General features: G+C 43.6%; 1 protein-coding gene across 1 annotated transcript; it reads right to left on the reverse strand.

The window, feature by feature from the left end:
- Positions 1-400: 400 nt before the first annotated feature.
- On the reverse strand, positions 401-92,233 carry LOC134202502 (transcription factor Ken 2-like). The gene is made up of 6 exons (XM_062677500.1): positions 91,831-92,233; positions 4,388-4,553; positions 4,106-4,320; positions 3,365-4,047; positions 3,034-3,295; positions 401-2,911 (listed from the first exon to the last, which is right to left on the reverse strand). Exons 1-6 carry the CDS (start codon positions 91,838-91,840, stop codon positions 2,202-2,204), a joined length of 2,046 nt encoding a protein of 681 aa, XP_062533484.1. The 5' UTR covers positions 91,841-92,233; the 3' UTR covers positions 401-2,201.
- Between the last annotated feature and the right edge of the window lie 51,946 nt (positions 92,234-144,179).

Genomic DNA, 144,179 nt, shown 5'->3' on the forward strand with positions numbered 1-144,179 from the left:
CAAATATTTTGTAGTATAGAAAGAAATTGTGCTTCACAATCAATAAGAAAACAGTGGCAGTTAAAACGCGATAAAACATTGTGCCGAATAATCATTGCTCAGTTACTATGTTAATACTCCTACCTTTAAGAACCTTGTGCTCGATAGAAACAACGATTTGACAGCAAACGCGCTGTTTCAAGTTTGAGACTGCGTCTCTTTGATATTAATACAGCCTCGTTAAGTAGAATGAGTCACGTTTGAGCTCTTATGAAACAACTCATCCTACTCGGTTGGCATTGTACAAACAATACGTGTGAAAGAGTTGGCTTTAAAAATAGACGGCGAGAGTTCGGCTATTTACTTGTAGCGTACCCGCTGAGCTGCGGAGAACGACGGAGGTTCCTTCTTAGTTTAGAGCGGAAAGCACCTGTCTTCACCATACTGGAGTCGTGGGACCAAACCTCACCCAAGGAAGTGTTTACTTTATCCAAAACATTTTTCCAACCAAATCTTTCACATGTTGTACATATGCACAAATCGAGTTTCAGACATAGTTATTATTTACCATTCTGGCTTATACCCAGAATATATGCTACTAACTTTGAATGTACGAAACATCAGTGTTGATTGTGTTGTAATAATGCTCGGTAACAGCTATGTCCGCCATGTTTGGTCATTGTTTCAATGATGTTTTTCTCAAACTGGTGACAGCAAATATTCCATAATTTGACAATTCGGGACCGATTTGCGGTTTGGGAGTGACTTATTTACTAAATAAACATTGGAAGGCTAAAGTAATTTTTTTCTGAAAAAAAAAACACGGTTTGTATTCAACAGAATTAGCAGTGGAATTGACTTTCCTCTATCAGGTAAGGAAATTAATTTAGGAGGAAAACGCTTGCACTCTACGGAATCCATAAAACAATGTTTATTTACAAAACAAGTTACGCCCGAATCGCAAAATGGTCCCGAATCGTTAACGTGTAGTAGCTCCCATTTAAACAATGTAATAATTCATGCAATTCTTGCAATTTTGATGTAATTTTCAGCTAGCATTGTTTGACGTTTAAATAATCAAATTTGATCGTTCATAAATCAACCTGAGAAAAAGTATTCCGCAACAGTCTCCATTAATACGGATACAAAACTTGTTTCTTATACGGATTCGAAAAATTTGCCTCGCTTTTGATTTGTTCGCCCTATTGTGACACCTAAATGTTGTGTTTTGTTGGTTGTTATTCGGTGGTGGTGGTGATGGTGGTTTCCCTTTGTTAAGTAGCAAATAAATTAAGGTGAAAATCCATATTCGATTCTAAACAATGTAGAAATAAACACACATACTCGGCTTAAGTAGTTCAATTTTCATCCGTGTGCTAGCGATGAATGTGTCTGTGTACGTGGCTCTCTTTCTCTCGCTCTCGTTCACTCACTATGGGTTGGATGGATGGTTTCTTGTTGCGCTTGACTCGATTCGTCTCGTCATTGTGTCTCACTTGGTTATATTGGTAATCATTCAGTTTGTGTTCACGTTTTCTGACTATTGTTTGTGTGGCTTTGTGTTTGTTTTAAAAAATAACTAGCAAAAATTTTGATTGCGTTTGATTGTTTACTTAACATTACGAGAAAGAACGAAAATTACTTAAAAATTAAATATTGCTTCGTGTAAACAAACAAAAAAATCCGAAAAATTTAGAGTCAAATGCTTGACGATTGACGTTCCGTCAATTCAAAATTAAAAACAATAACAAACAAAAGAACGCTACTCGCGCGAACATCACACGAACCGATTTAATGGTTGTATCATTCTGACTGTATTGGTAGTGTGTAACTGTTTATAACGACGGTACTATTCAACGTTGCTGTAGTAGTTGTAGCAGTAATAGTAGTAGTAGTTGGTAGGTCGTATACACGAGTATCCGAGAAAAAACGAACAGTGTTGGCGTCTTTATCTTTACAGGTTAGGAGAGGTCTCAAAAGTATATTCACGAATAGCGTTCCTTTCTTTCGCGTTCTGTGGCTGTGTGAGTGTGTCTGTGCGTAGCATATTTTGCCTTTGTTCAACAATTGCAAAACTTATGTTTAAGGTTATGCGTTTCTATCACATGGTCGATTTCAATATTCATAAACAGTAAACGTCTATCTTACAAACGGGTGGTGTGCATTTCCAACCGGTAGCAGCAGTAGTAGTAGAAATATCGGTCCAAATCTGGCAGCTGGTATCATTCGTGAAGGTTCTTACTCAGCAGCAGATTGTTGTGATGTCCGGACAGATGCCGCATCAGTTCCGGCTGCGTCTCGAAGTACAACGTACAGAAGCAGCAGCTGAACCGACCGCCATCGTCCGGAGCGTTGAGTATGTTCCGATGCACCGAACAAAGATGCTTCAACAGGTGAGCTTTCTGTTTGAACATCGCCACGCAGAGCCGACAGGCGAAGGGTTTCTCGCCGGTGTGAACCCGCAGATGAGTCTTCAGGTTCCAACTCATACCGAACGTCTTACCACAGAACTCGCAGCGGTACTCCCGGACGGCATTGTTGCCACCCATACCGCCACCTCCTCCACTGCCAGCGCTTCCTACTCCGGGTCCGTTACCACCGTTGTTGCCGCTGCTTCCGGATCGGGCGTTCAGTTCGGCTTGACAATTCTCCAGGTTTTTCATTTGCTGGATCAGTTCCGCCGGACTGGTTTCCGCATTGGGTCCATCGTGGACGTACGGAATGCCGAGCAGATCGCCGGGACCGCCTGGAAGACCAGCCAGGGCTGCCGTCGGCCATGGATACACGAAGGGAGCGACCGCCAGCTTATTGTCCGCACTGGGCGGTCGTATCCGGTTGTTATTGTTGTTGTTATTATTGTTGTTGACCGCGTGGCTATTCACCAGGCCAATGTCGATGGGTCGGGCAGAGTTCGGAGATCCCGGTCGAACGTCTGTGCGGAAAAGAAGAGAATATTGCGGGTTACATATACAAGAAAAGATGTTCTCTAACCGCTCAAGAATAATAAAACGGCTGGTAAAATGAATTGAAGTTGAAAACGTAAGTTCCACTTACCGGGCAGGTACGTTGGCGCGGACAGGAAGCACTTTCGCGTTCGCAGGTCGTCCGGGCTGAGGTAGCTCGGCACGAAGGGCGGATTCTGGGCGGGAGAGTTATGGAACCCGGGCCGACGCTTCCGATGCGGCGTCACCATCAGGTTGTCCGGTGAGTTGAGGAGCAACTCGTGCTCGAGCGGTTTCAGCTGTTCCGCGTCCGAGTGGATAAAGTACGCTTTCCGTTTGCTGCGGAACGGGTCCAGGTAGCGGGGTAGTAGATTCTGAAAACGGTACAGTATTGTAATATTGTCAAGAGATCCAAAGCGGGGTTATTACTAAATTATAATTACCTTGGTGGGAGCATTGCCTATCGTTTCGACGTCAATATTCGCATCGTCCGAGTCGACGTCCTGAGTTTTCACGATCGACAAGTTCACCGGATCCGACGAACTTCGTCTTCGGTTTCCAATCGACTCAGCGGTATGCCGACCTTCTCGCACTTCCGCACTATCCGCCTCCTCTCCTTCGCGATCTTCCACGTCCAGCTCGTAGTCTTCTTCGTCTTCTGGATCCCGCTCGCCACTCCCACTTCTCCGTCCGCCACCGATGCTCCCGCTCAGGTTCGTCGGTGTTGGTCGATCTGCACTTTCGCCGGCCACCGAGCCCGACCGTCCTCGCTCAGCACCACTGCCTTCGCTTCCGTCGTTCCCACTCCCACCTCCAGCATCGTCATCGCCATCATGCCGCGTTATCTGATGATGATGATGATGGTGGTGGTGATGATGGTGATGGGGCGGTACGTTGTTGTTACTTTTGATTATCGCGTCGTCCACTTCGTCCATGTACTCGCGATCTTCGCGATCACCCTCCTCACTGCTGGCGGAAGTCCGTTCACTTTTCACACTTACTTTCGGAACTGTCCGGTTGGCCCCAGCGAAGGATTCCTGGCTCTTGGATCTCCTTCGCGGGGGATGACTCGAAGCGATGCCCTCATTGCGATTGATGTCCACGTGAGGTTCTGATTTGTTCGATTCTGTAAAATGGGGAGTTAAAATGCGCACTTGATTGATGACCCTGAACACCGATCATACCACTGTCGTTCGAGTCTTCACCGTTTTTCCATATGCTGGCCTTGATCTGTAGCAGCGCTAGCAGGTCCTGCAGGTGATGGTACTCATCGACGGATCGCACGTACACCTGTCCCGAGTATAGAAAGTCCAGCAGAAGCCGGAAGTAGCACACTTTGACATCCGGGAAGTACACGGTGGTAACGCCATCAAGGATCGGCGTTTCCTCCAGGATCATCCTACGATGAGGGAAAAATATCACAAGGTTAGAAAGTTTATCGATTCTATATTGAAGAAGGAACGAACCTAATGAGAGGGCTGGCTGCGGCCAGGACCAGTTTGTGCGCCCGAACAGTCTCCTTGCCGTCGCAGATGAGCAGGAGGTCTGTCGCATGCTCGCCCCGGAATGCTGCACCGATTTCCTGGAGTATGCATTCGCCGTGTTTGCTATATTGCAGCATCAGCATCCTAACTGTAAGAGGAAGAGAAAGGGACGATAAGTATTCATTTGTTTGAGACTACGGGTTCTGCAAAGTAGATGGCAAATCGTATATCAAGAAGATTTTGGACCTTTACTTTTAAGACTTAGATATCAAACAGTATGTTTTACCAAAGAATTACTGCTTCATCGAGATCAAACAACTAGAATAACACCAGAACATCATTATCAGGGAGAGGAAAAAGTAATGACACATGTTACTTGCATCAGCCGTAGGGCTTTCCCTTTCCAAGTAATGCACAGTGCACTTATATGCATAATGCGCCTTAGAGAATGCATTCTAAACGCTGCTCAACTGGGCGATACAAATCAGCTCTAATTACTACTGACACGTTGTCAATGAGACGCAGGGCACTCTAGTCTGTACGAGGGGCGATTGGCGCCCAACAATGCGATCGTTAGTCATCCCGAAAGGCAAGCCGCAAAATCTCGACTTTCTTGGAAGTTGACCGAGATTGGTGAGGTAATGATCGTTCGCAGCGACCTTACTGATGATTATTTGCGTGATTTCCGCGAGTGAAAATGAAGATCAGCAGTGAATGTGATCTTCATTGGCTTAGAATGGTTTTGGTTATGTTTAAAGGCTTTCGAATATCCGGAAAAGTCAATGCGTAGTCCACTGGAGAGGTGGTTGGCGTGTTCGATAAGAAATTTTTATTGGAAAGAAGGGGGGCTTTTTGTTTCTCAAAAGGGAAATCAAAGCTGAAGGATAATAGACAGAAATGTGCATCATTCAACTAGGACAAAACTGTGTGGAAATTTCTGTCTGACAATGGAAAACGGTGAACTATTGACCCTGGGTTTCTGGGTTTCTGGTTGTTGTCGCAGTGAGTTTTTTCTCGAATTTTCTTTACATCCTAATCTGTTAAAAATGTGTTGTAATTTTTATTTATCTTCATGCTCAATTACCAAACAACTGAAGATTAACATAAAACCATATATAAATGGGAAAATGACAATACAGGAATCAGGATGAAAACCATAAAAATTACAAAGTTGTCTTAAATAATGCAAGATTTCCATGAACATAAGAGAATTAAAAACAAACCAAAAACATATTAGCAATTTTAAATGTAAAATTGGAATTTTCTAAGAAGCAGAAAGAAGCAGGAATTTTATAAGAAGCAGTGAGTACAGGCAGTGAAAGTTAAGGCAGCGGAGGAGATGACTACAGTTCAGCGGACGATGGAAGCCAACCAGCCCCCACCTTGAGGGAAGTTAAGGATGCCATTCAACAGCTAAAGACCAATAAAGCAGCTGGTAAGGATGGTATCGGAGCTGAACTCATCAAGATGGGCCCGGAAAAGCTGGCCACTTGCCTGCACAAACTGATAGTCAGAATCTGGGAAACCGAACAGCTACCGGAGGAGTGGAAGGAAGGGGTTATATGCCCCATCTACAAGAAAGGCGACAAACTGGAGTGTGAGAACTTTCGAGCGATCACCATCCTTAATGCCGCCTACAAAGTGATATCCCAGATCATCTTCCGTCGTCTGTCACCATTAGTGAACGAGTTCGTGGGAAGTTATCAAGCCGGCTTCGTTGACGGCCGCTCGACAACGGACCAGATCTTTACTGTACGGCAAATCCTTCAAATCTGTTCGTTGATTTCAAGGCGGCATACGACAGTATAGACCGCGTAGAGCTATGGAAAATTATGGACGAGAACAGCTTCCCTGCGAAGCTTACCAGACTGATCAAAGCAACGGTGGATGGTGTGCAAAACTGTGTGAAGATTTCGGGCGAACACTCCAGTTCGTTCGAATCGCGCCGGGGACTAAGACAAGGTGATGGACTTTCGTGCCTGTTGTTCAACATTGCGCTAGAAGGTGTCATGCGGAGAGCCGGGTGTAACAGCCGGGGTACGATTTTCAACAGATCCAGTCAATTTATTTGCTTCGCGGATGACATGGACTTTTTCGCCGAACATTTGCAAAGGTGGCAGAACTGTACACTCGCCTGAAACGTGAAGCAACAAAAGTTGGACTGGTGGTGAATGCGTCAAAGACAAAGTACATGCTTGTGGGCGGAACCGAGCGCGACAGGGCCCGCCTGGGAAGCAGTGTTACGATAGACGGGGATACCTTCGAGGTGGTCGAGGAATTCGTCTACCTCGGATCCTTGCTAACGGCTGACAACAACGTTAGTCGTGAAATACGAAGGCGCATCATCTGTGGAAGTTGGGCCTACTACGGGCTCCAGAAGAAACTGCGGTCGAAAAAGATTCGCCACCGCACCAAATGTGTCATGTACAAGACGCTCATAAGACCGGTTGTCCTCTACGGACATGAAACATGGACAATGCTCGAGGAGGACTTGCAAGCACTCGGAGTATTCGAGAGACGGATGCTTAGGACCATCTTTGGCGGTGTGCAAGAAGACGGTGTGTGGCGGCGAAGAATGAACCATGAGCTCGCCCAACTCTACGGCGAACCCAGTATCCAGAAGGTAGCTAAAGCCGGCAGGTACGGCAGGTACGGCAGGTACGAGACGGCGTGGAGCGCAGCGAGCGAGATGGGCAGACCAGGTGCAGAACGACTTGGCGAGCGTGGGGCGTATCCGAGGATGGAGAGATGCGGCCTCGAACCGTGCATTGTGGCGTCAAATTGTTGATTCAGTGTTATCTGTTTCGATGTTAACTAAATAAATGAAATGAAATGAAAATTGTTTTTGTTAAAACTACAAAATCTCCATAAATAAATCAATGTTAGCAATAAAAGTTAACAACATTTTCCACAAAATATTTTTTTTACAAGTATTTGCTAATTTTGGGGAACTGCTCCTGAATTTCATCTCACGGCTCCGAAAGCAACTTGATTTGTTTCTTATTTTTGTGATTTTTTCAGCAGTGAGCAAACATGTTTACAATAAAAGGGATTGAATTGGTGCCGTATTTCTTTGTTTCGCGATGAGATGAATATATGGTTGGGGTTCAGCTAAACCGCACAACGCGACTTTTTGATTGACCTATGATATATTGTTCGCAAAAGGGAAACAGAAAATATTTTATGTCAAATCATGCGTACATTTGTGATAGGATATCCTCAGTTATGGCGTTGAACGATATCTGATGCGATTTGTGATTCATTGAATCTGTTACACGAAATCTTTGACAAGAAAATTGTAAAATTTTCATTGGCGCTTGGTGTGATTTGGCAGAACCCCAACCATATGTTCAGTGAGATGGAGCTCGAAACATTTCTCCTATTTTTGGCTATTATGTTCGTAAAAAAATAACATTTTAGGAAATTTTTAGAATATGTATTGCTTTTATCCTAATTTCTAAATTTCCTAGTTTTTATGAAAAAAAACTTCCTCATGAAAAATTTATTTTGCTGGCAAAATTGTGTTAGCTTTGTTGGATGGAAAATATCTGAAAATCGGTATCGGTATCTGAATACTATGGAGCTGATGGCTCTAAAATTCTAACGATGGAAGCCTGATCCGTTTGGAAAGGCAATTCACCACCGGTTACTTGAGTCTGCCGAACACCACAACATCTTGCTCGAGGAACAGTTTGGTTTCCGACGCAGTCGATCCACCGTGCATCAGCTCACCCGAGTTGTCAACATCCTCAGACGGAACAAGTCTGTCTCTAAAACATCCGCCATGACCGAACTCAATGCTGAGAAGGCGTTCGACGATGTTTGGCATAATATACAAACTACAACGCTACAATATTTCCAGCTACTTGGTGAAAATCATCATCAACTATCTGTCAAGGACATTTTGGGTCTCAATCAGCGGAGCGAGTTCCAATGTGTACATTATACTCGCAGGCGATCACCTGGAAGTATTCTGTGGACCCTGCTTTTCAATATGTTTACCTTCGACATGCCAGAACCTCCAGAAGGCTACATTTTGGCTCTCTACGAAGAGAGATAACCTCTCTCATCCACAAAAGTAATCCCTCAAAGATTTTCCACCGGAGGATTGAAAATGGGCCAATGAGGCCGACTAGCTTGGCTTGGCTCTCGACAGAAAGCATATTTTCAGCCAACAGGTTGACAAAACAATGACAAAGTGTAGCATTTTGTTGAAACTTCTGTACCCGCCATTGAACATCCTAGACCGGACCGAGAATTGATCTCGCCATCTCCGGATTGGCAGTCCTACGTTTTTGCTCGCAAGACTATGTAATTGAAACTAACTAAATTAAACTCAAATAAATTTAATCGTTCAAAAACAGTTTGATGCTTTTGCTGAACTTAGTGACCAATATATTGCAGAGGATAAAGCAACCAAAGTGAGGATCTGTTTTTCTATTATCGTACATTACATTTCATCGTTTTTTCCCCTAATTTAACCAATTATGGCCGACATTCTGGCCATTTGCCATGTTTGTCTAGTTTTGTCATTAGGCAATGAATTTATTCTGTCAACCGACTAATAAAATCATGCAATCAAATATGCTTAATAATTTTCTTAAAGTTAGTTGACTTATCTAGAAATTCTATAGCATAAATAGATTGGTAAGTTGGTTTACTCGATCTGTTTGACAGATGAGCGATTTCAATTCGCTGCATATAGGGACACGGCAGATATTTCCGTCCATCGTCGTAAGGGCTAAAACCAACGAAAGCAACGTCCATTTGCTAGAACTCCACCTTGGCAGAACGTTTGTCCTGAGTCCACGATGTGGTACAGATGAGTTTGGCAAAAAAGTGTCTCTTTTATTGGTTTTCGAGACTTGGACGTTATGGTTTGTTATAGTTTTTGAATCGTTGGGAGTGACTTAGCTAAGATGATTAATGTTCACTCCTTGGGTCCTTACCGTCTTGGGATGGGACACAGTTTTTAGTCTAGTGCCCGGGCATGCCTATACACAGATGAATAAAAGTATTCATATGAATTCAAGCAGATTATTATGAAAACAGAACGAAAACTCTATCGTTTACAAAAAGCACAAAACGTGGGGGTCCAAGGTGGCTTCATTGGAGAACTGATCCATGTTTTTGGGACAGTAATGCGTATAGCGGCAGTATGATGGGTTAAAAAATACCACATGAATATTTCCAAAACTTTTGCGAGGCTGCTGAGAATGGAGACTATGCTATAGTCCATATTTCCGGTTTTATGAATATTGTCCACGTTGAAGAAAAGATTTTCTCCACGTGTGAGCGATTGAAAAACAGTGCAGTCGAGAGTTTAGAGTTCATCTTCACCAGTGATCCTTTGGAGCTGTCGACATGACGCGGTCTTTATTCCAGACATCCAATTCGATGAAAGTTGTAGCAGCTACAAACATACACTCTAAAAAATCATCACGTCATATTCACGTGAAAAATCACGTAACTCGTCTGTCTTGAACAAACAACGATTGTTACGTGACGTTAGTAATGCTCACCTAAAATTCACGTAACTTTTACTAAAAATCTTGGCGAATGTGACTGTATACCCACGTAAACATTTTAAGTGAGATTGTGTTAGTGTGATTGCAGCTTCGGCATTTGCGTAAGACCTGCATTGTAAACAAGAATGACAGATACATAACCTAAACATAATGAGGCTTCGCGGAGGTAAGTGATATTTCAGATGCATCTTGGTGGATATTTTCCGTGCCTGCATTTTCCCTCCTTGAAAAAAAACAACGGAAGTTGGTTAAAATTTATTAGATTCGTTGAAAAATGATGTGGAAGAAAAGAAAGCTGCATGGAAGTCTAGAGCTACAGTTTTCCGGTCGCGTTAGTATAAAATTTTCAGTCTTTGTTCCACTACTTTTTGGTTGATTAACAGCGGCAATATTAGCAATTTTCGAGCAAGAAACTGGTTTTAAAATTCTCAGCGATTCTCATTGACATCATTTCTCAACAAATCTGATAAATTCCATTCAACATCCGCCGATAACTTTTTTTTTCTTTAAAAGTGTTTCTGCGGTAACTCCAAAGCGCAATGACCAAATGACGGCATTTCAATGTATCAATGCATCAACAATGCGAAAAAGATTCCCTTTTATGGGCAGTCCCTGTTCATTTTTGTATTCATTCCAATATATTGCAATACATTTCAATAATAATATTGCAATACATTTCAAAACATGTAGTGGTTACCTGCTGTCTTGTAGCTTTCACTAAAATTTCACGTAACCAGTACGTACAAATCACGTCAGGTTCACCTGATCAAACACGTAACTACTTTCAAGTTTCACGTCATTAGTACTGGAAGATCCAGTTAGAATCACCAAATAAATCACGTAACTCAAGGAAACTAAAATTTTCTCGGGTAACTTGTCATTCAGGTCACTCTTACGTGAAAAGTATGGTGGATGAGAACCACATTTGTTTTCAGGTAAATATGACGTGAAGATTTTTCAGAGTGTAGGTTAAGATCGTAAGTCTGCAGTCAATTCCGGTATGCTTCAGCCAAAAGTGTGTGTTGTTACTTAACCTATTTTGAAAGAACCACGATGATAGATTGGTTTGCTGGTTAGGTGAAAGTGGCGTAGCCAGAAAATTGGGTAGGGGGGGGGGGGGGGGGTTGGGGGTTTCTGAACATTTTTTTCTTAAAAAAAAAAATTATTCTAAAAATGTTGTCTCTGGGGAGGGGGGGGTTATGCGCAAAACCACCCCCGTGGCTACGCCACTGGGTGAAAATGTTTCACCAAGTTAGTTTATATACTGTTTGAGGAGCCCCGCGAGTTTTGTACGGTTCCGCAAATATATTCAGAACGAATCTATATCATTTTGTCGAAAGAAATTTCGTCGAATAACATTTAGTCGAATGGCATTTGGTTCTAAACGACATTACGTCGAATGGATGTTTAGTCGAAAATTAATTTTGAGTCCATTAGAATCGCAGTACATTTGATCGAATGACGTTTGGTCGAAAGCAAATAACGTCGACATAACGTCGAATGGACATTTAATCGAAAGCAGGTTCTAGAATGAAGAACTTTTGTATATTTAGTCGAATGACGTTTGGTCGAAAGGAGATTGCGTCTAATGGACATTTATTCGAAAACTAATTTTTAGTCCACTAGAGACGCAGAACATTTGGTCGAACGGAAATTTAGTCGAAAGCAGATTTTAGAATGAAGAATATTCGTACATTTAGTCGAAAGGACATTACGTCGAATGGATATTTGGTAAGCAGTTTCTAGAATGAAGAATCTTCGTATATTTAGTATATTTATATTTAGACGTTTGGTCGAGAGGTCATTATCTCAAATGAACGTTTGGTCGAATGTACATTTGGCCTAAGATTTATTTTCATTCCACTCGAGACCTAGGACATTTGGTCGAAAGGATATTTAATAGAAAGTATGTTTTAGAATTAGGAATTTTCGTATATTTAATCGAAAGGACATAAGGTCGAATGGACATTTGGTCGAATGTAGATTTAATCGAAAGCAGATAATTTTCGTATATTTCGTCGAAAGAAAGTAACTTTAGTCAATAATCATAAAAAAAATTAATGATTTATTGCGGTGTGTCAAAAAGTCACATAATTATTGCTCCAATATTGACCAAAGAAAATTGGTTAATAAAATAAATAAATAATACGATAATGAATATTTCCGACAGGACTTTGATGAACTTCTCTAACCAACTATGATGAATCTATACCACCTCTAGAAAAGACATTAAGTTGCATGATGTTTCATTGAACGAAACTTGGTCGAAAGACATTACGTCGAATCCAGCTTTCCGCGAGCCTCTTATTTGAAGTTTTTGGAGGTCAATGTGGTAAAAAATAAGGCGCTGATAAAGTAAATATTCATTGGCGTAACTACAGGGGGGCTAGGGGGGGGGGCTATAGCACCACCTAGGATCTGGCTAGCCCCCCCTAGAAAATTTGTTACTTTGTTTAAGTATTGCACATATCTAGTCCACTGATTATATACGGGGGTAAATGCTGAGAAAGGATTGTTTTCATTATAAAATTCCTCTCTTCGAAACACTACAGCAAGTTGAATCTAAGGCTTGTTATAAGGCTTGCTCACGACAAAATCTGGATCCATCAAAACACGTTATAACTTATGAAATACCAAAAGAAATACCTCATCAACAAGTGAAATAAAAACTATATTATTTATTAGCATTACAAGTACTTAATGGATAATGGACAATTCCTTAAGATTTTCAAGTTTTTCCAGGGTTTTGTGAGTAATTGTTACCTAAATGCTAAATCGAGCGTATGATCTTAACCTTCCTAACTAATACCAATCCTAAAAGCTGCAGCGCATTTTAATTCACTGTAGGCTTCTTGAGAAAGGTTCGGTAAAACTCTTAGATTTCAAGTAGAGGTAACTAAAAGTTGAATAAGAGAGAGCTTTGTATTCTTTCGGATGGGTTTTAGAAACTCCGCATACTATTTATTTCTCTGAACTCCTATTGTCGCTGCAGCAATGAAACCAGTGAAAATGAATCAGTAGGCGTGAAACAGACCTACTGAGAGAAAATATGTGTTAAATGTTCCTATGTGTTAACAAAAGCTCCTATAAGTTAATTTGTTGCAATTTTTTTTAACTAAATTGAAAATAACGACCAATAAGATGTATTGGGATGTAAAACTGATTTTTTAAATCATCCTAGAAGTTATTCTAACAGAAAAGAAAGGTTAGTTTGTTGTGGTCAGATCGCCGTTTGAAAGCTCGTAGGAATTGTCAGGCCACTGAATTGAATGCTGGCAAAAAGAGTTTAACTTACTAATATTTAATTTATAATGTATTCTAAGTTCGAAGCAAATCAAAAAATCCTTTAAAAAACAGGATCGTGCTTCATATTCTATTTACGGCGAGCACAACACCTATGGTTTTCTTAACCTATCAAGGATTTTGGGAATCCTACGAGATTTCTAGATTTTTGAAACAGGGCTGAGCGTCGATGAACATCATTTGAAATGATAAGAAAATTATTTTGAGCTTTTTAGTGGAATGTTTTCACCTGTCATAAGACGAGTTTATACAATCCCATTGAATTCCACCACTTAATTGTATCTTGACAGATACGTATTTCGACCTCAAAAGTAAGGCCGTCTTCAGTGTCTCGTACTTGACTCGACTAAGTCAAGGCAGATCAAACACGATCAAAACGCACATTTGACCCTGCGATTCCACTTGTATAAACAAACTTCCTCGGCACTGCGTTCTTCATCGATTTATCGATTATATTATCCAAATAGAAATTGTAGTGTTCCCATGTGCTCGTTTTTATCGACTCACCGAAGGCGCGCACTCTTTGTCGCCATTTCAAATTTATTTGACGCAATTTTAAAATAATTGTCTACTTTTCAAAGGATAAGTTTCTTTATAAAAATCAGACAAGAAATCGATCATTTCGCTCATCAAGAGCTCGAGCGTGCGGTAAGGCCCGCCTGTAAAGAAAGTCAAACGGAGGAGGAGTGAAGTCGATTTTCAAAAAGCGAAAACTCAGCGGTCGGCAATTAAACGTCAAAGGTAAGATCCCCAATCCAATTCTCGTAAATCATTCCCAAGAATGCGGTCCCCGTACGTCATCAATAATCGTACGCAGGACCAAACCCGAACCGACGGATAGTAGTTTTTCTTTTAGTCCTCGCTCGGTGGAAGGTTCGGTAAGGTACGCGAAACCGGGTCGCTAGGGAAAGGAAGCTACTAGCTTGAGGGAATGGTAATCCGGACCACTCTCGATTCCGAAATCGGAAGCCTTGCGTCCAGCCGCCACTCCTTCGGCATTTTTAGTTTTGACCATATCATTTGAACTGGACCTCCATCGCTGCGCGCCAAACGTCAGCATCCGCGGCAAAGCCAATCGGCTACCATCGCCACAACCTGGCCATCTTCTCGGCGGAATCCCAACGCATCGCACGCAACGTGAAAAACCTGCGCAGATATGTGAGTTTTTGTTTCATACAAATACAAATACAAGAAATTAATTTGAACACTGCAATCAATAGATTTCATGTTGTTCTGTTGATTGCGCTATTCAAATTAAATCATGAAAAAAATGTTACTTAGGTCCTTTTGAAAAGTTAAGCGAGAAATGTAAGCTTTCAATCCAGTATTTTGCTCCCGATAATGGCGGCGTGAGATCTATTCAATTCGACATTCAAGAGGTAGAAAACATTAGAACTCATCTAGTTTGCCGTGATCAAATGATTTTTTTTGGCAAGGGGCCGTACACATATTACGTAAGCACTTTTGGAGGGAAGGGGGTCTGTCGTTTTCTTACGCACCATATAAATTAAAAATCATTCGTAAAAAAAATCTTACATGAGGGGTGGGGGGATCGAAAAATCCAGAAAAATTGCTTACGTGATATGTGTACGACCCCCAAACAAATAAACGTCAACGATCTTAGAGTAAAATCAGCAGTGATTCAAATCGTTCGGGGCTGTTTGAATATGATTCTGAAACATTAATTTCCCCAGCAGCTGTTGTAGATTCATTTTTATACCAGTCAGCTGACAAAAAAATAAAACTGGTATAAGAGTGAAATCAGTAGTGATTCAGTTTCATTCCAAATTTTCGACCACTATTCTAGTTTAAATCTGGGGAAAAATAGAACAAACTCACTGGTTTCCCCAGCAGTGTTCAGTTCATGTTTTTTCATTCATTCAGTGTTATATCCATGAAATCATGATGTTGCTGCCAAGATTTTACTCTAACGCTCAGTTATATTTTTTGCAGATTTGAACCACGATTGAATCACGAGATTCAAATATTTTTGGTGTGTGAATGCGTCATTTTATCTACGGATCAATCTACTTTGTAATTACGGCGCCTTTTACAGTTCGCTGCAACATGACGCAAGAACGTGACTTTTACATAGGGGGAAAGACGGCTTTGGCAGGTTTTGTTCTATTATTGGCAGGGGGGTTTTTGTCGACCAAATTTTATGAAATTTGGCCACAATATTCTTTGATATGCAAAGAATGTTTAGGCCAAATTTAAGCCTAGTCAGTCATAAAAAAACCCCTGCCAATAATAGAACAAAACCTGCCAAAGCCGTCATTCCCCCTACCTAGAAAAACAGAATCAAACTATTCAGAAAAATTGAACGGAAGAAATAATTCTGAAAGGAAATTTCGATGAGTGCCAATATTTTTTTACTTAATCAAAGCCTACATAGATTAAATTGTGTAAATATTTTTCACCTCTTGAATGTCAAAAAGTAACTCTTAGGTACTCAATAAGCCTTATAAGGCTTGCTGACGATAATCATCTTTCTCTTGCACGCGCACGGAGGGGATAGGATTTGTTTTCAACAAAATCACATTTGTTCTGTGTGCGTGCAAGAGAAAGATGATCAAATGTCAGCAAGCCTTATACTGGAGACAACGATTGCCTAAAAATCTTCTGAAATGGATCAATCTAGGTAACTCATTTTGCACTCTTCTTCTTCTTCTTCTTCTTATTGGCATTACATCCCCACACTGGGACAGAGCCGCCTCGCAGCTTAGTGTTCATTTCCACACACTTCCACAGTTATTAACTTAATGAAAGAAGTGTTCTATGCGCAGCTGGAGCAGACATACGATGGATACCCACTGCGGGACGTCAAAATCGTCATCGGTGACATGAACGCTCAGGTAGGAAGGGAGGAAATGTATAGACCGGTCATAGGACCGGATAGTCTGCATACCGTATCGAACGACAACGGTCAACGATGCATAAACTTTGCAGCCTCCTGCGGAATGGTAGTCTGAAGCACTTTCTTCCCCCGCAAGAATGGAAATCACCTAATCAAGTAACGGAAAACCAAATCGACCACGTTCTAATCGACGGTAAATTCTTCTCCGACATCACGAACGTACGCACTTACCGCAGTTCGAATATTGAATCCGACCACTACCTCGTTGCAGTATGTCTGCGCTCAAAACTCTCGACGGTGTACAACACGCGTCGGAGTCGTCCGTTAGTTTGTTGAGCTTTGTGCCTCCTTTCAAAAGTTCGTTTTTGACGTAAACGCCAAGCCCCGTTGAATAAACGTACAACTCATGATGAAAAAAAAACATCTTTTTGTAACTACATAGTTGCACAAATTACTATTTAGATTTTGATGGTTTCTTAGCAACCGAAATGGCGTCTTCATCTATCTCTCAGTCTAAAATTCCTAGTTTGAAAGAATGCATATTGGATAATTGATAATATTGTTTTGAATCATCGCTGTTAATATTTGTGGAAGTGCTAAACGATTACTGCGCTGCCATTTTTGAATGCTTACATACACTGTGAGAAAATGAGATTCACTATCACCGTAGCATCAGCGTAGTTTGTTTTTGTTTTTCGCTGATAAAGTTTTTGTTGATAAAAAAAACCCTAATTTCAGATACCTATTTATAGAACGCAGAAAATAAAAACAACCTTCCAGTTTACGCATAGTCATCTACCTTCTCCGAATCGTACTACGGCAAACTATGTAAGTACCAAACATCACGATTTCCTTTCCCAAAGCACATCGCTGACCGACCTGTTATTATTATTATTATCATCATTAATAGCTACTAAATCACAACTGGTAGGTGAGCCACTTCTACTCTGAACAACAAAACACACATCCAATCAGAGCCGCTCAATCACTTGTAATTCAGCGCGAAAGAGACGGCAGGTGCAGCGTGCTTGACCTTGGACTTGACTTGAGAGTGTTCTTTGACGACTTCCCACTTTTTTTTCCTACGTTCTGTTTTCTTCTGCCGTAGCCCCGAAGTATCCACCACCACCACTTCTACTACTCTCCGTCCGTGGGGACGTGTGTCATATTTAAGTTGTTGTCTGTGGAGCCATGGGGGAAGAATGATACAATCGCGCCGCTTTTGCGTCCGTCGTCACGGCAACCATCGCCGCTCTCAATGAACGCCATCCAACAGAGTGGTGCAGCAGGTTGCTACTCTTGAGAAATCCACCTGATGACCCCAAGACCTCGTCTCCCGGCGTTCCCCTGGTCACGATCGAGCATCCGCATGACGATCACAGAGCTTCACCCTTTCCTGTCCGTGTCGTTATTCACTTCAGTATGATTTTTTTCACATAGATTGTCTCGCGCACAAAGATTGTCCTAAGCGTTGTAACGTGGACTTTAGAGGGTTGATCAGACACGATCCCACGGTGGCGAAGAGTTGTGCAACCTGACGATTTATCGCACAGCAGCACTGATTGCACATTACTACTACCACTAATTCGACAGCATTGTCGACGTCCACTTCCAGCGAAATGACATTACGTGCGCGACAAGAGGGACAAACCGGACAGAATCGATGATGATGGTGTGAACGAATGACAACAACCGTGACGACTTTCGCCCCTAGCGTGAAGCGTGCTGCGCCGGACTTCCCTTGAGGGTTATCTACGCGAGTAGCGGTTTACCTTCGCGACCACAAGCCCAACTGATCGACGATCAACAAACACATCAGCATGCTTGAATGGTGGAGACGCATGGTCACTCGCTTGGATTCCTGTCATTCGATGAGGAAATAAATCTAAATTCAGTGCGGTCGTACCTACCTACGTTAAGCACACGGAGAACAACCCGGTATCACAATTCAACGAAAAAGGGCTCTCAGGGACGGATTGACTTTCGAATTTTAAACGAATTCTTTCCATCCGATATGCTGACAAAAGTTGTCGAGATGCGTGCTGCGTGTGCGCGAAGGCCTTCCAATTCCAAGCAAGGACGACATTGAGCCGCGGCGAGCGAGCGAGGTGGCGTTTGAAGCGATCGTAAAAGTCGCGATACGAATCACACTTTGAAATTTGATTGGGCGAACAGCAGCACGACTGACGAATCGCTAATTAGGATCGGCTGTGCGGTGGATTTAGAAGCGTCACCTTGGACCGTGTCACCATCATCATCGCCGGTGAAAAAGTTCGGTTGGGACTTGCACACCTGTCGGAATGTGAACGCCGCCGTCGCCGTTGTGGGGCTTTGTTCTTAACCACCACCGCTTGGTAGAAGGTAGACATATGACAGCGATGCGACGTTCGGCCGCTTGGATGGGTGCCACCTTCTGAGCATGTGCCGTGTGAAGCTGATGCATTTCGTTGCGCTGCCAAGCAGATAAGGGGATTTCCTCCGCCGCCGGACCGAACTGCATAATCGTGTGTCGCGGCGTGCGCGCCCGAGAGAGAGAGTGAAAGAGTGAAAGGCATTGTTGCGGCGGCGACCAGGAGAGGATGTGTGTGCAATGGAAAGCTTTCGCTCGGGTCGTGTCCGGTCGTGGACGCTCGTTCGGTTAGATTTAAAACGCGAGAATCAGGGGGATGATCGTGTCGACAGCGCTCCGAATGCAAACCACCCACTTTGGGATGGGTAGGTTCGAGGAGGATTTCAACGGAATCATAGGGGAGGAACTTCTGGTAAGTATTTCGTCAGGCTAGCGGGTTGAAAAGTTGTTTGTAAAGATTTGATGATAAACATGTTTGGGTCATTAAGAAAATATTTACTGAGCTCCACAGAAATCAATACGAAGTTCTGACAATTTTTATATTTTTTTTTGCACATTTTTAGAAAACTTTACCTACTTTCAGGATATCATGGTCGATGTGACATCGTTTACATAACAAGACCACTTAGTGGTATCATTCGGGGAGAATCCATTTGAATCCGAGTACAATGTCCATCACAGTTAGGCTCTGTTCTTATTTACGTTGTTTAGTATTTTTACACGGTTCGCTCCATTATCAAAATATTGTCCAATTTGAAAGAACCAGTACCCAGAACGGTTCTCCCCCACTCCTATTCAAGTCCCCAAAGATAAACAAAAAGCATCGAAGAAAAAGCGGAGAACTATAGAACTGGAGAATATTGCCTCCTACAAACAGCTTCTAGCAACTTTCATTAAAGCATTGTAGCGAGAAGCGTACCAGGTGTAGAGATTCCTAAATTTCCCTCTGGGAAGTTGTCAAAAGAAGACCGAAAAATGTCAGTATTTCTGAGGAGATAAAGTATGGAAACTAATGCTTCATAAGTGTTTATCGAAGCGATCCCGTAAATTAAATCACTTCTCCTGACACAGTAGCTACAGACTCTTTTGAATATATCACGCGACACACGCGATGAAGTGGAGCAGTGATTGTTAGCTGTAAGCATAAGCTTTCGGCGGGGCTCGAAAAAATCCCAGCTTATCACCTAAAGGAATTAAGCATGAACACTTAGGACCCCTGTCTTCAATTTTTCGCTATCCCGCAACTATGGAAAGTGTCGCACAAAATTCCAATCCTTAAGATCCCGATTGAATGTTGAAAACTATCGTGATGTCGTAATGCAATTCGCGATAATGAAATTGTTATAACGACGAGTTTACTCCCATCTTTACTTTCGATTCAACGTACGGGTCTCAAATGCTCAGGACTCTTCAGAGGTAAAGGCTGGTTTACAGTTCGGAAAACGTGTCACGGGATTTGGTTCCCCAAATATTTTTGAAGGGGCGGGAATTTCGTTTTTCGTGGCCACATCAAAAATGCATAGGGGTCCAAATCCCGCGAGATGTTTTCCGAACTGTAAGCCAGCCTCTAGTCTGCTGTGACGAATTATGGTTAAGCCTATAGTATGCTGATCTAAAGGAGAGCGGTGAAGGAAAATTTGCTTTAATTACTGAAAAAAAACTTCTAGCATATGATGCAATGCTTTTTTTTCTCCTGGGTTATTTGAACAAGACGAAGGTGAACATTTGTTGCATTTGAGAAACCGATTAATTCTTTTGAAAACTTTGCATCATAGAATATTTCTCCAAATCCATCAGATTTCGTAATATCTAGCGCAAATGATAGCCTCATGTGTGTACATCAAATCTAAATTTATTTTAACCAAGATCAATGCTCGCGGGGCTTTATAATTTTCAAGATGGTAAAACTTTTTCCAGCGGTCTTCCATACGCATCTTTAAGTTTTCTTCTTCTTTTTCTATGGCTCTACATTTCAACTGGAACTTAGCCTGCTATTCAACTTAGTATTCCATTGACATTTCCCCAGTAGTTAATTGAAAGCTTTTGGCTTTCGTCACTACATGAGCATATATCTTGTGTGGCAAGTACAATGGACACACTATGCTCAGGGAGTCGAGAATGTTTCCTTCCCGAAAACATGCTGATTTGAAACCGAGATTCGAGGTCACCATTTCCAGATTGGCAATCGTACGTCTTTGCTCGCAAGGCTTACTAGAGACCTCACCTTGTAGTATTACAAACTGCAAGACATTTTCAGGCGCCTTATAGACACGATTTATGGTTTTCTAACCAACAAACCATTTTCCAGCGGTCTTCCAGACGTACTTTGTGATTTGGCAAATCACACACCACTTTCTCAGCGGTCTTCCAGACGCTTCTTTTTGTTTTTCAAACCCTAAAACATGGCTTGCTGCTCGCCAATTGACCATTGAGATTTTATTACAAACACAAAAAAAATATTTTCAAAACAAAGCACAACATCCTTTCATGATTGCTTTTCATCCGAAATTGATCGAAGGGCCCAAGATACTTAGTCTACTGGTCTCAGGCTCGGAAGCCCCCTTTCAAGAGGCTCGGAAGCCTCCTTTCAAGAGGCTCGGAAGCCTCCTTTCAAGAGGCTCGGAAGCCTCCTTTCAAGAGGCTCGGAAGCCTCCTTTCAAGAGGCTCGGAAGCCTCCTTTCAAGAGGCTCGAGCCTCCTTTCAAGAGGCTCGGAAGCCTCCTTTCAAGAGGCTCGGAAGCCTCCTTTCAAGAGGCTCGGAAGCCTCCTTTCAAGAGGCTCGGAAGCCTCCTTTCAAGAGGCTCGGAAGCCTCCTTTCAAGAGGCTCAGAAGCCTCCTTTCAAGAGGCTCAGAAGCCTCCTTTCAAGAGGCTCAGAAGCCTCCTTTCAAGAGGCTCAGAAGCCTCCTTTCAAGAGGCTCAGAAGCCTCCTTTCAAGAGGCTCGGAAGCCTCCTTTCAAGAGGCTCGAAGCCTCCTTTCAAGAGGCTCGGAAGCCTCCTTTCAAGAGGCTCGGAAGCCTCCTTTCAAGAGGCTCGGAAGCCTCCTTTCAAGAGGCTCGGAAGCCTCCTTTCAAGAGGCTCGGAAGCCTCCTTTCAAGAGGCTCGGAAGCCTCCTTTCAAGAGGCTCGGAAGCCTCCTTTCAAAAGCTCGGAAGCCTCCTTTCAAGAGGCTCGGAAGCCTCCTTCCAAGAGGCTCGGAAGCCTCCTTCCAAGAGGCTCGGAAGCCTCCTTCCAAGAGGCTCGGAAGCCTCCTTTCAAGAGGCTCGGAAGCCTCCTTTCAAGAGGCTCGGAAGCCTTCTTCCAAGAGGCTCGGAAGCCTCCTTTCAAGAGGCTCAGAAGCCTCCTTTCAAGAGGCTCAGAAGCCTCCTTTCAAGAGGCTCAGAAGCCTCCTTTCAAGAGGCTCATAAGCCTCCTTTCAAGAGGCTCAGACGCCTCCTTTCAAGAGGCTCAGACGCCTCCTTTCAAGAGGCTCAGACGCCTCCTTTCAAGAGGCTCAGACGCCTCCTTTCAAGAGGCTCAGACGCCTCCTTTCAAGAGGCTCAGACGCCTCCTTTCAAGAGGCTCAGACGCCTCCTTTCAAGCTCAGGCACGCCTCCTTTCAAGAGGCTCAGACGCCTCCTTTCAAGAGGCTCAGACGCCTCCTTTCAAGAGGCTCAGACGCCTCCTTTCAAGAGGCTCGGACGCCTCCTTTCAAGAGGCTCAGACGCCTCCCTTTCAAGAGGCTCAGACGCCTCCTTTCAAGAGGCTCAGACGCCTCCTTTCAAGAGGCTCAGACGCCTCCTTTCAAGAGGCTCAGAAGCCTCCTTTCAAGAGGCTCGGAAGCCTCCTTTCAAGAGGCCTCAGACGCCTCCTTTCAAGAGGCTCAGACGCCTCCTTTCAAGAGGCCTCAGACGCCTCCTTTCAAGAGGCTCAGACGCCTCCTTTCAAGAGGCCTCAGACGCCTCCTTTCAAGAGGCTCAGACGCCTCCTTTCAAGAGGCTCAGACGCCTCCTTTCAAGAGGCTCAGACGCCTCCTTTCAAGAGGCTCAGGACGCCTCCTTTCAAGAGGCCTCAGACGCCTCCTTTCAAGAGGCTCAGACGCCTCCTTTCAAGAGGCCTCAGACGCCTCCTTTCAAGAGGCTCAGACGCCTCCTTTCAAGAGGCCTCAGACGCCTCCTTTCAAGAGGCTCAGACGCCTCCTTTCAAGAGGCTCAGACGCCTCCTTTCAAGAGGCCTCAGACGCCTCCTTTCAAGAGGCTCAGACGCCTCCTTTCAAGAGGCTCAGACGCCTCCTTTCAAGAGGCCTCAGACGCCTCCTTTCAAGAGGCTCAGATGCCTCCTTTCAAGAGGCCTCAGAAGCCTCCTCTCAAGAGGCCTCAGAAGCCTCCTTTCAAGAGGCTCGGAAGCCTCCTTTCAAGAGGCTCGGAAGCCTCCTTTCAAGAGGCTCGGAAGCCTCCTTTCAAGAGGCTCGGAAGCCTCCTTTCAAGAGGCTCGGAAGCCTCCTTTCAAAAGGCTCGGAAGCCTCCTTTCAATAGGATCGGAAGCCTCCTTTCAAGAGGCTCGGATGCCTCCTTTCAAGAGGCTCGGATGCCTCCTTTCAAGAGGCTCGGAAGCCTCCTTTCAAGAGGCTCGGAAGCCTCCTTTCAAGAGGCTCCGAGGCCTCCTTTCAAGTGGCCCGGATGCCTCCTTTCAAGAGGCTCAGAAGCCTCCTTTCAAGAGGCTCAGAAGCCTCCTTTCAAGAGGCTCAGAAGCCTCCTTTCAAGAGGCTCAGAAGCCTCCTTTCAAGAGGCTCGGAAGCCTCCTTTCAAGAGGCTCGGAAGCCTCCTTTCAAGAGGCTCGGAAGCCTCCTTTCAAGAGGCTCAGAAGCCTCCTTTCAAGAGGCTCAGAAGCCTCCTTTCAAGAGGCTCAGAAGCCTCCTTTCAAGAGGCTCGGAAGCCTCCTTTCAAGAGGCTCGGAAGCCTCCTTTCAAGAGGCTCGGAAGCCTCATTTCAAGAGGCTCGGAAGCCTCCTTTCAAGAGGCTCGGAGGTCTCCTTTCAGGGGAACCTCAATGAAAGCATAAGTTTGGAGGGTTGCCTCTCAAGAAAAAGATTGAGAACCGCTGTGCTAGACGATAGAAAAGACCCAATCGTACATTCATCGATTGCCAAGAATCGTTCTTACCATCGCCACAGGTAAAAAAAGCACGTTGGTCATGTTTGCATTGACGGATGAAAATACGGGGATGAGAACTTTATCATCGACGCGTCATAGAAGTTAAGTTAGTTCTGCCGAATTGATGGTAGACTGAGCGAAATACTTTCGGAGTACAAAACCTACAACTTTGACCCCAAACGCTAGTGTTTTCGGAACTGCTTGAATGACTTCATCATTTTGACAGTTTGCGATTGAACGTGTTTCATATCGAACGCGGATCCGGGTTCTCAGTTATGTTTTGTGCGATCGGAAAGTAAAGAGTACGCGTCCGATCGCGTTTAGTCCAGCACGCAGAACAATCGCGCGATCGTCGGAATAAATATTTTGTTCTACTTTGCGTAGGTGAGTAATGACTTAACTAGTGAAAGTTTAATTCGCCAGACGTTCTCGATGTTCTATTGACTACCGCTTCTGCCTGGGTTCAATCCTGGGATTGCCCCTATTACAAAAATGTGGCATGGACTATTTTGTTTTTCTTGGAGAATTCCTCGATCTATGCTTCAGTTTATCTACCCTACCAAATAAAAAAAAACTTTTTCCTGTGGTAATGTAGGGATGCACGTCGTCCTACTTTGCTTGCTCCGATGGCCCAGAAATACGGAATGATAATATCATCAAACTTCTCCATATGCAAAATTCAATTGGTCTATCTGTAGGGTACGGGTGCAATTGGTCCTCGTAGTCCAATAGTCTCAGCAACAGCAGCAAGCATTGTCGACAAAGACAATCCTTCATCGAAAAGCGCGAACACTTTATCTATGCACCTCGGTCCTCGAATCTTTACATTTACCACGCAGATCAGTGTGTCTAGCAGCACAGTTCAGGAAAATCTGGTTGAAGCAACTTGATTGTGACTAAATCTAATCACATATGAGTTGCAGTAACCTCTAGACATTCGATGTAATGACTCGTGTGGCATCTTGCACGGTTTACGAAACAGTTCACACTTCTTCAGACTATAGTGAGAACTTGCCGACCCCAAGGGACATTTCCTGGTTTCTTCGCTGTTGCGACTGTTGATATTTAGTACCATCGATGTTTGCTTCGATTGGTAGTTGACTTTTATTGGTACTCAGCTATCCGTGGCCCCCTCCTCAGTGCCAGCTCTTGTTAAATCTGCAGTTCCGCTTTTCTGCTTCAATTCTGTCTCGTTCGATATAAACATGTAGCACAGCTATGAATGAGGTTTTCTCACCTCCAAAAACTTTATTTCTTTCGACGAATAAAGTTTCAAAACTTTCATTTTCCAACATCTTTTTCAATCCACGACGAAATCTAGTCAAAAGTTTCAAAATAGTTTAAAATGGTGCCTTTTTCGAAACGAAGTGACTTTAGTAACTTGAGGTCGAAAAAAGAGACTTTTTAGTGATATATAAATATAAATAGCAAAGAAGCATGCCGATAGGATAATCAAGAAGAAACGCAACTGAACGGTGCAGTGTTGAAAAATTATTAAAAATACGGCGTCATCCGTACTCATTGACATTCACCCCCTATTGTAAAGGGCGCCAAATTTCTACCATTCATGCATGCAAACCGAACCCAAGCGAACTTGCGAATTTCCCATTTTCATCTGCCGAGCCGGTGTTGCACGAGCAGTTCGCAAAAGAAAAACAGCATCCTTTGAAGTGGCGTATTCTCTCTGGTGAATCGCACAGCCCAGTAATGCTGCGGGCTGGGCCAGCTGCATCAGCCCAAACCCCCCGTCGAAATGTCATCGCCGCCCGGCCGCTGCGCTGGTTAACACGGAAGCATTAACCGTGCATTATGGTGCCCACGCACACCCTGCTCCGAAATTGATGCTGAAGTGAGGTGAGTGCGCTTCCGAAGGCCCACATACGATGCGAAAAATTTGTTGGTTTATTCTGTGTGCCGAGATACGGTGCTTTTCTATGCCATTCATAATTCACATTATGCCTATTTTTGAGCATCATCTGCAAATTCGGTCGATGGAGTAGGTTGATTGTAAGCGAGCATATTAGGGTGTTCCAATAGCCTAAAAGAATCCAAATCGCATTTTGGCTTTTATTTGGAAAACGCATCGAAAACATGTATTGGTTGTGTGAAGTTTTCCTTATAATGATTTCAATGTTTGATCTTATGTCCTGAGTTTGCTAAAATGTTTTAGGACCAAACGTCCAAATATGTGATATTATTCACCCTAATGCGAAAACCACTACTTCACTCCTCACGACAGTAAGAGTACCGTCGCTATTAAAGGACCTAAATATAAACCGGTCGGTACCGCGGACGTGAAACGATGACGATGTTTTCGCGTGCCGGTGACCTTGAGTTGCGTACCCACATCCAGCGACATTCATAATTTTGGCATTAGGCAAAACGAGTAAAAAAGGTCCTTTCACTCAGGTTCCAGTACTGCTGCGCGCACCGTTTTATGGGTTATCCCTTTCTTCCCGATTTTGTTTTCCTCCGACATTGTTCATTGTTTGCATTTTAGGGACGCGCTCTTTCGCAAACCCCCTGTTTCCTCCGCGGCGTAATCAAGCGTCCGCACAACGAAGACCCTAGATTTATGCATGTAGGCACGGAGATGATTGCGAAACGTGTTGGGGATTTTGCTCGGTTGAGTTATTACCTTCAATGGAAGAAATTTTCGGCGAACCCCTTTCCTCCTGCAGTTTGTTCCCTTCTCATACAACTTGAATCAACAGCGTGTCGTCGTTGTCGTCGTCATCGTGTGACTCACGCTCGTGTGTAGGCTACAACCAGTTCAAGTTCAACGGTTCACACTCGCTGGAATGGAATGGACGTGTGGGTTTACATAAGAATTGTGAAGGTATGGAAAAAGTGTTATTCATGGGTGTCAAGTTCATGATCAGTCATTTCCCTGGAAGTGATTTTGCCCGCGGAGATCATTCATCTTCCGTAAATTGATGCTGAATAGTTTGGGCAGCGCATAATCATCACCGAACGGATGTTGAGTAATCGGTTGATTGTTCTACACATCGATGAGTATAAAGGCTCCCCCAGACCTAAGCGATTTCATCGCCGCGACGGTGACAACTAGTCGCCGCGATTCTATCGTTTGGTCGCTGCAGGAAATGTTCTATTTACGCTTCCATACCAACGGCGACAGAATCGCTGTCGCCTAGCGATAGAATCGCGTCGCGTGTGTTTGGGAGAACCTTAATACGACGGTTTCATTAGATGTTTTTGAATATCATGGGATATTCGGATTTCGGGCTATTCTCGAGAATCTGTACGGTCATCGTGACCTTTCTTTTTTGAAGCACGCTCTAAATCAACATTAGGTTCGTCGGTTAACCGTTCTCCAAAAAGTGGTAAAGAACCTTTAATGCATGGTTTCCCAAACTGTGGGTCCCGACCCCCAGGGGGGTCGGGAACTGATTGTTGGTGGGTCGCGTGTGTGTGTGTGTGTGTGCTTCATCCTCTATCCCTCACCCATCTGGGGGCGTTGGTTAAGTAGTACTAAAAATAATTTGATCAAATCTCATGCTCCGTAATGGTGCCCTTTTTGTTACGAGGAGTAGCACTACAAAAAGGATTCACTTCTGAAGAAAGATTTCTTCAGAAAGTGTAGGGAATGGGATGCACTAGTTCTTCAGAACAGGTTCAGCAAAACTTCACAAGGACGCCCTTATTCGTAGTAACTACTCAGGGAGTAGAAGGTCGAGAAGAGCCACCGTTGCCTACTAAAGCTTGAACCGGATATCTGGGACTCCCATAATATCCGCGGCAATAGCAGCAAACGATGCCTTGTGCGTATTTAGTTTTTATGTATGGGGCATCATCAATAAAATACAACATAATATAATTGGAACATGCTCACCAAATTAATTCGTCCATTCTTGAGTCCATCATAAATTGGCTCCAATATTCATCAGGGCACGGCAGCTACGGCAAATGATATGAAATGTCCAATGATCAGCAGCGGATATCCAGTAAGAATTCTGAGGTTTTGGCCCAGATACGTAGTTTTTTTCCAGGACTTCAAGCGTTGCAAACGGTTCCCTCCGGACGTCGAACATCCGAAGCAGAACTAAGTCGTTTAACCGAAACTTGGTTCTGCTTTGGATGTTCGACGTCCGCAATCCTTCATGCTTCATCCATCCTCTCCTACGATAACGGTCATTTAGAAAAACGTGGCTCCCCCAGTTCCTGATTTATTCAATGGGCTCACGGGAGGCTTGATCTTGGTACGCAGCGGTTCTCAGCGTCAACTAATTTTTTGCTGATTGTTGGTGGGTCGCGTAGAACAAATATTAATTGCAGCTCGAATGCCGAACCATTTGATCATTTTTTTTTCAGCAACATAATTTCAAGTTCAAACCGCATTTTATTTTAAATATTCATCACCACGCTATTTTAGAAAACATTTATGCCTAAAAGCTGTCCCCTTAATAAAGTAAAATAAAAACATTTTGACAAACAATATCATGTTTGTCATTTTTTTGCATTTGTACATGATACGTGAATATTTTTGTAAAACTTGCCGAAACAGATGACATTCTGATTCAAATAATGTTTAATGCTACTTGGTAAAATGCATTTTTTCATAGGTGGGTCGCGAGACATATAGAATTTTGCTAGGTGGTCGCATACCCAAAAGTTTGGGAAGCTATGTTTTAATGTGTTTTGCTACAGATGAAAAGTAGAAATCAAATCTCGATTTCGGGTGGTTCTTGCAGTTTTGTAGCGTCTATAAATTCATACGTCTATTCAACGATTGATACCAAATTTTCAGATGTATTTTACAAAACAGGGGAAACGTTAACAACAGAAACATCTTTAACATTTTACGGGAAATTCTTTTAATTTTCCTTGGGAATTTATTATTGAGTTTTCTCTGGAATTTTCTTTGAATTCGAAATTCCTTTGAATTTCCAGCTTTATGAGAGAGCCATTTCCAGCTTTATGGGAGAGCTTTATGAGCCAGCAGCTCGGGCGAATTGAAGATCAGTTACTTGCTAGCTCGCATTTAGGCATGGATACTGAGGTTCAATATTCGACAGAAGTCAACGACGTGGGGGAATGGTGGAATCGACATCACCATCAAATTCTCAGGAGCGCCTCCGTCAAATGAAGAGCCTGAGCCCAATCGAATTCTGTGATCAATCTGTTAATTCTGTGGAACATCTAAGTCTTAAAGTTAATCTCAAACAACTGATGAAAATTCAAGGATTTCAAATAGACTTATTATTTTTTTGTTTTGGTTAGGAATTTCTTAATACGCTCTCATTTCACAACAAGAAATGATGAAAGCGAGGCATGATCCTTACTCGCATAAACGTTACAAGACTAAAACAATACAAGAGGCATCCGCCACGGGAATGCGATGATAAAACACCACGTTACCGTTTATTGCCCAAATGGATGATTTTTTTTTCGCACCGCTGTGTAAAAAAACATTTTTAAATGAATTTATCATAAAGTGTGTACCCCCAAATCTCTATCATTGTTGTAGCATTTTGTCTATCGTGAATAGCAGCTTATCGTTTTTATGAGTAATTTTTCATATTTCTCCGGATGCAAGCCTGATCCTGGAAAAAAGATCATGACTTCCCGATAATCTTATTGGAACATCGTCTTCAAGATAGAACATGGAAAAATCTCTTCAATTCAGGAAATTGATTAGGGTTCTGAGAACTTTTCGACATGATTATTATTCAGAGCCAAACCAAAACCCTCGAAATTCAGTTATTAGCCATCTCTTTAGGAATTCCAGTAGTGGCAAATCAAGCTTTAACATAAATTCTTTTTAAGAATCCTTATTTCCAATTTATAATCTTTTTGTTGAACTAAACACTAAGCTTGAATCAAATTAATTTTCATCAAAAGATACCAATAATAATCCCAATTATTTGTCTTTATTTTTCAATGCCTCATCAGAAGCCTGAATCCTGAAAATATTCAGACATTTATTTTAATTCAAAGTGTTTCTTCATCTGGACAAAACTCGCCGATTTTGTTTATGGATTTATCTTCACGAACCTGCACATAGTAACCCATGAGTCAGCAGACAAAGTAGAACTCGAATCGTGATGGCGAAAACAGTGAAGCCCGTTCAGCCCGCGCGCGCTCAAAGAACGGCACCCCACCGCGTCGATAATGGACACTGTCCGGAACTTTGTGGACGCCGGATACGCCCGTTCCAGCATCAACAACATCTTGGCACTATTAGACAACTATCAGGAGGCAAGGAAAGAGGAAGATCGAGGGAAAAGAAGCTGCATTGCTGCGTGCGCTTGGGCGGGAGGTCGACGCAATTGTCTAAATTGTGAAAAAGTACCAGACTAAAGCAATTATCTGTCTTAGCCTTTTTATCACCATCCGAAACAAGTTCATTTTTTTAATGCTAACGATAGTAGCTGTATGACGGTACTAGAAAAATATTTATAATAAATCCTGTTTCTATATCCATAACTCCAACCGATTGAAAATTATTGAAATGTAGATGTGTTACCGTAAGCAAGATTTTTACTTTATTCTCCTCCCCGGAAACAATATTCACAAAGCTACAAAACATATATAATTCATAAACTGTTGGCATTTCAAAACATGCAAATCAAGATGGTATAGGTAGGGTAAGACGGTTTATTGCGCCCCACCTGGTCAAAACGCTCCCTTTAATTTTTAGCAAACTAACTAAGGGTCAAAACTAGTTGGTTGGTACCAATAAATATTTGTAAAACCATCAAACTATGTGAATGTGGAAGTATTTTTGTATTACATAACGAAAATAGGGCTGCAAAATGGTGGGTTGACATCAAGGAAGGAGCGCCCAACAAAGCTCTGGTCCCCACAAGTTCCTATCTCACGCTTCTACGGGTCGTCCGATGACAAAAGACCGCCAGCTAAGGGTTGTGTACTTAGCTGGTAGTGCAGCCTGGGAATCTGTATCAAAAGGTCGAAGGTCAATGAGGTAATGAGCATAGGTAAATGAGAAGTGAGAAATGAGAATTGATAAGTGAGTAGTGAGAAGTGAAAAGTGGATAGTGAATAGTGAGTAGTGAAAAGTGAGAAGTGAGAAGTGAACAGTGAGTAGTGAGAAGTGCGTAGTGAGAAGTGAAAAGTAAAAAGGAAGAAATGAGAAGTAGAAAGTGACAAATGAGAAATGTGATATAAGGAGTGATAAAAATGAGAAGTGAAAAGATAGAAAGAAGAAGGGAGGAAAAATATACTGTAAGAAAGAAAAAAGAAGAATGAAGAAGAACAGAGGAAGAAAAAAGAACAAAAAAGAAAGAAAGAAGAAGGAAGAATGAACAGGGAGAGAATACACAAGGATGCAAAAAAAGAAAAAAGCAAGTAACAGGGAATGGAAAAATAGAAAAGAAATAAGGAACAAAAAAAAGAAATAAGTTAGAAAGAAGGAAGAAAAAAGGAAAAAAAGAAGAAAGGAAGAATAAAGAAGGAAGAAAAGAGGAAGGAAAAAAGAAGGTATAAAGAAGGATGAAAGAAGAAACAAGGAAGAGAGAAGCAAAAAAGAATAAATGATCGAGGAAGGGAAATGAAAAAAAGCAGGCAGAAAGAAAGGAAACAAGAAGAAAGAAAGAAAGAAGAGAGAAAGAATGAAGAAAGAGAGAAGAAAGAAGGAAGAAAAGAGGAAAAAAAAAGAAAAAAAAGGTAAGAAAGAAAAACGGAGAAAGAAGGAATGAAGAAAGATGGAAGAAAGAAATAAATAAGAAAGAAGGTAGAAAGAAAAATGAAGCAAAAATAAAAAAAGCGGTAGAAAGGAAGAAGAAAAAAAGATGGAAAAAAGAAGTTAGAATGAAGAAAGAAGTTAGAAGGAAAGAAGAAGGAAGGAAGACGAGGAACGAGGAAGGAAGGAAGGGCGAAAGAAAGAGGGGGGAAATAAAAAACAAAAAAGGGAGAAATAAGGAAGTAAAAAGGAAGAAAGAAGGAAAAAAAAGGAAAAAAGAAGGTAGAAAGAAGAAAGAAGGAAGAAAGACGGAAGAAAGAAAGAAGCCAAAAAGAGTGAAGAAAGAAAGAAGGAAGAAAAACTGTTTCCTGAAAAACTGAAAAAAGAAAGAAGGGAGGAAGAAAGAGAGAAGAAAGAAGTTAGAAATAGGGAAGATGGAATATGGAAGGAAGAAAGAAGTAAGAAAGAAGAAAGAAGGAAGAAGAAAGAAAGGAAAGAAGCATATGAAGTAAGAAGGAAAAAGAAAGAAGAAAGAAAATAGAGGTTAAAAGGGAGACAAAATAATAAAGAAGGGAAAAAAAAAGAAGGGTCTTTCTTCATTTCGACCTTTTTTTCCTTCGACCTTTTGAAGCAGTTTTTTTGTATCGACCTTTTGTCCCTTCGACCTTTTGACCCTTCGACCTTTTGTCCCTTCAACCTTTTGACCTTCGAACTTTTGTCCTACAACCCGGCTCAAACAGCGTCTGCCTGGTACCCAGCGGTACCCCCTGGTACGCAACCCCGGTAAGGTAGCTTACTGAAGCCCCGCAAATATTACGTAAAATGGAGATAGAAGAAAAAGAGAACGTTATTTTTGGCAACCAACCCGGCAACGAAATAAGGACTATGATTGGAAACTCGGTACCTGGAATGTCAGGATCCTAAATGAACCTGGACGAGTGAGTCTTCTGGCTCGTGAACTGCAGAAGGTTGGAGTGAACGTGGCCGCTATTCAAGAAGTCCGATGGTCTAGATCCAAAGAACGTATAACATCCATCACAGTCAAGTATAACATCTATCACAGCGGCGGCGAAAAAGCAGAGCATGGAGTTGGTTTCGTAGTGATGGGCAAGCAGATGAAGCGAGTGATGCGGTGGAAACCCATTAGCGAACGAATCTGTGTGTTGAGGATACGGGGCAAATTCTTCAATTACAGCCTAATCAACGTTTACGCACCGACAAACGATAAATCCGACGACGTGAAGGACACGTTTTATGAATGTCTTGATAAAGCCTATGGAGAGTGGCCAAAGCATGACGTGAAAATTGTCATCGGAGACGCTAACGTTCAGGTCGGTAGAGCGGACTTTTTCCGTCTCATAGTTGGTAGGTAGAGCCTTCACTCCGCTACCAATGACAACGGCCGGGATGGCCATCAGTAGCACCTACTTTTCACGAAGAATATCCAAAAGCACACCTGGAGACACCCAAATGGTGAAACTTGCAATCAGATAGACCATGTTCTGGTGGATGGGTGCCATTTCACGGATGCTATCGATGTGCGGACATTCAGAGGTCCGAACATTGATTCTGATCACTACCTCGTTGCCAGTAAAATTCGATCACGGTTGTCAGCTGTATCGAACGAAAGATCATAGCGAACGATGCGTTACAATATCCAGCGATTGTCGGCAGAAGGAGTATCGGTAGAGTACTGTCAGAAGCTAGACGAACGGATAAGTGCCATCAACGTTGGCGACAACATCAACGATCTATGGGAGTCGATCCATGGAGCGGTGAGCACCACAGCACGAGAAGTGGTAGGCACTGCACAGAGGCGACCCAGGAAGGGTTGGTTCGATGTGGAGTGTCTGAGAGTGATAGACGAGAAGAACGTTGCCAGAAGCCGGATGTTGGTGTCGGGTACCCGATCGAAAAAAGATCAGTACAAGGAAGCAAGAGCAGCCGAAAAACGAACCCATCGCAGGAAAAAGAAAGAATATAAAGAACAAGTTATTAGTGAGGCGCAGGAAAAAATGGAGTAGAATGATATGCGGAGGTTTTATGAGTCTGTCAATGGCGTGCGGAGAAAGACAGCGCCATCTCTCGCCATGTGCAACGACCAACAAGGGAATTTGCTGACAGATGAAATCGAAGTGGCTGCCAGGTGGAAGCAACACTTCGAGACTTTGTTGAATAGTGGAAGTGACGGGGCATCGGTGAATAGAATTAACATCAGCGACGATGGACAAGCTGTGGAGTCGCCAACACTAGATGAGGTTAGAAAAGCTATTAAAGAGCTGAAAAACAATAAGGCTGCGGGGGAGGACCAGCTCCCGGCTGAACTTTTCAAACATGGCAGTGAACAGCTTTATGAAGTTCTTCACCATATTATGTCGAAAATATGGGAAGACGAGGAAATGCCTGCTAGCTGGTTGGACGGCCTCTTTTGCCCTCTCTTTAAGAAAGGGCACAGACTGGAGTGCGCCAATTACCGAGGAATAACCCTCCTTAATTCGGCGTACAAAATTATGTCCCGTATTCTGTTCAACAGATTGAGACCGCTTGAAGAGTCCTTCGTCGGCGAATACCAAGCAGGTTTTCGTGAGGGCCGATCAACGACGGATCAAATGTTTACCCTGAGACAAATCCTTGATAATTTCCGGGAGTACAACTTGCAGACACATCATCTGCTTATTGATTTCAAGGCGGCGTACGATTCAGTGAAACGGAATGAATTATGGCAAATTATGCTTGAACATGGTTTTCCGGCGAAACTGGATCTGTTGAAAATCGTACCCCGGCTCTCCGCATGACACCTTCTAGCGCAATGTTGAACAACTGGCACGAAAGTCCATCACCTTGTCTTAGTCCCCGGCGCGATTCGAACGAACTGGAGTGTTCGCCCGAAATCTTCACACAGTTTTGCACATCATCCACCGTTGCTTTGATCAGTCTGGTAAGCTTCCCAGGGAAGCTGTTCTCGTCCATAATTTTCCATAGCTCTACGCGGTCTATACTGTCGTATGCCGCCTTGAAATCAACGAACAGATGGTGCGTTGGGACCTGGTATTCACGGCATTTTTGAAGGATTTGCCGTACAGTAAAGATCTGGTCCGTTGTCGAGCGATATCGATATTATCGGGATTGATCGCCGTGCCGTGGAGAGGTTCTTGTGCCTTTTAAGAAGGAGACAGCGAGGATTGGATTGGATCAATACCAGCAAAACGAAGTACATGGTCGCTGGCAATATTATTAAGCATATTATTAGATATTATTAAGCTTATACAACACGGCGGACTACGGTGGGCTGGTTACGTTGTTTGTATGCTGGAAGAACGTCAAGCGAAGATAGTATTTAGTAGAGAAACCGGAAGAGGCCGCAGTCTTCGTGGAAGGCCTGGCGTGGGAGAATCTTTTTTCGAAGTCTGTGGTGAAAAACATCCTTCACTTGCTACTTTTTTCCTTCTCTAGAACAAGCCTGAAAGATAAATGAAAATCATGCCTACTTGATGAAATTCTTTTATCGTGTCATTATTCTTAAGCACACGCCTCACTCTTTTTTTGCAAAAAATTTTGGTGCGCATTAAAAAAAATAATGATAACTGCAACGGGATTCGAACCCAGAACCCCAACAAAAATGGCACTGGGTTGCACTCAATCTAGCCACACCACCCGACTGCTTATTGGTTATTTGATCCCTAAAAGCTACTTATGTTTGGGAGAAATAATTATCTCTCATCCATCAGACCTTTTTTCTTTCTCGCAAAATGTTTTCACTGCGAAAATCTGCGTGAGTAAGCATCCTCTGCTCGTGAGAATGTGGGAGCATTACGATCCTTGCTCACATCAAATCAGTTCTATTGCTGGAAGCGGCCTCCGACTCCGTTCATGAATGTTTGTCAAGAAACGTGTCCGAATAAAACTACTTGTTATGTGCCATAGGTTAACAGTAACAATAACGTTTATTTCTTATTTCAAACGGAGCTAAACAAGAGGCTATAAAGTTTGCCAAAGAAGAGTAGTGAGATCTTTCGAGTCATTCAAATTTTTCCCGCACTCATCACGAAAGAGGAGGAGACGCAGCAATTAAATCTATGACATCTCTATAAATTTCGATTTGTTAATCAAAGCGGGATATCTGTGCTGCGATCTTAGCACTACCAGAGCATTAGTGATTAATCATAGATTTAATCATGATTAATGAATAATGGGTTATTTAATCATTATTCTTTAATCATAATCATACAAAGAATACAATTCAATCATTATTCACTAATCGTTAATCATAGATTTTTGCATTTAATCATTAATCACTAATCATATTCATGATTGTTTTGAGTTTATTCATTAATCATTAATTTTAATCATTGCATACATCGCTTTTATTCATTAATCTTTAATCATAATCATACAATTTTTATACCTTTAATAACATAATTTGGTAGAAAGGTTATTTGATTATTGATCATTATGCAAATCATTTAATTTGATTATTCATAATCGTTAATCATTAATCATATGGATCGTTAATCATTAATCATACACATATTGTGTCAACATTTAATCACGATCGGTAATCGTTAATCAAACTTCAAACGTTTTATTCATTAATCATAATCATTGTCGAATATTAATTTAATCGTTAATCATAATCATTAATCATTGTCAAAAATGAATAAATCATTAATCATAATCTTTAATCATAGAGTTGAATGATTTAATCATAACAAATTTAATCATTCATTGAAAGCTTTATTCATTAACGCTCTGAGCACTACATATGCTAGTTAGGAAAATCGAAGCGTATTAAACAAAATAAGGAAATCACTCTTGCAGGATTTCTTGACAAGTTGGCATTGCATAATGCGCTAAGATGTTAATTGTCGCTATGATCTAAAATGTTAATAAAATAGCATAAAAATATCATCTTTCATGCAGGAGAATTCCATTGTGATTTTTCTTGCTTTCGCTAGTGCAATCACCGACGGTAGACTTCACGAAATAAAGTTTCTTCAGGGGGTTGATGTAAACCTAAACACATTTTAAGCATTTGAACTAAACGCAATAACTACTCTTTCAAAAAATACCATCCTGTGTAGAAGGCTTCAATTTTTTCCTAATTTCTTCTTTCAACCCTTCTTCCATTCGCGAACACAAAAAAGCTAATTCTTTCTCCCGATTTCGCACAAACGAACGGATCCCACCACCACCGTCGTCGTCGCGGGAACGAACGAATGCTACCACAAAGAAGGCAAAGAATCTCCGACTGAAAAGAATCTAAACGCGCGCGCGGCGGCGAAAAGCATGCAAACCGGTTCCACCACTTCTTATTACCTATTTATAGTTTTTTTTTTGCGAACATACCTTATCATGTGGTGGCCGTGGCTGGCGGTTGCTGTCGCGCGGGGAATTGTGCAGACAATGAGCACCGCGTGCTCCGCACTCAACATCAGCCCTTCTCCCCGGATGTGTCGCGAATCTGCAGCAGCGCTGATGCAGAAAAGAAAGGCACAAGACATGGGGAAAAAAGCGACCAGACCAGACAGAAAGTCCAGAAGAAAGAGGAAACTGAAAGTGAACGCACAACGGCTGCGGCGCGACGGCAGCAGAACCAGAAGAGAAAGATGTCTGGGGGGATCAGCGGGCCAGCAGCAGCGCGCAGTGTGTGCGGTAACGAAAGGCGAATGGAGCAGGGAAGGTTGGAAGAAATGGAAGAAAGAGTCACCTCTGCCGCCGCGGTTGCTGTTGCACAAGCGGACGGACGCGACGCGATGACGGACGGAATGGAAGGAATGAGAGGAACGCGAACACCGCAGCACAGAGATGGGAAAGGAGTGCATGGCCTTGAAAATTTTGCAATGTGTTACGAGTTCGCTGTTCGGCTCGCTGGTGCCGATGGAAAAATGGGTGAACAGGAGAAAGAAGAAACGTGAAAGTCGCGTCGCGCATATGTTGAGCGTGACGCGATCGGTGTGCACGTCGTCGTTGCATCCGAACGAGGAGACGTGAAGAACTGCGAATGTTGGCGAATATGCTGGCACAGGACAGGGAGACGTCATTGAAGAAAATTAGTGCATGTTTATTCTTTTTTCTTTCTGTTTTTCCAGAATCGACAGCAACGACGGAAGAAATGGACGTTCAGGCCTTGGCATTTTTATATGCCATGGGTAACGCTCCGGTTGGATTCCAAGAAGGAGCGATCTCTCCCTCTGTTTTTCGTCAGCTCTAGGCGTCTATACGGGCAGGCGATTTCGTATCGTGCCAAAATTCGAGTGCTAAATTGGAGGACCCCCTGCCGGTTCGGTAATCGCTTCAACCCGACCATCAATTTGGCCATATAGAGCGGGTAAAAAATGGTCGTTAGGATTTACCCTTGCAATTTTTCGGTGTTTAGAAGCCTAAATGCCTACTGACCGATTCCGGATGTTAATTACACTCTCTGTCACTCTCTTTGAAATCTATTCTCGCTTTCAGCGCACAAGGCGGAACGGACACGGGAGTGGAATGGGGGTTTCCTGACCCTTCTAATTGATGATTCATTTCGGGTTTTACGAGTAAATGTGCCAAAATTATCGTTACGGAATCGAGGGAGGTGCGTGTCACTATATTTGTGTTGTTTCGCCACTTCGTGGTGAAAATATTGTTCATTTTTTACGAGGGAGGCTTATAATGGCTATCCCGATTCTTTTCAGGGTGATGTAGATATGAACCAAAAGAGTAGAATTGCGCTCGTTGAATACTTGTTCCACGATCTGCTAATCCTGCATCTTAAATATGGACATTTAATTTAAAACGGTTCAAGATCAAGACTTTTGTTTCTAGTTATCCAAGCACAACGCAATAATATCACCTTTTACTGCCGGTGTTACTCACCTCCCACGAAAACTAATTTCCATCGCAAAGTTTCATCTTCTCTCATTAGGAGCACGCCTATGTTTATTCTCAAGCGTGTACCCATACAGGTTCGACGGAACTGTGTTTTGGAGTTACAAACTAATTTCAATTTGGATTTTGAAACACTCAATTTGAGCCATCCCAAATTTGTTTAATCAGTTTTTTTTTCTGCCATATACTCTGTATGCGTCATGAATTATATAGAAGTATGCAAAACAAGAATTAGTCTGAATCGTTGCCAGTTTTCACGAATGGTTAAGGAATGGTTAAGGAATGTCCTAAAAACGATCAAAACTGATCGTTTATCTCGGAATTCGGAGAATGCACAATTTGACAACACCAGTGGACATGCTCTAAATGGCTCACTAATTGGCAAGTAAGCAAACTGCAAAATCCGCTTGACATTGCGAATCCGAATGCGGGAAAGAGAGTGGGAGGAACGCGCCCATTATTGCATCTGTTATTCCCAATCGGTGTTTAAGCACACGATTATTCCCAGTGAATAATCGCTCTTTTTCTTCCTGCGTCGCTCTGATCGAACGAAGGGGTGGGTGTTGAACACGCGCTTGGCTAAGCTTCGGAAGATTGCTGCCAGTCTCATTCCTTCGAGCGAAGTAACGTCTTATATAAACTGCAAATGGGTTGCGAGCGGGCAGCCCCGTTTCAACAATTTCCATATTCTCTTCTCGTTGCGGACCGTGATTTGCCTATGCATGGGAATACAAAATGAGCTTCAATAGCGTCGTTAATCGATCGCAGGAATGCGATCAAGGCACGATATCACTGACCGACTTTTGACGTAAAAACGATAAATTTGCAATTTCGTTCTGGTTTGCGATCGAATCAGTGAAATTATATTCACCACATATTTACAACCCTGTTTGTTGGAACTCTTTTTTGCCATATTGTTCTATTTTCCCACCGAATCATTGATCAGTTTTCCAACGAACGGTTGCCACCTGACAATCGCCCACGGTCTCGATCCAATCGCACATAAATTTACATATTTTCTCGCAAATTCCTCCTCTAATCTGGGAACCGTTCACTTCCCTCACCACCTCCGCCGTCAGAATACAATTTTTATCTCAAACCGTGATGTATTTGGCAGGGGTGGGGTAAAACGGACTTCCACCCATTTCTTTTTCGCAACCCTTCAACGGATTCGCCTGTACTTTTTTTATCACCCTTCTGCTTCGATCCTCCTATTATTCAGATGCGCACTCTGCCGCGTAGAACGAGGTAAGGGGGACGATACGGGGAAAATGGCAAACGTCCAGCTGCTCCCATCATCCGAAGCCGAGAGTTCTAAGCGAACAACAATCACTCGGATTGTTTTCCCTTTCTTTTTCCCACACATCACAGTCCTCTCGGAGTAGGATAAACGCGGTGGCGCGGAGCAGTCGGTTAGGCGATTAGAGATGCAAAGTATGCAAACTAAACGAGTTTGCCGAGCGAGAGAAAAAAAAGAAGCCCAGTAATAATAATAGCACTTTGTAATTTCGCAAAGAAGGAATGGGAATCAATCAGAAGCGGCAACAGGGTTCTTCTAAATATGAAGAATTGAAAATTAAAACGAAATTTGCATCACTGGGTTTTAGGGCGCCAACTGTAGGAAATTGGCGCCCGCTATACTCCATAAGATTCGTGATGAATGGATCCAAGTGCAAAGTGGCACTGTTTGCACTGACCGGTCGGCGGCAGTTATTTTAACTGATTGCATCGAACCGCGATGCAAAAGATGCAATCAAGCAAGATTCTGCTGAGTGAGGCGCTGTGGCGGGGTAGCGGCGGCTGGCGGCTGGCGGCGGGTGTTGGCGTCCAAAGTCAATTTGCATAGAGATTGTAAAATGTGCGAAATGGAATCGGTTTCCCTCGAGGGGCACGTGTTATGCGACGGATTAGCGAGTGACAGTCGATCGTGTACAAATGAAATTTTTGGCTTCGTAATTTTGGGAAATATCGTTTTTGATGGGCACGATAAACCAAACCCTTGAACATCAAGATCAACAATTGACATTATTAGTTTCAAATGCGGTCCTTTTCTTTGCTTTGTAAACGATCAATTAACAAACGAAAATCAAACGGCTCCGTGTAAGAAACGTGACATGAAAAATTGCCAGTCCCTAATGAAGTCATCCATTCCAGATTCAACTCGATTCGATTCAAGAATCTCACTCCCCGGGAGAAACGAATCCATTATTACACTCGTAAGATCAAGGTCAGCGCTGCAAACATCTGCATGCGAGTATGCAGTAATTCCAAGCGTTCAACGAGGTTATATAATAATAAAAAAGACACGAATCATTGTTGCTGTTGTTGTTGTAGCTGTCGTCACCGCCGACTTCATCGAGAAAGGCATCGCTCGAAGATCTGGTCGCGCTTCCCTCATCATCATAAAAGCAATCGCTGCGCTGAACAACAACAACAACAACAACACAAAAGTGAAAGGAAAACGATAACTTTGTTCACAGCGGGACGGGAGGAGGCAGTGACGATGGGGGACACTCCAGCGGAAAGGGGGAACGACACGTGGGAGACTCCAACCAACACGAATTTGAAAGTGCTGACTGAAGCTCTTCGTCTTCAGTCGGCGTTGACGGCGTCTCTATTTATATAATCTAGCATTTCCTCATCACACGGGCAGCTTTCGAGCTTCGAGATTGCGCGCCATCACCACTAGCGTGCACAGCGATCATGTGAAGGGGGGGCACGGAATGACAAAGGTGCAGAATAGTTCAAAGTGGTGGCGTGGTGCGAGGTGCGAAAGGTGCATAATGCAATAAAAGGTATCTGGTAATAATAGCTTATCAGATGGTGTAAAAATGATCCAACAGAAAAAGGTGCAAGGAGATATTGATGAAAGAAAGAGCTTTTCGAACAAATCACCCCACCGACAGAGTGTTCTGTTTAGTTTCACAATAATATTGAGGTGGTAAACTCAATCAACCTTGCTAAATATGTACAAAAACACCTTTGCAAAATACCGCCTGAAACATGAAGCAGCAAAAGTTGGACCGATGGTGAATGCATCGAAAACTAAGTATGTGCTAGTGAGCGGAACCGAGTGCGACAGGGCTCGTCTGAGAAACAGCATTACGTTAGACGAGGATATTTTCGAGGTGGTCGATGAATTAGTCTTGAATCTTGGATCCTTCCCAGCCAACACAAAGTCGCATATGCTAGCAAATAAGTGTACAAGGTGGAGCGATATAGGCGCATTCCTCCATTTGACTGCATGCAAAGTGCACTTATATGGCCTCCACTTTGTACACTTCCCAGGTAACCATAAGCATTAAAATAAGCTATACGTGCGACTATAAGGCTTCCACAGAGTTAACAAACTTCATACTGGCTCTATAATAGCCATATATGCCCGAAAAGGTGAAATAAAGTGCTAATGGTTACCTGGGTTATTCGCCATGATATACGATCTTGTGTTTGCTGGGTTATTAACGGCTGATAATAATGTCATTCGTGAAATACGCATTATCTGTGAAAGTCGGGCCTACTATGGGCTTCAGAAGAAACGACGGTCAAAAAATATTCACGCCCATTCTATCGCAAATGTATCATGTATAGAACGCTCATAAGACCGTTCCTCTATGGATATAAGGCTTGGTCCATGCTCGAGGAGCACTTGCAAGCACTCGCAGGATTTGAGAAAATGGTACTTAGGAACATCTTTGGCGGTGTGAAGGACGGTGTGCGACGGGAAAGTATGAACCACGAGCATGCTCAACTCTACGGCGAACCCAGGGAAGGGTATGATGGGCAGGACATGTTGCAAGAATGTCAGACAGCAACCCTGCAAAGGTGGTGTTTTCGACCAACCCGGCAGGTACTAGAAGGCGTGGAACGCAGCGAGCGAGGTGGGCTGACTAGGTGCAGAACCGTGGCCTCGAACCGTGTATCCAATTCTCCGTGAGCGGTAATGGCTGCAAGCTTGCCTGTGGGCTAGTCTCTGGAGAAACTTACATTTTTTGTATTAGACACTTTTTCTTGCAGTCTTTTGTACATGCTAAGGTTTTTGCCTTTCTCGTATACTAAGTATACGTAAAGGCTATAATTTCACTCAAAACCAAACTTTTGATAGAACGCTCAGGAGACCCATAGTGTTATATACCAATCGACTCAGCTCGACGAATTGAGGTGATGTCTGTTTGTGTGTATGTATGTATGTGTGTGTGTGTGTATGTGTGTATGTGTACAAATTTTGTAGACACACTTTTTGGAACTTAGCATTACCCGATTTACTCGCAACAAGTTGCATTCGACGGGGAATGCGGTCCCATTGTTTACTATTGAAAATTGGCCTGATCGGACATTGCATTTCGGAATTATTGAAAAATCATTGTTTTTTCCCAAGGGTCCCCCCTTGGAAAAAAATTTTAAAACCGAAAAAAAAAATTTTTTTCAGGAATGGTGGGAATGCATAGTAATTAATGCAAAAGCATGCAAAATGATAGAAAAAATGCAATCTATCCCCCCAAAGTGCTTTTTGACCTTTCCTATCTCATTTTTCCTTACATTTTACGATGCACGAGAAAGGCACCATCACCGCTAGGTGGATTAATCTGGGTTTTATAATTGGTTTTGGGTATAGTAGTATCCCCAGTATCATTTCAGTTTTACGCAGGTTTCAAAGCAGTCTTGTAAAGTGTTCAGCACTGTTATAAAACTCAAAATGTTACTTGGGTATGATACTGAAATATGACACAACCACTTGTCGAAAATTGTGGTTGTGTTATGGTTATTGGTGAAGGGCCAATTTTTCTTACTCCATAATATGTGTTATTTCTTGAATTGAACATAAAATGTGTTCATTGCTATATTATGGAACTACTGAATATATTATAAGTAAATATACTATGGAAAGATCCACAAGGTACGCCACGCAAAAATTGGCCCTCTACCCCCTCCGTTACACTTTTTGTATTAAACCTTTAAAATTTTATATAGATCGTCACGCTACTCGGAACACTAACCCCCTTCACTCCCCCTTAGAAGCGTGACGTACTTTGTGGATGATGCCTATTTCTTTTTCTGCAGCTTTATAATCAGACTAGAGCATGCTACACAAATTTTCACGGGGTATGGTTTATAATTTTCACGGGTAATCTTTTTATTTTAATCAGGAAATGCTTTATTGGGATTCTTTTATATTCACACAAGCAAATCCACAATAGTACTTCTTTGACTTTCTAAGGAAAATTATTTTTCATTTTGACGCGATTTTTTTCTGAATTTCCACGAAAATACTTCTGATTCTCTGCACGCAGCACTTTATTACTTGAATTTTCACTGAAAATGAGACTGAAGAAGAGATTCTATTAGAACTCCACGGGATTTTTCTCAAGTTGTCAAGGTAAATTATTACCATTTTCACAGAAAGTTCTAAATTTTAATTAACTTTAACATGAAGTGCATTTAAATTACACAAAATTCTTCAGCATTCCTACAGAAAAATTAATCTTAACCACCACGGGAAAATATTCTTAATTACCATGAGAAATTCTTAAAAATATCGACGAAATATTCTACTAATTCGCCAAATGCCCCATTTGTAGATATTCAGAATTTTTTCTTTATTTTCATAGGAAATTCTTATCAAATTCATAAGAAACTTGTTCTGAACTTCTCCGGATGTTCTCCAGGCATTTTTTTTAGATATTTTCATGAGCATTTTTTCGATTTTTCACACGAAACTTCGATTTTTTAACGATTAATTTGTATTTATTTTCTAGTTTTTGTTTTTAACAATAATTTTACATTTTAAGTTGTTGACCACATGGCCCTTGATCTTAAGAATTATTAATTTTCTTATATAATTAAAGTTTTCGCACCGGAGAAGTTAATCCTACATAGTAGCTTGAGCAAGGATTTGTTTAATGATAAAAGATTTAAAACTAAATTTGATATTCTAACTACTCTATACGATAAAATTTGATAACCTTATTTGATACGAGCGCCCTAATTGCATCTTGGTCGGAGGAAAAGCAACAGACCCTAAACTTTTCTTTGTGCACACCAAAGCGATCTTGCAATGTTTTAATCTCGGTCAGACGGTGGACCTTAGATGTTCTTTTCCTGGTGAGGTGTTCATGCAGGGTTGTTAATAGATAAATTATCATCGTTAATTTAACGCCCACTACGACGACGATAACGGTTGTACGACGATGCTTCGTTGGCGATAAAGTGAGCGTTGATTCAACGTTATCGTTATCGAGTATTCGTTGATTTATCTATAATTATGGACATTGGCGTAACTACAGGGGGCTAGGGGGCTATAGCCCCACCTTGGTTCAAATTAGCCTCCCTAGGAGTGTGGTCACTTTCCATTACTATTGCTTATATCTAGCTCTCTGGTCACATGAAGGCGTAACTGTAAGAAATGGATTCTCTCCATCATCTCTCTACGAGCTAGTTGAATCTATTTTATCAAGTTTTCAAACTTTTAACAATTAAATATTATGTTTTGCGATAAAAATGTTGAAAACGAAAGATAATAGGCTCCTTTGATTATCCAGCACCAGAAATTATGGCCAAAATAAGTGGCCTTAAGGCCACTCCTGACAGAATCCAAGTTTCAAAGTGCTCGCGTTTTCGGGGGCACACCACTCGATACGGAGGCGGCGGACAACTGTAATTTTTGTTGATTCAGCTTTGCTGCGAGCATGCGTGAAAAAATAAAAGTTACAGTTGTGCGTTGCTTCCGTATCGAGTGGTGTGCCCCCGAAAACGCGAGCACTTTGAAACTTGGATTCTGTCAGGAGTGACCTTAAGGAGGTGTATGTAGGAACAGTGATGTTGAGCTGATTCAATGCTGAATGAATAAATAATAGAAGTAACATAGACTGAAAAAAATCTACACCATTTTTGAGATTTTGATTGAATGATAAAAATTCAAGGGAAATACTAAATCTTAATATTTATTTAGACTACTTATTTTTTTTGGCAAATTGTCTTAGATTCAAAGAGACATAGGATGCTTAGATTACCGATTTTATTTAGCAAACTCTGGTTTTCATTGAATTTTTGCAGCAAATGATTAATCCTTTAATATTTTTAAGTTATTTTCAGAATTAATGCTTGGCTGTGGATATACATAACGGAGCGTGTAGTTTTCGGCTGTTACAGTCTTGTAACGCAGCAAAAATAAGTTTATTTTTGCATCTGACGTTTTCGGTCATTTATTTTACCTTTTTCAAGGATGTACAAAAAAAATCTTTCAATCCTAGAAAAAGGTAAAATAAATTATAGAAACCGTCGGATGAAGAATTGAACTCATTTTTGCCACGTTACAAAACTGCAACAGCCAAAAACTACCACTTTTTTTAGTGTTTTTTACTAACCCGAACGTGTGATCTTTAGCTTTCTGACATGGCCCAAAAGATGCATGGCCTTTCTAAAAGGATTATCAAGGCATCCCCAGAGATTTCAAGAAGAGGCAACTACAATTTAAATGTGGAAGATCTTGTAATTCTTTCAGATGAATTTATTGCTAAGTTCCTTCAAAACGTACCAAAGTTTCCGAGAGTGCTAAGACATCTCTAGATTTTTTAAGTCAGCGCTGAACCTCGATGAACATTATTTGTAATGTTCAAATCGTCAATGGATCTGTTGAAATAGCTGAAGGCTAGTTTGCGAACAGTTTACATGATTTAGGTCGACTTTTTTTTGTGTTTATAAAATTAGAAAAAAAAAGTTAGCCCCCCCTAGAATTTTTCGTTAGTTACGCCAATGATTATCGAGTTAACTGTAACATGTACTACAGTTAAACGTACAAATATTCACAAACTGGTATTGCAATATTTATTTTTAGAATTGCTTCGCCTCAAAATATTCAGTGACATCCTTTAAATCATGGGTTCAAATTGGTAAGAAGAACTTCAAGAGAAATACTTCCGGAAAGAATTTCGGAGCAATATCCGCAGGAATTTTCCGAGGAACTACGGATGAATTTCTCGAAGAACTGCCGAAGGAAATTTTAGAGGAATTTCCAAGGAGATTCTCAGATGAACTTCGGGGGGAATTATTAGATGAACCTTTGAAAGAACTCCAAGCAAGGATGTTATCGATCATTTAGTAATGGGCGTTCGATCAGATAGTAGTTTTTCAATAACTCATTCAAGAAGCTGAGTATTAAAATGTGTTGTATAGTGGACTTCTAGTGCGAAGGTTTTTCTACAACCCTGCCTAACAGGTCGATGTTTGAATTTAACTTATAACGGAGCTATAGCGCTAGTAGCAGCAACCTAAACTAAATGATTGAAGTTTTGTCATTTAGTCTAGGTTACTCAAACTATAGCTATAACTCCGTTACTTATGGAATTCAAACAACGAACCATTAGGCAGGGTTGTAGAGAAACCTTCGCACTAGAAGTCCACCATACAACACATTTTAAAATTCAGCTTTTGGAATGAGTTATTGACAAACTACTAACTGATCGAACGCAAATTACTAAATGATCGATAACATCGTTGATTCCAAAAGAAAATACGGAGGGATTCCCAGAAGAACTTCCGGAGGAATTTCTAGGGGAACTTTCGTAGAGATTCCCGGGGGAACTTCCGCAGAACTTAAGAACTTCCGGATGAATTTCTGGACGAATTTCCGGAAGCGTTCCCGATTAAATTTGCTGAAGAACTTCTGGAGGCATCTGCTGAGAAACTTCCGGAGGAATTTCCAGAGGAGCATCATCCGGAGGAAATCTGTTGAAACTTCTAGAAGAATTCCAAAGGAATTCCCGGAGGAGCTTCCGAAGAAATTCTCAAAAGAATTTCCGGAGAAATTTCCGGAAGAACTTCCGTGACATTCTATGATGAACTTCCGGAGGAATTCCTGAAGAACTTCAAAAGAAATTATAGGGCGAACTTCTGGAGGGATTTCTGAAGAAATTTCCTTAGGCATTTCGAAGAATTTCCGAGAGAATAACCTGAGGAACTTCCGGATGATTTCCCAAAGAAATTTCCGGATGAATTTCGAGATTATTTCCGAAGAGCTCCGGAGAAACTTCCGTAGGAATTTCCTGAAGAACTTTAATAGAATATATCGAAGGATCTTTCGGAGGGATTTTCGTTGTAATTTCCTTAGAAAAATTCCCAGAGGAAGTTTTGTACGAATTTTCAGGGAGGAATTTCTGAAGGAATTCCCAAAGAAACTTCCGGATGAATTTCCAGAGGAACTTCCAAGGGAATTCCAAGAGGAGTCCGGAACAACTTCCATGGGAATTTCCTGAAGAGCTTCTAGAGAAATTATAGGGGAATTTTACAGATGAATTCACATAAGATTTTTTGGAGAATTCCTAAGTGAACTTTCGTAGAGCTTCCCAGAGGAACTTCTGGATAATCTTCTGTAGGCATTTGCTTAAGAACTTCCAGAGGAATTTTTGGATGAATTTCCTAAAGTATGTCCGGAAGAATTACCGGAGGAACTTCCAGATGAATTTCTGGAGGAATTTCCTGAAGAGCACCCGATGAAATTTGCTGAAGAACTTCTGGAGTCATTTGTTGAGGAACTTTCGAAGAAATTCCCAGAGGAGCATTTTACGGAGGAATGCTGCTGAAATTTCTGGATGAATTCCCGAAGGAATTCTTGGAGGCCCGGAGGAGCTACCTGAGAAATTTCCAGAATAACTTCCAGAAGAATTGCCGGAATAACTTCCAAGAAGTTCTAAGACGAACTTCCAGAAGAAAACTTCCGGAGGATTGTCTAGAGGAACTTCCCGAGGAATTCTTGGAGGAACTTCCGAAGGAATTTCAAAAAAAAACTTCCAGAGGAATTCTAGAGACATTCCCAGAGGAAATTCCGTTGGAATTCCAAGCGGAATTTCCGGAGCAATTCACAGAGGAACTTCAAGAAGAATGCCGGAATGTAAATTCCGGAAGCTTCCAAATGAATTATTATAGAAATTCCCTGAAGAACTTCAAGAAATTTTCGGAGGAATCTCAGGAGCAACTTCCAGAAGATTTTTTGGAAAAACTTCCTAAGGATCTACCAAAGGAATTTCTTGAGAAATTTTTGGAGGATTTTTTTTTAAACTTCCAGAGGAATTCCCGGAGGTATTCTTGAGAATATTCCAAATAAACTTCCGGTGGAATTACCGGAGTAACTTCCATAGGCATTCCCGAAGGAACTTTTGAAAGAGTTTCTGGAGGAATTTCCAGAGGAACTAGTAAAAGAATTTGCGCAGGAATTCCCAGAGAAATGTCCGGAAGAACTCCAAGAGGAATTTCCGGAGAAATTGCTAGCGCAACTTCCGTAGGAATTCCTGGGGGGTCTTCCAGAGGAGCTTGTACCACCAAGCCAATGAACTAAAAAATGACCGGACTTCCTCCAAAAGTGTTTCTAGGGATTTTTCGGAAGTTCCTCAGGGTCCAAATCCTACGGAAGTTTCACCGGAATAGTTTGGAAGGATCCTACAGGAATTCCTCCGGAAGTTCCTCCTGGAATTCCTTCCAAAGTTCTTCAAGGAATTCATTTCGAAGTACTTACAGGAAATCCTACGGAAGTACCTTTAAAAGTTTCTCACGGAATGTTGGCGCATGTTACTGGAATTCCTCCGGATGTTTCTCAAGCATTTCTTCGGAAGTTTCTCCAGGAATTCCTCCAAAAGTTCCTTCAAAGATTCTACCGAAAGTTCCCCAGAAATTCTTCGTAAGTACTTCCATAAAATTTTCCGAAAGTTCATAAAAAAACTTTTCTAGAAAATACTTTACGAAATTCTCCGAAATTACTCCAGCAAGTCCTCCGGAAGTTCCACCCGTAATTCCTCCAGCAATCCCTACAAAAGTTCTCCAAATGTATATCCAGGATTTCCTCAAGGAAATGTTACGCAAGTACTTCCAGGAATTGTTTTAGAGGTACCTCCAGAAAATCTTCCGGAAGTTCTTTCAAGAAATACCTCGAATGTTCCTCCAGGAATTTCTCCGGATGATTCTCCAGGAACTCCTCCAGAAGTTCCTTCAGGAATTCCTCTTGAAGTTTCTTCACCCATTCCTTCGAAAATCCTCCATCAGGGATTCCTCCATGAGTTTCACCGGAAACTGCTCTAGGAGTTCGTCCAGACATTCCTCCGAGAGTTCCTCCCGACATTCCACCGGAAGTTCCTCCAGGAATTTTTCCGGAATTTCCTCCAGGAATTCCTCTGGAAAATCTTCCAGGAATTCCTTCGGAAGTTCCTCAACGAATTCCTCAGGAAGTTCATCCAGAAATTTCTCTGGAAGTTCCTCCACAAACTCTTCCGGAAGTTCCTCCATGAATTCCTCCGGAAGTTCTTCCAGGAATTCATCCGGAAGTTCCTCCAGGAAATCCTCCGGAAGTTCATCCAGGAATTCCTGGAGGAACTTCCGGAGGAATTCCCTGATGGAGGATTTTTGGAGGATTTTTCGAAGGAATGGGTGAAGAAACTTCAAGAGGAATTCCTGAAGGAACTTCCGGAGAAGTTCCTGGAGAATCATCCGGAGAAACTCCTGGAGGAACATTCGGAGGAATTCTTGAAAGAACTTCCGGAAGTGTTCTGGAGGAGTTCCTGTAGGATCCTTCCAAACTATTCCGGGTGGAACTTCCGGAGGAATTCCTGGATGAACTTCCCGAGGAATTCCTAGAGTAACTTCCGAAGGAATTCCTGGAAGATTTTCCAGAGGAATTCCTGGAGGAACTTCGGGAAAAATTCCTGGAGGAACTTGCGGCGGAATGTCGGGAGGAACTCTCGGAGGAATGTCTGGAGGAATTCCTAGAGCAGTTTCCGAAGAAACTCATAGAGGAATCCCTGATGGAGGATTTTTCGAAGGAATGGGTGAAGAAACTTCAAGAGGTATTCCTGAAGGAACTTCCGGAGGAGTTCCTGGAGAATCATCCGGAGAATTTCCTGGAGGAACATTCGTAGGTATTCTTGAAAGAACTTCCGGAAGATTTTCTGGAGGTACCTCAAAAACAATTCCTGGAAGTACTTGCGTAACATTTCCTTGAGGAAATCCTGGATATACATTCGGAGAACTTTTGTAGGAATTGCTGGGGGAATAACGGGTGGAACTTCCGGAGGACTTGCTGGAGTAATTTCGGAGAATTTCGTAAAGTATTTTCTAGAAGAGTTTTTTTATGAACTTTCGGAAAATTTTCTGGAAGTACTTACGAAAGAATTTCTGGGAAACTTTCGGTAGAATCTTTGAAGGAACTTTCGGAGGAATTCCTGGAGAAACTTCCGAAGAAATGCTTGGAGAAACATCCGGAGGAATTTCCGTAGTAACATACGCCAACATTCCGTAAGAAACTTTTGAAGGTACTTCCGTAGGATTTCCTGGAAGTACTTCGGAATGCATTCCTTGAAGAACTTTGGAAGGAATTCCAGGAGGAACTTCCGGAGGAATTCCTGTAGGATCTGTCCAAATTATTCCGGTAGAAACTTCCGTAGGATTTGGACCCTGGAGGAACTTCCGAAAAATCCCTAGAAAAACTTTTGGAGGAAGTCTGGTAGAATTTTCTTAAAATACTTTTCTATGAACTTTTGTAGGAATTGCTAAAGGAACTTCGGGTTTTTGTGTTTAAAATAAGGGAGAAATTCCAGAAGTAACTGTCATAGGAATTCATGGAGTAACTTTCTGCGAAATCCTAGAGAAATTTCTATGGAACTTTCAGAGGATTTTCCGGAGAAACTTCCGGAGGAATTCCTGAAGTAACTTCCAGAAGAGTTCTTGAATGAACTTCCGGAGTATTTCCTGTAGGTACTTACGAAAGTATTCCTGGAGGATGTTCTAGAAGACTTTCGGAGAAATTCCAGGAGAATTTCCATGAAATTCTTCCGAATAAACTTCTGCAAGAATTCCTAGAGAAACTTCAACGTTATATTTGAAAGAAATTCCAGAGGAATTTCTGGAGGAGCTATCGTAGGATACCCCGGAAGAACTCGCAGAAATATTTCCGAAATTTTCTTGTAGGATTCTCCAAAGGAGGATTCTTTTCCGGAGGAATTATTGTATGGTTTTCCGTAGGTATTATTGAAAGAACTTGAGAAGGAGTTCCTGGAAATGTTTCTGTAGAAATATCCCGAAGAATTCCTGGAAAAAATTTGGGAAGAATTCCTGGAGGAACTTTGAAGGAATTTTTGGAGAATTTCCCTAACCTTTTGGAACTCGCATAGTCCGGAACACTCACGCAGACCCGCAGTCTTGTGGTTTTTTGGAAAGTATTGTGATTTTTACAACGGAGTGAGTATCGAGAGGTCAATATTCTTTGGAATGAACTTTCAAAAGAATTGCTACAGAGACATGGAGATATTCTTGAAGGATATATCAGAGAATTTACCCCAGGTACTGTCGGAAGAATTCCTGGAGGAACTTCCAGAGACATTGGAGGTACTTGCTCCGTCTAGTCTTTTCCGGAGGAATTATTGCAGATTTTTCGGATTAATTCTTGTAGAAATTTATGAAAGATTTTCTTAAGAATCTTTCGAATGTACTTGTGGAGTTATTGCTAGAGGATCATCTAAGATTTCCGGAGAAATTTCTGAGGGAACTTTAACAGAAATTCCTAGAGGTTTTTCATGGAGGAATTCAAGGAGGAATTTCCAGAGGAATTCCTGGAGAATCTCCAAGAGGAATTCATGGGAGAACTTTTGGAAGAGATCCTGGAGAAATTTTTGAAGGAATTTCAGAAGGAATTTCTCGAGGATCTTCCATAGTAATTCCGGGATTAACATCCGAGGAATTTCCTGGACAATGTTTCGAAGGAATTATTGAACTTCTGGAGGATTTCCTGGCGCTTTCAAAATAATTGCTGGAGGTACTTCCGAAACAATTCCTGGAGGAACTTCCGCAAGAATTTCTGGACTAACCTCTGGAGTAATTCCTGGAGTAACTTCCGGAGGAATTCGTGGCGTAATTTCCGGAGGAATTCCTGGAGGAACTTCCGTAGGAATTCTTTAAGTAACTTCCGGAGGCCATTCTAAAGGAACATTCGAAAGACCTTCTGAAGAAACTTCCGTAGGATTTCCGGGAGGATCTTCCAGTGGAATTCCTGGCAGAACTTCCGTGGAATTTTTGAAGGAACTTGCGGAAGAATTTCTGGAGGAACTTCCTGAAGAATTTCTGGAGGAACATCCGGAGGACTTCTTTAAGGAAAATATCGGAGAAATTCTATGGAGAATTCCAGTAGTAACTTTCGGAGGAATTCCTTGCGGAACTGTTCGGAAAAGTCCTGGTGCTATTTCCGAATGAATTCATGGATTTACTTCCAAAACAATACTTGGAGGAACTTTCAGAAAACTTCATGAAGAAGCTTCCGGAGGAACTCCTGGAGCAACTTCCTTTGAAATTCTTCAAAAGAATTTCTGGAGAAACTCATGAAAGAATTCCGGGAGTGAGTTCCGGCGGAATTCCTGGAAAAACTTCCTTGGAATTCCTGGAAATTTCCCGGAATAATTTCTGGAGGAACTTCCTGAGGACTTCTTGGGATTCCTTCCGGAAATTCATCCAGGAATTCCTTCGGAAGTTCCTCCAGAAGTTCCTCCAGGAATTCCTCCGGAAGTTTCTCCAGGAATTCCTCCGGTAGTTCCTCCAGGAATCGGAATTCCTGGAAATTTTCCGGAATAATTCCTCCGGAAGTTCCTCCAGAAATTTCTCCGGAAGTTCCTCCAGGAATTCCTCCGAAAATTACTCCAGGAAGTTCATCCAGGAATTTCTCCGGAAGTTCCTCCAGGAATTCCTCCGAAAGTTACTCCAGGAAATTCCTCCAGGAATTTCTCCCGTAGTTCCTCCAGGAATTCCTCCGGAAGCTCCCCCAGGAATTCCTCCGAAAGTTCCTTCAGGAATTCCTCCGGAAGTTCCTCCAGGAATTCCTCCGGAAGTTCCTTCAGGAAGTTCCTCCAGGAACTCCACCGGAAGTTCCTCCAGAAATTCCGCCGAAAGTTCCTCCAGGAATTGCTCCGGAAGTTCCTCAGAAATTTTCTTCAGGAATTCCTCTGGAAGTTCCTTCCGACATTCCTCCGGAAGTTCCTCTCGACATTCCTCCGACAGTTCCTCCAGGAATTGATAGAACTTGCGTGTTTTGAGAACGGCACAGCTGTTCCATCTTCTCCTCACTTTTCCAGGTGGCGTTTCTTCTCCTGAAAAAGGCGGGTCTGCTTTCTCCGCTTTCGTCTATAACGTTCCACGTTCTGCCGGGTACCTTGCTGCAGGGCGACCGCTAGCACTGCTTCCTTCTCCTTCAAATCTGTCTGCACTCTTCGTCGAACCAATCGTTCCGTCGAATTCGTCCCATTTATATGACGTTGTTCTCCTCTGCGTCGTTAAATGGCTGCTTTGACTGTATTCCAGCAGTCCTTAAGAGGGCCTCATCGAGCTCACCCTCTTCCGGCAACGCTGCCTCGAGATCAGCCGCTGGGCGCTGAACTTCCAATAGGTGGTCTAAACTCCTCCTCTTGGCCAACCTGAGCGTTCAAATCTCCTATGATGATGTTGACATCGTGGCTTGGGCAGCTGTCGTACTCACGTTCCAGCTGCGCGTAGAATGCGTCCTTATCATCATCAGTGCTTCCGGAGCGTGGGCTATGGACGTTGATTATGCTGAAGTTGAAGAACCGGTCTTTGATCCTTAACCTGCACAGTATTTCATTGATCGGCAACCACATGATCAAGCGCCTTTGCATATAGCCCATCACTATGATCACTATGTACTTACGAAAGGCGGAGGCCAGTCTCGGGCTGAAAGTCTCCCTAATAAAGACACACAAAAAAATACTTACGTATGAATTCGTGCATGAACTTTCGGAAGAATTCCTGGAAGAACTTTCGGGGAAATTCCTGGAAGAAGGAGGATCCTCCTGCACTATCCCGCGGGACTAGTTGACGGAACTTCCGAAAGAATCCTAAAAAAACTTTCGGAGGAATTTTCTTAAAACACTTTAGAATGTTTTTTACAGGAATTGCTTATGGGACTTCAAGGTTTTCTTGAAGGAAATTTTCCGGAGGAATTTGCGGAGGAATTCATGAAGGCACTTTCGGAGAAATTCTTGGAGGATCTTTCGAAGGAATTCGTGAAGAAATTTGCGGAGGAATTTCTGGAGAAATTATTGGAGAAACATCCACATAAATTCCTGGAGAAACTTTCGATTGAATTCTTGAAGGAACATTCAGAGGTTTTCCTGATGGTACCCCCAAAACAATTTCTTCGAAGAAATTCTTGAGGGAACTTCCGGAGGAATTATTTGAGGATCTTCCGAAGGAATTTCTGGAAGAACTTCAGGAGGAATTCGAGGAGGAGCTGTCGGAGGAGTTCCTGAAGGGAACTACCGGAGGAATTCCCGGAAGAACATCCGGAAGAATTCCTGGAGGAAGTTCCGGGGCACTTTCTGCAGGAACTTCCTGAGGAATTTTTGCAGGGACTTCCGGAGGAATTCCTGAAGGAACTTCCGTAGGAATTAGTGAGGAAACTTCCGGAGGAATTCCTGGAGGAACTTCCGGAGGAATTACTAGAGGAACTTCCGGAGGAATTACTAGAGGAACTTCCGGAGGAATTACTAGAGGAACTTCCGGAGGAATTCCTGGAGGAACTTTGGGAGGAATTCCTTGAGGAACTTCCGGAGGAATTCCTGGAGGAACTTCCGGAGGAATTCCTGGAGGAACTTCCCGAGGAATTCCTGGAGGAACTTCCCGAGGAATTCCTGGAGGAACTTCCCGAGGAATTCCTGGAGGAACTTCCCGAGGAATTCCTGGAGGAACTTCCAGAGGAATTCCTGGAGGAACTTCCAGAGGAATTCCTGGAGGAACTTCCGGAGGAATTCCTGGAGGAACTTCCGGAGGAATTCCTGGAGGAACTTCCGGAGGAATTCCTGGAGGAACTTCCGGAGGAATTCCTGGAGGAACTTCCAGAGGAATTCCTGGAGGAACTTCCGGAGGAATTCCTGGAGGAACTTCCGGAGGAATTCCTGGAGGAACTTCCGGAGGAATTCCTGGAGGAACTTCCAGAGGAATTCCTGGAGGAACTTCCGGAGGAATTCCTGGAGGAACTTCCGGAGGAATTCCTGGAGGAACTTCCGGAGGAATTCCTGGAGGAACTTCCGGAGGAATTCCTGGAGGAACTTCCGGAGGAATTCCTGGAGAAACTTCCGGAGGAATTCCTGGAGGAACTTCCGGAGGAATTCCTGGAGGAACTTCCGGAGGAATTCCTGGAGGAACTTCCGGAGGAATTCCTGGAGGAACTTCCGAAGGAATTCCTGGAGGAACTTCCGGAGGAATTCCTGGAAGAACTTCCGGAGGAATTCCTGGAAGAACTTCCGGAGGAATTCCTGGAGGAACTTCCGAAGGAATTCCTGGAGGAACTTCCGAAGGAATTCCTGGGTGAACTTCGGAGGAATTCCTGGAGGAACTTCCCGAGGAACTCCTGGAGGAACTTCCGGAGGAATTCCTGGAGGAACTTCCGGAGGAATTCCTGGAGGTACTTCCGGCGGGATTCGTGAGGGAACTTCCGGTGGAGTTCCTGGAGGAACTTACGGAGGAATTCCTTGAGGAACTTCCGGAGGAATTCCTGGAGGAACTTCCGGAGGAATTCCTGGGGGAACTTCCGGAGGAATTCCTTGAGGAACTTCGGAGGAATTCCTGGAGGAACTTCCGGAGGAATTCCTGGAGGAACTTCCGGAGGAATTCCTGGAGGAACTTCCGGAGGAATTCCTGGAGGAACTTCCGGAGGAATTCCTGGAGGAACTTCCGGAGGAATTCCTGGAGGAACTTCCGGAGGAATTCCTGGAGGAACTTCCGGAGGAATTCCTGGAGGAACTTCCGGAGGAATTCCTGGAAGAACTTCCGGAGGAATTCCTGGAGGAACTTCCGGAGGTATTCCTGGAGGAACTTCCGGAGGAATTCCTGGAGGAACTTCCGGAGGAATTCCTGGAGGAACTTCCGGAGGAATTCCTGGAGGAACTTCCGGAGGAATTCCTGGAGGAACTTCCGGAGGAATTCCTGGAGGAACTTCCGGAGGAATTCCTGGAGGAACTTCCGGAGGAATTCCTGGAGGAACTTCTTAATCCTAAACATCAGACAATTCTGATTCCTGCAGTGGAACAACAAATGCATTTTTGGAACTAATAAATGGAACTAATAAAAACATTGGAATTACCGCGAGCGGATTCCCCCTCCGACACGCAAATTAACCGAGTATTTTGGATTGCTTTTTCTGTCTTTCCAAACATAAATCCGTCTAGCCCCTGCACCGGAACACCGAACGCTATCTGGAAACGGTGTCAGGCCATTTGGCCGAATGCTGTCTGGCCGAATGCCGTTTGGCCGAACGCCATTTGGCCGAAAGCCGTTTGGCCGAACGGGTCGTTTGGCCGAATGCCGTTTGGCCGAATAAGGTACACCGGGGCAAGTTGAAACGGTTTTTTCAAAGTTGAAATTCGAAGTGATGTAAAAAAATCAACCTTTGATATATTTTGAATCCGTTTGCGGTGTTTGCTAGTTCGGGCCAAATATTATACATAAAAAATAAGCAACCTTAACAAACTTTTTTATAAATATTTTTTATATTTAAATTATTTTTTTATATGCATCGTTTCAACTTGCCCCGCGAATCGGAAAACTGCGAAACACTGCGTTATATTCAGACGTAAGCTAATTTTGCTGTATTAATAACAAAATGTATGTACTCAGTGAGACTCAAGAAGCACGAGGTTGTAAAGGTAACTATAATTCTGCTTGGATTCGCATAAGAGTCCCATGTAAGTTTTTGACGATTTGGATTTTCTTTCAGTAGTTAGCTTAAAATTGTCTTCTGTTTAAGAAAAACTGATAAAATAGTAGGCTTTGTTCTAGAAATTTGAAAACAAATTCCATTTTTGTTGTCTCATCTTGATATTTACTCTCATAAAAATCAGATTCCAGATTTTGATAGGTACTCTTGTACACAAGAAATTAACTTAAGTATGGTCTATTTAATTGTGGGACAATTAACGCGGATAAATACAGATAAAGAATATTATGTAAATTTTTTGGAAAGATACCAATTTTTATTCAATTTATTAGATTTTTTTGTATTTCTCCATGTCAAACAAGTTTGATAAATTCAACAGCAAATTACTTAAGTCAGCGAAACTGACATGGGACTCTTATGCGAATAAGGGCAGTGTACAACAAAGTCACAAGCGTATTTTCAGAGACCAAATTCCGAAGAACGCACTGCGTTGAAAATCTATCAAATTGGTTTCCTCCTACTGTGACCACTCGGATTACTATTCAGGATGCTTCATTATTTGGTTCACTTGTATATTGCGCAGTTGATTAATTCGGCTGTCGCTTCTTCATAACTACATCAATAACCAGCCATCACATCTCTCATAAACTCTTCAATTGGAGAAATAAACAGCTGGGGTAGTGAAAGACGTAGTTAACGAAATGTTCACATATTCTATGTTTTATTTTTCTGAGAGTCAGTGCTCAGTAGATTAAGAATCTCAAAACTGCAGTTTAAACATTCTAGTGGAGATTGTAGGAGGACCCTTCTTTTCATTCTAGTGGAGATTGTAGGAGGGTTGCATTCAGGACGGAATGGGCGGAAATTAATTAAATTTATGTTCAGAAGTTTGCATGCTTTCATAAATTTATGTTTTTCGAATGTATGTATTTACGGACCATGTAGAATTCTGAAAAAAAATACTTTTAATTGCGAGGGTCACGTTTTGAATCGTTTGTTTCAACTTGCCCCGCACCGCGCATTTCTATTTGCCCCGATGAGTTGAACATGCAGAGCAATATCGAACAACCAAAATACTAAAATTAAAACGGGTCTTTCATCGATTTTTCATAATCATTATGCTTATTCAACATTGAATGATTACCTACCGTGAAAATTTGATGAAACTCTTCCAAACATCGTTTTGAGACCTGTTTCATTGGCACGTCAAATAGTTGGTTTGGATTTTGCAAAAGGCGAAAAATAAACAATGGAAGGGATTGCTTATGAAAGCTGCAAACTTTCGGGAATGGCAGTCAGAAGGTGCGTTTAGGCGAGTAGTTTGTTGAAAAAAAAATATCAGAGCATTCGGTCATTTCCTATCTGAATTACAGCTTCCGTTTCAACTTACCCCGCATTTCAACTTGCCCCGGTGTACCTTAGTTAAAAAATTTACCTCAAATTAAGAGTAGCGAAAATTGAGAAATGAAACGTGGGCTTGTGGCCTATGTGGGCTTTGTGGCCGTGCGGTTAGCGACGTCAATCGTCTAGACGCATGTGCTGTGGAGTGTGGGTTCGATTCCCGCCCCGGTAAGGAAAAAACTTTTTCGTAAAAGCGAAAAGTTATCCACTGGTCTACTGGGTGTTGTGTAAATGTCCTGTCCGTTGTCTAATGCTAGATGTTAAGTGTTCAGTCTGTGCGACCTCTGGTCGAAGACGGTGACCCTGTCTTTTTTCTTTTAGAAACGTGAGTAATGAGAAGTAAGAAGTGAGAAGTGAAATGTGAAAAGTGGGAAGAGAAAAGTGAACAGAGAACTTCTTCCTTCATCTTTCTTCTCTTTCTTCCTTCTTCTTCCTCCTTTTCCCTTCTCCCTTCTCCTTCTTCCTTCTTCTTTCTTCCGTCTTTCTTTTTTCTTTTTCCTTCCTTTTTCTTTCTTCCTTCTTCATTCCCCTTTCTTTCATCCTTATACCTTCTTCTTTCTAATTCCTTTTTCTCTCTTCCTTCTCCCTTTTTTCTTCTTCCTTCTTCATTATTTCTATTCCTTCTCTCTTCTTTCTTCCTTCTTCCTTCTTCTTTGTTCCTTGTTCCTTGTTCCTTCTTCCATTTTCCTTTTTTCTTCTTCTTTCTTCCCTCTTTCTTCTTCCTTTTTCCTTCTTTCTTCTTCCTTCTTCCTTCTTCATTCTTCATTCTTCTTTCTTCTTTCTTCCTTCTTCCTTCTTTCTTCTTCCATTTTCCTTCTTCCTTCTTTCTTCTTTCTTCTTCCTTCTTCCTTTTTCCTTGTTCCTTCTTCCTTTTTCCTTCTTCCTTCTTCTTTCTTCCTTCTTCTTTCTTCTTCCTTCTTTCTTCTTCCTTCTACCTTCCTCCTTCTTCCTTCTTCCTTCTTTCTTCTTTCTTCTTCCTTCTTTTTTCTTCCTTCTTCTTTCTTCCTTTTCCTTCTTTCTTTTTCTTTCTTCCTTCTTCCTTCTTCTCCTTCCCTTCTTCCTTCTTCCGTCTTCCTTCTTCCTTCTTCCTTCTTCCTTCTTCCTTCTTCCTTCTTCCTTCTTCCTTCTTCCTTCTTCCTTCTTCCTTCTTCCTTCTTCCTTCTTCCTTCTTTCTTCTTCTTATTTCTTCCTTCTTCTTTTTCTCTTCCTTCTTCCTTCTTCTTTCCTCCTTCTTCCTTCTTCGTCCTTCTTTCTCCTTCTTCCTTCTTCCTTTTTCCTTTTTCCTTTTTCCTTTTTCCTTTTTCCTTCTTCCTTCTTCCTTCTTCCTTTTTCCTTCTTCTTTCTTCCTTATTTCTTCTTCTTTCTTCTTTCTTCCTTCTTCCTTCTTCCTTCTTCTTTCGTCTTCTTTTATACTTCTTCCTTCTTCCTTCTCCCTTCTTTCGTCTTCTTTTATCCTTCTTCCTTCTTCCGTCTTCCGTCTTTCTTCTTCCGTCTTCCTTCTTCCTTCTTCCTTCTTCCTTCTTCCTTCTTCCTTCTTCCTTCTTCCTTCTTCCTTCTTCCTTCTTCCTTCTTCCTTCTTCCTTCTTCCTTCTTCCTTCTTCCTTCTTCCTTCTTCCTTCTTCCTTCTTCCTTCTTCCTTCTTCCTTCTTCCTTCTTCCTTCTTCCTTCTTCCTTCTTCCTTCTTCCTTCTTCCTCCTTTTTCTTCCTTCCTTCTTCTTCCTTCTTCCTTCTTCCTTCTTCCTTCTTCCTTCTTCCCTTCTTCCTTCATCTTTCTTTCTTCTCCCTTCTTCCTTCTTCCTTCTTCCTTTTTCCTTCTTCCTTCTTCCTTCTTCCTTCTTCCTTATTCTTCCTACTTCTTTTGTTTTTTTTTCCTTCTTGATTCTTTCTTCTTCCTTGATTCTTTCTTCTTCTATGGTTCTTTCTTCTTTTTCTTTCCTTCTTCTTTGTTTATTCTTCATTCGGAGAATTTCAACTATTCGGCCAAATGGAATTTGGCCAAATGACCCTAAACCCTGAAACCAACAACCCCCGCGATTTGTAAACAAAGTGTTCCGCTCTGGTGTTCCGGCCGGCGTTTCCTGTTGTTTTATAATCGCAAACATCCGGATTGCACCCGGAGAATGTGTGGGTGACCCTCCCCGTGCTTCTCATAATCCTAAACATCCGGATTGTCTGGTTCCTGCAGCGGAACAACAAATGCATTTTTGGAATTGACAAACTCCTGCTGAAAACATTGAAATTGATGCGAGCGGATGTCCCCTCCGTCACGCACAAATTAACCGAGTCTTTTGGAGTGCTTTTCCGGTCTTTCCATACACAAATCCATCCAGATCGATCTGCCCCTGCACCGGAACACCGATCACCTTCTGGAAGTCAGCAAATTTCTGTCGAAAATGAGGAAAAAAATCCCCCCGCGATTTGTTTAAACAAAGTGTTCCGCTCGGTGTTCCGGCCGGCGTTTCCCGTTGTTTTTATAATCGCAAACATCCGGATTACACCCGGAGAATGTGCGGGTGACCCTCCCCGTGCTTCTCATAATCCTAAACATCCGGATTGTCTGGTTCCTGCAGCGGAACAACAAATGCATTTTTGGAATTGACAAACTCCTGCTGAAAACATTGAAATTGATGCGAGCGGATGTCCCCTCCGTCACGTACAAATTAACCGAGTCTTTTGGAGTGCTTTTCCGGTCTTTCCATACACAAATCCATCCAGATCGATCTGCCCCTGCACCGGAACACCGATCGCCTTCTGGAAGTCACAAATTTCTGTCCAAAAATTAGGAAAAAAATCCCCCCGCGATTTGTAAACAAAGTGTTCCGCTCGGTGTTCCGGCCGGCGTTTCCCGTTGTTTTTATAATCGCAAACATCCGGATTGCACCCGGAGAATGTACGGGTGACCCTCCCCGTGCTTCTCATAATCCTAAACATCCGGATTGTCTGGTTCCTGCAGCGGAACAACAAATGCATTTTGGAATTGACAAACTCCTGCTGAAAACATTGAAATTGATGCGAGCGGATGTCCCTCCGTCACGCACAAATTAACCGAGTCTTTTGGAGTGCTTTTCCGGTCTTTCCATACACAAATCCATCCAGATCGATCTGCCCCTGCACCGGAACACCGATCGCCTTCTGAAGTCAACAAATTTCTGTCGAAAATGAGGAAAAAATCCCCGCGATTTGTAAACAAAGTGTTCCGCTCGGTGTTCTGGCCGGCGTTTCCCGTTATTTTTATAATCGCAAACATCCGGATTGCACCCGGAGAATGTGCGGGTGACCTCCCGTGCTTCTCATAATCCTAAACATCCGGATTGTCTGGTTCCTGCAGCGGAACAACAAATGCATTTTGGAATTGACAAACTCCTGCTGAAAACATTGAAATTGATGCGAGCGGATGTCCCTCCGTCACGCACAAATTAACCGAGTCTTTGGAGTGCTTTTCCGGTCTTTCCATACACAAATCCATCCAGATCGATCTGCCCCTGCACCGGAACACCGATCACCTTCTGGAAGTCAGCAAATTTCTGTCGAAAATGAGGAAAAAATCCCCCAAGCGATTTGTTTAAACAAAGTGTTCTGCTCGGTGTTCCGGCCGGCGTTTCCGTTGTTTTATAATCGCAAACATCCGGATTGCACCCGGAGAATGTGCGGGTGACCCTCCCCGTGCTTCTCATAATCCTAAACATCCGGATTGTCTGGTTCCTGCAGCGGAACAACAAATGCATTTTTGGAATTGACAAACTCCTGCTGAAAACATTGAAATTGATGCGAGCGGATGTCCCCTCCGTCACGCACAAATTAACCGAGTCTTTTGGAGTGCTTTTCCGGTCTTTCCATACACAAATCCATCCAGATCGATCTGCCCCTGCACCGGAACACCGATCGCCTTCTGGAAGTCACAAATTTCTGTCCAAAAATTAGGAAAAATCCCCCGCGATTTGTAAACAAAGTGTTCCGCTCGGTGTTCCGGGCCGGCGTTTCCTGTTGTTTTATAATCGCAAACATCCGGATTGCACCCGGAGAATGTACGGGTGACCTCCCGTGCTTCTCATAATCCTAAACATCCGGATTGTCTGGTTCCTGCAGCGGAACAACAAATGCATTTTTGGAATTGACAAACTCCTGCTGAAAACATTGAAATTGATGCGAGCGGATGTCCCCTCCGTCACGCACAAATTAACCGAGTCTTTTGGAGTGCTTTTCCGGTCTTTCCATACACAAATCCATCCAGATCGATCTGCCCCTGCACCGGAACACCGATCGCCTTCTGGAAGTCAGCAAATTTCTGTCGAAAATGAGGAAAAATCCCCTCGATTTGTAAACAAAGTGTTCCGCTCGGTGTTCCGGCTGGCGTTTCCCGTTGTTTTATAATCGCAAACATCCGGATTGCACCTGGAGAATGTGCGGTGACCCTCCCAGTGCTTCTCATAATCCTAAACATCCGGATTGTCTGGTTCCTGCAGCGGAACAACAAATGCATTTTGGAATTGACAAATTCCTGCTAAAACATTGAAATTGATGCGAGCGGATTCCCTCCGTCACGCAAATTAACCGAGTCTTTTGGAGTGCTTTTCCGGTCTTTCCATACACAAATCCATCCATATCGATCTGCCCCTGCACCGGAACACCGATCGCCTTCTGGAAGTCAACAAATTTCTGTCGAAAATGAGGAAAAAAATCCCCCCTCGATTTGTATAAACAAAGTGTTCCTGCTCGGTGTTCTGGCCGGCGTTTCCCGTTGTTTTTATAATCGCAAACATCCGGATTGCACCCGGAGAATGTGCAGGTGACCCTCCAGTGCTTCTCATAATCCTAAACATCCGGATTGTCTGGTTCCTGCAGCGGAACAACAAATGCATTTTTGAATTGACAAATTCCTGCTGAAAACATTGAAATTGATGCGAGCGGATTCCCCCTCCGTCACGCAAATTAACCGAGTCTTTCGGAGTGCTTTTCCGGTCTTTCCATACACAAATTCATCCAGATCGATCTGCCCCTGCACCGGAACAATGATCGCCTTCTGGAAGTCAACAAATTTCTGTCGAAAATGAGGAAAAAAATCCCCCCGCGATTTGTAAACAAAGTGTTCCGCTCGGTGTTCTGGCCGGCGTTTCCCTTGTTTTATAATCGCAAACATCCGGATTGCACCCGGAGAATGTGCGGGTGACCTCCCGTGCTTCTCATAATCCTAAACATCCGGATTGTCTGGTTCCTGCAGCGGAACAACAAATGCATTTTTGGAATTGACAAATTCCTGCTGAAAACATTGAAATTGATGCGAGCGGATTCCCTCCGTCACGCAAATTAACCGAGTCTTTGGAGTGCTTTACCGGTCTTTCCATACACAAATCCATCCAGATCGATCTGCCCTGCACCGGAACAATGATCGCCTTCTGAAGTCAACAAATTTCTGTCAAAATGAGGAAAAAATCCCCCGCGATTTGTAAACAAAGTGTTCCGCTCGGTGTTCTGGCCGGCGTTTCCGTTGTTTTTATAATCGCAAACATCCGGATTGCACCGGAGAATGTGCGGGTGACCCTCCCCGTGCTTCTCATAATCCTAAACATCCGGATTGTCTGGTTCCTGCAGCGGAACAACAAATGCATTTTGGAATTGACAACACTGCTGAAAACATTGAAATTGATGCGAGCGGATTCCCCCTCCGTCACGCAAATTAACTGAGTCTTTGGAGTGCTTTTCCGGTCTTTCCATACACAAATCCATCCAGATCGATCTGCCCTGCACCGCACGGAAACAATGATCGCCTTCTGGAAGTCAACAAATTTCTGTCAAAAATGAGGAAAAAAATCCCCGCGATTTGTTTAAACAAAGTGTTCCGCTCGGTGTTCTGGCCGGCGTTTCCCGTTATTTTTATAATCGCAAACATCCGGATTGCATCCGGAGAATGTGCGGTGACCCTCCCGTGCTTCTCATAATCCTAAACATCCGGATTGTCTGGTTCCTGCAGCGGAACAACAAATGCATTTTGGAACTAACAAATTCCTGCTGAAAACATTGAAATTGATGCGAGCGGATTCCTCCGTCACGCAAATTAACCGAGTCTTTTGGAGTGCTTCTCCGGTCTTTCCATACACAAATCCATCCAGATCGATCTGCCCCTGCACCGGAACAATGATCGCCTTCTGGAAGTCAACAAATTTCTGTCGAAAATGAGGAAAAAAATCCCCCCGCGATTTGTAAACAAAGTGTTCCGCTCGGTGTTCTGGCCGGCGTTTCCCGTTATTTTTATAATCGCAAACATCCGGATTGCACCGGAGAATGTGCGGTGACCCTCCCGTGCTTCTCATAATCCTAAACATCCGGATTGTCTGGTTCCTGCAGCGGAACAACAAATGCATTTTTGAATTGACAAATTCCTGCTGAAAACATTGAAATTGATGCGAGCGGATTCCCTCCGTCACGCAACTAACCGAGTCTGTCGGATTGCTTCTCCGGTATTTCCATACACAAACCCACTCATATCGGTATGGCACCGGCATTGGATTTGGAATGAACGAATTTCAGTTGAAAACAATAAAATAAATCACCGATCGAAGCCATGCACCACTTTTTTCACCCCATGAACCATCTTGGTGCGATTTGACTATTTCTTGCACCACCCAGGAAAACCGAGCGCCACTTTTGCCACCCCTTCTTTCAATCTTAGTGCGGTATGCTCCATTTGCTCACTTCTTGCAAAACCTGGTCAAACCGCAAATAATTTTGTCGCCCCATCCACCATTTTGGTGTGGTAAGCTCGATTTGGCAATTTCATGCACCACCCGATCAACTCTTAATCACCTTTCCTTCCTTCATCTTGGTGCGGTTTGCCTCATTTGGCCACTTCATGCACCACCTGGTCAAGCCGTGCGCCACTTTGCCACCATCCACCATTAACAATCTTGGTGCGATTTGACTATTTCTTGCGTCACCCGGTCAATCCTTGTGCCATTTGTCACCCGGGCCAATCGTGCACCATTTTGCAACCCCATTCACCCTGTTGGTGATGCAACGTACACACCAGTCAAGCAGTTTGACGAACATTGACTCCTTCCCCAAGAAAACGCTTCGGTTGCTGCTTTGTTTGAACGTGTGTGAAGTTGTTCGAACAACCATTTGACAGTTGGCGGCTCGGTTGGAAAAAATTAAAACGGTTTGATTTTGGTTTGAGTTGTCGGGGGCGGAGTCAAGGTTCCCCGAACATGTTTGAGCCTTTGTAGTGAAGTTACTGCAAACCCCCCATATATTTTTTGATGGTTGGTGCTCAAGTTGGCGCGCTTCGGTCGTTCGTGGTTATTGTGATATTGTTGGTCGAATAAATTGATTGTTCGTGTTGCTGTTGGTAAAAACTTGATGGATGTTGGAATAAACGAAAGGTGGAGTCAATGTTGGTCAAACTGCTTGACCGTGTGTACGTTCCATGAGGTATGCTCGATTTGACCATTTTATGCACCACCCGAGCAAACATGCGCTACTTTTCCACGTTATCAACCATCTTGATACGTTATGCTAGTTTGGCTGTATCATGCACGCCCGGTCAACCCGTACGCCAATTTGCCACCTTCCTGCAACTTGGGTGCGGTTGCTCCATTTCGCAATTTTATGCCATCTCCTGGTCAAACCGTTGACCACTTTGACTTTAAATCTAACATCTTGGTGCAATTTGCCCGATATGGCCGTTTCATGCACCACTCGGTCAAACTTCGTGCGCCACTTTGCAGTCTCTTCCTCCATCTTGGTGCGGTTTGCTCCATTTGGCCAATTTTGCAATTCATCAGGTCAAAATGTGGATCATTTTGCCACCTAATCCACCATCATGGTGCGGTTTGCTTCATTTGGCCAATTTATGCCACCACCCTGTCAAATCGTGCGCTACTTGCCACCCACCATGCACCATCTTTGTGTGGTATGTTTGATTTGACCATTTCATGCACCACCCGGCTAAACCACGGACCACTTTGCCACCCCATCCACCATCATGGAGCGTTTTTCTTGATTTGGCTATTTGATGCACCCACCACTCGGTCAAATCGTGCGCTACTTTGCCATCCTTCCACCATCTTGGTGTGGTTTTGCACCATTTGGCCACTCTATACACCATCCGGTAAAACCGCAGACCACTTTGCCACCCCATCCATCATCATGGTGCGACTTACCCGGTTCAGCCATTTCATGCACCACCTGGTCAAGCCGTGTGCCACTTTGCCACCCCTTCCTCCATCTTGGTGGGATTTTCCATATCGCCACTTTATGCACCACCCGGTCAAGCCGTGCGTCACTTTGCCATCCTTTTCGCCATCTTTGTGCGGTTTACTCCACCACCATGTCAAATCGCGGACCACTTTGCCACCCATCCATCCATCATCATGGTGCGATTTACACGATTCGGCCATTTCATGCACCACGTGGTCAAGCCGTCTTGGTCTTGGTGCGCCTTGCTGTTTGGCCATATCATGCACCTCCTGGTTAGACCGTGCGCCACTTTGCTACCTCCATTCACCATTTTCGTGCTGCAAGGTGGCGACTTTTCCATATCATGCACCACCTAGACCGTGCGCCAATTTGCCACACACCAGTCACCATCATGGTGCGCCTTGCTCTGTTGGCCGCCATATCATGTAAATCCTGGTTAAACCGCGCACCACTAAGCCACCCCTATTCACCTTCTTCGTGCTGCATGTGCCACCTTTCCATTTCATGCACCACCTGGTTAGACCGTGGGCCATTTCGCCACCCCATTCACCATCTTCATGTTGCATGCGCCACCTTGCCATTTCATGCACCAACTAGTAAGACTGTGCAGCCCTTTGCCATCCAATTCACCATCTTAGTGCGCCTTGCTCTGTTTGGCTATATCATGCACCACCTGATCAAACCGTGCACCACTTTGCCATCTCATCCACCATCTCGGTGCTGCATGCGCCACCGTGCAGAACCATGCACCACTTTGCCATCCCATCCAACGTCTTGGTGCAACATGCGCCACCCTGCAGAACCATGCCATCATCTGGTCAAACCGTTGCACCACTTTGCCATCCCATCCACCATCTTGGTGCAACATGCGCCACCCTGCAGAACCATGCACCATCTGGTCAAACCGTGCACCACTTTGCCCATCCCATCCACCATCTTGGTGCAACATGCCGCCACCCTGCAGAACCATGCACCATCTGGTCAAACCATGCACCCACTTTGCCATCCCATCCACCACATCTTGGTGCTGCATGCGCCACCCTGCAGAACCATGCACCATCTGGTCAAACCGTGCACCACTTGCCATCCCATCCTCCATCTTGGTGCAACATGCGCCCACCCCTGCAGAACCCTGCACCATCTGGTCAAACCGTTACCACTTTGCCATCCCATCCACCATCTTAGTGTGGCATGCGCCACCCTGCAGAACCATGCACCATCTGGTCAAACCGTGCACCACTTTGCCATCCCATCCTCCATCTTGGTGCTGCATGTGCCACCGTCATCTGGTCAAACCGTGCACCACTTTGTCTTCCCATCCACCATCTTGGTGCAACGTGCGCCACCCTGCAGGGCCATGCACCATCTGCTCAGACCGCGCACCACTTTGCCATCCCATCCTCCATCTTGGTGCTGCATGCCACCGTCATCTGGTCAAACCGTCCACCACTTTGCCAACCCATCCACCATCTTGGTGCAACATGCGCCACCCTGGAACCATGCACCATCTGGTCAAACCATGCACCACTTTGCCATCCCATCCACCATCTTGGTGCTGCATGCGCTTCACCCTGCTGCAGAACCATGCACCATCTGGTCAAACCGTGCACCACTTTGCCATCCCATCCTCCATCTTGGTGCTGCATGTGCCACCGTCATCTGGTCAAACCGTGCACCACTTTGCCTTCCCATCCACCATCTTGGTGCAACATGCGCCACCCTGCAGAACCATGCACCATCTGGTCAAACCGTTGCACCACTTTGCCATCCCATCCTCCATCTTGGTGCTGCATGTGCCACCGTCATCTGGTCAACCGTCCACCACTTTTGCCATCCCATCCACCATCTTGGTGCAACATGCCGCCACCCTGCAGAACCATGCACCATCTGGTCAAACCGTGCAACTTTGCCATCCCATCCACCATCTTGGTGCTACATGCGCCACCCTGCAGAACCATGCACCATCTGGTCAAACCGTGCACCACTTTGCCATCCCATCCTCCAACTTGGTGCTGCATGCGCCACCCTGCAGAACCATGCACCCATCTGGTCAAACCGTGCACCACTTTTGCCATCCCATCCTCCAACTTGGTGCTGCATGCGCCGCACCCTGCAGAACCATGCACCATCTGGTCAAACCGTGCACTTTGCCATCCCATCCACCATCTGGGTGCTGCATGCGCCACCCTGCAGAACCATGCACCATCTGGTCAAACCGTGCACCACTTTGCCATCCCATCCACCATCTTGGTGCTGCATGCGCCACCCTGCAGAACCATGCACCATCTGGTCAAACCGTGCACCACTTTGCCATCTCATCCACCATCTTGGTGCTGCATGCGCCACCCTGCAGAACCATGCACCATCTGGTCAAACCGTGCACCACTTGTCCATCCCATCCACCATCTTGGTGCAGCATACGCCACCCTGCAGAACCATGCACCATCTGGTCAAACCGTGCACCACTTGTCCATCCCATCCACCATCTTGGTGCAGCATACGCCACCCTGCAGAACCATGCACCATCTGGTCAAACCGTGCACCACTTGTCCATCCCATCCACCATCTCGGTGCAGCATGCGCAACCCTGCAGAACCATGCACCATCTGGTCAAACCGTGCACCACTTTGCCATCCCATCCACCATCTTGGTGCTGCATGCGCCACCCTGCAGAACCATGCACCATCTGGTCAAACCGTGCACCACTTTGCCATCCCATCCTCCAACTTGGTGCTGTATGCGCCACCCTGCAGAACCATGCACCATCTGGTCAAACCGTGCACCACTTTGCCATCCCATCCTGCAACTTGGTGCTGCATGCGCCACCCTGCAGAACCATGCACCATCTGGTCAAACCGTGCACCACTTTGCCATCCCATCCTCCAACTTGGTGCTGCATGCGCCACCGTCATCTGGTCAAACCGTGCACCACTTTGCCATCCCATCCTCCAACTTGGTGCTGCATGCGCCACCCTGCAGAACCATGCACCATCTGGTCAAACCGTGCACCACTTTGCCATCCCATCCACCATCTTGGTGCTGCATGCGCCACCCTGCAGAACCATGCACCATCTGGTCAAACCGTGCACCACTTTGCCATCCCATCCACCATCTTGCTGCTGCATGCGCCACCCTGCAGAACCATGCACCATCTGGTCAAACCATTACCACTTTGCCATCCCATCCTCCAACTTGGTGCTGCATGCGCCCCCTGCAGAACCATGCACCATCTGGTCAAACTGCACCACTTCGCCATCCCATCCTCCCATCTTGGTGCTTCATGCGCGCACCCTGCAGAACCATGCACCATCTGGTCAAACCGTGCACCACTTTGCCATCCCATCCACTCATCTTGGTGCTGCATGCGCCCCACTGCAGAACCATGCACCATCTGGTCAAACCGTGCACCACTTCGCCATCCCATCCTCCATCTTGGTGCTACATGCGCCACCCTGCAGAACCATGCACCATCTGGTCAAACCGTGCACCACTTTCATCCCATCCACCATCTTTGGTGCTACATGCGCCACCCTCCAGCACCACGCACCACCTGCTCAAACCGTGCACCACTTTGCCATCCCATCCTCCATCTTGCTGCTGCATGCGCCACCCTGCAGAACCATGCACCATCTGGTCAAACCGTGCACCACTTTGCCATCCCATCCACCATCTTGGTGCTGCATGCGCCACCCTGCAGAACCATGCACCATCTGGTCAAACCATGCACCACTTTGCCATCCCATCCACTACAACTTGGTGCTGCATGCGCCACCCTGCAGAACCATGCACCATCTGGTCAAACCGTGCACCACTTTGCCATCCCATCCACCATCTTGGTGCTGCATGCGCCACCCCTGCAGAACCATGCACCATCTGGTCAAACCGTGCACCACTTCGCCATCCCATCCTCCATCTTGGTGCTACACATGCGCCACCCTGCAGAACCATGCACCATCTGGTCAAACCGTACCACTTTGCCATCCCATCCACCATCTTGGTGCTACATGCGCCACCCTGCAGAACCATGCACCATCTGGTCAAACCGTGCACCACTTTGCCATCCCATCCTCCAACTTGCTGCTACATGCGCCACCCTGCAGAACCATGCACCATCTGGTCAAACCGTACCGCACTTTGCCATCCCATCCTCCAACTTGGTGCTGGCGCCACCCTGCAGAACCATACCATCTGGTCAAACCGTGCACCACTTTGCCCATCCCATCCTCCAACTTGGTGCTGCATGCGCCACCCTGCAGAACAGAACCATGCACCATCTGGTCAAACCGTGCACCACTTTGCCATCCCATCCTCCAACTTGGTGCATGCCACCCTGCAGAACCATGCACCATCTGGTCAAACCGTGCACCACTTCGCCATCCCATCCACCATCTTGGTGCTATGCGCCACCCTACCGAACCAAGCACCATCTGGTCAAACCGTACACCACTTTGCCAGCCCAGCGACCAGCTTGATGCTACGCGCCCCCTGCAGAACCATGCACCATCTGGTCAAACCGTGCACCACTTTGCCATCCCATCCTCCATCTTGGTGCTACATGCGCCACCCTGCAGAACCATGCACCATCTGGTCAAACCGTGCACCACTTTGCCATCCCATCCTCCATCTTGGTGCTACATGCCACCACCTGCAGAACCATGCACCATCTGGTCAAACCGTGCACCACTTTGCCATCCCATCCTCCATCTTGCTGCTGCATGCGCCACCCCTGCAGAACCATGCACCATCTGGTCAAACCGTGCACCACTTTGCCATCCCATCCTCCAACTTGGTGCTGCATGCGCCACCCTGCAGAACCATGCACCATCTGGTCAAACCGTGCACCACTTTGCCATCCCATCCTACAACTTGGTGCTGCATGCGCCACCCCTGCAGAACCATGCACCATCTGGTCAAACCGTGCACCACTTTTGCCATCCCATCCACACCATCTTGGTGCTGCATGCGCCACCCTGCAGAACCATGCACCATCTGGTCAAACCGTGCACCACTTTGCCATCCCATCCACCATCTTGCTGCTGCATGCGCCACCCTGCAGAACCATGCACCATCTGGTCAAACCGTGCACCCCTTCGCCATCCCTCCCGCCATCTTGGTGCTGCATGCGCCCCCCTGCAGAACCATGCACCATCTGGTCAAACCGTGCACCACTTTGCCATCCCATCCTCCATCTTGGTGCTACATGCGCCACCCTGCAGAACCATGCACCATCTGGTCAAACCGTGCACCACTTTGCCATCCCATCCTACAACTTGGTGCTGCATGCGCCACCCTGCAGAACCATGCACCATCTGGTCAAACCGTGCACCACTTTGCCATCCCATCCACCATCTTGGTGCTGCATGCGCCACCCTGCAGAACCATGCACCATCTGGTCAAACCGTGCACCACTTTGCCATCCCATCCACCATCTTGGTGCTGCATGCGCCACCCTGCAGAACCATGCACCATCTGGTCAAACCGTGCACCACTTTGCCATCCCATCCACCATCTTGGTGCTGCATGCGCCACCCTGCAGAACCATGCACCATCTGGTCAAACCGTGCACCACTTTGCCATCCCATCCACCATCTTGGTGCTGCATGCGCCACCCTGCAGAACCATGCACCATCTGGTCAAACCGTGCACCACTTTGCCATCCCATCCTCCAACTTGGTGCTGCATGCGCCACCCTGCAGAACCATGCACCATCTGGTCAAACCGTGCACCACTTTGCCATCCCATCCTACAACTTGGTGCTGCATGCGCCACCCTGCAGAACCATGCACCATCTGGTCAAACCGTGCACCACTTTGCCATCCCATCCACCATCTTGGTGCTGCATGCGCCACCCTGCAGAACCATGCACCATCTGGTCAAACCGTGCACCACTTTGCCATCCCATCCACCATCTTGTTGCTGCATGCGCCACCCTGCAGAACCATGCACCATCTGGTCAAACCGTGCACCACTTTGCCATCCCATCCACCATCTTGGTGCTGCATGCGCCCCCCTGCAGAACCATGCACCATCTGGTCAAACCGTGCACCACTTTGCCATCCCATCCTCCATCTTGGTGCTACATGCGCCACCCTGCAGAACCATGCACCATCTGGTCAAACCGTGCACCACTTTGCCATCCCATCCTCCAACTTGGTGCTGCATGCGCCACCCTGCAGAACCATGCACCATCTGGTCAAACCGTGCCCCACTTTGCCATCCCATCCACCATCTTGGTGCTGCATGCGCCCCCCTGCAGAACCATGCACCATCTGGTCAAACCGTGCACCACTTTGCCATCCCATCCACCATCTTGGTGCTGCATGCGCCACCCTGCAGAACCATGCACCATCTGGTCAAACCGTGCACCACTTTGCCATCCCATCCACCATCTTGGTGCTGCATGCGCCACCCTGCAGAACCATGCACCATCTGGTCAAACCGTGCACCACTTGGCCATCCCATCCTCCAACTTGGTGCTGCATGCGCCACCCTGCAGAACCATGCACCATCTGGTCAAACCGTGCACCACTTTGCCATCCCATCCACCATCTTGGTGCTGCATGCGCCACCCTGCAGAACCATGCACCATCTGGTCAAACCGTGCACCACTTTGCCATCCCATCCTCCAACTTGGTGCTGCATGCGCCACCCTGCAGAACCATGCACCATCTGGTCAAACCGTGCACCACTTTGCCATCCCATCCTCCAACTTGGTGCTGCATGCGCCACCCTGCAGAACCATGCACCATCTGGTCAAACCGTGCACCACTTTGCCATCCCATCCACCATCTTGGTGCTGCATGCGCCACCCTGCAGAACCATGCACCATCTGGTCAAACCGTGCACCACTTTGCCATCCCATCCTCCATCTTGGTGCTGCATGCGCCACCCTGCAGAACCATGCACCATCTGGTCAAACCGTGCACCACTTTGCCATCCCATCCTCCAACTTGGTGCTGCATGCGCCACCCTGCAGAACCATGCACCATCTGGTCAAACCGTGCACCACTTTGCCATCCCATCCACCATCTTGGTGCTGCATGCGCCACCCTGCAGAACCATGCACCATCTGGTCAAACCGTGCACCACTTTGCCATCCCATCCACCATCTTGGTGCTGCATGCGCCACCCTGCAGAACCATGCACCATCTGGTCAAACCGTGCACACTTTTGCCATCCCATCCACCATCTTGGTGCTGCATGCGCCACCCTGCAGAACCATGCACCATCTGGTCAAACCGTGCACCACTTTGCCATCCCATCCTCCAACTTGGTGCTGCATGCGCCACCCTGCAGAACCATGCACCATCTGGTCAAACCGTGCACCACTTTGCCATCCCATCCACCATCTTGGTGCTACATGCGCCACCCTGCAGAACCATGCACGATCTGGTCAAACCGTGCACCACTTTGCCATCCCATCCTCCATCTTGCTGCTGCATGCGCCACCCTGCAGAACCATGCACCATCTGGTCAAACCGTGCACCACTTTGCCATCCCATCCTCCAACTTGGTGCTGCATGCGCCACCCTGCAGAACCATGCACCATCTGGTCAAACCGTGCACCACTTTGCCATCCCATCCTCCATCTTGGTGCTACATGCGCCACCCTGCAGAACCATGCACCATCTGGTCAAACCTTGCACCACTTTGCCATCCCATCCTACAACTTGGTGCTGCATGCGCCACCCTGCAGAACCATGCACCATCTGGTCAAACCGTGCACCACTTTGCCATCCCATCCACCATCTTGTTGCTGCATGCGCCACCCTGCAGAACCATGCACCATCTGGTCAAACCGTGCACCACTTTGCCATCCCATCCACCATCTTGGTGCTGCATGCGCCACCCTGCAGAACCATGCACCATCTGGTCAAACCGTGCACCACTTTGCCATCCCATCCACCATCTTGTTGCTGCATGCGCCACCCTGCAGAACCATGCACCATCTGGTCAAACCGTGCACCACTTTGCCATCCCATCCACCATCTTGGTGCTGCATGCGCCCCTGCAGAACCATGCACCATCTGGTCAAACCGTGCACCACTTTGCCATCCCATCCTCCATCTTGGTGCTACATGCGCCACCCTGCAGAACCATGCACCATCTGGTCAAACCGTGCACCACTTTGCCATCCCATCCACCATCTTGTTGCTGCATGCGCCACCCTGCAGAACCATGCACCATCTGGTCAAACCGTGCACCACTTTGCCATCCCATCCACCATCTTGGTGCTGCATGCGCCACCCTGCAGAACCATGCACCATCTGGTCAAACCGTGCACCACTTTGCCATCCCATCCTCCATCTTGGTGCTACATGCGCCACCCTGCAGAACCATGCACCATCTGGTCAAACCGTGCACCACTTTGCCATCCCATCCACCATCTTGGTGCTACATGCGCCACCCTGCAGAACCATGCACCATCTGGTCAAACCGTGCACCACTTTGCCATCCCATCCTCCATCTTGCTGCTGCATGCGCCACCCTGCAGAACCATGCACCATCTGGTCAAACCGTGCACCACTTTGCCATCCCATCCACCATCTTGGTGCTGCATGCGCCACCCTGCAGAACCATGCACCATCTGGTCAAACCGTGCACCACTTTGCCATCCCATCCTACAACTTGGTGCTGCATGCGCCACCCTGCAGAACCATGCACCATCTGGTCAAACCGTGCACCACTTTGCCATCCCATCCACCATCTTGGTGCTGCATGCGCCACCCTGCAGAACCATGCACCATCTGGTCAAACCGTGCACCACTTTGCCATCCCATCCACCATCTTGGTGCTGCATGCGCCACCCTGCAGAACCATGCACCATCTGGTCAAACCGTGCACCACTTGCCATCCCATCCACCATCTTGGTGCTGCATGCGCCATGCGCCACCCTGCAGAACCATGCACCATCTGGTCAAACCGTGCACCACTTTGCCATCCCATCCACCATCTTGGTGCCGCATGCGCCACCCTGCAGAACCATGCACCATCTGGTCAAACCAGCCGCACCACTTTGCCATCCCATCCTCCAACTTGGTGCTGCATGCGCCACCCTGCAGAACCATGCACCATCTGGTCAAACCGTGCACCACTTTGCCATCCCATCCTACAACTTGGTGCTGCATGCGCCACCCTGCAGAACCATGCACCATCTGGTCAAACCGTGCACCACTTTGCCATCCCATCCACCATCTTGGTGCTGCATGCGCCACCCTGCAGAACCATGCACCATCTGGTCAAACCGTGCACCACTTTGCCATCCCATCCACCATCTTGTTGCTGCATGCGCCACCCTGCAGAACCATGCACCATCTGGTCAAACCGTGCACCACTTTGCCATCCCATCCACCATCTTGGTGCTGCATGCGCCCCCCTGCAGAACCATGCACCATCTGGTCAAACCGTGCACCACTTTGCCATCCCATCCTCCAACTTGGTGCTGCATGCGCCACCCTGCAGAACCATGCACCATCTGGTCAAACCGTGCACCACTTGGCCATCCCATCCTCCAACTTGGTGCTGCATGCGCCACCCTGCAGAACCATGCACCATCTGGTCAAACCGTGCACCACTTTGCCATCCCATCCACCATCTTGGTGCTGCATGCGCCACCCTGCAGAACCATGCACCATCTGGTCAAACCGTGCACCACTTTGCCATCCCATCCTCCAACTTGGTGCTGCATGCGCCACCCTGCAGAACCATGCACCATCTGGTCAAACCGTGCACCACTTTGCCATCCCATCCTCCAACTTGGTGCTGCATGCGCCACCCTGCAGAACCATGCACCATCTGGTCAAACCGTGCACCACTTTGCCATCCCATCCACCATCTTGGTGCTGCATGCGCCACCCCGCAGAACCATGCACCATCTGGTCAAACCGTGCACCACTTTGCCATCCCATCCTCCAACTTGGTGCTGCATGCGCCACCCTGCAGAACCATGCACCATCTGGTCAAACCGTGCACCACTTTGCCATCCCATCCTCCAACTTGGTGCTGCATGCGCCACCCTGCAGAACCATGCACCATCTGGTCAAACCGTGCACCACTTTGCCATCCCATCCACCATCTTGGTGCTGCATGCGCCACCCTGCAGAACCATGCACCATCTGGTCAAACCGTGTACCACTTTGCCATCCCATCCACCATCTTGGTGCTCGCCACCCTGCAGAACCATGCACCATCTGGTCAAACCATGCACTACTTTGCCATCCCATCCACCATCTTGGTGCTGCATGCGCCACTCTGCAGAACCATGCACCATCTGGTCAAACCGTGCACCACTTTGCCATCCCATCCACCATCTTGGTGCTGCATGCGCCACCCTGCAGAACCATGCACCATCTGAATATCAAACCATGCACCACTTCGCCATCCCATCCTCCATCTTGGTGCTACATGCGCCACCCTGCAGAACCATGCACCATCTGGTCAAACCGTGCACCACTTTGCCATCCCATCCTCCATCTTGCTGCTGCATGCGCCACCCTGCAGAACCATGCACCATCTGGTCAAACCGTGCACCACTTTGCCATCCCATCCACCATCTTGGTGCTGCATGCGCCACCCTGCAGAGCCATGCACCATCTGGTCAAACCGTGCACCACTTTGCCATCCCATCCACACCCTTGGTGCTACATGCGCCACCCTGCAGAACCATGCACCATCTGGTCAAACCGTGCACCACTTTGCCATCTCATCCACCATCTTGGTGCTGCATGCGCCACCCTGCAGAACCATGCACCATCTGGTCAAACCGTGCACCACTTTGCCATCCCATCCACCATCTTGGTGCTGCATGCGCCACCCTGCAGAACCATGCACCATCTGGTCAAACCGTGCACCACTTTGCCATCCCATCCACCATCTTGGTGCTGCATGCGCCACCCTGCAGAACCATGCACCATCTGGTCAAACCGTGCACCACTTTGCCATCCCATCCACCATCTTGGTGCTGCATGCGCCACCCTGCAGAACCATGCACCATCTGGTCAAACCGTGCACCACTTTGCCATCCCATCCTCCAACTTGGTGCTGCATGCGCCACCCTGCAGAACCATGCACCATCTGGTCAAACCGTGCACCACTTTGCCATCCCATCCTACAACTTGGTGCTGCATGCGCCACCCTGCAGAACCATGCACCATCTGGTCAAACCGTGCACCACTTTGCCATCCCATCCACCATCTTGGTGCTGCATGCGCCACCCTGCAGAACCATGCACCATCTGGTCAAACCGTGCACCACTTTGCCATCCCATCCACCATCTTGTTGCTGCATGCGCCACCCTGCAGAACCATGCACCATCTGGTCAAACCGTGCACCACTTTGCCATCCCATCCACCATCTTGGTGCTGCATGCGCCCCCCTGCAGAACCATGCACCATCTGGTCAAACCGTGCACCACTTTGCCATCCCATCCTCCATCTTGGTGCTACATGCGCCACCCTGCAGAACCATGCACCATCTGGTCAAACCGTGCACCACTTTGCCATCCCATCCTCCAACTTGGTGCTGCATGCGCCACCCTGCAGAACCATGCACCATCTGGTCAAACCGTGCACCACTTTGCCATCCCATCCACCATCTTGGTGCTGCATGCGCCACCCTGCAGAACCATGCACCATCTGGTCAAACCGTGCACCACTTTGCCATCCCATCCACCATCTTGGTGCTGCATGCGCCACCCTGCAGAACCATGCACCATCTGGTCAAACCGTGCACCACTTTGCCATCCCATCCACCATCTTGGTGCTGCATGCGCCACCCTGCAGAACCATGCACCATCTGGTCAAACCGTGCACCACTTGGCCATCCCATCCTCCAACTTGGTGCTGCATGCGCCACCCTGCAGAACCATGCACCATCTGGTCAAACCGTGCACCACTTTGCCATCCCATCCACCATCTTGGTGCTGCATGCGCCACCCTGCAGAACCATGCACCATCTGGTCAAACCGTGCACCACTTTGCCATCCCATCCTCCAACTTGGTGCTGCATGCGCCACCCTGCAGAACCATGCACCATCTGGTCAAACCGTGCACCACTTTGCCATCCCATCCTCCATCTTGGTGCTGCATGCGCCACCCTGCAGAACCATGCACCATCTGGTCAAACCGTGCACCACTTTGCCATCCCATCCACCATCTTGGTGCTGCATGCGCCACCCTGCAGAACCATGCACCATCTGGTCAAACCGTGCACCACTTTGCCATCCCATCCTCCAACTTGGTGCTGCATGCGCCACCCTGCAGAACCATGCACCATCTGGTCAAACCGTGCACCACTTTGCCATCCCATCCTCCATCTTGGTGCTGCATGCGCCACCCTGCAGAACCATGCACCATCTGGTCAAACCGTGCACCACTTTGCCATCCCATCCACCATCTTGGTGCTGCATGCGCCACCCTGCAGAACCATGCACCATCTGGTCAAACCGTGCACCACTTTGCCATCCCATCCACCATCTTGTTGCTGCATGCGCCACCCTGCAGAACCATGCACCATCTGGTCAAACCGTGCACTACTTTTGCCATCCCATCCACCATCTTGGTGCTGCATGCGCCACCCTGGAGAACCATGCACCATCTGGTCAAACCGTGCACCACTTGCCATCCCATCCTCCAACTTGGTGCTGCATGCGCCACCCTGCAGAACCATGCACCATCTGGTCAAACCGTGCACCACTTTTGCCATCCCATCCACCATCTTGGTGCTGCATGCGCCACCCTGCAGAACCATGCACGATCTGGTCAAACCGTGCACCACTTTGCCATCCCCTCCTCCATCTTGCTGCTACATGCGCCACCCTGCAGAACCATGCACCATCTGGTCGAACCGTGCACCACTTTGCCATCCCATCCACCATCTTGGTGCTGCATGCGCCACCCTGCAGAACCATGCACCATCTGGTCAAACCGTGCACCACTTTGCCATCCCATCCTCCATCTTGGTGCTACATGCGCCACCCTGCAGAACCATGCACCATCTGGTCAAACCTTGCACCACTTTGCCATCCCATCCTCCAACTTGGTGCTGCATGCGCCACCCTGCAGAACCATGCACCATCTGGTCAAACCGTGCACCACTTTGCCATCCCATCCACCATCTTGTTGCTGCATGCGCCACCCTGCAGAACCATGCACCATCTGGTCAAACCGTGCACCACTTTGCCATCCCATCCACCATCTTGGTGCTGCATGCGCCACCCTGCAGAACCATGCACCATCTGGTCAAACCGTGCACCACTTTGCCATCCCATCCACCATCTTGTTGCTGCATGCGCCACCCTGCAGAACCATGCACCATCTGGTCAAACCGTGCACCACTTTGCCATCCCATCCACCATCTTGGTGCTGCATGCGCCCCTGCAGAACCATGCACCATCTGGTCAAACCGTGCAGCACTATGGCATCCCATCCTCCATCTTGGTGCTACATGCGCCACCCTGCAGAACCATGCACCATCTGGTCAAACCGTGCACCACTTTTGCCATCCCATCCACCATCTTGTTGCTGCATGCGCCACCCTGCAGAACCATGCACCATCTGGTCAAACCGTGCACCAGTTTGCCATCCCATCCACCATCTTGGTGCTGCGTGCGCCACCCTGCAGAACCATGCACCATCTGGTCAAACCGTGCACCACCTTGCCACCCCATCCACCAGCGTGGTGCTGCATGCGCCCCCTGCAGAACCATGCACCATCTGGTCAAACCGTGCACCACTTTGCCATCCCATCCACCATCTTGGTGCTACATGCGCCACCCTGCAGAACCATGCACCATCTGGTCAAACCGTTGCACCACTTTGCCATCCTATCCACCATCTCGGTGCTGCATGCGCCACCGTGTTTTTTACACATATCTTAAACTAATATTAATCTCATCAATACACTCTTTCGGGTAACTTTTTAAAATATTTTTTATAGAAGGGGGGCAAGTGCCCCCCACCCCCTGCATCGCCAGTGGCCATCACCGGAGTACGGTGATTGAAATCCAGCCGGAGCAGGGAATGAGTGGGGCACAGATCGGGAAAGCAACGATATAGAATTATTACTCATTTCCATTCACCGCAACCGGCGGTGGTGATGGTGGTGGTGTCTGTCTTGCCACGATCCGTCCGCTGTGCGCTGTCAGTCACATAGGGCCAGAACGTGGTGAATTTTGCGAGGATGAATGTTTTGTTTGTGTGCGAGAAGAGTGGTTTGCGAGCACAAGTTACATCTAATTACCCATTCCAAGTCGTTGCGCGTGTGAGAACGAGCGAAATGTTTCGAAGCAACAAGTGTGTACTTGTTGCTTTAGAAGCGTGATCTGTCGTTTGTGGGTGGTACGGTGGGTACGATCCGATAAGATATATCGGAAAAATGACAGTTAAACGATATTAATTTATCGTTTCGCGGATAATGGGCTGTAGATCGGTTTTATGACCTTGCGGTAATCACGAAAGGCTTTAAAGCATCATACTTTTATGGGACGATCCGCGAGAGAAGTTAATGAGAGCTGTAAATCATATAGAATAGGTCCAGGTTCAGATTTCTCACGGTGCGCCCGCTTATTGGTTTTCAAATGATAGTTGTCCGCACTGATTTATTGGTTCAAGCTTATTTATCTCGGTTAAACTGTTTATATAGAGACAGTTAGAATATAATTACAGGAAGCGGATTTGATTTGAATCCTTAGTCATAAGTTGGATCAAGCAAAGATTGTACACAAAGTGGTACAGCACAGAACATTTCGCTCAGTACAGCAACTTCATATCAAACCGCTGTCTAGTAAAAAAAATTTGGGCCTTTGTAAATCAGGCACTCAAACATGTTTCACCGAGATCCCAGTAAAGTGCCACACTTGTTGACCTATATCCCTTTCTTACTAACAGTAAATAAAACAAATGATTTCGATTATTCATATCCCAAAGAATCTCGGCTCCGTAATATGTTTTCTACGCCTGAGCCTGGCAAATAAATGAATTTGGAAAACAAGTGCCACATTTTCGCAGCGTTCAAGTGACTTTTAGCTACTGAATCTTGCAAATAGTTTAAGAATTTTGATGAAAAAACTTTTTAAAAATGTATTTTTCGAAGTTAGCTTCGATGAAAAAAACTTCGTGCAGAAGTTCGAAAATCAAAGGAAGTAATGTACTGCTCATTTCTGATTAAACCACCACTTGACTTGGACGTTAATTTACAATGTTAAGTGAAAAACTCATATGTGAATATGTAATTGGTTAGGTAACCACTTTCCCTTCGATGGGACCTCGAATCCATGACCTACAGTACGCAGCAGACTGGTGCTTGTCCAATCTAAGCTACGAAGGACCTCCGTCGGCCTTCGCAACCTAGCGTGCAGAAGTTCTGCGATCATTTAGCCAAAAGGTCATTTAGTCGAATAGGACATTTGGCCGTATAGGACATTTGGCCGAACAGGACATTTGGCCGAACAGGACATTTGGCCGAATAGGACATTTGGCCGAAAAGGACATTTGGCCGAATAGGACATTTGGTTGAATAGGACATTTGGTTGAATATGACATTAGGCCGAATAGGACATTTGGTTGAATATGACATTTGGTTGAATATGACATTAGGCCGAATAGGACATTAGGCCGAATAGGACATTTGGCCGAAAAGGACATTTGGCCAAATAGGACATTTGGCCGAATAGGACGTTTGGCCGAATAGGACATTTGGTTGAATAGGACAATTTGTTGAATATGACATTAGGCCGAATAGAACATTTGGCCGAATAGGACATTTGGCCGAATAGGACATTTGGCCGAATAGGACATTTGGCCGAATAGGACATTTGGCCGAATAGGACATTTGGCAGAATAGAACATTTGGCCGAATAGGACATTTGGCCGAATAGGACATTTGACCGAATAGGACATTGGACTTGGCCGAGCAGAGCATTTGGCCTAATAGCACATTTGGCCGAATAGCACATTTGGTTGAATAGCACATTTGGCCGAATAGCACATTTGGCCGAATAGGACAGTTGGCCGAATAGGACATTTGGCCGAATAGGACATTTCGCCGAATAGGACATTTGGCCGAGCAGAACATTTGGCCGAATAGGACATTCGGCCGAATAGGACATTTGGTCGAATAGGACATTTTACCGAATAGGACATTGGACAATAGGAATAGGAATAGGACAAAATGCTGGATGATTCGTTCCCGGGCCGCTGGGGAAATCTTTCTAAAATTGCTGGATTGTCGTTGTCGGATTGCGGAGGAATCGTTTCCGTATATTCTGCGGAATCGATCTCGAATTGAAGGAAAAAAATCATTCCCGGATTGCCGGATCGCGATTGCCAAAGAAATCGTTCCCGAATTGCCGAAGGAATTGTTCCTGAATTGCTGGAGGAATCGATGCCGGATTGCCAGAGGAATCGTTTCCGTTTTTCCGAAGAGCATCTTTCCCGGATTGCCGAAGAAATCGATCCCGGAATTTCCGGAAAAATCGTTCCCTTATTGCTGGAGGGATCGTTTCCGTATTGCATGAGTGATTGATCGCGATTGCCAAAGAAATCGTAGCTGAACTGCCGGAAGGTGTTCCAGGATTGCTGGATTGCCGGAGAAATCGTTTTCGTATTTCAGGGAGAATCATTCTCGAATTGCCGGAAAATCGTTCCTGGATTGCCGAAGGAATGGTTTCCGTATTTCCGGAAGAATCGTTCCCGATATGAAAAATTCGTTCCCGTATTGCTGGAGGCATCATTCCCATATTGCTATAAAGATCACTCTCGGATATCCAGAAGAACCGTTTCCTCATTGCCGGAGGGATTGCTCGCGACTGCCAAAGAAATCGTTCTCGAATGGCCAGAGGGATTGTTCCCGGATTGCATGAGTTATTGATCGCGGCTGCCAAAGAAATCGTTGTCAAACTGTCGGAAGGTTTGATCCAGGATTGCTGGATTGCCGGAGGAATCGTTTTCTCATTTCTAGGAGAACCATTCTCGAATTGCCGGAAAATCGTTCCCGGATTGCTAGAAGGAACGCGGGATTGCCGTTCCCGGATTGCCGGAGGGATTTCACGCGATTGCCAAAGAAATCGTTCCCGAATGGCCGGAGGGATTGTTCCCGGATTGCTTAAAGAATCGTTTCCGGATTGCCGGAGGAATTGTTCCCGAATTTCCAGAGGTATCGTTTTCGTATTTTCGGAAGAATCATTCCTGAATTGCCGGATAAAATCGTTACCGGATTGCCGGAGAGATCGGTCCCGTATTGCCAGGGAAACCGCATCCGGATTGCCGGAGGAATCGTTCACGGATTTTCGGTGAAATCGTTCTCGTATTGCTGGAGGGATGGTTCCCGGATTGTGGGAAAAAGTGTTTCCATATTGCCAAAGGAATTGATCGCGATTGCCAAAGAAATTGTTCACGAATTACCGAAGGGATCGTTTCCAGATTGCTGGAGGAATCGTTCTCAGATTTCCGGAAAAAATCGTTCCCGTGTTGTCACAGAAACCGTTTCTGAATTGCCGGAGGAATCGTTCCTGGATCTCCGGTGAAATCATTCCCGTATTGCTGGAGGGATAGTTTCCGAGTTGTCGGAGGAATCGTTTCCGTATTGCCAAAGGAATTGATCACAATTGCCGAAATTGATCGCGATCGTTCCTTAATTGGCGGAGGGATCGTTTCGGATTGCTGGAGGAATCGTTCTCGGATTGCCGAAGGAATCATTTTCGTATTTACGGAAGAATCGTTCTCGAATTCCCAGAAAAAAATCGATTCCGGATTGCCGGAGGAATCGTTTCCGGAATCCCGGAGGAATTGTTCTCGGATTGCTGGAAGAATCGTTTTAGTATTTCGGGGCAAATCATTCACGAATTTCCTGAAAAAATAGTTCCCGTATTGCCGGAGAAATTTTTCCCTAATTGTCGGAGGAATCGATTCCATATTGCCGGAGATATTGATCGCGATTGCCGAAAAATCGTTTTCGGATTTCTTGAGGGATCATTGACGGATTGCTGAAGGGATCATGCCTGGATTGCCGTAAGAATTGTTCTCGGATTGCCGGAAAAATCGTTCTCGGATTGACGAATGAATCGTTCTCGGATTGAAAAAGTGAATCGTTCCCGGATTGCTGGATGAATCCACCATGGATTCTCAAACGAATCCTCTCTGGATTTCTGAACGAATTCTTCCAGCACTCGACCGAATCCTCCTTGAATTTCGGATTGAATCCTACCTAAATTCCCGCTTTTCGGGAATGATCAATTTCGATGGAACACAATAAATATTCAGGAAAATTTTACAAATTCAGATAAAAATTTAAAATATTCTCTTATCAAAATGTAGATTTTGTTAATACACTGAAACAAAAACATGGTCAAAACATTCAACTGCATCAAGTGAGATAAAAAAGATTTAAAACCTTGCTTAAAACGACTTTAAAAGATTTACAAAATACTTGAAAATGAAACCGAATCCAAGCATTCAAGTGTCTTCGCTCCCTTTACTGAGTTACATAAAGCTTTAGAACGTTGAATATTAATTCTATAGGAAAAGTTGGTTATAAATAATTGGAAGGATGCTAGTTTTTATCGTTTTACTGTCAAATTTGCAGCGAAGTTTGAATCAAACTGACTCTGGAAGCGACTCAACCAAATTGAACCACATTATTTGAACTCCAACTGATCTGAAAAGCGTAAGTCTGATTTCGCTTCTTCGTCATTTTCCCAGATTGAAATCCGAAACCAACCGAAACGCATAATCAAGAACGATTTTTCACTCGAGAGGAAAGCTGCATCTCTTTGTGCAAAACTGAAAGCAGAGAAAAGATGAAATCATGGAATTTGAATTTAATTTATTCCGAATCGCCGGGGCTTCGCGCAGCGTACAGACAAAACACGGTCAAAAAGAAACACGCCGGCCGTCGTCAGCCAGAAGACGAATTAGAACGCGGGTTAGAAAGAAAGAAACCAAAACAGGTAGCGCTCTTCTTGGCGATTTGCCCGATCGGATCGGATCGGTGGATTGGTGCGATTTTTTTCGAGCTTCGGTTTCGCGCACCCCGAAACCGGTTCTGCATGAAAGTAAAAGTTGCGAGAACGAAGAAAAGACTCACGAAACTGGTTCTGCTGGCCGTCAAATCCAAAGCAGGAAAAAAAATCGCATGTTCTTCCTTCTTCAAACAAAGTCGTCTCGATGTGAGAACGAAATCCGTCTTCTCGTTGCGAGACTTTTCCTGGAATCGTGTCTGGAAATTGAATTTCGATTAGTAATTACCTTGGAAACAGAATGTTCTCGGAAACGACTCATCCCCGGCGGCCATGATGCTTTCCGTTTCAATGTCAAAAATTGACACAAAAACGATCAGTTTTCGTCAGTCGTATAGCCGATGTTCAGATGTTGAGTGCGGCGTGATTATTTAAGGGATTGACCGAGTTTCGTCACGTGCGTGTACCAACCCGGCGACATAATATCGCTCATTGTATTCGTCGAACCGAAACAATGGGCTTCGTCGATGGTCGGCGCTTGTTAATTGGGTCGTTTGTTTTCACGACTGCGCGGCCGAGACTACGACGAAGAAACAAAAAATGACACCGTCGAAGGTGAAAGACGTGAAAATAACAATTTATAATTATTATGTAATTTTTGGAGTCTCTTCCATCGACGAAATGCGTTTTCCAGTTTGGTGACTGCCGCAGGCGTTTGCCGTGGCGGTAGCGGCCAAGTCGATGTAATGTCACACTACTGCCTGGGCCCAGCATTGTCAATTATCAATTCGCTGCGCGAGCTCGGACCGACGCGATTTCGATTGACCCTGAAATTTACGTGCGGTGCAGTGAGCGCGCGTTTCTAGAGTGATCGGTTTTCGAGGTTTTTTCCCCCTGCGTATTTCACGGTTGATTGTAGTCGCGATCGAATGTGTTCGATAGCGGACTGACAGCGAAATTCTACGCGGATCAGTCGATGACATATGCGTGTGATTTCATAATTGACATTGATTTATTTTTCCAATGAGGTCTGGAATGCTCGAACACGTTTCTCAATTGTTGCGTTAAGAATGAACACTCTTCATTATATGTTGTCTTTGGTGAAACTTATCGTTTATTGTTGGATGTGATGAAGTAAATTGTTTATTATTTAAGCGAGGTGTGAATTGATTGATGTTTGTCGATAATTTTGATCTCAACATGTAGATCATCTTTAAACAGATTCTTAACGCTTTCAGTGAAAATTAGGGGAAATCATTTGATCGAATATTGCGTTAAGGCGAAAGTCATCTAGACGAAATCATGTTGGCCGAATTGATCGTTTACCTGAAACGGTTGTTGGCCGAATGAAAAGTTTGTCAGAAAAAGCCATTGAGCCGAATAGGCTTTGTGGCCGGACAAGTCATACGTCCGAAAATGTCGGTACGCTGAACGGATCATATGGCTGAAAGTGACGTTCGATCGAATATGTCATTCAGCCGAATTGATAATAAGGCCGAAAATGCCGTTTGGTCGAAATGTTCATTTTGAGGAAAGGGCCATGTGCCAAAAATGTCATTTGGTTGAACGGCTCATAGGGTCGAACGGGTTCCCATTTTCACAATGAGAAGTGATGAGAAGTAATAAATGAGAAGTAACAAGTGACATGTGAGATCTGTTATTTCTCACTTATTATTTTTCGCTTGTTATTTCTCATTTGTTACCTCTCATAGTAAGGAGTGAGAATGAAAAGTAACAAGTGAGAAATGAGAAGTAACAAGTGAGAAATGAGACGTCTTACGTTTCACTTGTTATTTCTCACTTATTACTTCTCATTTCTCACTATTCATGCCTTCTAACTGTGAAACGTAAGAATCCATTCGGAGAAATGGCATTTTCGGGAAAATGGTCCTTTTTGCCAAATGACCTTTTTGACCAAACGGCATTATCGGGCAAATAATCAGGTCGGCTAGGGGAGGGGGGTCCCGTAGCGTAGTTGGCTACACGTTCGCCTTACAAGCGAATGGTCATGGGTTCGATTCCCAGCCCATCCCCTCGTCAGTCGCCAGATCCACAGCCCATACGGTGGCGTTCTGGGGTACGCGCCTTACTATCACGGCTGCCTGATGACGACTGACAACTTGTTCTTCTCGGAGGCATTACTCCAACGTTCCCGGATAAATGCCAACCGAACAATGCAACGATCATTGGATAGACGACATGGTCAAACGGACACAATGGACTCACGTTGAGATGGACAGGCAACGACAACAACAATGATAATGGGAAATCTAAAAATAGATTCTGTGTGGATTCTGGCAGCAGAATGCCACAGTGGATCTCGGCACAGTAGCGGTTAAGTAACACAGAGTGCCTATCAAATAAAGAAAGGAATAAAAAAAACCAGTGAGGCTGAATAACATTTTCTGCCGTGTGTTCCTTTTGGCCACATGCTTAATTCGGCCGTATAACCCGTTCGGTCTAACGGCATTTTCGGTTGTATGACTTGTTCGACCATAAAACCTGTTAGGCTAAATGTTTTTTCGGCCAAATTTTTCATTTTTCAACCGTTTTCGGTCTAACAACCGTTTCGTCCAAACTTTCTAATCGGCCAAATGGAACTCGACATTTTTGCATCGGCGCGCTACTGTTCAAAATGTGTCTGAGTCTCCAAAGGTTTATATTTCTTCCCGTCGGCTCAAATTTTTGTAGGAGTCTAAATTTCTCATATTTCCAGTGGAAATTAAGAAAATTCCAAACAAGGAGTTTTCAGGAGAAATTTTGAAAGAAAATCTGACGAATATTCGAACAAGATTCCCCACGCAATTATGAATAATTTTCCAAGAAAGTTCTAAAGAACTTTCCAAGAAAATTCCGAAGAGTTTCCCGAAAAACTTCTTGAGGAATCTATGACGAATTTACTGAGACAAATCCAAAGAGTTTTTCGATGAAATTCTGAAGAAGTTTCCCAAAGAACTTCATGAAGAAATTCCGAAAAATTTCCTGTGGAATTTCGAAGCGTATTCCGAAGAACTTCCCGAGGAAATTCCGTAGAACAGCAGTTCTCAACCTGGGGTACATGTACTCCAGGGGGTACCTTGGACAAAAATGCATAATGGCGGATTTTAATCAATTTTAATCAAAACTTATTGATAAATTTTGAGTTATTTTTTTTCTTCTAAATTGTGTACATAATATGCATGTCGCTCAGTAAATTAAAGACTATTGAATCCTTCTCTCCACAACCACCACAGTGGATGAAGGGCTGTGGGACAAGAGATCAAAAGAACAGCACGACGAATGAACAAATTTTAAAAACAAAGATACATTAGCTCAGTTGCTTCGTTGCTAGAGAATTGGAAGCATCCTTCGACGCTTCTCAAAAGCCTCCTTCTAAGCAGCTCGAAGGACTCCTTTCAAGAGGTTCGGAGGACTCCTTTCAAGAGGCTTGGAAGCCTTCTTTCAAATGGTTCGGAAACCTACTTTCAAGAGGTTCAGAGGCCTCCTTTCAAGAGGCGCGGTAGCCTCCCATCAGGAGGCCCGGAAGCCTCCTTTCAAGAGGCCCGGAAGCCTTCTTTTAAGATGCCCGGAAACCTCCTTTCAAGAGGCCCGGAAGCCTCCTTTCAAGAGGCCCGGAAGCCTCCTTTCAAGAGGCCCGGAAGCCTCCTTTCAAGAGGCCCGGAAGCCTCCTTTCAAGAGGCCCGGATGCCCTCCTTTCAAGAGGCCCAGAAGCCTCCTTTCAAGAGGCCTGGAAGCCTCCTTTCAAGAGGCCCGGAAGCCTCCTTTCAAGAGGCCCGGAAACCTCCTTTCAAGAGGCCAGAAGCCTCCTTTCAAGAGGCCCGGAAGCCCTCCTTTCAAGAGGCCCAGGAAGCCTCCTTTCAAGAGGCCCAGAAGCCTCCTTTCAGGAGGCCTCGGAGCCTCCTTTCAAGAGGCCCGGAAGCCTCCTTTCAAGAGGCCCGGAAGCCTCCTTTCAAGTGGCCCGGAAGCCTCCTTTCAAGTGGCCCGGAAGCCTCCTTTCAAGTGGCCCGGAAGCCTCCTTTCAAGTGGCCCGGAAGCCTCCTTTCAAGAGGCCCGGAAGCCTCCTTTCAAGTGGCCCAGGCCTCCTTTCAAGAGGCCTGGAAGCCTCCTTTCAAGAGGCCCGGAAGCATCCTTTCAAGAGGCCAGGCCTCCTTTCAAGAGGCCCGGAAGCCTCCTTTCAAGAGGCCCGGAAGCCTCCTTTCAAGAGGCCCGGAAGCCTCCTTTCAAGAGGCCCGGAAGCCTCCTTTCAAGTGGACCGGAAGCCTCCTTTCAAGTGGCCCGGAAGCCTCCTTTCAAGAGGCCCAGGAGCCTTCTTTCAAGAAGCCAAGAAGCCTCCTTTCAAGAGGCCCGGCCTCCTTTCAAGAGGCCAGAAGCCTCCTTTCAAGAGGCCCGGAAGCCTCCTTTCAAGAGGCCAGAAGCCTCCTTTCAAGAGGCCCGGAAGCCTCCTTTCAAGAGGCCAGGAAGCCTCCTTTCAAGTGGCCGGAAGCCTCCTTTCAAGAGGCCCGGAAGCCTCCTTTCAAGAGGCCCGGAAGCCTCCTTTCAAGAGGCCCGGAAGCCTCCTTTCAAGAGGCCCGGAAGCCTCATTTTAAGAGGCCCGGAAGCCTCCTTTCAAGAGGCCCGGAAGCCTCCTTTCAAGAGGCCCGAAAGCCTCCTTTCAAGAGGCCCGAAAGTCTCCTTTCAAGAGGCCCGGAAGCCTCCTTTCGAGGGGCCCGGAAGCCTCCTTTCTAAAGAGTTTCCCGAGGAAAATCCGAAGAATTTTCCGAATGAATTCCGAAGAAATCATGAAAAAATTCCGATAAAATTGTGACCATGCCGATTTGCTCCGCCGCTGTCTAAAAGAAACTTCGTGCTTGACTCCAAAAACGCCGTTGCCGCCAAGCTAAATGACGAAAAAAGTACTGGCGCACACCTCTACCTGGTCCATCATTTCTCTTAGCCATATCCTTTATTTGGTCAAATAAAATTTTCGGCCATATAACCTATTCGGCCAATCGACATTTTTGACCAACTGACATAAAAGCAATCAACCATTTAGGCCAAATATTCGGCTAAATGACCTTTTTATCAAAATACTTGTTCGGCCAAATGGCATGTTCGGTCAAACATTATTCTCGGCCAAACGACGAGTTTGGTCGAACAACATTTTCGGCCAAATTACATTTTTAGCCAAATTGATGTGTTTCGGCCTAATAGTTTGCTCGGCCAAATGACATATTCTGCTTAGTGGCCTTCGGCCATATGGCTTTCGTTTAAATGACATTCGGCCAAACGGCCCTTAAATTTATGTTTTCATGTGTTTTCAACACATTTAAAAAAATTCCAGTTATAGTAATGGGATCAAAAACCGACGAAATTTTCTTCATAATGCACAACATTCTCTCAGTCAAAATCGAGGAACATTCCAGAAGGACACATTCCTTCTCGTTGAACCGACGCTTAAAACCTCCTTAAACCTGCGATTGAGTTCCGTTGAACATTTTACTTATAACAAAACACAGATCCACAAATGTCCCCCTTATCGTCCAATTTCGCTTAATCTATTTTTACCCAACCTCCAAAAAGTTTGGACCGTGCGTGCTGGCGCCCAAGATTGCGAGTGGATCAAACCGGATTGTTGGGTTTTTGTCGCCAATGTACGGCAGTGCCTAATTGTAAGGCCCTGGGGCAAAGAGATAACACGCACGGTGAGACTGACGAGAGCCACGTTTTTGCTGTTGTTGTTTACACCAACTTTGACTGGCGTAAAATTTTCTTCGCACTTTCTGCTGGTTCGGGGGAGCGTAGTTTCAACATTGGTTCAAGACGATAAAGGGCATCCTAATCGCGCCTGATTAGATTACATTCATTTCCATTGTTTTGGAAGGGCATCGCAGCGCGCGGTGTGGTCACTTTCGTGAAGGGTGAAACGCGTTATCTCGCCCTTGAAAAATTTTACACCGCCTTGGTGGTTGAGAAATCGGTTTTGGGCTGCGAAAAGTCGAAAACTCGATGGTCAGATTGAGTCATTTGTTATTGCAGCAATCGGGTTTTATCGTTTATGTGTCAAAACTAATAATTACGAAATTATTTCCAATGTGATAGCATTTACTGGTTTTGTTTCCAAGTTTTCAAGATTTCGTAATTCTACATTTCTTTCTCGTTTATATACTTCGCAGATTTTATCCACGAGATTTTAATGATTTGCCATAATCAGACAGATATCTAACAAATTAAAATAATATCGTTTTGCTGTCAAATTTTATCGATTTCACAGATTTTCTAAATAGTAATTAAATTGTATGCCACGGTTTCTTCCAAAGAATAAGCTTGATTACATCATTTTCCGATGATTCACAATTGCATAACACATGTGGGAACCATTATTTCACTTCATCGCAAGAACCTGATCCGCGGTATGCAAATCTGCGCAACAACCCCTCTACTTTATTGTCATTATTCTTGATATGAACGATATGTTGTCATCTGGAACAGTGCGAAACTGCACTCAATTACCTACCTCCAAGCATTTACACGGTCTCGTTTTGCGTACTGGCGCGCCACTAAGTAGAAATATGACAAAAAGGAATGAAGCTGGGAACACGTCCGGTTCGGCAGCTTCGATGATCCTCCTTAAACTAACGGAAGATTTCGGTGGTTGTTTGGTACTTGTCTACGGGAATGTCCACTGCGGGGGGTTATCACTGGCCTCGGTCTCCTCCACGCTCCGGGGGAGAAGAAACCGATCGCGGAGGGGGTTCGATAATGGGAATGTGTTGAAGAACTGCTTCCTCCCTGAGGAGAGGAGCAGTGCTGCCAGTCGGACTCTCTACGACGACAGGGCTGTACTGGACGGCATCCGAATGGTTGCGGTGATGGTGGTGTTGGTGGTGCTGGCCGTCGTCGTCGCCGTCGTCATTGGGACGCTGCAATACGGAGAGAAACGACAGGTTAGTTATAATTATCACTCACAGGGCGACCAGTGAAGGAATGCTGATTCGAAATAAATATTGTTCGAATGGCCAACGGGCGTGATCGCAACGGCGCGACGGCAGCAGAGTGGAGGAAGCGGAATTCATTTCGCTCGCTGCCAGATCAAGTCGTGAATGGCGATTAGTGCAGTCACGTTGCGGTTGAAAGTTTGCCCGTTTCCTACGAGAAATGAAAAACTGATGTGATCTCATGTTTGAACTATCTTGTTTGGCTTTTCATGAGGGCATTTGTAGAAATGGAAGATCGTTCATTACGATAATGCAATCCAGTATTTAACAGGTTAATCTATTATTAGATTTGATTTATGATCTGTTTAATAAAGTTCTTAAAGCTTTTAAAGATATATTGAAGTCGTTACTAAAAGGAAAAACTGTTTTCATAGAAAATAGAAACATGGAGACCTTAATCTTGCTGAGTTGCTTTAAAATGGTATGCCAGCTATACAAGTTAATATGCACAAGTTAAGCGCCTCGTAATAAATTAACCCGCGATGTGTATTCGGATGATCTGCAGCCTGAAGCCTATGTAAGGGGCGGGTACTATTCCACCCCCAATCTGACAGATGACGGTGCAGGGTTGTAATTATCAGGTCAAGAATCAATTTCCACGAGCAACATTCAACATACAAAGGAGACACGACTTCAAAAGCGCCAATAGGATGGTAGTCCTTGAAGGCAAACTGCTCCGTATCGTCGATCGTGATGTCGTCGTCGGTGGGGTTCGAGATCCGATATGTGTATGCCTTCAAGCAACATTAACTCCGGATTACGGATGGCGCTGCGCCACCATTCATCGCGCGTTTTATCACTTGCCGCGAGCGAGGAAGAGTATCTATCTTCCGAGCATGGATGACGATTCCCAGTGGCAGTTTGGGTGCGGGATTGATGATTTATTTGCGCTCTGGAACGTGGAAGTGCAATTGCGGTTTCGCTGGCCGAAGGAAAGAGGGAGTGTTCTACGCTCTGCTGGTGATCCCTCATGCGAAGCGGTTATTCTGGGGATGAATGATTCATGTTGTGTGCGCGGGATGTGTGATCATGGGTGGGATACTTTCACACTTGGAACGGTAGATTGCACCGCAGGGTGGTAGATACGAATTAATAATTCGTGATCTTGAAAATTGTGTTGGCAATCCCTTTTATTCTTCACTTAAATTGGTATTATCTTCAAAAACCAAAGAATTTCTGGTCCAAATCGTAAAAAATTTCTTGTGGCAATTCCGCAGCAATTCTCATGGAAATTTGGAAGAATTTCCCATGAAAATGGCGTAGAATTTCTAACTCCTTAACTTTCATAAAAATACGGAAAAAATGTCATGAGAATTCCGGGTGAAGTCGATATCAGTCACAAAACTTATATCTAGTGAGGCACAGTTCTGTGCAGTATTGAACCTTCAGGGTATGTAGCGAAAAGCAGAATCGTTGCCCAAGGTAATTTTGTTGAATAAATATTATCATTTTATAAACACCTCATTTCCATGTTTATTTTGCGAAACTATGAAGTTTGACCATTAGGCGACCTGTTCAGAAAATGTCGACCATCCAAAACCTGGTCAAAAACTCAGGATTAATAATCAGCTGCCTTTGAACTATAAACATCAGATATCATCTTCATTAAGCAAAATAAGAGGCCTTTTAATTACAAAAGCACGTTTGTTCTTAGTATTCCGTAAAATCGTGAAGTTTAATTACGACTCGCCAGTTCTATTCGACTCCCAAATGGGATTCAGTTCGAACCACGAAAGAGATTCCATTCGGATCCCAAATGTGATTTATTCTGAATCCCAAATGGGATTCCATTCGAATCCCCAATGGAGTAACATTTGAGTCCCAGATCTAAATCCATTCGGAAAAATGATGCTGAATGAAATTTCATTCGAAATTCAAAAGTAATTCAATTCGACTTTCAATCCTTTCGAATCTGAATGCGATTCAATGCGAATCCCAAATATGATTCCATTTACTTTCCAAATATGATTTCATTCGACTCTTAAATGTGATTCCATTCGAGTCTCAAATATGTCTAGTCCAACATTTGAAAAGGGCGTAACAGCCAAAATTCATTCTTTTTTATTCTAGCTATATATGTTGACGAGGGATCAGAAGGAATAAATTTTGGCTGTTACGCCCTTTTCAAATGTTGATCTAGATGTGATTCCATTCAACCCCCAAATGAGATGCAATGCGAATTCAGTATGTGATTCCATTCGTATCCCAATGGGGTAGCATTTGAGTCCCAAAAGTAAATCCATTCGAATGCCAAATGAGATTCAATTCGAAATTCAAAAGTGATTCCATTTGACTTTGAAATGTGATTCCTTTTGAATCTAAATGTGATTCCTTTCGAATCCCAAATGTGATTCCATTCGACTGTCAAATGTAATTCATTTCGGTTTCTAAATTGGATTTTATTCGAATCCCGAATGACATTTCACTGGAACCCTGAATGAGATTCTCGAATTTAATTTCATGCGACTCCCAAATGTGAACCAATTCGAATCCCAAACGTGATTCTATTCAGATCAAAAATGGGATTCCATTCGACACCCATTTCGAATCCCAAATGAGATGCAATACGAATCCCAAATGGGATTCCATTTGGACCCCAAATGTAATTCCTTTCGAATCCTAAAAGGGATTTAATTTAATTTTAATTCGACTCTCAAATGTGATTCCTTTCGAATCCCAAGCGGAATACCACTCCAGTAACAAAATTGATTCTATTCGAACCCCAAATGTTTTTCTATTCAACTCTTGAATGTGATACCATTTGACTCCCAAATGAGATTCAATGCGAATCCCAAATGCGATTCCATTTGGACCCCAAATGTAATTCCTTTCGAATCCTAAAAGGGATTTCATTTGAATCTCAAATATGATTCTATTCAAATCCCAAAAGTAATTCCCATTGAAAACCGAATTAGATTCCATTCGGATTCCAAAAGTGTAAAAATGTGTTTCCATTCGAATCTCAAATGTGTTTAGTTCCGACTCTGAGTGTGATTCCATTCGAATCTCCTCAATACCAAAAGAATATTGGCCTCTACCTCAAGCTGCTGGTCTATTAACGGCTTCTTAGCGAACGAGGACTGAAGACTTATTTCAGCTTCGGTTATTGAGGCGATCTGGTAATTGCAATTTTCCGCAGTGCAAGAATGTAAATTGTTTCAATTGGCTATTGCGCTTACAAGCGAAGCAGCAAGTAGATCACTTAAAAGGGCAATGGAGGGAGTTGGTTACGACGCAGATCAGAGTTGGAAGAAGAATAGCTCGCCATGGCTTTCACGACGGTCTATCACGGCGGTGCGGAAGAAGCCGCTCGCTGGCCAGAAAGTGTGGAAGAAGAATAAATGAGGAAAGCGCTGGCGTTGCAGGGACTGGAGATCAAGGTTTAGAGCGAAATAGGGAAATGGCATCAGCTAGAACATGAGCAGAGAAGGAGTTTGTCAAGGAGCTAGTGCATGAGAAGCGTCAGAAAGATTACGGCTTGAAGGGCCAAGATTGCGCTGTTGGCGAGACGAAAGACGGACAGACTAAACGGGTTAGGGGCAGAAGGTTGAAAGATGTAACCTTAACTGGCGACATCATCGGCAAAAGGACTGATAGTGCCATTTAAATGTGAAGGAGATTGTGACGTTCACGTGATGTTTCACCGCAAAGCTCCGTGACCTGCTCATTCGGCGAATATTTACAAATTTGAGTGGTTCGAGGTTTGTTCACGTTGCGAGGGCGTTGCTACAACAAAAGCGGTGAAAAAACTTTTCTCCATGGCGAACATTGCACTTTGTTTACTGAGCAGATAGATAACTAAGATCGATATCCCAGCCAGGCATTGAAAATATCAGATCATGAGTAAAAATCGACTAAATTCATACCAACTTGATGCTCTACAGCGGCCTAATCGATGAAGCTTTCTAGATTGTGTAAAGATCTTCATCGCTCACCAATGGGAGACAACTGAACGAGGCAAATCACTTGGTAACCTAACAATGGGTGTTGTTACCACATGCTGTTAGATAAATCTTTTCAGCCATTAGGAAAATTAAGTCCACTATGAGAATGGAACTCTAAAACACTGCATGGGAGGCTTTGATACTGTCTCTCCTCCATCCCAGCAACTTGAAAGTAGAGTGAATAAAGCAGAACACTTGATGTGTTTTGTTTTATTCTAGTAGACCGAGCCAAGTTTGGCTTGGCGAACTCTGTTGCTCGTTGTTTACGCAGCAACGATCGCTCATAATTGTTGTTTGGTATCTATCTGAGCAAGGCTGTTCACTCACTGGCATAGGATGCTATGATTGAATTAGATCAATGCTCATCCGCTTCACTCACGCTTTCAATGCCTGATCCCAGCATATCATCAGTATCTTTGCTTAGAAGATCGAATGATGGGATAAATTGCAATGCCTGCTTTAATGACAGAAGATCGTCCCGGGAATTAGGCCAGAAAATTGCAATATAGTCTGTACAAAATGAAGTGGCCCGCATTATTTTCTAATAATTACGATCTTTTTTGATTGAAATACGGTTTCTAGTTTTAACTTATTTGAATATTTTGAATTCGGAATTTTTGATTAATTTGGTACCGATAATCTGGGATTTCTTCTAGACTCCTGTTTGTGGACACCGCTGAATGAGCGTGAGCGTTTGAGCGAATTAAAACCCGCCCGTAGAAAAGAGTCTTGAGCTGGCACTCTTTGCGGCCACTGCCTTTCTCCACGGAAGTGGCGCTTAAGCTGTGCGCTGATACTTGAGCCGACGTGAACCGTTACAAAGATAAAAGGTAGAAAGGACAAATGGTCGAAAAGGATAAAAGGTCGAATAAGAAAAAAGGTCGAAAGATCAAAACGTCAAAAAGGCGAAAAGAACTTTCCCTTCCTCCTTCCTCCTTCCTAATTTCTTCCATATTCCTTCTTTCTTCTTCCTTCCTTGTTATTTATTTTTTCTCCTTCCTTCATCCTTCTTCATTCCTGCTTCTTTTTCTTTCTTCTTCTTGCAGTAGGCATTCTTCCTTTTTCCTTCTTCGTTTTTTCTATTCCTTTCTTCTTTCCTTCCTTCTTCCTTCTGCATTCTTCCTATTCCTTCTTTATTATTTCTTCTTCTTCCTTCCTTTCCCTTTCCATTTTTTCTGTTCCCTACAGCTTTTTACGTCTCCCTTCTTTCTTTTTCCTTCTTTCTTCCTTCATCTTCCATCATGCTTTCTTCTTTCTCCCTTCTACGACCTTCTGTCTTTTTCGACGCAATGTCTTTTCGATATTTTATCGTTTTCGACATTTTGTCTTCCGATCTTTTGCCTTTCGACCTTTTGTCACAGATTCAGCCCAAAAGTGGCTACACAAAGTGGAAAAGTGGCTAAACCAAGAGGGTGGTTGAGCAGCTGGCGATCACAGACTTTTGGGGAGAGTATCCGACAGGGATCCGTTCCTTTGCTGCCCACCCCCTTCAAAAGGGAGCAGCTGAAGCTTTATTGATAATAAGCCGTTGCCGGTGAAGTCAATGTTGCTCGTCGATAGTGAAGACGAATCGGACGAAGCTGAAGAAACAAGTGGAGAGCCGGATAATAATGTCAAAAAGGTCAGAGACAGAATTCAGTCAAACCTCCATGAATTGATATTCTATGACTCGATATCGACTCATGGAAGCAAATTATGCCATATTAAAAAATATTGTCTGGGTTACTGTGATGGTCTTTCTGAAGACCTAAATAATTGCTCAGAGAGCGGTGTCCCAACTAGGAATGGGCGATACCTATACGATATATCGGGAATTTTAAGTTCGATATTTGACCGTATAGATTTTTTCTAGCGGAAATCGGATTTCAATTTTTTAAATTCCAAAAATATACACGTAAAAATATAACCTTATATGTTATGGCAAAAAAAACATTCGAAAATACTGATACTCTTCATTATGTCACCTAATGAATGATCCCATATCAAAAAGCTAATAACATTCATAAGTTAATGAAAAGTATAAGTTTCGGAATGTACACACTTAAAATAAATCGCCGAATTCAGTAAAATTTTATCGAACAGTTCTGCTGTTGAGGTTTCGGTAAAATTTACCGAATACTGTGAAATGAGTTAAGTGTTATGTGACTAATGCGATGTATAAGTTTTTTTCTTATACCTATCATTAAGCGCCTGCTTTGGCAAAAAAGTATTAGAAATATTAGTTATTAATAACATAAAATTTTTTTACGTGTAGCACATTAGGCATAATCTGTTAAAAACAGCGAAACAGCGAAACTTTGATGTGCGATTCGATGACCTGAAATGGGAAATCTAAACTATCCTCATTTGTTTTGCTCGTGCTTTTAATTTTTCGGGCGTATCGATATATCGATATATGGATGTTTCAACGCCGATATTTTTCGGCATTGATATTTCGACAATAAAAACATCGATTCGGCAGTATCGATATTTTCCCAAAAAACGGCCATTTCTCCCAACATCTTACAAAGTTTCGCGGAGAGCCAGAAGTTTTGCCGATGATTATCAACAGTTTTGAGTACATGACAGCAGCGTGCGGTTTTACGAACCTGGAGAATTTGAAGCGGGTGCAGGACTGTCTACAGGGAAACGCACTCAAAGTAGTCAAGAGTGAACTCGTTCTGTCATGTCACACTCTATTTGCAATGTTACGACGTGACCTACGAAATATTTCCAGAATATCGGAGAAGTTATCAAAAGCTTTACTGCCGATAGTGCGAAATGCTCCAGCGTCAAATGATCTCGTCTTGGAGACTTCTAGTTTAGGAATGTACGTCCTACATTAAGGTGATATGACATCCGAGGCAGAACTACGGGCCGGGGAATGTTATGGCAACAGTGCTCGGACGCAGACGCGTTTCAAATCTATCAGTACAATTTGGACCGATTTGGTTGCTGCATCTCAAATATAAACGATTTCAGTTGTATATTAGATAACAGAAATCTGTACACAACAAGTTGTTCAAGAACCAGCGTTTGGCCGATGAGGTACGCTGTTGACAACTGACAGATGCTAAGAAAAGGAGAAAGTGAGTAAGAAAAGCAACGTCGTGAGCAAATTAGAATAAAATGCGTAAAGAAATGGACGATTGTGTTAAGCACATGTAGAGAGATTAAGAAGTTGATTGAGAATATGGGAAACTTGAAAGAGGCCGGAGGCAAGTACAGATTCCGTAGGAGAGACTTCAGATTCAGAGGAAGCATTGGTTGGCAAGTATGAGGCAATATCTGCATCGTAATGCCACAACAGATGCGGCAAATTGTTGTCGCCGAGTAGAACTAAGATATCGTTACTAGAGGTAATGTTACACAGTTCGTTTACACAAGAAGAGGAATGCTGCTCGTAAACCGCTTGATCCGAATTGAGTCTAACATGAACGCAGCAGACATAAATAGTTTTTGTCGGTACTTCGATGCGATCAATAATCTGATTCAGGCCAGTCTCATGAAATCGGATCAATCTTACTGTGTAACTGCTATTTAACTGATATCAGTACTCCGATTTTCAACTGCTATTAGTACATCGCAAGCTGGGCACCTTTAAAGAAAGGTTTCGAACTTTTTTCTTGTCGGAATTGAATTTTTTTCAGTGTATTTTCTTCAGAAACTATTCAAGTGAAGACCATAATTATCTCAGAACTTATAACAATAAATATTTCTGATATTTTGCCTAATTCAGCAACAAAATATAGTTTTTTTTAATCAAAAGTAACATTTAAAAAGGGTTTATATCTTCAACAAATGTTATATATAACTCGTTTATTCGCTTGTTTAGTTACGTTACGACTAAATCATTGCATTGTGTACACTGATCGCTTAAAAACTTGAAAACTATCATGAGTCCTGTTGACGAAATTGTTCCGTTGTCGATTAAATTGACAAACTGATCCTTTCGCTGTGATTAACTTAACATTAAATTAAAAAAATTAAAATGATTTAATCACTTACATACAGTTCTGAAAAAGTAAAAAAAAAATTAATTAAAGAAAGACACAATGCTTGCGATTTGTATTTTTTCTGGAAATTATTCATTTTTTTCCGAAACGCTGCTGGAATAAATCTCGACTTGCAATACACCCATTTGAAACTTACTATAAGAAAGAAATTAATAAGAAATAAGAAAGAAATTACGATCCACAATACTGTTGCGGTTCTGTTGTTCATCTAAAAAAAGTTTCATGTCCCACGAAAAAGGACGCTCGTGGTGGCACTCTCGAGCGAATAACAAAGAAATCAAGTCTAGCTCAAGCTTATAAAAATACTAGGACAACCCCACGAAGGTTACATAACGTGGTAGTTTATAAACAAATAACAATATCATGAGATTACATTTTTGACACATATCCACTAAACAATATATCAAAATGACAGTAAAAATTTCACAGATCGTAACGATTCCTACTTATTAAAAAAATCTCTCATACAAAAAACCGGTACGAGAAGAGTGTGGGTTAAAAATTATCTATTTCAGCGTTACATAATTTTTGAATGAACCATAATAATACTATTGCCCTTTCAGAGAAAACTTTCCTCATTCCGGTTCAATTTTTAAACTACCGCAGCTGTCAGTCTACTTCTTCTGTGCTGTTTGGCGTGGCATTCTACGATAACAACGCTAAATATCAAATTTTTGTTTTAGTGTTTTGAAGATTTTCAGGCTTGCGGTATTTGACAGCTGCGGAAGAACTTTACGGAATCCGCAAAATGGAAAATTTCGAAAAGATCCGCAATACTACAATATTTTGCGCTTGGAAGTTCCTCAGTTTTATGCCTTTTCCTGGTGCTACGTCATTTATGAATGTTCCTTATTTGTTTGCTAAATTAAGCAAATTATCATTACATTTGAGTTGTTTTGGATACTGAGACGATTAGGGACTACACTAATTTAATTACATTTATTTGAAGGCTTCAGTGCCAGTAGGCTGTCCAGCGCTAGTAGGAAAAATAGGATAGGGCATAGAGAGTGTTGTTTTTAAACAGCGTTGTTGTGAAGTTTTCATGGGTGATTAACGCAGTGTGGACGTCGGACGAACTATAAAGATAAAAAATACGTATTTTTCGAGCGGAGTGGGAGAGGAGGCAGAGTAGACATTTCCGAACAGCTAACAGAGGGTTGAGGCGAAGACATTGATTTCTTTAAAAAACTTGTGTACACCCGATTCTGTTTTTACACGGATTTTTTGCAAAATTGCTCCATTTTGCACGATTTGTCGAGAAATCATAAAACTTTTTTTACACGGATTTTCAGCAAGGTTAAATGAAACACAGATAAACAGCCAAGTGTCAAACTTGGGTACTGACTACCGAGGGACCAAATGCAGTACTAGAAATAGTCCATAGAATGAGCTCTACAGTGACGTCTTAATTAGTCTTTGATTTGGCGCTCATAAATATCGCCTACCCTGGCCAGTGAGTTCGCTTTCTCATTACCCGGAATCGAGCAATGTGAAGCGACCCATACCACGGGGATAGTGTATAAGCGATTCGATAGAGATAGATTACTCATTATGGTTCGTATTTCCCTAAGAAAATATGGGATGAGCTGTACCGGATTCATTGAACGAATAGCCTCTATTGAGCTGATACTATCCGTAAAAATGTAGTGTTTATCAGAGGGAAGAGAGGCGATTCGCTCTAATGCATAGTATATGGCCGCTAGTTCTGCGACACAGTCATCCTTCACTAGTTTAGTTTTGGGTGAAAATACACTGAACAAAATTTCAATTCCAACAAGAAAAAGTTTTTGTTAGAAAAACTTAAATTTCTTAAAAGTTACCGGCTTGCGATGTACGGTTGTTTGGTAGGGAACATAATTACCTATCTAGAGACGAAATTTCGTTCAAATTAAAAGGAGTGTTTTTTTGAAAATCGACTTTTAATTTACAAAATCGTTTTTCTTTTCAGTGTAGGACTCAATTTGGATTTTTTCTAATATTTTTATTCGAAAGTTTGACAGATTTTGCGATAGTCACCCATACAACACTTTTTTGTAGGATGCATCGTTTTTCGATTATTTCCATTTGAAAAAAAAAAATCCGTCGAAAAGGTTGGCCCTTTTCAAAAGATAGTCCAGATCAATTTTGGAAAAACTAAGTATGCAAAATGGCTTTTTGTGACAAAGTTTACATTTGAATAGGAAACAGTAATGAGGGAGGGAGGGGGTCAGGCCAAGCGTTACGATCCACACAAAAAAAACCTTTTAATAAGTATTACGTGGGGATGGTGCGGGTCCAAAATCATCAAATTTAGCTTTACATAATTTGTGGAAGCACCCTCTGATAATATTCTGAATTCTGAAACATAATGCTTTATGATTTTTTGACTGGACAAAGTAATAGAAAGTAATGGAGATAAAATCTGAACAATCAATCCAATAAGCTTTAACATGTAGGGTTGGCTATACACCCAATTTTTTTTTACACGGTTGGTATTCTTCAATTTCTCAGTCAACCTGATTTTTCACAGTTTTGCCTTTCTCGTATTTTTTTTTAATTTCGAGTTAGATTATAACACATTATAATTCCTATGCGTCCTTCTCGGCATATTCCTTTGATATTTAAATTTTATATTTAGCTACTCTATATTCTATTTATATTTGAACTCGAATACAACTCTCTGGTAAGTGTTTATGTTTAAACACGTTTTCGTGAACTTTAAATATGCCCAAACATGATTTGTAAACCACTTTGAAGGTCAAATATTCCTTATATGATCCAATTTCCTCAACAATTGACGACCTCGAGAACACAGGAAAGCCAATATCACAATAACCAATTTCCAATGACCTAAAATCTTATTCAATTTCAAATAATGCCTTTTATTTAATTTCATTCCCGTTCACTAAACCATTCTACCTTCCACCCAGTACAATGTACCAACCAGATTACGCAAGCGATCCGATGCTATCTAGGTAGCACCAATTACGATCACTGTGCTACTGGGGGAAAAAGCTAATCCCACATTCCATCACGGGAGATGGCACGATCTGCCTCCACTTTCCCCCCGTTTTCCTAATCTATCACCCTTAAAACTACTCTGCCCCTCACCATCCATGTCCATAATAGCTAACTAAGCAGAAATTTCCGATTATTCGTACCTATTGGACCGTAAAAGGGTGTGGTGATAGTCCCCTCATCTCTCGCTTTTCGCGTGTGAATAGCACGTAAGTAGCTTCTACCAACCGAATGTTCTATCGGAGGCTGCTGTGCTGCCCCTTCACGTCGACCAACTTCGATCGAAGTGAATGTCGATCTCGCGCGCCCGAGCGCTCCCCGTACTAAAGCATCTGCCAACGAAGAGGTGGGAGGGCCCATATAATAACAATAATAGTAAAATCTTTTGTTTTATTGTTCCAGCGGGTGGTGGCTGATCAAAGCGGCCCAGCCGCAGCGGGAGATGACAATAACTGCCGAAACAAAAGACTATCTACGAGTTACGACAACGGCGACGACGCTGATGCGATGGAGAGTGAATGGGCCAAAAGTCATCTCCTCCGCAGCTACCGACTGATGGAGCTTGCGCTCCGACCAACCTAGTAGCTTAGATAAAGTTCCGAAAGAATGACAATTGGATCATGACTCTCCATAGTATACGCCAGTAGTGGAACGTGTGCGGTAGTCGACAACGGCGACGACGATCAAGTTGGATGCTGTATTATGGTAGTTAGTAGGTGGAACAGGGCAAGGGGAAGGGATGCAATCACATCAAAGTAAGGTTATGTAACTAGCAGTACAGCAGCAGTTCGGACGAGAACCGTGGAAAACGAGTTTTATGCGAGTCTTTGACGTCCGTCCATTTGGTACTCAGCTGTTGTGAGGGGGCCGATCTTGGCGAGCTGACCATGACGACAGTGGAAAAGGCTAGCGCTAGTGGGTTTAATGAAAAGCGATCTGTATGGGCTCGAAAACGAAATCTTCTATTCTAGGGGGTCACGGGTGTAAGTAGGGATCGAATGAACTTTATTGACATTTCTTTTTCAAATGAATTGTGATATGTGTAAGTTACGTAGAGAAATATTAATCCCCCTAGCAAAAACTCTTACAAAGTTTCTGAGAAGACCAGGCCCCATTAGCCCTCGTGAACTACGCCGATGATGGCGGATGTTCATCGGGGCAATCACAATTCGACAGCTGAATGAGGGCGCATCGCAACGTCAACCTTGACTGTGGCCTACTCACTAATCGCAGTGGTGGACACACCACTATTCAAACGACCATGCGTTATCGAACCGATTGATAGTGCGCTTGCTCGCGCGCCTCTTCCAATTAGGAAGGTGCGACCTTCCCAGAAACAAACGCAACGCCCTGCCGCGCCGCCACCGCGCACCAATCCTCAGCTGAATAGCGAGCGCACTTCCCGCTAATTGTTTTCGGTAGCTACGTGGTTGCGTGTGGACTGGAAGAGGTTTTCTAATCTAAACCCGGCAATTACTTACTACTAAATGCTTACTAGGGGAGAGTGTTATCGAACGCATCATTTTCGGTGTTTTGTTTTTTTTTGTTCGTTTCTGCTTCTGGTCTGACATTTGTAGATCCAAATTTATGGGCCAGTTGCTGTAACAATCGGTCCTTTTAGATGTGTTTAATAACCTTCAAAACATCGAATAGAATGCGGAGTGTCGTGTAAATACTCTTCGCAGGCTGGCAAACAAGTGACCATGCGTTTCCATTTCTCCTTGCGAGTGGAATACTGAACAACTTTGAAATTTCTACATTTTTCAAAACCGAAGTTAAACAGCGTTTTATAAGTCGTAAACAATGTGAAGATTCTCATATTTTTCATATTGAACCGATTCACCTAGATGGACCGATATGCTCGCTTCTCCCCTACGGTTGCGACAGTTCCAGCTAGAACGACACGTGCGTACTAGCCGAAGCGATGAAGAGAAAAGTACGAACGAGACAAGGCGGAAGGCATGCGTAAACGCGCCCGCGTACTTGTGCGTGTTGGAATTGCGACATTCCGCCCAGCGCGTAGCGTTCGAGTCTTCCTCCCTGGGGGACAAATTTCCTGCTAGGGTTTTTGCCTCTGTCGGTCAGTAGAAATGAAAGCCTGTAACTGCTTTTACGGTATCAATATTTTGACGGTCGGATGGAAAAATGTCTACAAGCGTGTCGTGTATGTGTTTAATGCATAAGAACGCTGATTTATGAAAATATTAATTTTAATTCAGACAAATGACCGATTTTTTGTAGCTGTAGGCTTCGTTATCAAAAGTCTCTGAGAAAATGCAAAACAAAACCTTCCAATTTTTTTTTAATTTTATTTTGGACGATATGAGAGCAACAACAAACCTTTTAAGATGTGAAATTTGACACCATTTTAATTTTTTTCCATCAGTTTAATGAAGGACGGTGGCCTTTAATTGGCGTATAAAAAGACCTTGCAATCCCAAGCCGGTGCCAGGAATGGATGGAGAAGGGCTTGCCAAGGCACTCGGTTTGGTCGCCTATTTTGAATATCAAAAGCACATTTTTACAATGCTTGTGTTGCAAGAATGAGTTCGTTCGTTATATCTTCTTATGACTGCGTGGAAACAAACGCTGCTGAAAGCCCATTGTTTGCGCGCTGGAGATAAAATTTGCCTATCATAAATTGTGTAACGCTTCGGTTTCGTCCACACCGGTGTGGAGTTTCACTTTCAAAACCGAGTGTCATTATTGTTGCATTTATGCGCGTTACAAAATGAATGTTATGTTTGTTATCAAATGGAAGTTGTGTATTTTGCCACCATTTGGGATGGAAAATTTCAGAAATCTAAAACATAAAAAAAAATTACTTTGAGCAATTCACAAGTTCAGTTCAGAGTGAGGGAGAAATCATGGTTAGATAGGAAACTGAAAATAGGGTAAGACGGTATAATGCGCCCCACCTGGCCAAAACGCCCCACTTTGATTTCTAGAAAACTATAACTAAATAAGGGTTCAAATCAGTTGGTACCTATACATATTTGAAAACCCACCATCCTATGTGAATATGGGAGTATTTTTGTACAGTCGCCTCTCCACATCTCGATATTGAAGGGACCATCGAGATAGGGAGAGATCGAGGAATGGAAGGAAAACTGAAATGGGTGCTAGATCCAAAAAAGATCGTTGCTATGAAAAACGATAACAAAACAAATGTCGTTTCTTGTTGTTGATGTGTTTGTTATTGCCCAGAGATGATCTAGTAGCCCAAAAATCTGACCATATCGCCATAAGGAGAGTGAATCCTGAGCAAAATATGAACCCATCGAGATAGAGAGATATCGAGATAGGGAGGTTATCGAAATGTAGAAAGCCCAAATGTATGTAGATTGAAGGGACTGAGGAAACCATCGACATAGGGAGAGATATCGAGTTATAGAACATCGAGATGTGGAGAGTCGACTGTATTACGTAATAAAAATAATAGAAAAATACAAAAAGTTACAGTTTTGATGTAACTTTAAATGTTTATTTGCTCAACATTCTGGAGCGACGCTAGCATACTGTCCGCAAAACTTGCACTGGAACACTCAGTTGGGCAACCAAATAACTTTTCTCAGTGGTTAATATGATATAAAATTGCTTCCATCTTCAACAATGTAACGTTTTTCAAAAATATGTTCCGCTGGCCAAAACGCCCCAGTGTAGGCAGGACGATATGCCCCTACCAACTGGACACAAGCGCGGCGAGCTTGCAGCTGTTGCTACCAAATTATATGGAAACTTTTGAAATGTAATTCCAACCTGCACAAATGGACTTATGTTGGTTTTTTAATGTCAAGCACATAAGGATTTGTAACCTTTTTATTATGGGATTGATAAAATACTAATAAAGGGCTATGAAACGTCTTTTGTTAAGGTTGGGCGTTTTGGCCAGGCACTTTTTGAAATCCAGTTTTTCACGACTTTTCAAAAAAGCTTCATTACGTGTTATCTGTAATATTTTTATATGACTACTCACGGGCAATACATTTGCGACTTCGTGAACTACCAAATAACACAAAGTTTGCATAAATTGCGTTGAAAAGTAAAAAGTTATCAAAGAGTTGCCTTTGGGGGGGGGCATATTATACCGTTTTACCCTACCTTAAATGACACTTCTAGAGATTAGATCACTTTGTTGTGTAAAACATAGGATTTGTTAAACAAGATTTTCCATATTCTTTTTTCTTGAATGGAACGAAATGTCCTCATATATAAAGATACATGAGTTAGACGAAAAGGTTGAGATAGGCAAAATTTTGTCGAAATTTGAACAGTTTGCTTACAATAATCCTATTTTGATCAAATCGGGACCATCGGAAGTAGAAACTCTTCTAAGTTTTCTGTATTTTTTTTTAATCTTACATCGGTCCGCGGGAACCGGAGATGATCCGAGAGATGAACCCTGCATTGGAGCACTTAGTTGGGCAACAAAACAGCTTTTCTCAGTAGTAAATCTTCTATATAATAAAAATGAGTTGAGATTCCCTTCCTGACGATTCAACTCGCGAACGGGTTGACCGATTAGCAAGATTTTTTCCCTAATAGATTCGTTTTGGGATCCGCAAGGTTTGTATCTACAAAAAGTTGGTGAATCTAACGGGGAAATGTAAAAAATCATTTGAATACAGTTTTGGGTCAGCTGTTGAGGAAAACAAAACAAACGCGCGGAAATTGATCTAGCGTGCGGTGCTGCAAATAGTTCATTGTGACATTTTCAACACCCGGGCAAAGTTTGCTAGTATGATATAAAATCGCTTAAATCATCAAAAAGTGTCGTGTTTATCGAAATATATTACACTGGTCAATGACTTTTCGAAAAAAAAGCCTTATAACGTGTTCTATTAATATTTTCACATAACTACTCATAGACAATGCATTTAAGGCATTGATATTTTCTATGGAAAACCTCCGATTTTCCAGGGGAAGTTTTTACTTTGGTCACTATTTTATTGGTATTTGAGCATGCCGCTGTTCCGTCAATATATCTGGGTTTGGAAGTCCATTGACTTGACATCTTAGGCTTAAGTAAATGTAATACTGAAAAGTAATGGGCTTCCCCTAATAAATTAGGGACTATTGAAAGGTTATAAAAAGTTGAATCATCGTTAATCCCTGTCAAAATATTGTTCAAACCTTTTACAACTAATTTCGTTGAAATTAGGTGTCTTATAGATACAACTTTACTTGTACTACTGATTTCGTATACTCCTCAACTAAAATCAACATAGCTTCAAGCTACAGAAGAGCATATTTTGGAACATATAAAAATGAGAAAAACACATAAGAGCACTTTTCTGAGATAGATTTTACTAATTCCATCAATTTATGTCTATTTGCGTTCATTTGAACGCATTGCAGCAGTTTCTGGACTTTTGATTTTTTTTCGGGTACCTTGACAAAAATAATGTTTTGCCTTTCTCGTATACTAAGTGTTCCGAAAGGCTATATGTTCCCTCTAAAACCAATTTTTTTTATAGAAGGCCCGGAGACCCATAGTTGTATATACCAAACGACTCAGCTTGACGAACTGAGGTGATGTCTGTGTGTGTGTGTGTGTGTGTTTTTTCTTCCTAAACAATGGAGGGGGAATCTGCTCAACAGACATCCTGGGTTGACCAGGAAGTGCGGGGTTAGGGATCACCGAGGGAGGCAGGACTACATCCCCGACCCGCTAAACCGTTTCCATTGCCGCCAAGCCCATAGTCCCTTCGATACAATCAGAAAGTAAAGCTTCAAAGGGGGGCCAGTGCACAACGCACCCTCGAGGTTAGCTGTGTGTCCTTGCAGCACCGAACATCGTGACTCGCTTTTTCAGAAGAACACCATGGTATCGTGCCAGCGCATTGCCGGCTTTCCAGGTGGCCTTACCACGCCTTATGTCATCGGAAGGTGGGAAGGGTCGACTTCGCGCAAGCCAGCTGCGTTACCTGCACTGTGATTTTGCAGCATGCTTAAACGCCGGGCACATCGAACCCCCCATGGGGTGCTTGCTGTTCACAGCTTTGCTGGAACAAATCAAACAATTGGGAGGGTGCGTGCAGCATTGTGACTTATGTCCCTCCAATCCGCAGCGTCAGCAGAGATTGCTTCTGTCAGGGCCTTTGCAGTCCCATTGCTTGTGCCCCGGTTCCAGGCACTTGAAGCAAACTTCGGGTTGCTCGTATATGCCCACAGGGCATACCGACCATCCCACCTTGACGCTCCCTAACTTGACTACCTTGGAGGCATCCGCTGCAGATAGCCGAACCGATGCTACCTGCGTCCCTGCCGGACCTTTCCGTAGCCGAACGGCTGCGTTGGGCGTCTCCACTTCACACTGTCGCCGCAGTGCCGTGACGAGCTCTTCGACTTCGGTGATCTCGTCCAGGTCTTTAACCCTTAGATTCACCTCCGTCGTAAGTGCCCTCACCTTGACCGTCTCGCCTAGGACTTCCTCCGCCAACTTTTTGTAGGCGGCGCCCTTTTGCGAGACGTCCAGCTTCAGCTCGAGGATCATCTCGCCCATCCGGGTACATCTTATTCGACGTACGTCGGCGCCGAGTTCACCGAGCTTGACGTCACTCCTCATCGCCTTCAAGACGTCCGAGTACTTAGCCTCGTCCGTTTTGATGACTAGGGCATCGCCCTTGGAGCGATTGGCGCCTACCCTAGACTTCTTGCTACCCTCATTCGCCTGGGCATTCTCTTCGGCCCTTGACGTCTTTTGTTTCCTCTTGTTCTTGACCAGGGTCCAGGAGGCGTCATCCCCCTTTATTTCCCTGGTCTGGTGCGACTGAGAGCTCTCAGCCTGCCGTAACCCCTTACCACCGTTTTTCCTGGGTGGACGGACCTTTCCAGGTCCTTCCTCCCCCGGTTTTGGAGGTACCTGGCCAGGGTTCAGCTTCCCAGCCCCACTACCCTTGTTCGGGGTAGTAACCCTTTGCGTTTTGGAGCGGCCCCCAGGGAGCCCAAGTAGCACATGCAACATCTTCCAAAAAGCACCTTGTTTATATTCAGTTTCATTAAAGGCACTGGAAAAACATCAAAGCACGAAAAAGTTGCATCAAGATGTCAAAAACGTTCGAGTTGTGATCAATGTTTCATTAACATTGCAATTCAGTGCGTGTTTGACATTTGGAAACAAACAACCAAAGAATACTGCACTTTATGTTGCAAACACGAAACAAAATCATCAAGTTGCATATTTTTTACCATGTAACTTCAATGCATCTTTCAAAATTTATTTGTTTGTTTAAATTAAGTTGCAGATAAGTTGAGTGTATCTTCATGTTTAATTTAGCATCGTTCAACGTTTTGACAACTCACATTTTTTCCGGTGATGGTGCAATCAAGTAACAGAAAACCCGAGTACAAAACTTCATAATCGTATGGTTTTTATGGTGAGTCAACATGCAGTCCCTTCGAAGTGTTGAACGGTGCTGTGGTAGAGTGAAGGACTATCAATCACAAGATCCATAAATCGAATCCAGTTTTATAATTTTATTTTATTTTTTTTTTCCGCTGAAGTATTTTGCAACATTATTGAAATTTTACTGCAATCGAAGGATGTTTCCGTAGGCTCCACCTCTTGCGCTTTTTAGATTGCAAGAGAGTTATATTTGATGGTACATACGCAAAGACTGTTTCTTTTCGAATTGTTGCAACAAAGTGAAATGTTCAGTAGTGAAACAAGTTGTGCTGCTTGGGAGCTCATCCCCTGGAGACTGTCTTCCCCGTTTTTGTGTCTGCTCCGTTGGAGCAGTCACCCCCGACGTGCCTGCAAATACTTGAGCCTCAGTCTGGGTAGACTTTGGCACCACCGTCTTCGCTGGCACGCCCTCGGTCGATTCGACCTTGCCCGAGTCTGCGAATCCTTGGGCCTCAGTCTGGGTAGACCTCGACTCCACGGATTTCACGGGTTTACACTTGGCCGTCCCGACCGCCCTCTCCAGCTTGGCGTCCAACATCGACTTTCGAAGTTTCAGCAAGCTCCTCTTGAGGTCCTTACTGATATTATGCTTCGATGACGCAAAGTCGATGATGGCGTCCAGCTGTTCCGTCGCCACCTCGAAGGCCGAAAGCCCATCGTGTTTGCGGTTCATCGCCTCCACAAGCCATGGGCCGTCTATAACCTCTACCGGCTGATGATGGTTGATTAAGTGACCCACGCTGGCGCTGCGCACCGAGCTGGCGACTATTGCTTCTGGCCTCCTAGGCGGAGACCTGAACAACCCACCTCTTGCGAAGGGCTTGTCGCCTACACTAGTACCACTAATTGAAGAATTGACTTGTTTTTCCATTTTGGTCCCACGAGTTGCTCGGGAAAAGAGGTCCACCACGCCAGAGCCCAGCATGACGCGGTAAGGGACAATTACTGTGGAGGGTGCCCAAGTACCCCATAGGGTCCGTTAAAGGCCTAGCTCATTATTTCACCCCCCTGGCCATGCATCCCCTCGGCACGGTCCCTTTGGTCGCACCCACTCACTCTAGCTGATGTCAGAAGGACAACAATGCCCAGGCTGCATTACCAGCTAAGTACAAAACCCGTAGCTGGCGGTCGATTGTCATCGGAAGACCCGTGGAAGCGTGAGATTGGAACTTGTGATACCTACATTAGGGTGGTTCAAAAAGTCGATTTTGCTCCACAGTGCTTATCTTTATCATGTTCTGAGTGTCCCCTGAAAATTTGAGCTCATTTGGATTAAAACTGATTTAGCACAAGTCATTTCAAGTTTGCATGCAAATTAGTAAGGGGAAATTTATTTTTTCATTATACTGTTACTGACGCTTCCCCATTGATCGCAGGTTAAAAGAAAACCTACATAGCTAGAAGGAATACTCAACAACTTCCACCCAATGGAAACCGCATGTTGATTAATTGCCCCAATAATTAGTAATCGATTTTAAGACATGATAGGAATCTTTAGTCATGATCGTTAAACTTATTTGAGGGCATCACTGAAATGTGCAGAGCAACATAGTAGCCTGAATTTTTGTGTGCTATCTTTCGCGCCACGAGCAGCAATGTTGCCTGTTGATGAGTTATGCAATTAGCTCCAGAAAACCACGGTATAGATTAAATTCGATTACTAATTATTGGAAAGATTAATTAAGATGTGGTTTTCACTGGCTGAAAGCTGTTAAGTATTCCTTTTAGCTATATAGGTTTTCTTTTAACCTGCGCCTAATGGAGAAGCGTCATTAACAGTACAATGAAAAAATAAATATCCCCATACTAATTTGCATACAAACTTGAAACGGCTTGTGCTAAATCAGTTTTAATCCAAATGGAGACGAGCCAGCCTCGGGCTGAAAGTCTCCTAAATAAAGACAAAAAAAAAAATCCAAATGAGCTCAAATTTTCAGAGGACACTCAGAACATGATAAAGAATCAGATAAGCACTGTGGAACAAAATCGATTTTTTGAACCACCCTACTACATACCAGAGCTGTGTAGGTCGCTCCTTCCCAGATGTCAACTCACCATTTCGCAGCCCGTATACTTAGTATACGAAAAAGGCAAAAAGAAGACATCATGTTTCATTGACATATAATCCGTTAAGAAAATTATTTTGAGCTTTTTAGTGATATAATCCATATACATGACATATGACAATATATGACAAGTGATTTTTTTTTTAATCTTTCGTTTATTTGGAAGGCTCATTTGCCGTGAAGCGTTACGGAGCCGAAATCAAGTTTTACAATACTTTTCTTGATTCTTATACATAGTGTTAGTTTTGGGGAACCGAAAGACTCGCGGTTTGGTCGAGGTTAGGGAATACAATAATACAGTAGGAAAGGAAAGGATTTTAGGGTACTTAAGTAATTACGATGCTGATGCTCACAAAGTTGACATTCTTCGCGATGTTTCGCATCTGTAACGGGATAAAAAACTTTTGGGAGACAACAACGAGAGGAAGACTTACGGAAGGGATTAACGACAGGCATTGAAATGGACAACAAGAGGAAGACATTCGTAATGGGGAACAACAGACAAGAGGAAGGGCAGACTAAGGTTACAGTCTTACATCAGCAACTTTCAAAAATTGGTGGACCAGGGACATGTACTCGAAATCAAGGCCCGACAACACTTCCCTAATAGGCTTTGGTTAGCGCAGATCTGGGGCCACGATGCTCCTCGCACGCCCACACGACATGATCGATGTCCTGATAATCCTCGCCGCAAACACAGAGATGTGCATTTAAAGTGTAGTGATTGGACATTAGACGACACATGGTTCGAATGAAGTCTCGTCCCATATTCAATTTTTTGAACCATGGACGCTTCGACACCTGCGGGCGAATTGAAAACAGCCATCTACCCAACTCCCCATTTGTCCATTTCTGTTGCCAGCTGTTCAAGGTTTCCTGACGAACTAATGTGAAAAATTCATCGAAGGTGATTTTCCGATCGTAAATATCACCTTCCATAGCGCCCACCTTAGCCAAAGAGTCCGCTTTCTCATTTCCCGGGATCGAGCAATGAGAAGGGACCCAAGCCATGGTGATTGTGTAAGACCGTTTTGATAAAGCATTCAAAGCTTTCCGTATCCCGTTAAGAAGATACGCTGAATGCTTCACCGGTTTCATTGACCGAACAGCCTCCAAGGAACTTAGACTGTCGGTGAAGATGAAAAAGTGGTCAGGAGGTAGGGATGCGATTTGCTCGAGAGAATAGTGTATAGCTGCTAGCTCAGCAGTATACACGGAACAAGGCTCTTTAAGCTTAAAGTAGGCGCTATGAAAAACGTTAAAAACACCGAAACCAGAGTAATCATCCATTTTTGACCCGTCTGTGAAAAAGCTTCTCTCCTCGCTAGCGTGCCCGTATTTGCTTGCAAATAATGGAGGAATGACCTCCGCACGAAGAAAGTAGGTATTCCATGAACCTCCTGCTTCATGGACAGATCAAAAGTAACAGAGGAACTGTAAGAGTAAGAGTCTAAGAAGTTAGCACGATTGGTGTCTACAAAAGAAGGGCTTACCTCCAGCGTAATGTACCAGTGGTAAATACTCATGAATCGAGATTGGGGGTTTTGTTCGAGCAACTTCTCGAAGTTGTCAATGACCAATGGATTGAGAACCTCACAGCGGATGAGGAACCGGAGCGATAATTCCGCGAAACGATCTGTTAGAGGCAGTACTCCCGCAAGTACTTCCAGGCTCATCGTATGAGTCGAATTCATACAACCTAACGCGATACGGAGACAGCGGTACTGAATCCTTTGAAGCTTCAGCATGTGTGTTTTAGCCGCGGACTGGAAGCAAAAACTACCGTATTCGAGGACCGACAAAATGGTTGTTCGATACAACGTTATAAGATCTTCGGGATGCGCTCCCCACCATGTTCCGGTTATTGTTCGCATGAAGTTGATACGTTTATGGCATTTTTGTGTCAGATACACAATGTGCTTCCCGAAGGTGCATTTCGAGTCGAACCAGACCCCGAGATATTTAGAAGACATGCTATGAGTGATTGTCTTACCCATCAGTTGGAGCGGGAACTTTGCCGGCTTATGTTTTTTTGAAAAGACAACCATCTCAGTTTTCTCCGGAGAGAATTCGATACCCAGCATAGTAGCCCAAGTGGACAAATTGTCCAGAGTATCTTGCAATGGTCCTTGCAGATCAACTGAGGTTGGCCCCGAAACGGATACAACGCAGTCATCTGCAAGCTGTCTTAACGAGCAATTTGGCATGAGACATTCATCAATGTCTCTGACGTAAAAATTGTAAAGTAGGGGGCTCAAACATGAGCCCTGGGGGAGACCCATGTAGCTAATTCGTGAAGTTGCCGAGTCACCATGAGAAAAACTCATACGCTTCTCTGACAACAAATTGTACAAATAATTGTTTAAAATTGGAGAAAGTCCACACGCGTGGAGCTTGTCGGATAAGACATCGACGCAAACTGAATCAAAAGCCCCCTTAATGTCCAAAAACACTGAGCCCATTTGCTCTTTTTTAGCGAAAGTAAGCTGAATTTCTGAAGAAAGCAACGCAAGACAGTCGTTCGTTCCCTTGCCCCTGCGGAAACCAAATTGTGTATCTGACAAAAAACTATTCGATTCAACCCATTTGTCTAGCCGGAAGAGAATCATCTTCTCCAACAACTTCCGAAGACAGGACAGCATCGCGATGGGGCGATACGAATTATAATCCGACGCGGGTTTTCCGGGCTTCTGGATGGCTATCACCCTCACATGCCTCCAATCATCCGGAACAATGTTGCACTCCAGTAACTGGTTGAACAGGCTCAATAAGCGCCTCTTCGCGACGTCTGGGAGTTTTTTTTTAGAAAATTGAACCTTATTCGATCCATCCCTGGAGCGGAATTGTTACATGAAAGGAATGCAAGTGAGAATTCAATCATCGAAAAGGGACGATCCATGTCATCCCTGTCAGCAAAAGCATCACGTAGCTCTTGCTTCACCGGTACTGAATCCGGACAAACTTTCTTTGCGAAGTCGAGTATCCAGCGCGACGAGCTTTCACGATCTTCGTTTACGGACGACGCGTTGCGCATTCTTCTCCCGACGGTCCACAGAGTTCTCATTGAGGTCTCGCGCGATAAACCTTCAACAAAAGTACGCCAATATCCACGTTTCTTCACTTTGACCAGTTTCTTGAACTGGATCTCGAGCGCGATGTATCGTTTGTGAAGAACGATCGAACCGTGTTTCCGAAATTCTTTGAACGCGGCGGATTTCTTGCGATAAAGTTGTGTACACTCGACATCCCACCACGGACTGTGTGGTTTCCTACGAACCGAAGCTCCTGGCACTGGCCGGCGTGCCTGAAGAGCGCTGTCAAGGATCAAATGGGATACGAATTCGTATTCTTCTCGCGGGGGAAGTGCTTTTATCGACTGTACGCCATCAATGATGGCCTCTGCATATTTTTCCTAATCAATGTGCGTCGTGAGGTCATATGAGAGGTCAATAGAAACAGGTTGATTATGATCATTGGAAATCGAGACTTCGATCGGCAAATGATCACTACCATGGGGATCTTGGACCACCTTCCAAGTACAGTCCAACGATAATGAGCTCGAACAAATGGAAAGATCTAGACGGCTATCTCTTGCTGGAGGAGCCACTCGTGTAACTTCTCCTGTATTCAAAATTGACATATTGAAGTCGTCGCAGAGGTCGTATATCATTCTTAAACGTTTGTCGTCGTACAGTTCCCCCCAGCCTGTTCCGTGGGAGTTAAAATCTCCCAAGAGCAACCGTGGCTCGGGCATAAACGAGCAGATGTGCGAGAGATCTCTACGAGATATCGCGGTGTTTGGAGGAAGATATATCGAGGCGATACTGAGGTCTTTTCCCCGAATAGTCACCTGACATGCGACAGCTTCGGTGCCAGACATCGGGGCAAGATCTACTCTATAGAAGGAGTGCTGTTTTTTTATCTCTAAAAGCACCCGTTCATATCCATTTGCCCGATCGCGGCGGATTATGTTGAAATCAGAAAAATGAAGGTTTACATCTGGTGTTAGCCAAGTTTCACATAAAGCAAAAACATCGCATTGTAATTTATTAACTAAAAATTTGAAAATATCTAATTTTGGAAGAATACTTCGACAGTTCCACTGTAGAATCGAAATCATGTTACCCTTATTGACTAAGTTAGCCATCGAAGGATACAAATGACTCGAGGAGGGGCATTTTCGAAGCCAGCTGCTTCAGGAGAGGAGTCAGAATAGGAAGAACAGTCTTGACCATGTTCTTTACCGGGTCGGAAGCATCAAAGAAGTTGAGGATGAGCTCCACGATGCCAGAAAGTGTAAACATTGGAGCGCTCGGAGGGTTTTCTGCTCGCTCTCTATGTTCTCTTTCTGGCTGAGAAATCGCAAAAATTGGGGCATCTGGGATTTTAGATGTTCCCGGAAGCGGTGGAAACTCTCGATCATCCTGATGTGAAATCACAAAAGTAGAACGTTTTTGAGTACTTCCTCCCGCTTTGAATTTGTCCATGTTGGGTTGGGGCTCACTTTGCGGCTGTTTTCTTGGCTTTTTCGGGGGTCGCTGGCTCTGTTTTACTCTTTTCCTCGTTGAGCCATTGAAAACAAATGGAGCCCCATTCCCAGCTTCGGAGTCAGAACTTCCTTGATCGTCCAAAGAAAGAGACGAGTAGATGGTGTCAGAAACAACTGGAGAAGCGGCCTTCCTCAACATTTCGGCGTTACTTCGCCGAGAACGCTGCTGAAGAGACCGCTTCTGGTGAATTCGCTGCCGTATGTACGTTGGGCAAGCTTCAAGAGCATTGGAGGGCTTTCGTTACAATAGACACATTTCGGTGCCGTTTTGCACGCACCCACATGCTTCTCTCCGCATGATGCACAGCGAGGTTTATTGCAGCAGTACTGAGCGGTGTGGCTCAGCTGCTTGCAATTAACACAATTCATCACCTTCGGTACATACAGCCGAACAGGTAACCGAAGTTTACCAATCACTACGTAGTCAGGCAGCGCGGACCCGGAGAAGGTGACGCAGAAAGAATCGGACGGGGAATAAATCCGCTTCTCTCCCTCCTGCGACACCGAATACATTTGTTTGCAATCCAGTATCGCAACAGGAGGCAAAGAAACGTTCTTGAAACGACCGAAACCTTGTTTCAAATTGTCGCAGGTCATACTTCCCTCCGTCACCATCCCCGCGATCCTACACACTGCTGACGGTAAATACACCTTATATTCGAGAGTGAAAAGCTCACAGGTGGCAATCTCGTTGGCCTGTTTGCGATCACTGACCGTGACGCGAAGCTTACTGGACCCAACCATGTCAATGGTCGTGACAGACGAAAATCGCTTTCCCAGATCTTTGCTGATATGACTGATATTTAATCGTTTGCCTTTGGGTCGGAAAAAAACAACGTATGGCCCACTAGAGTCGGGTGGGTAGGCCTTGTGGCGGGGGCTCGTAGGGAGAGAGGTATCATTATTCACGGGGGAGGTGGAGACGGTGTTGCTGGTTTCCATTTTACTCTGGGATGGATCACCAGAATGCAACAAAATATTATGGGACAAGGGATACAATGAACCCCCGCCGCCTTCGCCTTCGTGCATTGCGGAGACCAAACGTCCCGCTGCAGCGAGGCACACACACAATTATTTAATTAACACAGGGAGAAAAAAACGAACGAAAAATAAAACGAAAAAAAAACGAACAGGGAGGGGAAATGAGAGAAACAAAAACTTACTAGAGACAAATTAGAGTATCTTATCAACTTAAGGTGGTGAAAAGGGGAATAAAGAGGGGAAATTACAACTACTTAACTTTTTATTGCTGCGTCGAGAGCTGCCTACGGTTGCTGCGGTACGCACCGGACGATAGCACGTGGCACGAACGAGAACAACCTGGCGTATGTGTTGGTCTTCTCTCTACCCGCACACAGCGAATAGATGGCAGGAGCTGCGTTGGTGGAGATGATCGACTGCTGCTGGCTCTGGATAACCCAAGCGCACCACGGAGACAGGCGGTGCGGGGGGCACCGATGATGTTCAGCTCGATGGATGCGCAAGACTGACTCTGCGCAAGCGTGATTTTTTATAAAGAAAACACGTGAAAACTTTAACCACGGATACTCAATTGCGTCGCAAATGAGCTCCGCTTCCTAGTCTATAAGCTAAGGATCCTTCAACGACACTTTCAAACGGGAAAAAAATCTCAGCACGAGAAAAAAAATCCACGGACCCGGAGGTACAAGACCACGACTGTCTCGCACGGTAGCTCGACACGGAATTATATGACAAGTGATATAATCCGTTGCTTTTTGCATTTTCGTGTTATTGTTGTTGGCGCTATTTGATCAAAATATGTAGTTCAAACGAAGGAACCCGGATTTTTCATAAGCGATTAACCGGTTGAGCACGGTATACAGAATCAAGGTAGGCTCGTAAAGAAAATATCGGGTACTTATTCAAAAAGACGTATGTGATTTAAACAAAGATTTAAACGTCAATTTATCCAATCTGATGGCACTCTCAGGCAAACCAACTCCACCAACAGCTAGCCGAAGGCTTCCCCTACCTGTCCGTGAAGATGGTTTGCGTGGGAATGCTATCAGATTGGAAATATCGACGTTTGAATCTTTGTTTACAAAATCACATATGTCCTTTTGAATAAGTACCCGAGAAATGACAGTTCAAAAGTGACGTGATTGCTATCGCAGTATGAACGAGTGCAAAAGATGGCCAAACTCAATCGTAGAGCATTGGATTGCTTCGTCCCGAGCAGCGATAGCAGTGACGTCAATTGTTTACAGTGAAAATTTATGTTTACGTACGTGTCGATAGTGCCTTGTTTTTGTATGCCGTGCCCCAATGAAAATTGGTATATTGTGATAAAAAAACCAGTACACCTGACACATAAAGTACCAGCTTAAACAAAGCATGCTGATTGTTGCTCACAAGATATATACTGCGCCATCAGCAATCTAATATATACCAACTTAGAGTTAAATGAATAGTGATTCAAATCGTTCAGGGCATTAATTTTGAAAATTATGCATTTTTGCTGCATTTTTCCAGCAGCTATTCTAGATTCATTTTTTATAACAGTCGACTGTTAAAATTTGAAAACTTTTATACCGCTCAGTTCTATTTTCTACAGATTTTAACCACGAATGAATCAAGAGATTCACACATTTTTCAATTGTTTTGGTGTATGAATGCGTCTTTTTATCTACGGATCAATCCACTTTGCAATTATGGTGCTTTTCTTGGCAGCAACATAATTATTTTGTTTAATTGAAAAAAAAAATGTAAACACGAATGAAACATTTCTGAGGAAACCAGCGGGTTTGTTCTATTTTGCTTCTGATTTAAACTAGAATAGTGTTTGAAAATTTGCAATGATAATGAATCACTACTTTGTAATTAGTCGAAATTCTTGTAATCAATAAACGTAGAACATTTCCTTACCAAATTTTGGTTCTTGTTGAAACTACATACCTGAGATGTTATGAAAACCAAGTGTTGAACGAGTGAAAATTACCTGGAAAGGGAATAGAATTGATTTTAATTATAAATAATAAAATAATAAAAAAATAGTCAGATTTATGTAGATTGGAAACATGATACGTAATATGAGGATATTTTCTTTTTTTCAGGTCTTCCAGAACACACTTTTCAAAAGTGTAACCGAGTGAGTCGAAAATAAAAAGGTGGATAAAATTCTTATCCACACAACTCAAGCATATTTTGGACAACCGTTCTATGACTGTTAATTTGGTGTCAGCAATTGCACCATTGCTAAATCAACTACCATCACTGACTCTCTATCCATCTAAATCAAAGATCGTTCTTCATAAATTGTGACGGATTCATAATACCGTGCTTGCACATTTAAAGGATCCCCCAAACCTAAGCGATTTCATCGCCGCGATGGCGACAACTAGTCGCCGCGATTCTATCGTTGGGTCGCTGCAGGCAATGTTCCATTTACGCTTCCATACCAACGGCGACAGAATCGCAGTCGCCATGCGATAGAATCGCGTCGCGATTGTCGTGTCGCGTGTGTTTGGGGGAACCTTTACTGTAGACACGCGACCGAGAAGTGGCGACACACTGCACTCTGTAACCCCTCTCTCAGCCCTAGTATGATTTTAACGATGAACGATTTCGGTAAATTTAGGTCGAAATTGTGGCCCGTCGATGCCTGATACCGAACCCAAGCACTCGACTTTGAGCGGAGTAGTTATTGCCAACTGTAGAACGATTTGCATGACTCTTCTCAACCAGTTATGTTTGAGCGTCCTGGTGTCTTGTCTCGTCAGCTTGTACTCTACGTAGTACCCACTCCAAGTGCATTGCCGAATGGAAAAGGAAAAAAAATCAGGAGAACGCTCATTGTCAGTCAGTATCTGTCAGTCAGCGCATTTCAACAGTTACTTTCCTTAACTCTTGACTTGAGGTAGGTTTGGGTCCTTATCGCTCACTTCGGTGGCTGAACATCAGTCAAAAGTCAACAACTGCTGAGCAAAGAGAGTGCAACAATGTTGTTGTCTTGTTTGGTGCGGAAGTCAAGTCCGGTCAACTTTCTCGCGTGCAACCCTCCTGTCTGACAATTATTAACTTTTCGGTGGAAATTGATTTGCAGCGTAGCGAAAACTTTTGATTAGATTGTCATCACCTTTCAGTGTTTGCACTGTGTACTGCCAGGTGTTTTTACTGTCTGTTGAATCAAACGGGAATCAAAAAATGTCTTACGATTATGATCCTTTAACCACCATGCATCGCATTGTTTTGAATAGTTAAGTTTTAATATTCAGTGACGACTATTTGGTTTGTAAGTAAGAGAAGTAAGTAATATTTTGCTTTATCGAAACATACTTTTGACATAATCTAGTAGTTTGAAGTTCATCATTCAACACTAACACCTTATGCTCTGAATGTCTTGAAATTTCTAGCAGCTTTAGTCAACCCCCTGAAAAACATAGAATACAACAGAATGTCATTCGGTGTATCTCGAAAAACACCAACCACCATCTAAATTGCACTCAACTGCAAACAATTAGTCAAATTGTCACACGAACTCAACCTTTTTTCTCGCACACCCAGCGGTTATTTCTCACGCACCATTAACATTTAATCAAAACAAACGGAGCGAGTGGCATGCTGCGATGGAGTCGTCGTCGTCTCGTGCCGCGAAATCGTTCGACGATTGTGTAATTTTCTGTTCTGTAAAATATTCGAGACAAATGATGACAGACCGTCCCGTTGTCGTCCGTCGTCCGGTGGAGGGCCATAGCAAGTCCTACCGACCGTTCTGCGTCAGTCAGTTTTTCGTAAAGAATTCTCCGTTTCTAGCGAGCGTTTTCGTTTGATGCCTTCGAACCAACCAGGAAAAGAAAAGCTATTTAGGTTAAACATGCTGCCCGGGTGGATAATTTCTCGAACAACTGAAATGTGCATCGTTACATACTTCTGCGAAAGGGGGGATGTGCACCCGTGTGACGTTGACGAGCATTCAGAAATAATAATTTATAATTAAATCATTTACTTTTGCTTAAATTTTGTCCACACGGAATTCGGGAGCCGAAACGGCGGGAATAAATCATCGGCCTCAATCACGAGGGATGAAACCAACGTTGACTTTTCTCCCAAGGCCCGGCAGAACCAGCACCAGCAGTGCAAAGTAGAGACGATGTCATGGCTTGCACTTGCACTGACATTCGCTTTACGTGGACAATTTATGATTTTAATTTTAATTATTAATAAAGGGGAGAGAGTCGGACCGGGAGGGATCAGCTGTGCGGTTCGCTTTCTCTACCTTGTAGATGGTCACAATCAACAAACAACGACAGCTACCGAATGTATTTTCATAATAATCTGCTTAGCGCTGTCTTGGAGTAATACATTGGTTGCATTTGCGTGATTAAAGAGACCGACGACGTCGTACGAGAACCATCACGATGCATTCCTTGACTTATTTTTTTGTAGATGAATTTAAGCTTGCTAACCAATCCGAAAACAGGTGTCTTGGGAATGTCATGTACGGGAGTTAGATGAACGTCAGAATAGGAATCCATTTATCAAAAGTTACAAAATCCTTGTTCGTCATATGACGGAAATAGAAATCTTAAGCTTAAACGTTCGAATTCAAAATGTGAAAAATCGCCTTGGATTTGCTTCAGAACTAATTAAAGAAAAACTGACAACTAAAATGATAAATTGTTAATTTCTCTAGACAAAAAATAAGAATGCGCAATAATTCACTTAACAAACGTGGATAATTTCCCCATTTCACCCCCGTTTGCAAAGTTTTACCGCCGCCATCAGAAGAAGCATCACATGGTAGAGTACCCACACTGAAGGATCCCTACTTCGTTCGATTGTTCACATTTTTGTTTTACCTGCAACAACAAGTGCAACAATTGCACTCCACTGCTGCTGCACCCACCGAGGCACTATAGCATCGCATCGTGCGGTTGATGCCATGCTTGTTGTGTTGAGTAAACAAACGAACGTGCGCCTTGCAGATTGCACCTTTCCATATCGGCAAAGGTGGTGATGGATGGATGGATGCTCTCTCAGCTCGGCTGCTTCTGCAGCACCGAACTCGACGCGTCTTCGCAGATATGGAATGTTCAGGTGTTGGGTTGGGGCCGATGCACGGACGGGGAAGTATTATGTTATGTCAGCACTTGGTGGGAATTTTGTAATTATTTAAGGCTTTGTTTGCATGTGAAGAGAGTACGCGAAAAATGAGGTACGATGGCGTTGGTTTGAGAGTGCGAAATTTTCAGTAAATTTTAGAGCATTTTGCATGTTTATAAAAACCGTTGATCAGGTCTTGATATCAAGTTGAGCTACATCAACATAATAGGGGTCGGATCCAAATCGTTGGACGGAAGATTGAAATAACTTGGAAGGATCTGGGTTCATATCAGCTAGCAATACTGAATTGACAAAATTATAAAATACTTTGATAAAAATTGAGGCTGTAGGGATCCTTCAGTATAGGTTTGCCAATTGTTAGAACGCTTTAAGCCCGAATTCTTCAATTACCATAGAGTTTAGATACGGAAATTTGAAAAGAGATAAATCTGGGTGTAGAATGGAAGATTTTGCTACGTTGTTAACAAAAGTTTAGGGATGGGAGCTGAAGAAGATTATTTGTGAGCAGAATCTATGGTGCGAAAGTGCTTTTAATAAACCTAAAATCACCGGATCTCACGAAAATATCGGAAAAATCGTTTGGCAATCAGTGCTCGCCTTTACTGTTGAGTGAAATCACTAACCGACTAATGCAATTCGTAAGAATTGAGGATAGACATAATTATAATTTAAATTCCCATACTCGTTTTCATACGAGGTGCTTGTGGATTGTAAAAGCCTCCGAATTGAAACTTTCTCCAAAAAATTTCGTTTCCTCAAAAACAAGAATTCCTTGAAAATAACATTACCAAAATAACGTGTTTTCAAAAATCTCCTCGAAAATATATTTTTTTTTAGAAATTAATGATTGTCCGAGACTGACATTTCACTAGAAACAACATTTCTTCGATAATGATATAAGGTACACTGGGGGAAGTGGAAAAAGGGGGTAAGTGTAAAAAGAGACTCGAAAAATTGGACTTGTACATTCTTTACAGTTTTTACCACATAATAACATTATGCAAGAATATACTTTGATGCTCACACTAATACTATGTTGAAATTTGAATAATACACACACTAACACTGTTAACGCTTGAACTGTAGTTTTAGGTTTCGCGAAAAGTTGATTTTTGCATTCATAAAATCAATTCTTATTTGCACCAATTGTCCTTTTTTCAAGTGAATTTATATCACAGATGACCGTAACAATACAATTAAACTAATCCCATTCAATTGGTAGTGGTTTATACCAAGAATTCAAAGATTTTACACTTACCCCAGGTATCAAACACTGCGGGGGAAGTGGACAATGTTCTAATTACGCAATTTTGTTCTTCCCTCCAGGGTTTATTTCGATAGCTGTGAATCTTAATATGTTCCTTCTTTGTTATTATTGTGATTCCAGTGGTGATTGGACTAATATAAATGGGAAAATGCCTGATTAATCCACCTATCGGTATTGATGCCTTTCATATGTTTTACATATGAAAAAAATGTATAAGAAATTTAAAATAGCACTGATAGGTTAATATATTGCATAATTCAAATTAATGTTTATTCATAACAAGTTTCACCGTTGAATGCAATTTTTTTGCGAAAAAATTGGTTAAGGACAAGAGCTTAAGAATAGCTGATTATTTTGTACGTGCTTTGCGCACACACATACATACAAATACGCACATACAGACATCATCCCAATTCGTTAAAATAAGTTGATTAGTTTATAACCCTGTAAGTCCCATTTTTCCTATAAAAAGTTCATCTTTGGGGCGAACATATAGATTTTATCTACACTTAGTGTTCGAGAAGGCAAAACCAGCCCTCCCCTAGCTATTACGAGAATTCCTTGAGTATCTATTCCGTTAAGATGATGAAATTATTCCACAAAAGATACTCAGAGCAATTATCGTATTGATTTTAGTTATAAGTAACAACTCATCACTATGGAAGGTCAAGGTAACATGGGTTTTCCACTTACCCCATCCCACGAGGGTAAGTGGAAAAACAACTCCTAATTTTAAAATCTATTTCCATGAATTTCAAGCGACCAAAATGGTATAAATTACCGCACAGTTGGTGCAAAATTGACTGTTTTTGATAGCCCATTTTGATTGAACGCATTTAGATCATTTAAACTGGTTTTACACTAATTCAAACATGCACTATCGATTTTTCCTTTTCCACTTCCCCCAGTGTACCTTATTCCCTTCCTTGGGCCCTCCTTAGCCGTGCGGTAAGATGCGCGGCTACAAAGCAAGACCATGCTGAGGGTGGCTGGGTTCGATTCCCGGTGCCGGTCTAGGCAATTTTCGGATTGGAAATTGTCTCGACTTCCCTGGGCATAAAAGTATCATCGTGTTAGCCTCATGATATTCGAATGCAAAAATGGTAACTTGGCTTAGAAGCCTCGCAGTTAATAACTGTGGAAGTGCTTAATGAACACTAAGCTGTGAGGCGGCTCTGTCCCAGTGTGGGGATGTAATGCCAATAAGCAGAAGAATAAGAATAAGAATAAGAATAAGAATAAGAATAAGAATAAGAATAAGAATAAGAATAAGAATAAGAATAAGAATAAGAATAAGAATAAGAATAAGAATAAGAATAAGAATAAGAATAAGAATAAGAATAAGAATAAGAATAAGAATAAGAATAAGAATAAGAATAAGAATAAGAATAAGAATAAGAATAAGAAGAATAAGAATAAGAATAAGAATAAGAATAAGAATAAGAATAAGAATAAGAATAAGAATAAGAATAAGAATAAGAATAAGAATAAGAATAAGAATAAGAATAAGAATAAGAATAAGAATAAGAATAAGAATAAGAATAAGAATAAGAATAAGAATAAGAATAAGAATAAGAATAAGAATAAGAATAAGAATAAGAATAAGAATAAGAATAAGAATAAGAATAAGAATAAGAATAAGAATAAGAATAAGAATAAGAATAAGAATAAGAATAAGAATAAGAATAAGAATAAGAATAAGAATAAGAATAAGAATAAGAATAAGAATAAGAATAAGAATAAGAATAAGAATAAGAATAAGAATAAGAATAAGAATAAGATTCGTTCGATAACTGCAAAATGTTTACTTTTCAGTTAACGAATGCCGTTCGATAACTGCAACGCATTCTTGACGTCAATCGACGTCAGATGCAATAAAAGTGCATTTAAATGTGCAGCACAATGCAGCTCTCATTGAGTTTGACATCAGTTTGAAGTTTAGCGGTCCGATAACTGCAAAACTGTTGCAACTATCGAATTGCAGTTATCGAACGTCTACTGTACAGCTATATATGTGGACGAAGAATCAGAAGAAATAAATTTTGGCTGATACGCCCTTTTCAAATGTTGGTCTACAAATTACGTCTCACGCCCTCGTAACCACGACGATGACCACCACCGATGCCGATGCAGGGATGGAATCGCTTTCCGTGGAATTTCGAACAAAACGGCTCGCGTGCATGCTTGAAATCAGTTTTCTTGTTTAGCTTAACAACAACTAAAGGGGCAGGGCCAATGGACTCACTTTATTGACGATAAGAAAGCTGCTTTCCCGTGCACGCGAGCCATTTTGCTCGAGATTTTACGGATAGCAGTCCCAGTTTTGGCAATGGAGCTAGTCGTGGGCGTCGTCAGATACATAAGCACTGGAGTATTTTTTTAGAAATTGTGGTAAACCATAGAGTGGTCATTGTCCGCTGCAAACGAAATATTTCTTTCAAAATACGGACTGTCGGTTGATTTCTGTTAATGGTTGTAAATGCGCATCGGTTCATTTCAGGACCACTATTTTGAATGGAAGAGAGATGATTTGAGACGAGTTTTCTTCAAAATGACAGTAAATCACAAAGTGGTGATGGCGTCAGTAGCGGTCCCAACGGTATTAGGGTTGGCTGTCATCGGTGGTTATGCCATTAGCCGCGGTAGCCTATGTGGCCAACTAGCAGTATAAAGAAACATTTTCTCGCCAGATCGGGAGAATCGTTTGTTTGCTGTTAGTGATTTTAAAGGCGCATCAAGAAGCGTAAATCGGTTCTATTCATGACCATCATTTGAACGGAAGATAGTTAAAAGAGAGCTAACTGCGGTGGAGGTTGGTATTCGGATTCTGATGGCTTTTCCGCAAACGTGACCTTTAAGTGGTCTTGTTGTGTAGGGGTTATCACGCCTATCAAGAGAGTAGGAAGTTGAGGGTTCGAGTCCCTCCAAGACACGTGGATTCTTTTTCGCAAATTTCATATCAATTTGTCCATTTCGAAACATATGCTGTGCATATGCACAGCCAAGATATTTAACAAAAAATGGTTTTCGTACGGCCGAGCTGCCGAATAATATGCAATTAAATCTGACATATTGTAATGGACCTAGTTCATTGGATCGCAACAACAAATTCGAGGAAAGCGCAAAATAAAGTATTGGAGAAATACCTATTTTAAAACTTTTGGTGTTCTCAATTTATTTTTAATTCAGTGGATTCATTCAAAATCAGAACACTTTCCCGCTGTTTGTGTTTTTGTTCAAGTCAATAGTTTTAAATAATTCGAGTTTTAGTTGTTAGTGATTAAAATCTAACAAATCTAAAATCGAGAAAATTTTACTTAATTACTACTGACGCCAACATCAGCCACTCTATGAAATCCTGTTGAAACACTAGAGATGCTATTCATGCGAATACATTTTTGTAGCGTCTCCCCCTGACTTTAGTTCTGCTACCGACGGCTACTTGCTGCACTCGCCAAGCGATTATGTTTTGCACTTTGACGACAATTTGTCTCAGCTCATCCTTCCCTTGTTAAAATTGTAGTTCGGCCAGAATTTTGAAAGAAATTTTCACTTGAAATTTGCCATACATGCGAATAAAAATAATTCATAGCAGCGTCTCCGTTTGATGCGTGCTTGTGATTCTGGAAATGGCGAATATAATTTTTGTCCGTTTTACACACCCTGACCTTTTTACCCCCACCTCCTCTACATCCATTTTCTTACTGAAGGCATTGTCATAAGCCCTCGAGGAACCGGAAATTTGGAATCTACGGAATCTCCACGCTTCCTTAGTGGTGTGCTGGCATGCTGACGTGTCGAGCGATGTGGAATGCGTCTAAGCATTCGTAAAGCGGAATATCATATCACCAAGAAGATTCCTTTTATCTTGGGACGCGTTCGCGCTCGCAAACACGATAGTATGTAATCGGATTTGAATATCGACTGGCCGCCTACCGACCATTGAAAACCCTGTTTTGCCCTTCCTGCCGTTGCCGCTGCTACGCTACTGCCAATCCTCACCGTCGCTGTCCCTCGACAGGCCACTAACCGACAGGCATCAAGCCGTCATTCAGTTGCGGCAAAGCCTATGCCAGCAGTCCTTGCTGTATCTATCGCTCAGCAGGCCTTTCTCCAGTTGTTAATCGGTCGTCATCCAGTTGACATTCAGTCGCCCTCAAAGCCCGCTTTCATCGGATACTTCCTGTCGTATTGAAGCCTGAATAAACAAAGCGCCTCAGAGGCAGATAAGTGAACGCACCAAAATACGAATTTTCAACTCTAACGTGAAATCTGTGCTTCTATACGCTAGCGGTGGCCTCACAACTGGATCTCAAACAACGAGCTCCATCGTCGTTGTCACCAGATGCCGATAGCAACAGAAATTCGGGATCGGAAGTGGGGCTGGGTCGGCCTCACTCTACGTAGGGGCGTAAACGAAATCTGTAAACGAGCATTAGACTGGAACCCAGCGGGAGATCGCAGCAGAGGAAGAAGTCGACCGAAATTTAACCTGGCAACAGGTTAAAGCGATAGCCGGGCAACGCTCAGGATGAAGATCTTTCAAGTCGGCCCTTATCACCACCGGAGGTGTACAGGATCCATAAGTAAGCCTCAGAGTCCTATTCATACCGAAACAAACAAAATACCTCGGGGCCCTACTCAAAGCGCCTCAAAGTCCTACTCGCTCCGGATTAAACAAATCAGTTCGAAGTCCTTTTCGCTTCATAATAAACAAAAAAATACCCGGAGTCTTAGTCCGAACATAAAAATACCTCACCGAAAACTGTCCCTTCCTAACAACGCCCAGGAAACGGGGCGTCATATTCGTCAAAATGTTTCTTTTCCGATTACATAAACTCCACCGAAAGCCTTTCACAAGTTATGCCAAAACCGCACCAAACATTCGTCGAATAGGGTTGAGAATGGCTCATTGTTTCAACTACATAGAGATAGAATACTTGTGGAATAGATTTAATGTATCTGTGGAGTGGACGAGAAATCTAAATTATAAGAGACCTTTTTGAACGATTTGATTATCCGACCTCCAGGGCGCTTTGGAATCCTAATATACCCATTCTCACCGCCCAGACCCATTGTCACCCCCGATGATGGAACTCTAACAACTAATAACCATTTTTTGTATGGCACACTTTCGTCCAGTCAGCCCAGCAGTTCCTCAACCTACTGCTGACTGAAGCACCTCGAAGGATTCTGTCGTACTTAAAATTTCGTTCCACTTTTTTAAAGGTACACCCAGGTTTTTTTTACGAGGGGGATACGTACCTCGCAAAAAAAAACCGTGTAAAAAAAAAACCGCGTTAATTCGAAAATCCGTGTAAAAAAAAACCGTGCTAATTCCATGGAGAGATAAGATGATGAGAGAGATGACCGATGAAAACTCTACATCGTGTCGGACAGCAACTGTTGTGGGAGCCCATCCGGAATGTTATCGAGTTTTCCATAGCTCTTTCAAAAATCCTACTGGAGTTCCTCTAAAAAACTTTCTTCATGCGTTTTATTAAACAATTTTTAATTCCTTCATTAAATCTCAGAACAAATCTTCTGATTGTTTTTCTGAGATTTAATTCAGAAGATATGCAAAGATTTCACATCGCCCATAGGATCGTCCCAATAAAAGCAATGATTTCTTTTCATAGTCATTACATTTTTCTGTGTTTGTTCTTCCAGATCATCTTCAAAGTTATCTCCATGATTTTTTCCATTACTTACATCAAGTTTATGTAATGTGTTTATACTGAGAGCAACCAAGCTTAATTGGCACAAATAATCAAGATATTTTACGGCTACAAAAAACTCCTCTCAAAATAGCTCAGACGAGCTGAGGAAAAAATATATTGAGAAATATAAAAACCGTGTCCCTGAATTTATTTTTTTTGTTTCAAAATGCCTTTAAAACAATCACCATAACAATATCGGTAATCAGTCCCTCCTAATCCTATTAATACCTACCACTATTATCTTACACTTCCCGATATGTTTACTAATTTATTCACAACGCTGATTTCTGTCATTTGATCAAAACAAACTCGTTCGACCCATATCTTCTGAACAAAGTCACTGGTTGGCCTCCATTCATAGGAAAGTTAACCCAATCACGATCATCTTCGAACAAATTACCCTAATATTGTCGTGCCGTCGCCAAAAGTCCTCAATGGATGATAGTTTCTTCCCTTCCCACACGGTGTCGTTCATTGGGCCTGTTTTGGAACGGTCGCTCTCTGTTTTTTACATTACTCACGTGTGCGGATGACACGGCGGTATGGTATGCTTGAATACCACAAAAATTGAAGGTCAACCCGCTTTCAGAAGTTGACTCTACGTTCGGATACAGGATTAAGTGACTGATGTTTGATTTTCCTATGTGGTATACTGGCAAAGTCTTCGCGCTTAACAAAAGAAGACAAATACGTTCTTGTTTTTCTTTATTTTTTGCTTTTATTTTAATATTATTTTTCCAAACGATCATATTTTTTTCAGTTTCATGATCAAACAAGCTGATTTGAGAACGCGATGTTTTACAGCGGCAGATACAGTTCCTCGTCGTGATTTTATCGATGCAAGCCTAATATCCGATTAGAACATGCAGATACACAACGACTAAATAGCTTCAAAAGAAACCGCGATTCTATTGTTGGGTCGCTGCAGCCAGCCAGCTAGCCTTCCTGTAAGCCTCTTATTTAATAAAAGCATACACACAATCCTTTTTGAAAAATATAAACTTTACATTTTGTAAACAAAAAAACCTACTGGGCAAGAATGTTTCCGCTCAACAGAAGAAAACGCACCACCAACAAGGTTGTTCTCGTGATGCCGATCGAAAACAACAAACGACGACTCACCAAAAGTGACAGTCTCGTGCCGCAGGGCAGTCTTTTTCTCGGTTTTCGATTCATAAACAAATACAAATTTACGCACCTCCGCACAAACCCTCTGCCACTTTTCGCCTATCATCGAATAAACTTTACACAACCGTTCATAATTTTTGGGAAAACCGTATCTGAATCTCGATCTCGGCCCCTCGCTGATCGAAGTTAGTGAGGGTCAGTTACCATGACCATATGCCCAATCCCTGGCCATCGTGAATAGCACATAGTTTGTCATACTTCTTCTGCGCTGCGCTGTGGTAGCGCCAACTTGCCTCAAGGTGATCGACTCATGTGATCGGACATTTCTGAGTAGCATTGAAAGTAGTTTCCTATTCTACTGGCTGCTGACGGGTGATAGTGCGCCGTGTCATTGGTAGGTTTGTTGTATTAGCTAACAGCTGATTAGTGTGGTGCAACCATTATTTCAGAACATGGAGGAAGTCGCCGACGGACTTTCTGGCGGTGCGTTTCGACACCCAGCCGTACGGAACGAAATGTTTCGTTCGGTCGGCCGGTGTTTACCTTTCTCTTATCTAGAAATTGAAAGGAAGCGTGCGTCGTCGCGAACGAATCGCGCCGAAAAACAGTCCGTCCGTGAGTGTCGGTGGCGGTGTGAAAGGAAGGGGAAATTTTTTCGAAGGGCAATAAATTTCAAGGCGACCCGCGTGGTGGCTGTTAACATAATCGTCTGAATCTTTCGCCGTTGGCGGCTGGCGATAAGCAGCGTGAGATGGTGGATTTCTTGGGAAATTCCGGTTATTATTGTCCCGACGGAAGTGGAGTAAGTAGATTACTGGCATGGCAATGCTCTTTGGTCTACTGATTAATCAATGGACTTTCTCGGGGTTAGTCGTCGGAATTGCTATCGCACTTTCAAACTTATTAAACGGAAGGATGGCAATATGCCCTAGTCAAACAAATGCGGCTAAAAACTTTCATTTTCAATCTAAACTAAACGCAGGATGATCGAAAACAAGCTTAGTAAAAGAGTTTTTGTTAAAATTTACTATCCGCGATACGAGTGACCGATTGGCCAACACCTGGGATTAATTGGATTGGTCGGTAACTCTTTTGTCTCTAACATTTTTTACCAACTTCCGTCGAAAGAAGCGGAATTTATTCCTGTTTCAGGTCCTATATAGATTGGCCACTTGGTTCCGGAGTTGTTATTCCGGATTTAAAACGGGTGTTAGGATTTGGCAACTTTCTTGACCGCATGCTTCGGAAATTATTATTTTTAATATTTTTAATGAAAACGACGAGCGGGCTTGGTAGTCATATGGCTACTGCTTCTGCCTCATACGCAGGAGGTCGTGGATTCAATCCCAGGTCCGTTCCATTCTCCTACTTTATATCTTTCTCTTTATTTCTCATGTTCTAGCAATCGCTAGAACTGGAAATGGACTTCCATACCGTTTCCATTACTATTCCTATACCTTCAACTTGAGTATTCTATCAGTAATCTGCTAGAATTGGAAATGAACTATAGAGCTCGTTTCCTACATCCAATTAGAAATTCCATCAGTTACCTTCTCCTATCTATCACATTGGCAGCTCGTTAACCAAGACGGACAAATTCCGCATGAACTCGTGGCAAGTGCAGAGGTATATTCGGCTTGCAGTGGGCGAGTGATTGCATCATCATTCCTCCCTTCCTACATTGACTTGCATTCTGACGTGGCAGGCGCCAGTATGACCTAACAAATGAGATCACCAGTACTTGTACATTGAAGATGTGTGCTAGTCCCAAGCAAACATCTGTTGGTTCCCTGTGCAAGAACAGCTGATCTGGTCATAATGGAGTAGCAACTACGAGCAGTCAATCAAGCTCAAGCTCAAGCTCAAGCTCAATATTTTGAATGAAAACGACGCATAAAGTCTGCCAAATTTGATAAGGAATTTGATATGCTAATAATCTTCCAAACTTAGACGAAAATGTGCATAATAGAATTAGAAGCGAAAGCACTGATTTGATAGTTCCGTTAGGACATGGCAGGCATGAAGAATGTTTTATAGAAGTGGATTTAAAAGCGAGCGGAGAGCAACATTTCGTCGTGGTTAACCCAAACCGGCTTTTTGACTGTCTTGTGATAATTTGTTCGTAAAAAGAAAACAAAAATCATTTGATATCAATTCATGCGTACATTTGTTGTAGGATATTCTCAGCTATGAGTTTGAAGGATATCCGATAACGTTTGTGATCTATTGAATCTGATAAACAAAAGCTTTGGCGGAAAAATGGATTATTTTTTGTTGGCGCTTGGTGCGATTTGGTAGAACCCCGACCATTTGTGATGATATAAATCTCACCGCAGTGTTGGTAGATACTCAAATTCTCAAATCTCATCCACGATTCAAATCAAGCGCGAGGCAAACCTCGTACGACTAATGGCTCAGGGAATCGTCCATGATTCGATTCGCGATTTACATCATTGCGTGATTTTTGCGTGTTCTTCTTTGTTAAATTCATCGGAGTAACTTTCTTTGCTTAAAACAATGGATAGTAAATCCATACGTAAACATAAAATACGCTTCGATTGGGTTTTGACACTTTTTGGAGCGGAATTATTTTTCGGCGAATGAGCGGAACGATGCGATTCTGCGTGAAAAACTCATGCGCGATGATCTCCATGCAGAATCGCAAGCGAGTCAGCTCGCGCATGAGGCTTCGGTGAGTGAGATTTGAGGATGATTCTACGGTGAGTGAGATTTGAGGATGATACACTGATCTCACGACCTTTCTTCAGCTAAACTCCCGTATGAAAATTGAGAGAAGAGTATCAGTGTGGAAGCTGATATCTCTCCACCGGCCAGTGGAAGTTACTGTAAGACGTAGTAGATCGTATTCGCAATAGGGTACTGCACGGACTGCTTTGTCTCTTTCTCGCTGCAAAGAAATTTGAAAACAACAAGGCCAGTAAACGTCAAATTTTATGAAGAACGAAAGAGAAAGAGATTTTTTCGTGCAGTGCCCTACACGGACAGATAAATCAACCCAAACTTTGAGTTCAATATACGCACTATTGAGAATATCGCTGAAAAAAATTACCCAAATTTGGGTAGTTTTCCCTTTCTTTCCCATGATTGCTATCAAAACTAGAGCAAGATGCAAACACCTCACCGAGGTTGCTCAGCCCAATAACCCAAATTTGAGTAAATTCGATATTCTCTATTTTGGGTTGATCAAGGTCCGCTTTGGATAAATTAAACTCAGCTTTGGGTAAATTGTTTACATGGGATTAAAGGCAAACTACCTAGTGCCAGAAAAGCCATTTTACTCAAATTTGGGTTATTGGCCCAAACCACGGTTTTGAGTGCAAACAACCCACTTTTGGGTAGTTTTGGTTTTCAGTGTATACTGCCGCTAACCGCAAGTCGAGCACATCTGTATATGGGCGTCCATATACAGATCTGCTCGACTTGCGGTTAGCGGCAGTATACGTCTTGCGAAGGTTAATTTGATTACAAAAATATAAACATGGCAAAGGTTGCTTAAATTATTTTAGTATGTGACATTTATACACACCAAAAAATACTCGACGACAAAGTATGTTTCGTTCGGTTCGTCCACCCCATCAAACGATCATTGGGTTCGGATTTTTGTGCGCTTCGTTGTTTCGAGCAGTTGGATTTTGGTGTGGATTACAGTGGAGCAATATAAGGTCTTCGTACTCAATTATACATACGAATTTCGTGAACGAATTCCAGTGGATTTAGATTTAAATTGAACGTTTTTTTATATAAACCAAATCATTATATTGCATGTAGGAATTTACATTTACATACATATCTTTTTATTTTTAAATTGAAAGTTCATCAAACTTTTGAAAAAAAGTTTGAAAACTTTGGAAAAGGTTAAAGAATGTACTGCGTAGCTTCAATAAACCAATAGCCACTGCCGTTGTCTACAGTATGGATAAGAAGACCACCATTGAGCGCATCGTTCCGCTTTTTGATCTTAGTGGTGAAACCTTTGATGAGTCGATATACTACCGGTGACACCCATCTTGGCGGTAAGGGCTCTGACAACGGATTGATGGATCACTTCACCCAGAAATTAAGGCACATGCTTAAGAAGCATCTATCGATGAAAAAGTGTGTTCGGTAGCGTTCCCGCATCACATAAGAATGGCTGTTCGAATGAACGAACTTCTACACCTCAACCACCAGCGCCTGTTTCGAAAAACTAATGTTGAATGTTTCTTTCCATTATGAAAACCGTTGAATAGGACAAGTTTATCCCCAAGACAAAGGAGCTCCTCCAAGACTTATTATTGTTCTAATATACGAGATTTTCGGTCGGCTCATCACAATCCTCCAAGACTTCTTCAACGAAAAGTAATTGTACATATCGATAAATCCCGACGAGGCCGTTACATATGGCGCTACTAGCTGCTAACTCAATACTATGCATCGCGAGATAAAATAGAATACTGCGGCTTCTCAGGTAAACGCAAACGGTCACTAAACACGACAGAGTCAATGAAAATCTTACCCAACGTATGCACTTGCCATGACAAACACTCTCCATGTACTCAGTGACTCCGGTTGCCTCTCACTAATACAATCAAACATTGCTGTCTTTTGGTGAAAAGCACGTGATTTTGTTTTAAGCGGGAAATTTCTGCCTAACTTTTAACACCGCGACTATCTTGACGTTCACCTTCACAGTCAAGCCTGCGAGTGTAAGACCGCCGCAGCATTCTAAAAAGGCTCTCCCAGACCTAAGCGATTTCATCGCCCCGACGGCGACAACTAGTCACTGCGATTCTATCGTTGGGCGACAGAATCGCTGTCGCCAAGCGATAGAATCGCATCGCGACTGTCGCGTCGCGTGTGTTTGGGGGAACCTAAAAAGATAAGCGCGACAATATGAACAAATCGGCAAAAGTGAGGTACACCTCGTGGTGTACTATTTTTTTATTCATAACTTAAAACAAAAAAAAAATGAAATTTCCGGAAAAAATATCTTCTAAATAATTATAAAACATATTTAATTTATATCACATATTTGTCCCGCACGTCCGGTCCTGTCCGGTCTAGTTTGGCAATCCAGAACAAGCACAGTACCCACGGAAGTGAGTCTACAAGTCGCTCAAAGGGTGAGTACAAACGGTTTGGATATTCGGCAGGACGCTGGTGACGATCAAGAGAGCATGCAATCGATCAATCAAATGAATTCATAGCTCGATCAATTGAAATAATCAATAAATCAATCAATCATTCAATCAATTAATAAATAATCAATTATTCAATCAATACAACCATCATAGAGGATAAACATTCAATAAATCAATCAATTGGATCAATCAATCAATGGATTGGAAAATTAAAGCAATAAATCATCCAATAAAGCAACTAATCAACAATTTTTGATGGCCCTCCTCTTATTCCGTGCCGTTAAATTTCTGTCAAATCGGTCCGACAAAAATCCTTCTGAGGGGAATCTTCTGATATTCCGAGGGGAATCCTATTGCGATTCCGACGGGAATTCAGAGACTACGACAGATATCCTTCAGAAATTTCGAATAAATATCACTGAGATAGAAATCTTTTTGAGATTCCGACGAGAATTGATGAAAGTCCTGGGATTCTAAGGTTCTGACAAAAGACCTTCTGTGATTCGGAGGGAAATAAATTCAGGATTTCCAACAGGAGTCCTTCTAAGATTCCGACGAAAATCTTTTTTGGATTTCCAACGAGGATCCTTCTGACACGCCGCAGAAATCGTTTTGTTATGCCGACGGGAATGCTTCTGGCATTCTGGAAGTCATCCATCTGGGATTCCCACGAGGATCTACCAGGGATTTCGACGGAAATTGGTTATCCGTAACCAAGCCACAAGAGAATCAATGGGTCGATAAGAAGGAAAAATGTGCAGTGTAATGTTTACAATAGAAGGGGAAAGCCGATTTTTCAATTTTACTGGATACCGTAAGCTTAGTACATGGAACCATAAAATCAGTACTAATTTGTTCGGACCCCAACATCTTGATAATTATATCAATGATATTATCTTAATGCCTACCATTTGGAGACCAACCCCTATTCCCGTCCGCAAATTTTACTGCTTCGGTTGTAGATTTTTTTTAGTGATGTACGAAAAATCAAGGCTTGGTCTTATGGTTAGAACGAAGCTGGGTAATAAACGTTGCAAACGGAAACAGGCGGTGCTGCCCAAATGGTTTCTTTCCCTATTATCCCTAATCAAACCGCACTTTTAAAAGATATTATCCTTTGAGTATTTGATGATGATTCTGATAGTCAGAGTTGATCGGGTTTTGTTCACGTTGCGATGGTGCTGCTGGCCAAACAGAGCCAAACTAAAAACATGCTGCCCTACGAAAATCGCGCTATCGCCAATCGAAGTAATCGATTGGAATTTTCAACCAATCAGCAACCGGTACGATTCTGAGAGAAATCGGTACGATTTTTAATGACTACTTGGCACATCCTATCCTAGCTCATGCTCCTCCACAAAGTGCACCATACATTTTTCTCATAAAAACCCCGTTCAATACCGTCTAAATAACGACACTTAATGAGGCAGAAAAATCAAAATCTCTATATCCAGGTATAATGTTAACCAATGATATTTTTCTTTGAGCAAGTAAAACTCTCCCGGTTGTTTAAAATCCTTCCGCAAAAAATTGTTTTTTGCAATTCCTGATCATAATACCTGGTTTACAGTTCGTCTTTGAGTGATAAAACGGCCTACTTTTCCATACCAACGAAATGGGTGCTTTAATGAACATTATGCAACTCAGATGAGTTGCATAATATTCATTATAGTACTCATTTGGGTGCTATAATGAAAACCAACATCAAAACATTAATAACAAGACTACATTTTGCTGAACTAGCTTGGGTAAGTGCTTAAATAGTGAATTCTCTGCGCTTCGTAATAAATTAATTAGTTTGATGAACATGACATCAAAATTTTCCAAAAGCAAGTTCATCTTCGTTTCATGCCTTGTCGACCTATGCAATGTGGCACGATAACATGAAATCTGATTGCTCTCTGCAGAAATATGATTTATTGGCAAGATCGATCATGAGGGTTAAACTAGACTACCGCCATCGGGGGTGACAATGGGTCTGGGGGTGAGAATGGGTCCTGGCTCTCACCGGCAGTCTGGAGGTCGTAGAGCAAAATAGTTCAAAATGGTCTATTATGTTTTAGTCTTCTTGCCCTCAGATACGTTCAATCTATTCTACAAGCATTCTAAGTAGTTGAAACAGTGACCCATTCTCACCCCCATTTGACCCATTGTCACCCCCGACGACGGTACACAATTGTGGTACAGATTAATCATATCAAAGCCCATTTTTCGTCATTGCAAAAAATAGCGTGTGCAACTCGTTGCAAAACTCGATTTTTTCAGCACTCGTAGTATTTATCCATCATCTTTTTGCAACTAGTTGCACAAACTACTATTTGCAGCTTTCAGACTAAAAAACACTGAACATATGACATTTTTTTTGTTGGGGCGTAGAACCACTGCGTCCATTGAGTTGAACTTTTGTGGTACCTATGACAGTACATATGACATTAAAGAACGCCTCAAAATTTGCGATCGACCGCATCGTTTTCATTAAACTAAAGCCAATGTTTCAAGTTTCAAGTTGAAACTTATAAGCATAGAAGCACAAATGTGATAGAGGTCAATGTAATAGAATAACGCTACAATGTGGTGGGCATGTTAAAATAATTGTGATGTGACTTGCCTCTACAACTATCGCAATTATTCATTGACATCTATCGTTGATATACCTGCAAGAAAAAGAAAAACAAATACAATTAGTTGAAATATTCCAAAGTTACAGTAAGATTGATAAATAGTATTGCAAAAAAGTTAACAATTCCTATTGAAGTTCTATAACGAAAACAAAATATTTCGCTTAATGCTATTATGAAAGGCAAAAAATCTGCATTGGTGAACTTAATGCTTCGCATTGAAACGTGTGTAAAGTGAGGAAATATATTTAAAAATTATACAAGCGCATATAGACGGCACCTAATTCATGGAACTGAGTGGATTAGTGGGGGAAACTGTTCCATCATTCTAACTCACTGTAACAAATTCATTCACTGCTGATTTTCATAAGATAAACATAGGAGCTTTGAGATGAAGAACAGTTACTGTTTCGGCTATGTTATTCTCATGTTTGAAAAAAGTATGTGTAATACAATATCAGTCGAATCAAGTACGAGACAGTGAAGACGGCCTTACTATTAAAGTCGAAATACGACAAGTAATATCACCAAACCAAGGAAAAAAGCATGAAAGTGCCCCAAACAACATAAATTTCAAATTTCATACTCCCATCGCTGCGCTGTGGCAGTCAGCCGCATCAGATCGCCAGGTAGGTAGGTGACACCAGGTGACAGTTTCTGTGCCCACCACGCACTCACGTGTTGTGGTGGCTCTAATCGTCCGAGCAAACCTAGACAAGACGGACCTCGTGCGGCAAACTCACGTAACAATCGTCATCGCATATGGGGGGGCTGTGCCTGCACGGAGCCGTTGTCGTCGTTGACTTTGAGTTTTCAAGGTCGCCATTCAAGTTGGTCGCCGTCATCGTTCAAAGCCGATCACCGATCGTCTTGGGACCACGCATCGCGCGAGAGCGCACGCGCGCGCGTGTCGCACACAAATTAGAGTGAGTGGAATAGTTTTCGATTAGCTCACCGTCACCAGCTGAGTGACTGACGGACAAGCTCACAGTCAGTGCGGCTTCGATATCGACTATTGAATAACACCAATCTCGACACATCCGATCCGCGGATCGGATGAAACCGGACGAGACTGAGAAAACTCGAACTGGTCCGGCCGATGCGAGATAGTTGTTGGGTCACTTTAGGCTTGAGGTTAATTTTAGCTCTCCAGTGGGTCGGAAGTCGTTTAACAAACAATGCGTCAAAAATCGAGGTCAAATTCTGCATACGAGTTAGGTTAGGTTTCTGGTGACTGTATCTTGCTGAATTTATTTCGTTACTTCACTCCTAAACGAGCAGTAAACTCGTTTTCCTTTCCGTATTTTGGAGTTTCACAATTATGTAATCTGTGCTCTACGGGCTGGGCTTTCGTGATGAATTTCCTTTCCTGTCTGTTTTGAAGTAGACCTGTGCGCCGCCGCGCCACGCCGCCGCCGCCGACACTTATTGACGTACGCCGACGCCGGTTAAGGTGTCGGCGGCGCGCCATACGCCGATTGGCTCCACGCCGCCGAATTTCGTATTTCACGCCGATGATTGGTCAACACAAAAATCACAGTATGCAGTGCGTTTGCGGTCGCATTGGGTGGTTCATCATCTTTTTAAAGGTTTGAATGTTACATATCTTAATTGGTCTAGTACTTCGCGGCTACAAGTCAACACTATGGAAGTTGGATTTGGATTCTCAGTCTGGTAGGATTTGATTTAAACTTCCCTGAGCATGGAGTATCATTGTGATAGCCTCGTTATATGCGAATGCAAAAATGGTAACTTGGCTTCTGGAGCTGGAGCACGATGGGACACGTGACCCATCAAAGTGAACATTTCCTTCACATTTCCTCCTTGTACCTTAATTGCCATAATTGTTCTAAAAAAACGGGTTTCGATTTATTTTGATAAAAAAAATCCCAAAGAAATTTCTTGGTTTTCCTGAAATAACGTCCGACGGAAATTCTGGAGAAAGTTCTTAGAATTTTAAGATATTTTTGGATTTATCCCCGTAGTAATTTCTGGATGATTTTCTGACGGAGTCCCTGGAGAAAATTCTGAAGGAATTCTTGGAGGAATGTTCAACAAAATTTTTCAAGGAATTTAAGAAATTCGTTCGGTGATATCCGAAATTTCGTCCTAGAATTTTGGAAGCGAATCGCAGAGGAAATTCCAAAGGAAATACTAGATGAATATCCGAGGCTAAGAGACACTCACGAGAAGCCCGTGGGATAGAGAGAATCTCCTTTCTACAGTGTAATCCAACAGACTAATAAATAGATACGCAATACTTCATTTTGATAAATAAAACCCAAAGAAATTTCTTGGTTTTCTTGAAATATTTTCCTAAGGAAGTCCTGGAGAAAGATTTTGAGGAATACCTGTATTTTTTTTTGAGTCTTGATGAATTTCTGGATCTATCTTTGTAGTAATTTTTGGAGGATTTTCTGAAGGAATCCTTGGAGAAAATTTAGAAGGAATTCTTGGAGGAATAACCAAAAAAAATTCTTGAAGAAATTTAAGAATGTCGATAATTTCTTTGGAAATTATATCTGATTTCTGAAAATTCGTTCTAGAATTTTGGAAGGAAATGGCAGAGGAAATTTCAAAAGATTTACTAGATGAATTTCCGAGGGAATGAAATGTTCTATGGAATACCTGGAAAAGATCCAGAGGAATTGTTTAAAAAATTTCCGAAGGAATTTTTCAAAAGTATGTATGTATGTACAGTTATCCATCGTTCTGGCTTGAGTCTTGCTCTGCATACGGCCCCACCCAATATTACAGCCGAATTAAATTACCATTTTGCTTTCAACACACTCCTGTATGAACGGCAAAAAATGGAGGCGTAAGTAGAGACACTTACGCGAAGCCCCCGGGTAGAGAGAATCTCCTTTCAACAGTGTAATCCAACAGACTATAAATAGATTCGCAATCCTTTTTGAGCTTTTTTGAGCTTTTTTTAATAATATGCTCCTTGGTCAATTTATGTCATGTTTTGTTGTTTTCCGGCGTTCTCACTGCTGAAAAAAATAACAAAAAAGAGAAATAGAACAATTTGCGCACCAATGCTTTGATTTCGATTGGTATTGATTCGGGTCAGTGGCGCCGGGAGTGGGTGGGACAAGTAGGACATGTCCTACGCATGCATTTTCCTGGGTGGGACAGTCAAAGCATTGTCCTACCCATGTTTATGGTATGAACATATGAAGTCATTGGCTGGCAAGAATTTGTGTGTTAGCAACGAGCCAGCCTCGGGCCAGGATTATTAAGCCCACAGAAAACAAAGTTCTCTGCAAAACTCACAAGATTTTTTGAAATCTGGGGAACCAGAAACACCCCAAAGCCCGCTTTAAATCTGGTCAGTAAGGAATTCTGAGCTCCCAAAATATGTTTTTGGTTGTTTGCTTTAAAATAATAGATCCAAAAAACATTTCTGAATATTTTTATTGCTTAAATCGAATGAAAACATTGAAATTTTTTTTTCGAATTTCTGTTATCCGTGACTTCTTCAAGCTTGGAAAGATATTCGATAATGGTAAGAATTCCAAGATGTATGTGAAACCTCTTGGGATTTCTTGTACAATCTGGGAAAAGCAATGTCATAGAAATCAAAGATTTTTTTTTTCAAATTATGAGCATTCTGGCCTGCAATCGAACTCATGATCTCCTGCTTGTAGGCATAGGCAATAGCTACTAGACCAGCTTGGTGGTCTAGTAGCTATTGCTTATGCCTATAAGCAGGAGATTTTGAGTTCGATCGCAGGCTCGTCCCTTAGCTATTCTATATGTCTTAGTTCGTTCTGTGTTTCACATTCTACCAAAACGTTTTCTACTGTTATAGGTTCCACAGTCCACACTACGTGGCATATATCAGAGGTCATAGTTTTCTGTTCCTTTCTTAAGTATATGTGTCCAGTTAGTGATCTATATCATAAAAATGATATGGTCTGTGTTCGTATTCGCATAACTCAAAAACGGCTGGATGGATTTTCTTCATTTCTTCAGCACATATGTTCGTTATAGTTTCCGACGGGTTTATATGATATTTGCTCATACAAAAATTACGAGTAAAGTTGAGTAAATCGTGAAAATCTAAAACTTCGCATGTGTAATTCACAACGCTCATTTTCGCTTCTATGCAGGACAACGTCTGCTGGGTCAACTATTTATTATAATTATAATCATTTTCCCTCCAGCATTCACAAGGCAGTGACCAGGGAAGATTTCGACCCCTCGACTGTTGGAGAGTGTCTTGCTTCCATCTAAGAGATAGTGATAAGTCCAAAATCAATATCTGTGGTAACGGATGAAAGTGATGCTACTCTCACACAATTTGTTATTATTTTTTTTATTATCGTGATTTTTGATTAGATATTATAAGTTCATCACGTCTCTCATACAATAGTCTGGTTTGTAACACCTACTAATCATGCGAATTGCTTAATGTTAGTACTACCAGAACTGTTGCCCAAATCGGCATTTCCTATTTGTCCTACCCACGACTCGGAACGTGGATGCGCCTCTGATTCGGGTACTTGGTATGAACTCAAGGAGCAGTTCCTTTAAACGGGTAGACATTTTTATTTCCAATTTCAAAAAGAATTTCTAAAGTAATTCCTGATGGAATTATCAAAATCAATTTCAGAAGAATTTTTATAAGAAATTGCAGAAAAGTTCCTTAAGATATTTCCTAAGGTCCTAAGAAGTTCCAAGCAATTCCTGAGGGAAGTTTCAAAGAAAAACTGGATTCATTTGTGGACGTTTTTTGAAGGAATTTCTAGAGAAATTTCCGTCGGAATTCCTGACAGAGTTTTTGAAAGTATACTAGAATGAGTTTCTTGATGTCTTACCGAATTATTTTATGAATTTATCTTCTAGGGAATTATTTAAGGCATTTACGAAGAAGTCTGTAGAAATTTTCGAAGGAACTCCTGCAGTAAATTCCCTATGAATTCTTGAGAGTATCCGAAGATCCGCA

The sequence above is a fragment of the Armigeres subalbatus genome, unplaced genomic scaffold (genome assembly GCF_024139115.2).
Source record: "Armigeres subalbatus isolate Guangzhou_Male unplaced genomic scaffold, GZ_Asu_2 Contig1246, whole genome shotgun sequence".
Taxonomy (NCBI): Eukaryota; Metazoa; Arthropoda; class Insecta; order Diptera; family Culicidae; genus Armigeres; species Armigeres subalbatus.

What these genes read in the sequence shown, in the direction of transcription:
- LOC134202502 (XM_062677500.1), bottom strand. An exon ending in TGAAGACTCGAACGACAGTG is followed by an intron (nt 4,048 to 4,105) that starts GTATGATCGGTG and finishes CCCATTTTACAG; the next exon opens with AATCGAACAAATCAGAACCT. An exon ending in TAGGCAATGCTCCCACCAAG is followed by an intron (nt 3,296 to 3,364) that starts GTAATTATAATT and finishes TACCGTTTTCAG; the next exon opens with AATCTACTACCCCGCTACCT.